General features: G+C 34.0%; 9 protein-coding genes across 11 annotated transcripts; 2 read left to right on the top strand and 7 right to left on the bottom strand.

Moving 5' to 3' along the window:
* The first annotated feature begins 7,304 nt into the window (after positions 1–7,304).
* On the top strand, positions 7,305–8,210 carry LOC100261339 (ethylene-responsive transcription factor ERF024). The gene has a single exon (XM_019221711.2). The coding sequence runs from the start codon at positions 7,305–7,307 to the stop codon at positions 8,208–8,210; it is 906 nt and encodes a 301-aa protein (XP_019077256.2).
* Positions 8,211–15,007: 6,797 nt separating this feature from the next.
* On the bottom strand, positions 15,008–18,356 carry LOC100251138 (UPF0481 protein At3g47200). The gene is made up of 2 exons (XM_002283303.5): positions 16,895–18,356; positions 15,008–16,167 (listed from the first exon to the last, which is right to left on the bottom strand). Exon 1 carries the CDS (start codon positions 18,241–18,243, stop codon positions 16,915–16,917), a length of 1,329 nt encoding a protein of 442 aa, XP_002283339.2. The 5' UTR covers positions 18,244–18,356; the 3' UTR covers positions 15,008–16,167; positions 16,895–16,914.
* Positions 18,357–24,876: 6,520 nt separating this feature from the next.
* On the bottom strand, positions 24,877–25,789 carry LOC100266546 (dehydration-responsive element-binding protein 1F). The gene has a single exon (XM_010655747.2). It carries the CDS (start codon positions 25,711–25,713, stop codon positions 25,075–25,077), a length of 639 nt encoding a protein of 212 aa, XP_010654049.1. The 5' UTR covers positions 25,714–25,789; the 3' UTR covers positions 24,877–25,074.
* A 10,599-nt stretch (positions 25,790–36,388) lies between these two features.
* Positions 36,389–39,955, bottom strand: LOC100244201 (uncharacterized). The gene is made up of 3 exons (XM_002277216.4): positions 38,521–39,955; positions 37,714–37,897; positions 36,389–37,157 (listed from the first exon to the last, which is right to left on the bottom strand). Exons 1-3 carry the CDS (start codon positions 39,382–39,384, stop codon positions 36,613–36,615), a joined length of 1,593 nt encoding a protein of 530 aa, XP_002277252.1. The 5' UTR covers positions 39,385–39,955; the 3' UTR covers positions 36,389–36,612.
* Positions 39,956–55,272: 15,317 nt separating this feature from the next.
* Positions 55,273–57,297, bottom strand: LOC100256294 (uncharacterized). 2 transcript variants are annotated; one of them, XM_002283277.4, is made up of 4 exons: positions 56,382–57,297; positions 55,967–56,077; positions 55,721–55,801; positions 55,273–55,580 (listed from the first exon to the last, which is right to left on the bottom strand). In XM_002283277.4, the coding sequence occupies exons 1-4, from the start codon at positions 56,613–56,615 to the stop codon at positions 55,506–55,508; spliced, it is 501 nt and encodes a 166-aa protein (XP_002283313.1). In that variant the 5' UTR covers positions 56,616–57,297; the 3' UTR covers positions 55,273–55,505. The 2 variants fall into 2 exon arrangements, with proteins under 2 accessions (XP_002283313.1, XP_059595169.1); XM_059739186.1 differs by having other exon boundaries at positions 55,273–55,801.
* A 5,720-nt stretch (positions 57,298–63,017) lies between these two features.
* On the top strand, positions 63,018–65,620 carry LOC100249368 (growth-regulating factor 3). The gene is made up of 4 exons (XM_002277197.5): positions 63,018–63,400; positions 63,588–63,779; positions 64,265–64,607; positions 65,018–65,620. Exons 1-4 carry the CDS (start codon positions 63,202–63,204, stop codon positions 65,472–65,474), a joined length of 1,191 nt encoding a protein of 396 aa, XP_002277233.3. The 5' UTR covers positions 63,018–63,201; the 3' UTR covers positions 65,475–65,620.
* Positions 65,621–66,428: 808 nt separating this feature from the next.
* Positions 66,429–111,008, bottom strand: LOC100254475 (1,4-alpha-glucan-branching enzyme 2-2, chloroplastic/amyloplastic). Of its 2 annotated transcripts, XM_010655748.3 has the most exons (24): positions 110,928–111,008; positions 110,223–110,789; positions 107,936–108,093; positions 107,020–107,303; positions 104,766–104,864; positions 103,257–103,299; positions 100,775–100,834; positions 99,965–100,045; positions 94,627–94,743; positions 94,317–94,400; positions 81,921–82,042; positions 81,616–81,735; positions 79,138–79,267; positions 78,932–79,042; positions 76,581–76,709; positions 75,850–75,953; positions 73,809–73,953; positions 69,947–70,094; positions 69,719–69,819; positions 68,315–68,392; positions 67,964–68,119; positions 67,158–67,232; positions 66,927–67,056; positions 66,429–66,826 (listed from the first exon to the last, which is right to left on the bottom strand). In XM_010655748.3, the coding sequence occupies exons 2-23, from the start codon at positions 110,350–110,352 to the stop codon at positions 66,952–66,954; spliced, it is 2,580 nt and encodes an 859-aa protein (XP_010654050.1). In that variant the 5' UTR covers positions 110,353–110,789; positions 110,928–111,008; the 3' UTR covers positions 66,429–66,826; positions 66,927–66,951. The 2 variants fall into 2 exon arrangements, with proteins under 2 accessions (XP_010654050.1, XP_010654051.1); XM_010655749.3 differs by lacking the exons at positions 110,223–110,789; positions 110,928–111,008 and adding an exon at positions 109,199–109,497.
* Positions 111,009–117,156: 6,148 nt separating this feature from the next.
* Positions 117,157–119,352, bottom strand: LOC100261391 (tyrosine-protein phosphatase RLPH2). The gene is made up of 4 exons (XM_002283214.4): positions 118,680–119,352; positions 118,183–118,250; positions 117,786–117,965; positions 117,157–117,583 (listed from the first exon to the last, which is right to left on the bottom strand). The coding sequence occupies exons 1-4, from the start codon at positions 119,224–119,226 to the stop codon at positions 117,413–117,415; spliced, it is 966 nt and encodes a 321-aa protein (XP_002283250.1). The 5' UTR covers positions 119,227–119,352; the 3' UTR covers positions 117,157–117,412.
* Positions 119,353–122,179: 2,827 nt separating this feature from the next.
* Positions 122,180–132,184, bottom strand: LOC100264776 (pleiotropic drug resistance protein 2). Its single transcript, XM_010655751.3, has 20 exons — positions 131,189–132,184; positions 130,963–131,083; positions 130,150–130,238; positions 129,756–129,840; positions 129,357–129,647; positions 129,178–129,268; positions 127,751–128,651; positions 127,459–127,619; positions 127,186–127,289; positions 126,837–127,002; positions 126,659–126,745; positions 126,056–126,192; positions 125,238–125,570; positions 124,816–125,106; positions 124,618–124,701; positions 124,322–124,455; positions 123,993–124,220; positions 123,534–123,705; positions 123,061–123,315; positions 122,180–122,659 (listed from the first exon to the last, which is right to left on the bottom strand). The coding sequence occupies exons 1-20, from the start codon at positions 131,542–131,544 to the stop codon at positions 122,390–122,392; spliced, it is 4,356 nt and encodes a 1,451-aa protein (XP_010654053.1). The 5' UTR covers positions 131,545–132,184; the 3' UTR covers positions 122,180–122,389.
* Positions 132,185–144,179: the final 11,995 nt, after the last annotated feature.

The raw sequence follows: 144,179 nt of genomic DNA, 5'->3' as shown, positions 1-144,179 counted from the left end.
ACCTTTTTAAACCGCAACAACCCATTTTTGAGCTATTTTGACTTGGTCAATATGTATGACATTTTAAACTGGAACAAATCATTTTTGAGTTGTTTTGACTTGGTCAATGTTTCACATTAATCGACGATATTTCGATTGAAAATATTGTATCCATATGTACCGATACACCGATATTTCGTCGAAATATCTCGATATTTTAATCAGTGGTCAGTATTGGCAAGGCTTTTGAATTATCAATTTCAAGGATTGCTACATAGTCCTATAGGGGCAAGCCAATAAGCTTGGATCGAGCAATCATGCATCAATGGACATAGACTCAATCTCGACCCACATCCACTCTTCCGTAACGTCAATCTTAAGTTTGAGATTCCATTTATATTAAAGTTTTTAAATCAAAACTTCAAACTTTACACTTAGATTAATAAACTACAATTAATATTTATAATTTTTTTGAAGAGATGTTTCTCTTTCGTTAATACTTATCAAACACTAAGTGATACTTCATAATTAGATATTTTTCTCAAGTGATACCTCATATTTGAGCTCATCTCACAAGATTTACAAAAAATAAAATTTTGATTAGTTTATAGATTTTTGCTAAAGAATAATAAGAATAAAAGGATTTATTAGGTAAACTAAGAATAAAATGCAAGTTCAAATTCATATAAATATTTTCCTAAAGCTTAAGAGATAATTGTATAGCATTTTGGAACTCTTTGCTTATTCGCAATTGTAAAAGACATAGGCACAAGGTTATGCAAAATCCCAAGGAGATATGTCTTTTCTTCTCTCTTCTTTTTTTTTCTTCTTCGTCCTCCACAAACCATGAACAAGTTGCAGTCGAAAGCCCTAATTTGGTTGGGCCCTTTAAAAAAAAATGTGGTGTTTTAAGTTGTAAAATTTTAAAGAGAAAATGAGCAAAACATCATTTAGTCCTATTTTTTTGGAGGGCAAAACAATGTCATTTTTTCCTTTTTCTCTTTAAAATTTTGTAGCTTAAAACATTACATTTTTACCTATCAAAATAATTTAAAAAATAAAATAAAATTGGCCCAACCCCAAGTTAGGCCTTCTCCTATCTTATGCATGTTGGCTACCATTGAGTAGAAAAAGAAGATAAATAGTAGAAGAAGAAGCAATAGAGGCATGCATTTCCAAGCGTATTATATAAGATTATATATGTTAATTAGAGTGCGCCTCGTTCATTAAAACTCACACCTAAAGGTTTAGAACATTTATATAAGAGTTAAAAGGTCAAACTAACCATTAGAAATAAGTCTTTCATAGCAAGATGTTTGCATACTAGCCGTTGAACATTTAATGAGGTGTAGTGAGTTGTTAAAAGCTAAAAGATAGATATGGATATGCAATTGTTGTCTACATTATTTTTAAGAGCTACAATTACAAATAAAGTAAGTGAACAATCACATAGACATCCACATGATAATTGGATGAATGTTTGGATATCTGCATAACATCTAGATGATCGTCTAGTCACTGTATGTGCTCTAACCCAATATTTTTGGAAAGTCGTATATTTTGGGGTTAAAACATTTTTTAACTAATTCATATAAATGTGTGAACACTTTTTATCAATGTTTTAATCAATAGTTTGACAAATTTTAAAGTTAAATTACTTCCGTTAAGTCAATAATACTTTAAAAAAACTTTGAAAGATTTGCATGAAAAACTTGAGGTTCAAGGTAGTATTTTATACCTGATAGATCTTTCTATTTTCAAATTAATTTTCAACCAAATTATAAATATGTAAAACTTGGGTGAAAATTTTTAGTGCTTTAACAAAAATATATAATCCTAGTTTAAAATACTCATCTTTTTACATAAAATATTTTAATAATAAAGTTGATAAACCTTTTCTTAAAATCCTCTCTCTCTCTCTCTCTCTCTCTCTCTCTCTCTCTCTCTCTCTCTCTCTCTCTCTCTCTCTCTCTCTCTCTCTCTCTCTCTCTCTCTATATATATATATATATATATATATATATATATATATATATATATATATATATATATATATATTCTTTTTTGATGGCTCCAAGAAGATCTTCTTACTTATAATACTTAAATATAACTATTAAATCCAAACCTTATTATAATCAAATATAACAAATATTATTATTATTATTTTATTATATATTTTAATATATACATATATTTTTTGAAACTCTACTTTGTTCTGAAAGATAGGCATCTCCACTATGAAGTGCCATTGTTTTATAGTCACTTGTATCCGAGTTATACCCCATGAGCCCACCTACTATCGGCAACTTTGGCCTAGTTGCCTCTTTATCCTAGATGTACCAAGGTGAAGAGGATCGAGATGGCTCTAGCTAGATTTTGATTTGGGATTTTATTTCATCCCTTTTTGCTATCATTTAGGCAATTCTAAAGCAATCCAACTATAGAAGGAATTTCTTACAAGAAGGAGGACCTTTATGAGAATTTTTACAAGAGTTTCTAGTTATCCTAGAAGATTTTGAGCATCTTTCATTGGTGCCATCTATGGGAAAACTTAAGCTTTCTCTATTTAGTTAGATTAAAAAGCCATGATGGAGGATTGAAAGTGAAATTTAATCCGTCCAAAGAGATTTAAATGTCAAGACTTCTACTGTTCAACAACCAAAATCTTCCATTATAAGCGGTAACAACAAGTACATCTTCACCAATTTATTTCACTATTTAAATAAAGTAACAGCCAATACAACATTTTTAATTCTATACACAAAAAAAAAAAAAAAAATCATCAGTTTTTTTTAATAAAATTCTAGAAATTAACTTGAAATAAAATATTTTACACAATTTTTTTAATGAAACTCTTGAAATTGTTGATAGTATTTAATTTTTTATTCATCAATATTTATTATCATAATTTCCACCTATATATCCTAATATATTCTTAAAATCTAACTGTTGATATATATATCAATACTATTTATTTCACATAAAAAATTATTATATTTTAAATTTTTATTAAAATTAATTAATAAAAATATTATATTATATTCTTATTATCTTAATAAAAGGTAAAGATTATGTCTCATTAATTATTTCTTTTTAATTTATAAAAATATTAAAATAAGAATACTTTAGTAATTATATTAAAATGCTAATAATTCATCTTCTTATGTAAAATAAAACTTGATTTAATCTTTTTACATTGAAAAAAATAAAAAATTAATCAAAGTTTTTAAAAATATTTTTGTCCTATTACACTTTATTTATTTATTTTTAAAAAAATACCATTAGGAATGATTTTGGAATTAGAATTTCGTTAGAAAAATATATTCTCACAGGAGATGAAGGTAATTTTAAGAAGCAAAAAGTTAAAAATAAATAAAAATAAAAATAAAAATAAAATAAAAAAAAGGAAGAAGAAGAAGAAGAAAAAACAAAAAAAAAAACATGAAGATAAAGAAAGAGTTAAATGTGTGAGTTTGGAGCGGAGCGAAGGGGACGTCCATGAAATTGGGCCAAGCCCAGCAAAAGAAACGTTAGGTGGAAATAGAGTAAGCCCAAACATAAAAGAGTTAAGACGTGTAAGTTAGGAGTAAGGCCTAGGGAGGAATGCGGCTGGGCCCTGACGAGACGGAGGCGCATGTAAGTGGGTTTCCTGAGCGGCTGCCTGCGAACGTGATATGCTTCTGCAACGCAGACGAAGGTAGAACGCGGCAACACGCTTACAGGAATGAGATGCCTATTTGCTCAGCGCTTTACAGACCGACTCCTCTAATAACTCCAAATCCCTGATATTTTGTCTTCTGGGTTTTGCCTCCCCTCGTCAGTTGTCCCTTTCAAAGCGTGGATTTCTCCGTCCCACTGGGTTGGTGGCGCAAGACGGCGAACCACTCTTTCAACTCCGCGCTTATTCAACTACGAAGCCGCCTTGTACACCGTCTCTTTTCCTCCCCTTTTCGTTCTCCACTGTTCACACCCTCTCACTCATTTCCGTTTCTGAATATTACTGCAATTGTATAGGGTGCTTGTATCTACAGCTGGACTTTGAACACAGTCAAATCAACTCCCCCTAGTCCTCCATTTCACCGCCATTTTCTTCTTCGATATCATCTCCTTTCCTTCTTTGTTTTCTTTTATTATTTTAATTACTTTAATTAAACTCATACAATTAATTACTTCTTGGGCTCTTGCCTCTCGCTTCTCTCCCTTGGTTTCCATTACCAAAACCGTCTTGGCTTACACGGAGTGGGAAATAAAATGGGAAAAAATAAAACGAAATACTGACTAGTCCTTCCTAGGGTTTTTTAAATAACTACCCAATATTTACTGAATTTTTAAAAAAATTTATGCATGGTCAGAGTTAGAATAATTGGCCTTAAATATTTTTAGGACTATAGTTCACGCAATCCTTCAAACTAAGTTATTATACTCCTTCCATATTAACATAATCTCTTTCCTTTCATCGCATTCGTTTAACAGTGATTGTAGGAAGCGATTTTAAAATTTTTATTTTTCAAATATTAAAAAAATTAAAAACACTTTTAAAAATCACTCTCAAACATATGCTAAATATTATGAATGGAAGCCTTTAACTTGAAATTTGAAGTAATAATGTTAATAGAGAAATAAAAATACTTACAAAAATAATAGTAATAATAATAAAATTCAAAAGAATTCAAAATATACTATATTTTATGAACCTTTTTTTCTTATATTATATGATTTCTTATTTATGCATGCTTGTATTTAATTAAATAAAAGCTCCTAATAATAAAATATAAAAATATTTTACATATTAACTACTAAAAAATATAAATTAAAATAAAATATTCTTCTTAACTTGTAGAAATTAAATTTAATTCTAATATTTAAAAACTTTCTAAATTAACCTTCCAAACAAAATTATTATATATAAATTGGAATTGTGAAAGCAACAATACGATTTCAATCAAAATCTTGAAAGTAAGAATATGATTTCAATCTATCTACATGTATAGCTTTCTCTAAACACTTGCAACTAACCTGCAAAGCTCAGTCATCACAACACAAAATATCCCAAGCAGATAATTATCATTTGTTTTTGTTGTTTTCTAAGGAGTAAATACAAAATTTCAAATTATTAAGAAATGAGTAAATATGGTATTAATTGCTGGCTTAAATGTTTATTCATAGTATATTACATCATTTAATAAATGGAAATCCAAAGGGAGTAACGATCGAGTGAATCTTTTAACTAAGAAAGCTTTAAAATTGAAATATTTGTTGTATCAACATTCCTGCCACAGTGCTTCCTAGCTAAGGTAGGTATCAAGTATCAACAATGAAAAAGACCTTCCTGTGTTTATTTGTTTCAAGTCTATTTCATTGAAAATCAAAGGCATGTTTCCTTTTATGTATACATATATATTGGGTTACACTTAGGTGCTTTGACAAAAGCATGGTTGAACTAACTTCATTTGTAAGAGCCCCATAGCCTTCCAATTTCATGTCGGTAGATATTTGTTTTGTGAAATTGACAAAGAACCCCTGCAAACTAACCAGCCCACTGCGGATGGCTTTGATGGGATTACTAGGCTTAAAATATTAAGGAAAACATAAGATAATGGGATGGAGTGTTGTGAGACAAATTTTCAGGTGATATAGCAAGTGAATAACCCTGAAGCATACCATGCAGTCGACTGTCGGGGATCAACATTGGATATATAATTATCCAAAAAGGCGTATGATAACATGTTGTCGACTCATGGTTTCATTGGTAGAAATACCCTTACATGGTGTCCTACCAAATCTTCATCCCTGAAAATAGAAAGATGTCCCAAGAATGAGGACCCCCATGTCCATAGATACCGTGACCCACTTGCCAGAATTACTAATGAAAAAACAGATATTATTAATAAAAAAAAGAAAAGAAAAGATAAAGAGGTTAGCAGCCTTGAAAGAGAAAGCCCCATTGAAGTAATTTAATAATATTTCACTGTGGAGTTGGTCCCGACATTAGTTGCTTACAAGTGGGTGTTTTTATCCCGGGCAGTTTAGTCAAGGGGGCGATCATGTAGGAATTTCATGCACTTCAAAACGACACTTAAAATCAGGCTTAGCTAGCTAGACATGATACTGAATTCTTGGGAGTGGGTAGGTAGCCATTGTTATGAACTTCTTTACGCAACTTCGTGGGCTTACTCGGATGTCCAAACTCAGTTAAATCAACTCTAACTCCGGAGCCAGCCAGTGGCAAAACAAAAAATATTCTAGTCCTGGACTTGTACGTGCCCTCCGCTTAACAAAGTGGACCCTAAACCCAATCTCAGAAATCTCCCCAGTCCCCAGCAAATAAAATGTTTTTTGGGCGGTAATTCTAACGGTTGGATCCACGCACTACTCACCCCTTCCACCGTCCACGCTACCATTAAATTGAGTATTCCTGAAGTTACAAACCATCAGACTTGGCATCGCACTCAAAAAAAGAAAAGAACAGTTCATAAAACATTATTCAATCCATGAAGAGATTGGCCTGCAATCCATTTTTTGGGCTTAATGAGTTAAACCCATGATACTGGCTTTGATATCAATTATTGGATGAAGCTTCGACCATTTCATAAACGAAAAATTAATTGATGTCCGATGAGGTAGGCCAAATAAGACATCATACTTAAAAACCTATTTTAAGGGCCTTTGTTCGAGCGACTTATATCCTAAATTTGAGAACAACAATATTATACCTTAAAAGTTATTATTAAATTGGATGATGACATTTGTATAAGTTAGGTTGTTTTAAAGAAAAATTAATTAGACTTGCTTTTCATTTAAATATATATGACACTAATTCTTAAGCTTATTAACTTTATTCAACATATTAATATTTTGAAATATGTGACTTTCCTATGAAGAATTTTTTTTTTTTAACTATAGAATAGGTATATGAATATGAATACATTAAGGATATAACATAAAGTGAAATACTGGCCTAAGTGAAGGATAATATATGCAAGGAAACCTAAGAGAGTAGGATGATAAGGAGTAAATTAATAAAACAGGGGATTGGAGATTGCGTAGAGTGGGAGGAGTAGGGTTTGGGCAAGGGCAAAGGGGAGAAGGGAGAGGCATGGGCATGGGCATAGAAAAAGAAAGCAGTGATGTGGGGCATGGTGATGGTACTATTGGTGATAACTCATGTAGTGCAACAAAGCGCAGACATTGGGAGCATAGGCTACCAGTGGGCCACACATGCAAAGTGACGCAATACAGAAATTCTCTCTTGGATGGGACCTTGAGATCTTGATGATGGATTGTTGCTCGATTTAATTATATAAAAATCTCTCTCAAGATTGGTAAATGCTTAATAACATCACTGTTCTTGACGTTAAGATAGGCAGTTTTTGGCTGCAAAAACGCAGTCCAACCCAGATGTCCAACACAAAGCTGGCTTACACCCCAACCCTCACAGAGCGCAGTTCATTAACAACTGGTTTGCACTTCTGCACTTTGAAATCTATCAACTGCAGGACAATTGTACTCTGCAAATCCTTCCTCCATAAATGCCTCCTCCTCTCCCCTTCAACTTCCAACTTCCAACTTCCAACTTCAAAACCACCCTTCCCGCCATTCCCTCTTGCTCTCCCTCTCTCTTTATCCAACAGTATGCATTATTCAAAGTACGCCACTAACTCCAACTCAAGCGGCAGCGGTGCCAGTGGCAGCAATGCCTCTGTCAATGGAGGTGGTGCTGCTTCCTCTGGTACCGGGCGCCACCCTGTTTACCGCGGAGTGAGGCGTAGGAGCAGCGGGAAATGGGTGTCGGAGATTCGGGAGCCCAAGAAGCCCAATCGCATTTGGCTTGGTACATTTCCAACTCCGGAAATGGCTGCAGTGGCTTATGATGTGGCTGCACTTGCTCTTAAGGGTCAAGATGCTGAGCTTAACTTTCCGAACTCCGCTTCTTCCTTGCCTGTTCCTGCATCCACCTCTCCACGTGACATCCAGGTGGCCGCAGCCTCGGCGGCCGCGGCCGCTGGAGCCGCTGTGGATGCTCTATCTGGGGGTGGAAGTACCATTAGTCCAATAGCACTAGGCAGATCAATGGCTAATGAGTTTGTTGACGAGGATTTGATCTTCGATATGCCCAATCTTCTTGTGAATATGGCAGAAGGGATGCTTCTCAGCCCTCCTCGCTTGGATTTGGCAGGGGAAGATGCCACCGCGGATTTTACAGGAGATCACAGCCTCTGGAATTATCCTTAATCCATCAATAAATCAATAAATCAAATCAAACCCACAATCATCCCTAGTTAATATATCATAGAGTCCCGCATCGGCAAGAAACAAAAAACAAAAAGAAAAATAATTAAAAGACGGGGAGACTGTGGCATCATAGCAAGCGAGTATGAGTGTCTTTTCTTCAATGTTTGTACATATAGTGTGGTGCTTGTTTTGAACTTTTCTGTTACTTGCACCTTTTCCGTTCTAATAAATAAGTATGGAGTTATACATTATATTTTACATATCACTTTTTTGCAGGTATTTCCTCCAGCAGCTCCAGTCATTGCATCTCTCAGAGACATACAGGAACCTTCAATTCCATATATCATGGTTTAATCCTTCAGAGTTGAGGAACCTTCAATTCCATATATCATACTTCAATCCTTCAGAGTTGAAGAGAACCGCTGCTCTTAATTAACTTATATATCCTGGTTTCTTTGAATTCAATAACAGCATATGTAGTGATACACATCATGTTTCAACCGATCATCTACAGTGTTTATATGCGGCTCAAAGTGTTTGATTCCCAGACATCAAAGGAATCCTGGTGAAGAGGCTCAGAATAGTTTCTTCCTGAAAATCCATCAACCCATCTCTTCATCTATCTGTTGCTCACCAGCAGCAGATTGATTTGTCTCACCAACAATAAAGTTATGTAAAAAAGCAAATTTGTTGCCATCACCAACACTAAATATATGCCCTAAGAAACGTACCCGCCTCTCTATTTTTCAAAGAACAATCAGCACAAAAAGCACGGCAAAGGCAAGAACTTTGCCAAGAACCTTCATGATATCAAGTTCTGCAACAGCTAGCAATATTGAGTGGAGAAAAAGAGAGAGAGAGAGAGAGAATTGTAAAAACGGCGGAGACGCCCAAGCCTGGATTCAAAGGTCAGTGGGCATGAGGCTTGAAACGAAAAGAATAAGCAAAAGATAAAATCAATTCATGGTTTGGTGAAGAAAAGAAGCAAGTTGGGAGGGTTTAGTCAATTTGAATTATGAAAGCGTTGATCTTAGTGGCCTGGTTTCTTGAAAGCATGTAATTCATATCCACATAACTATATCTTTATTATTGAAATTTACATAAAGTTACAAACCAAGGCAAGTGAATGTTGAGATGGAGGCGAGGGTCCACCTTACCCTTTTGTTGACGTGTCATTCTCAAGGAGTCAGAGTCCCTACACAAGGCAATGGGTGAGTAGGTATCATAGACTGTGGAATGTCGTAGTAAGATGAGACGCTGACACCTCAACTTCCTTGTTTGATGGGTCTGAATCATGCATCGTGTGTCTGGAAATCCAACCATTATTTGCATGCGCATTTTGGCCCTACCCCTTTCTCATTCATCACCCTCTTCTTCATCATGGATCGTTGGATTAAACTTCACTCACCCTCATCCCTCACCTCCCACACATCTCGATTTCAATGTACAGGGGATAATAGTTTTTTAAACTCAAGTTTTACATGGATACTGCCATTCTTATCGCTACATTTCATCAAAATATTCAATTGAGGTCAATCGAACCAGTCATTATAAAATTGAATGCTAGTTTACAATCAACTACATGAATCTCATGAAAAAGTAAGAAAATAATTGATCACACGAGAGCAATATTTGAATAAAACCTTCTTCATGCTTATTTTCTCTTCTCTTCTTGGCTACATGAGGTAACGCAAGTCCAAAATTAACAAAAACATTTCATGTTTTAGTTTTATTTTTAGATTAGAAGGTTTAAATATGTAAAACTTTAGGTTGGCATTTTTTTTATGCTGTATTTTTAATTTTAAAAAATTGAAAAAAAAATAATGTTAAATAAAAATTATTTTCTCGTACTTATATATATTATAAAATTTTTAAAAAATTAATTATAATTAAAATTAATTTTAAAAAATATTTATTTATAAATTATTTAATTTTCATAAAAAAAAATTAAAATAAATAAAACTTAAAAAAAAAAAATTCTATTTTTTCTCTTTATATCTTTTCCTTCACATTTTTCATTAAATATTTTAAAAGATGAGCACAATCTTAATATTTTCTACGTGAAAGATAACATTCTTTCATTTTTTTTTTTTAACCATATGGTTGAAGTGATAATACCGTAAAATTATTATAATATAATCAAATAATAATTTTCTTCCCTTCTTTTATGCTCTATTTTGCACGAAGGAAAAATAAATAAGAAATTCAAGAAGCTCCTTCCCGAATAGATAAAGAAAAATATATTTTCCGTTTGAAAAACTTCCGACACACGCAGCAGCACTTTTGAAAAAGCAAGGCAGGTTGAGAGGGGGAGAGATTCCATGTCATCAACCGTAGATGCTAGGTCAGCCGCCATTTGGTATGTAGCTGCCAGTTTAATTTACAGAAACAAAAATGGTGCCGCCCTTTTTGTCAGGATGATTCATGATTGTAGCGGTAGCCCATCATCTCCACCACGACGCGTCATCAGCCGTACACACGGTGCCAAATTGGGCTCCTTTTAATCCTCCCAAAAGTTCACCATATTAGTTCTTTCATACAAGAGGCAAATGATACACATTCTAAGTATCTTGAGATTAATGGGGGTCACACTCACATAATTTAAGTATTAAGCAATGATTTTAGACCCACACAAAACCTAATTATAACCTTTATTGACTGTGTTTCAATGTATTTATTATGCTTTTCCTATTCATCCCTACATCTCCCTCTATACTCATCTCACAATCAAATTTCAAACCAATGGCATCCTCACAAACCATTTTTACAACTGTGCCATTTCTGAAATGAAATCATCTGCAAAACTGAATCCCGGTTGAGGGAAGTAATCATTTCAAAGTCATTCAACCACCTCCTCTTAATCATCAGACATATTGAGTGTTTATGGGTTTTTAGTCAAGGAAATAAAATTTGTAGATACCGATTCATAAAATGCATGTTCTTACACAGCAGGGAGGGAGACCAATGGGCTCAATGGGCTCAATGGGTTAACCAGCCACCAGTGGGCCTGGGGGAATTACTTCCACCAAGGAATTGCTGACTCACGCCCACATTCAGAAACCTGGACAGGCCCAACCAATTGGTCCTTTGGCCCTTCCCTTAAAAGTTTCTTTATTGGTGAGTAAGAGTAATGTAACTATGGAAGAATAGTAGAGGCTTTGGACTCTTGATCCGGGTCTGGTCTCACTCCAATTTGGTGCCCTAGAGTGGTTTTGATAGAGGTTTATTCTTATTACCAAACCGAACTATTCAACGAGTGGAAACCCACTTGATAGTCTGTATCCCAAATATTAGACGCTCGACACTATGTGAGGATTCCCAATATATTTCAATCATCAGAAAAAAGGTTGGGCGTCATTAGAAGCGTCTAATCAATTTGATCTTCAACTCTGTAGCTGTGTTTAATCAATACTCCATACTAGTGGTGATTATTGGTCCGTCGTCATCAACAACTAATCCCCCCGTAGTAGAGATTGATTGACAGTCTAGGGTTTCTATTGCTTTTCCATTCATTATTTTTTCCCTTTTTTGGGTTACGCAACAAAGGTATAAATTTTAACTATTATGCCCTAGTTGAGCTTCCAAACAGACTCGCGTGACCGAGAACCCCCATGAAAATGATATGCACCAAAATAAAGGAGAAAAAGGAGAGAAAACCAAAGGGAAATCGTACGAGCATCAATGATAAACCAAAGTATAAACAGCAGTTAAATTTTATACGGCGTTGCTAAATTTAATTGCAACTTGACCTTATCCATGGGGAATGGTGGTGGGTGGACCACGTCATGCTCCTTATTCTCTCCACCCAAACACAAAGTCTAGATGAGGGGACGCCTAGTTAATTGACGCTGCTTAATCTGGAGACCTGAAATCTTGTGGGATTTCATACAATGGGAAGTCACTCCTTCCCATTTTCCAGAAGCTTTGAATTATGGGTTCCAACTATCATAATTTTTCTCTAATAAAAAGACATTAAAAATGAAAAAACATCAAACCCTATTTGACAAGTGTTTTCAAAAAATAGTTCTTAAAAATTATTTTTTTATATTTTATTACATATTTTAAAATTTATATATATATATTTCTTAAAAAAATTATTTATAATATTTTTAAAAAATATAAAAAATTATTTTAAAAAATAATTACCAAACAAATAAATTATACCCTTCAAGCTGCATGGTTGAAAATCAGAGCATGGAAATTAACATATAATCTTTTCCGCTTTTCGTTTCACAACCTTTTAAGGACAGCCACAAAGTATTTTCTCCGTTTTTCGTTTCACAACTTTTAAGGACAGCCACACAGAGTAAAAAGTATGTGATCTAGGCAGACCCCAATAAGGCCACTTTATTTTGAGTTTAATTCAGACAGCCTGGCTAACCCCTTGGGATTCTGCAGATCATTATGCCAGTCTGGCAAGGCTTTCGATCTTAGGTACATTTTTTATTTTTTATTTAAAAAAATAATAATATATATATATATATATATATATATATATATTTACTTCCTCATTGTTCCAACCTAATGCCCCCGGTCCCTTGCCATGGACTAAGCCATATGGTCTGCCACTAGGAAGATGTGTGACTCAGTGTGAGGCATGCGGCCCAACAAATGTGCGGTGGAGGCTTCTGAGTGCTGACTTCGGCTATGCCCCTTGTTTCTTCTTCTTCATCAACATCAACTATTGACCACTTACATATTCCCTTGTTATTTCGCCTTTTCAAGTTTTCAACTGGGATGGTTATTACTTGGTGTGAAAAAGATTGAAATAGAATCGTAGCACACGGTAAAAGCCACATCACCACAGGAAACCATTTCCCATTTCTCATTTCTCATTGATGGATACTTTTACCTTCTAGATTCCCTTTTTTTAAAAAAAGTTATCTATAAGGATGGACGGACGGAGAGTCCTTTCATGGCGGCCCACGTGATCTGAGGGCAAATAATCACATTTAAATTTAATTTCCTTTTTTATTATTAGTGAAAGTGCCTTTTCCTTTTTCTTCATCGGCAACTTGACAAAGCTAAGACTCCATATTTCGAATTAGTTGCTTTACAAGTTTCGTTGATAGCTTCTACCATTCTGAATTGGCCTTTAAACTTCTCTAAAACTAATTCACAATTTTCATTCCAAATATAGTCCTAAGTATAACCCCTCTCCTCTGATAAGTTTTTCATTGGGAATCTCTTGATTGATCCATGGCTTCATTTCAGTATCAACCCAATTCAAGCATTCAAGTAGAGAATTGCTGCACTAGATCTACCAAGCATAGATGGACCAGCCCAACTGTGGACAATTGTAATATGGGCTCAACAGCGGTGACACAAGATTTCTAACCTTGTGTAATGAAATCAAGCCCATCTTCTTTATAACAAATATTGATTGTCCACTTTTTCTCTTCAGAATGGAGGCCGAAGGTTTTTCCAATGAGAAAGGTCCATGTGGCCCACAAATCGGTCAATGTTATATGGGGAAGATCTCATATCCTGTGTTTCCACGTCTTACTGCTTAGGAGACCCCAACCATTTGCTGATTAAATTTTGTACCTAGAATCAGATTACTACTGTTATTTGATAATCACAACTAGTGATTCTCTGAAAAATTTTGACTTTTCTGCAGCTGACACGTTCCTTTTTCTGATCCTCAAATATGTGTAACCCATGCATGAGGCATCGCCAAATTCAAAATTGTGGAAGACTAAAATAAAAGACTCAATTCCTCTTTGCAATGAATGACAAGAAAATAAAAAAGAAAGAAAAAGAAAATGTTGCAGTTGCAAGGGTTAGCTAATATACGTACACTGCCCCAAGGCATCAATATTTCAGACTTCCACCCATGTTTCTGTTCTTCACCAACCCCGGAAAAATCAAGAGCACGGATTTTGAAGCCCTCAAGCTAGCTACGGATAATTCTTCTAGGGGGCCTTGAAGACTGCGACTTGAAGTTGGAGCGGTAGACACATTCATTTGGTGTTGGTATTTCGGGAACAACTCAGAGATGGTACCTACTCAAAAACATTGCAATCCGTCTTTTATGAATCTTTCTAAAGGAATCTCATTTTTCAAGCTGGGATAGGATACCGAATCTCATTTTGAAACTATATTAAATTACTTTTTTTAATTAATATTTTTGGGATATTGTTAATTTGATTGTATAAAGTAATTCCTTCCATCCAAAAATGATACATTTAGAAACAAAAAATATATTTAGTTTTATTCAAATTTAAGATAAAAATAAAAACATTATCTTAATCTTTAGCACGATTTTCATATAGTTGAATGTCAACAAATTTTGTGCATATTAATACGATGGAGAAAATGGTATTAATATGCGCTAAAATCATAAAGTCTTTGTATTAGCTTAGAGTATGCATCTCCACATGGGTTACCAAAAAAACCGACCAAACCTGTCTTGAATGAGCAATTGTACCCATGGGATAGTAACTCATTCAAAGGATTCATTTCCTGTACTCAGCCAAATAAATGACTAGATATATATCTATTTCTCTGGGTGCCAAGTGCATGCATGCACGTCTCTTCCGGTTTTATAAATTGAATATGAGAAAGGGGTATGACAACATACGTATATATATATATGAAGTCATCATAGTGACATTAGGGCAATATGCATGGTATTCATCCTTTCTAATAAAGCTAGATATTACTAGTAAAATAATCATATAAAAGCTAATACAAAACTTGCTCAAATGAAACTTTCAACCAACAAAGCCCATGTCGGATAGAGCCAAGAAAGGGAACAAAAAAAAAGAAAGAGTTCCAACCTCCTCCTGGAAGCCAAACAACCCACACTGAAGTCCTCTTCAACCCTTTAGTCCTTTATATCTTAATCGCTGTAAGTGTATGTTGAAAGAAGTTTACATGCTATATTCGACTCTAATGACTTTGCAACATAAATCAAAACTGAAAAGACTAAGAATAGTCTACTTATCTCCAGTCATTATAATCAGTTTCAAAAACCCAGATTTCCAAACTTTTATATCTTTTTTTAGATGGTGTTTTTCCTGAAGATAATAATAGTAGCAGACGAGTTTGGGACCATTTTTCATATATTTATAACCGTGACTTCCATCATACCATATTGCTCTTGCCACCATGTTGACCAGTTGCTGGAATGTGCTCCTTAAGCGCAACGAAAGAGGGATGGTGGAGGACGTGGTCAAAGTGCTGGACCACTTTGACCACATCATGAAGTGTTGGACGTGTGAATGTGTATTCAGCTAACATATATTATAACAGGCTATTATATAGGAGTCGAGTAAGAAAATTAGGAAAACAAATGGATTTGTTTAGTTTAGATGATGTGTTTATATATATATATGTGGGAGAAGACGTGCATGGAATATCAAAATTCATAAACAATCAGTCAAACGTTTACAAAATATCAGTATTTTCAACCTCTCAATCCTCAAATATCATGGCTGTTTCAAAATTAATCCATTTCCAGCTATATATAATCGGTTTTTCCTCGGAAAATTAAGCGCATACCTCAGAGCTCTGTGCCACTGCAGAAAAGCAAGACATCTCACAACACAATAGTATATATTATTGTTCGTATTCTTGAGCTGACAAAATCGATTGAGGTCATGAATTGTCAAATTGAGTTTCGAAACACAATAAGGATATATATAGATAACGTTGGATTGGGTTATCTGATCACAAATCTATTCAAGCTTGACGCCCAATTATTGTCCAAAATATTTTCCAAGACAACTCGACCCAACTCAAGCTATTAAAAGTCCTTATATTAATATAGATATTGTAAGACTAGTCCAATACAACCCCAAAACGCAGCCTCGGAGTTAAGTTGGGTGGATATTCATTTATTCATCTTGAAGACTGTCATGTTGCGAGGGCTAATATTTACGCCTTGGGCACCACCTGGCAACCTATGTGTACCTTCGATTCTCCAGCCATGGGAAATTGAATGGCCACGAATCTGATGGATGGGAAACGTAGAAGCGTGAAATATTATGAAAGAGCCATTCACCTACTAAATTAATTGTTCCCTAATATTAAACTAATTATATGCTTCAAGTTCCTCCACCATAATCGGGTTGATTTATTCTTTTAGACGGTATTAGAATTAACTTTTGCCGCCTTTTCATGTATGGACCATAAGCAAACCTTAAATTTTGGTGCTATTATCTCATTTTACAATATTGATAAGCAAACCTACTTTGTGAATTTGTAATTGGACGCAGATTGATATAACAAATCATCGAGCAAGAGAAAGCCATCTTCATTGTTCACACACACTATTTTAGTATTTTTTTTTTTCCTGGAAAATTTATAGATGCAAGCATGGTTCAGGCCCTGAATGATTAAAGCATATGAAATCTCGTGCGATGGGGGGTTCAATATTTTAGCTAAGAAATTGCTTGCTCTATACTACTCCTGCATGTCACGTGTCTAACAGGGCTTCCAAACAAGAACGTTGGTTGTATAAGGAACGTTAGCTTGAGCTTTCATTCAAGATGCTTCCATTTGACTCACCATTCATCTAACTTATCACCAATTATAGAAGAAAAAAAGAAAACCTAGAATCTGTGATGCTGAATAGGAAAACCTAGAAAGACCTCTACATACTTGGATCTATGATCTCTGAAAGGATATTTTTATTAGTTAAGAATAGAAATGAGTAGCATGGTATAGATGATACTCACATGGATGATGAAGCCGACGATCATTGACGATGAAAATAAGGATAAACGGTGTAGAAGGTTTGGACTATTGTGAGGAGGAGGAGAATGAAAGCAGCAAAGGCTGATATGAATGACCAAGGAGTGTCGAAATATGTGTACTTCATGCCCGCTAACTGAACATGCCAACCATTGTGATAATACTCGTTCACGTCGTTGAATAATTTGGAAAGATAACAGTTGTCTGGATCAAAAGTCACGTCCTTGCCTAAATTATTGATGAATCGAGCAACTGCTGCATCGGTTCCAAAATAATTCTCAAAAATGTTACGTTCGCAGAGATGCCCCACATCTTTAGATGTGTTGATTAGGCAATCCAACAAAGTAGCGTAGGTGGTGATGTGCTTGGTGCAGTCCTTGTGGCATAGCTCGAAGGCTACGCAGTTTTGGAAGAAACAGGTGAGGAAATCATCTATGGTTACAGGTGGCATCTCCATCACTCCATTCCTGAATTTTACAGTCAAGAAACTATCGGCCTTTCCGGACTTGAGCTTGATTCCTGCTTTACGAAGCTTTGACACGCACTGGATCAAGTGGGTGGGTCTATGGTCGAGGGTTCCTAGCTCTTGTTCCTCAGGGATGAAGCTTAACCGAAGTAAGTCGAGAAAGTGCTTGCCTTTGAGGTTGCAATGCTTTTGGAGGATCTCATCTGGCCTTTGCAGTGTGTTGTTGAAGAATCCCAAAACAAGGCTAGCCAAGGAAGGGCCTGACTCCTCTCCTGGCATTTTTGTGAGATCAAACAGGCGCTGGAGAACAAAGAAAGGAAGCTGATTCTCCAGCAGAAGAAGATCCCTCAAGAAAAAGGAGAACACCCATGACATGGAGACCAAAGGGTCATCTGGCTCAAAGGGATGCATTTTTCCAATTTTACGAAAGAAGTCAATTATGAAGCAACCATCCAGGACCAGCATCTCTAAGAAGTCGTGGGTGTCAAGGTGGATTATCTCCGAATAACACTCTCTAGCTTCCATCTCCAATGGCTGTAGGGCTCTCAAGTAGTCCTGTAAGCCCAACCCATGACGCTGCGTTCTAGCAATCAAGGAGCCCAAGTACAACCACTTGTGCTCCTCGATCATTTTGAGATGAGGCTCACCCCTGTGATATGGACCTATGGAGATTATATGAGGTTGATAAGAGCGACTGTTGATCTCAACTAGTGTTCGAGGCACTCTGAAGATGCAACATGAGCTTCTGCCTGCGCTTTTGCGCAGTAATCGTGGCTCCTCCGAGATTTTCTGCTGCATACGTGCTAAGCGTTCCTTGTTCACCTCCCATATCCTCACCACAACATCATTGTTACTTTCTTCCATCATCCACCTCTGTTTCCAAATCGTAGTCGTGGAGGATCTGGGGATATGATCTGATCTTCAACCTGCCAGCTACCACTCTTCCTTAATGAAAAGTACTCCTATGAAACCATCCGTTTGTCTGGTCTATGTTGTCAGTGGTGACTATATACATAAATATATATCATATATGGTTCTCTTTCTTTAGATAAGTTAGGATTCAATTTTGTCTATATATGAAATCTATGAACGCCTCCACTCTTCCTTTTTCACTTCCATAACGGCAATGAGTTGGGCTTGGGCCAACAAAAGCAGGAGCCTACGAGCCAACCCAACAGTCTTGTGAAATGTGACGTCTCGTCTTAGGCCCACATTCAAATTGCATGGATGTGCCTTCTTACTGCACGGGCCCAAAAAGGGGTTCCCCGTTAAGACCATATTTCCAAAATACTACTATTGCAATAACAAAACAATCTCGGTTCCTTCCTTTATTTATTAAATCTAAAGTACATGTATGGATAGCAAAATGAACATCTTTTTCCTATGGCTCGTGATCTATGTATAACAACTTTAGGTGGATTTTTCAGATATCGTTTGAGCAGATTAACGAGAACATATCTTTTAGCTTAATAGGTGATAATTGGTACTGAACAATAACTTTGACACTGTTGGTGTTCCGCTCTTGTTTATGGGCAATTATCAATTTATCATGCTTACTCTGACATTGCTGAGAAGTCAACCCCAACTCTTTACACATGAATTGAAAATGATTCTTCTTCTTCGTTAATAGACTTTCTTGCTTAAAAAGATATTTAATAAAATAATTACAATAAGTTCAATTTATAATCTTATTATTTTTTTATGCGTAATATAAAAAAAATACATTTGTCTTGATTTTTACTTTTTACTTTTTAATTTTATTTGCCTGTACAACATAAATTTTATTTTATATTATTTTGATTGTAAAATTAAGACTAATATGTAGGTAAAAATAAAATGACATTTTTTCAAAATATGATTCAACGTGAATTGAGTCAATCATTTATTAGTGGAATGATCTTGTCTTATATGTTAATCAAATCAGGTATACATATTATTATAAAATAAAGTAAATATAAGATTTTTAATATGGTTTGATGATCAATATGATTCCTATGCCCATAAAATGTATTAACATTCAATAATCTACTAGTAAAAAAAGTAAGAAGAGTTACAGTGGTAAAACTCTAAAAAAAAATCTTATTTATTGCGATCATGCTTTATAAAAAACAAAACCATAAACATAAAATAGGTAAATATATAATATGAATGAATTCATCGGTCATCATATTAAAAACTTATACAGATTAATGGGATAGTTCGATCTCATTATCTTGAAACGTAATAATATTGATTCAAACTTTGAGTCAATATTATATTATTATAAATTCTAAATGAAAAGAGAAGTAAGAATAAGAGTTATCTCATTCACTCTTTTAGTGTATAGAAATTTGATGAAATCAATTCGTAGTCTCCAATGATTATTGGTTTGAAGTTTCCCACAGTAATTGCCTAATGCTTGGACCACTAAACCTCTCGACCATTCGGTTGTTAAGATTATTAGAAGCCAAATTTCGTAATTGGTCATAAGACTTTTGTAAATTAGGCTTGTTCATCAGCATAATTATATGTCCTTCTGGCTTCTTTCGTTCCCCGATCGGACTGTCGTGCTTATTGCGCACTAAAAGCATCATCGTTGTATTGAATGAAACGATAGTAGTGGAGGGATTTTCATTCAAAAGTTATGCAACGGTGACCTTTCGGTTGCCGGTTCATCGTTCGCTTTTTTGAATGATGTGCCAACATCTACTTTCTCCAACAGTCAACCACAATTGCCAAAAAGTCACTGCACCATCTTTTCCGTGCTTAGTCAGACCCAAATGAATAGTTCCGCCAGGACGGTGCTTACTCAGACCCACAGCAATGACCATCCCTCAGTTCCGCCAGGACGGTGGATCACCGCATCACCGGTGCTTACTCAGACGCACTGAAATGACCATCCATCAATTGCGCCAGGACGGTGGGCCGCCGCATTACCGGTTCAAAGTTGTTCTTTTACCTTTTCTTTTCAATTTGCATTTTGATCCATTTTTATGACTTGTAACTGATCAGAAAGATTGACTGTGAGTATAAAAAGGCGAACATGTACTTCCTTCAACCATGACAAGACAACAGCTTGCTTGGCCCCATTTACTATTTTGAATGTTTGGCAAACATTGACATCTAAATTTTAAAGGGAGAATTACTCAAAAGGTAAGCTGGGCAAAATAATTAGGTGGTAGCCGGAGGACTTTAGTAAGCTTAATATACCAAAATTGCTCTTTAACTAAAACTTTTAAAATTTAAAACATTTAAAGCACTTTACTTTATTTGTCAATATATTTATAGTACATGGGTCTCATATTTATTGTAATTATTGATATTTAAATTTTAAATCAAAATTTTGGGTTTAATCTTTACAATTATATATAATTTGTTATTTAAATTTACTATTTAAAACAAAAATACTTTTAAAAAATATTTTCAAAATATCATTTATTGTTTTTTTACCTTTTTTATTTTTATTCTAATTTTTAATTTTATGAAGAAAAAAATAAGTTTTATAATTATATAATAAAAATGATGATTTTTTCATATATATATATATATTATAATTTTAAATTGATAAATTATGTTTTTGTATTAAATTTAAGGAAGATAAAATGTTTAATTTTTCATTCAAATTCTCTAAAAATAATAAGAAAATGATAGAAAATATTGAATCATTTTTTATTTTTATAATAAAATAATTTAAAAAAATTTATCTGATTTTTTTTTTCCTTTGCATAGTGTTTTTTTTTTATTTAATTTTCATATAAATTTTTTTTCTCAATGTATCAAGTGGATGATGTTAATATATTTGATATGTTGAATATTAATAAGGTATAAAAGGTGATCCTTAAGATTATTACTTTTATTATACAATACAAGCACAATAAACATATGTTATAATTACAATATAAATACACTTACATTACAATACATTACAATAAAACCTAATTAAGAAATTTATGAATTTTTTTATAAAAATGGTAATTTTGTATGATCATACCATATTTCACAACATACCTATATTATAAATAATTTCTAAAATCAAATGAAATACTAATTTGAATTCACATAGTTTATATATATATATATATATATATATATATATATATATATATATATATATATATATATATATATATACAAAAATTATTAAATAATATCAAAACACTAAATAAATGTTGTTAATATATTAATACGATGTGTTAATACCAATAGGGTATGAATAAACATTTTTTAAATTATTACTTTTATAATGAAATATAGGTACGACATAAATGCATTATACTTACAATATAAATACACTATCATTACAATATATTATAACATAATTTAATTTATTTTTATTTAATTTTTTCACGTGCTATATTACCCAATGAATAATTGTGAGTTATTCCATTTAATAGGTGTGTGTTAGTCAATTGAATATTTATATATTATTCAATTGATGAGTGCTCGTAAAAAATAATTATTTATTATATTATGATAACAAAGTTTTTAATTGTATGTTTTATATATAAAACGATATAATAACTTTAGGATATGCTTTTTATTTATGAGATATTAAAAATTATTTTTTTTTACAAGGTTCTTTAAAAAATCTCAATTTAAAAAAAAATAATGAATTTTTAAATAGTTAATTGTTCAAAAGTGATAACAATTTTTTATAAAGTTGAAAAATGTACTGTTGATTGCCTATCAACATGTACTTATCATCATGTATGGGTCCCACATTATTTATCAACTTGTGCTTATCATCATGTATGGGCCCCACATCATTGACAATCTCAATTTATTTATAAATAATATAAAAAATAAATTAAAGGGTAAAATTGTCTTTTAAAAGAGTGAGCCTTCGTAGTTATTATTTTTTTTAACCCACCTTTTTGGGTAATTCTCCCAATTTTAAAAGGCCATGGATATTTTGATTTTTTTTTATTCATTGTCAAAATTTAATTTCGTAAATCTAGAAGAGTAGTCAAGTAAGAATTTAGGTTTCCAAGCCAGACATATGAGGTCCGTTGGACAGATCAAAATTAAAGTTTGTTGTTTGGACGGATTAGCAGGATTTTTTATAAGACTATTGTAATTTAAAAACATAATTCCTCAAGTTGAAAAAAATAATTCTAAATTTTCCGTAATTTTTGCCAAGTAAAGAAAAGAAGAGCAAAAATTGATATTTCTTTTCAAAGTGGTCTCTTTAAAAGATGATTTATTTCATTTATAAAAAAATATGAGTAAAAAATCATATTTTCAATAGAGGATTTCTAAAATTTATTGACTAAAATTGTCTCTAGAAGAAGCCATTTTTTAAAAATAAAATAAAATAAAATAAAGAAAATCGTCTCTTCTAAAAACGATTTAAGGAAAAGAAAAAAAACAAGGGAAAATGACTCCTTGAAGAGACAATTTTTCTATTATAATATATAAATATATATAAACAAACAAATAAAATTATGAAGGAAATTGTCTCTTCTACAAAATAAAATAAAAGATGATTTCTCTATTTGTCCATTTTCTTTTTTCTTTTTTAATAATATTTTAACTAATAATATATATGTATAATAATATAATTATTATAAATATATATGATAAAATTAATTAATTTTATTTACTAAATTTAATATATAAAATAATTATAATTATTGAGATATTTATCAATAACAATATTTATAAAATTATATATTAAGTTAAATATTAATTTAAAAAATATTTTGGTCTTTATCTTCAATTTTATCTTTAAAAACTAATTATAACTATACATAAATAAAAACTAATTTAGTTTTATATTGTTTTTTATTTATAAGATAAATGATATTTATTTATTACTTTTTGTTTCTTTACTTCAGATTAAAAAAATTTAGTTTATAAAAGACAAATTTAGTATTAATTTTATTTTAAAATTTTATTAAATAATTATTTACAAAATAAAATAATTTTTTTTGTTTTTATTTTTAAATTTATTTTATTGGATAAACTTTTAAATAAAAAAATGTTATTCTTTAATTTAAAATTTAATTGTAAAAGGAATAAAACATAGAAAAATAAATTAATTTATTATTCAATAAATTAATTTTGAATAAAAAATTTCAGCATTAAGAGATATAATTTTTTGAGTATTAATAAATTTAAAAAGAAATAGTAATCATTTGTGTATTAAAATATTTTATTTAATAATTATAAACTATTAAAGTAATTTAAAAATAATAATAAAATAATTCTTTAAAAATATTTTAATACACTTAAAATTAGAAATGATTAACTATTTTTTATTAAGAAAATTTTGAAGAAAATAAAATATAATTTTTAGTTATATCCAAATTTTACCTGTTGTTAACATAGGTCCCAAGAAAATTGATCAAATAGAAAAAAAAAATAAAAAAAATTAAGAAATCATTCCTTGAAATTCAAATACACAAATTTCTCTCCCTAAATTTGGTTATATATATATATATATATATATATATAATAGAGAAACTCTACCCTAATTTATTTTTTATTTTTATTTTTATTTTTATTTTTTATTATTTTTTAATAAAAATTATATTTTTTTTAATAGAAATTGTCTCTTAAAAATACGATTTTTTTTGTTATATATATAAATGATATTTTGAAGAGACGATTTTAAAAGGAAAAAATAATTTTTGTTTTTCTATTTCCTATTTGGTAAAAATTATGATAGATCTGAAATTATTTTTTGGACCACGAGAATTTAGGAATTATTTTTTTAAACTACCATACTCTTATAAAAAAAAATCCCAAATTAGTTTATGTAATATACATCTATGACTTTCTTTTTTCTTTTTCTTTTTTTGTTAGAAAAAATAGAAAGGAAGACAAAAAAAAAAAAAAAAACTCATTTATAACTTAAACCTAACGCTAAATTTATAGTTTTGGTTCTTGTTTTCGAGAACTGTTTTATATTCTTTAAAACAAAAAACACAAAAAACTTGTTTGGGGAAGAGAGTGTGTTTTTGTTTTTTGTGTTTTCCGTGTTCTCAAAAACCACCTTTTTGAGAACAATAAAAAGATATTATCATTATTTTTTTCACTATTCAAATAATATATTATTTTTTGTATTTTCTCTTCCTTATTTTTGTGTTTTCTTACTTGCTTTTTGTGTTTCCACAAAGGTGAGCTCCACCCAACCACCATACCCCCACCCGTAAGCCCTTTCTTCTTCCTTAAATTATTAAAATTAATATACTTACATATGATGAAAAAGTCATCATTTGTTTAAAAAATTATAATTGATGTAAAAAATTCAAAATTGAATATTTTTTTAATTTAAATGAATTATGCATATGAAAATTATTTATATATTTATAATATCCAATTAATTAATTGAAGAAAACATTTTATTAATTAAAAAAATAATTTTCAAACATATTTTTTGTTTTATTTATTCTAATTTTTTTTTATTAACTCAATTAAACATATATTTTTTTTATTTAGAACAAAAACTATTAATGAGAATTCAGTTCCAAACACAATTTTTTTTTTTAAAAAACGCAAAAAACTGTTATTGAAAACTGTTATCAAAAACTGTTTCCAGAACAGTTTTAAAAACACAGCAACCAAACAAGCCCTACATGAGCTGGATGACCGGAAAATGTCAGACAATTGGTCATCACTGGAGGTGAAGAAATGAGTCCACCAAATTCTACATTTTTCTTTTCTTTTCTTTTTTCCTTTCCATTTTTATGCAACGGGAGTGGGAGGAGTAGGAGATTAGTCAGTCCAGAGAGTGAAGTCTTCCGCCTCTTTAATGCTGTTCCAATTGAACCCTTTCTTCAGTGCCAGCGGCGTAAGGATCAAGCCTTCCGCCATGCTGTCCAGTAGAGTCGGCATATTAAACAAAGCCTCCTCATCCACAAATAGTTGGCAAGGGTCTGAATCTTCGTCTTCCCTTTCTTTCTCCTTCTCCTTCTCCGTAGCTTCAAATGTTTGAGCAGCTTTTAGAGCTGCAGATCGTATGTCCTCTATAGAAGATGACGCTGCACGAGGCAACTGACTCACGGATTCAGGGAAATTGAGGGAAGCAGAGTCTCCCTTAATAGCCAAAGCAGCTACATCATATGCCCTAGCAGCCATGTCCGGGCAAGGGAAAGTCCCCAGCCATATTCGATTCCTTTTGCGAGGCTGCCGCAGTTCGCACACCCACTTGCCGTTCCTTTGTCGAACGCCTTTGTACAATGGGTGTCGGGTCTCCTTGAACTTCTTCCTCCCGGCTTTGCGCTTCTGGCTGCTGCTTCCTGCTTCATGGGTTTGCGACGAACTACCTGGTGCACGTGTTGAGGATGAAAATGATGATGACGACGAAGACTCTACAGAGAAAGAGCTGGTAACTTGGCGTTCAAATGGGTTCATTCCCACTGAGAAAATGTTAAAATGCGATCGAGACTAACTGGGTTTAATGGTGGGAGTCTTTTGCATGAAAGATGCACGAGAGATGAATGGTTCATGGAATAAAAGAAAATTTCACTATTGGCCTTTTAAAGGAGAAAAGTAAAAAACACACGTTGACCTAGTCTTTTTTTTATTAGCATGTGCAAAATTTCAGTTGCGGAATATCGCGTGCCTGAAAGATTTCACGTTTTATCATATTCCAAAAATAGAGGTATTTTGAGAGGAATTTCTATGACATTTAAGGAAAAAAAAAAGGTTCATCATAAAAACATTATATTACAAGAATGCGGGGCATATGCATGTGTGATTTATGGACTTTAGAAGTGGTCAACGATGAGAAGGAAGAAAGAGAGTGTGTGGACAGAATATTGAGCATGGACGAAAGGCGCAAGGCCGGTAGTCGGTCCCACGCCTATGTACCGCAGTACCTGTAGGCAACACGTAGAGTGTCATTGACAAAGTCAGCTGGACCTTTGTTTGACCCACCTGATCCTTTCCATCTATTTCTTCACTTTTTGTTTGTCTACGTGTCTCTAATTAATGCTTCTCAAGGAAAATGAGCTCAAATTTTGAACATTCAAATATCGGACTGGACTCCATCAAAGTCAAAGCGGGTGCTCGAGTCTCGTCACTGCTACGGTGACGAGAAACACAAACTCATACGCTAGGCAAATTTCCACTCGAACTAGGGTTAGTTTTATTGATATATTGATATTGTTATCCCTCAATCCGTATTAATAACTAACGTGGTGTTTATTTTTTTAGTTTTTTATTAAAAATAATTTATTTTCAGAATTTAGATCATTTAATTTTTTACTTTTTTATTATTTATTATAAGTTTTTTACTAAATATAAAAAAAAATCAAAATTTTAGATGAATTTTTTTTTACTTAATTCTAAATAAAAACTTAATTTTAATAGTGTTAAATATTATGTTATTTGTTTTTATAGTATTTTATTTCTATTAAATATTAAAAAGTAAAGAAAAACCACTATGTTATTTTTTTTATTTAAAAAAAATTAAATATTTTGATTTTTTTTATTTAATGAAAAGTTTATAATAAGTCATGAAAAAAATAGAAAAACAAACTATCTAAATTTTGAAAATAAATTGCTTTTAATAAAAAGCAAAAAAATCAAACACTCTCTTAGGTAGTGTTTGTTTTTTTTTATTTAATTATAAATAGGACATTAATGCTTAATAATATTAAATATTAGGTTGTTTGTTTTTATAGTATTTTATTTCTATTAAGTATTAAAAAGTAAAGAAAAACTAATATATATTTTTTTATTTAGAAAATGCTATATATTTTGGCTTTTTTTATTTAATAAAAAGTTTATAATAAGTCATGAAAAAATAGAAAAATAAATAACTTAAATTCTAAAAACAATTTGCTTTCAATAAAAAGCCAAAAAAATAAACACCATCTTAATTTTTTCTAAATAGAAAAAATAACATATTAATTGTTTTTTACTTTTTAATACTTAATAAAAATAAAATACTACAAAACAAACCACTTAATATTTAACACTATTAAACATTAAACTTCTATTTAAAATTAAGTAAAAAAAATAAATATTACCTAAATCTTCTTCGTATCAAATCCACAGGAGTAGGTAAATTTTATACATATATATATATATATATATATATTTTTTTTTTTCTTTACCTTAATAGATAGAAACCAAATGATGCAGTTGCCAACTTTAACAAAGTACTAGTAATAATTTAATATTTATAAAATTTAAATGACACTAACCCTGGCCCCAGGCCCAAAAAATATTTCGTCTACAGAAACCAACCACATTAATGTACTTCCCTAAAGCCATCCACCAAAACCATAGGTCTGCAATGCTTTAATTATATACAGCAATCCCATCATGAATTATAAGGTTAAACAATAATTACAACTGGAAATAAAGTCTCCCATTACCCATAATGATTTTTTTTTTTCCATTAGTGTTCGATTACGACTGGTTGATCTAAGCTTTTAGAATATGGGATGAGAGCTTAGGCAGACTGAGAGATATCGTGGCTTGTGCTTCATGTGTTCCACCTCCCCTTGAGAAATATGAGCCAACTGGATGGTTGAAAAGAAATCAGATGCCAATCATTATCAAATTTTGATTTGACCTACCAATTCGATCTCATTTTTATTTTGTATCGCCCATTGTTTATAATGATTCATCGTGATGTTGATTTTGCGAAGTGGCTTACTAATGCTTTTGTTATGTGGTCGACTTAGATATTGAAGTTTTGACGGCCCCAAGACTAAGATCCTCCTCTAGGCCCAATAAATTTGGGCCCAGAAAAACGCGTAGACGGTGCACTAAACCGCCTGGTTTTGCCAGCCCTGCCTAATGAAAATGACTCCATCATCAGAACGTCAATCTCATCTAGAACACTAACCGTCCGTTTGATTGACCAGGTTTTCTAGTACTTATCTTTAAAAATAGTTTTTCACTTCTTTTTCTTTGTTGAATTGGTGTTTCTACTGTTTGTAAGAAAGTAAAACGACCCAAAATCCCAGAGGCGAATCCAAAATCACATAATCAATATGCATAACTTTTGTAGATGCTTTATCTTCCTTTTTTAAGTCATGTAAACCAAAAATGAATTAACAAATCTAAAACAAGAGCTATTTTGGGATAGCAAAGAGATGGACTGAGATTGGCCACCTCATCCCAACACCATTTTGTTTATTCAAAATAATTTTCATTCTTGGATTAAAAATTATTTCTAATTTTTTTAATTACATCAAAACAATATATATTTTATGAATAATTATAATATTATAATTTTTTATAACTTATTTTATTGAAAAATATTTATTATTATTATTGTTGGTGCACGACTAACAAGAATGTAATCGGTTAACTACTAAAAGGTCATAGTTGAACAAAAAAATAAGTGTTTTAGAAAAATGATAATATACCTCATTTGTTGCCAAATGGGGCTATTTATTTGAATGCACGCTACAAGCTTTAATGTCAATAATTACCTACTCATAACAATTATCATGCCTTGGTGAGCCTTAAAGACTTATGTTATATCCTTATAACAACTGTGTTAATCAAAACACTTAATATTTGTTATATGTACTTAATGTTTGTTACAATTAACATTTTCAAGCGTTTCAGGCACCTACTCGATTAGTTGTGTGTTATTACCCTTGGGCCAAAAGAACAAGGCGACTTTAGGAGACAACTATGACTGATTCACAATTATTATTATTATTATTATTGAAATAAAAATTAATTTTATTTTATATGTAATCGAGGCAGGGAAGGGCAAGACAAACTTGAATATGCCTCGAACCTATGGATTTTCAAAATAATCTCAAATTCTCCTCTAAGTTGTTTATTTTAATTTTACACTCATCCCTTTGTGGGTGACGCAAGTACTCGAGCCCCATCCCTAGGCCTACTTCTTCCCATATCTAGTCATCAACATTAACATAAAAAAGTAAGAATGGATAAATCACACATTAATCAAGGGCCATCCAACACGGAGTTAGAAGTTAACCACTAAGTTATTTTTTAAAAGTTTATTTAATAAGTTATTTTTAAACATACTATTCCAAAAAATAAATAAAAAATTGCTTGGATAATTTATTTTTTAATATAGTTTTTTATTTCGATATTGTAAAAAATTTATAAATTCAATTTATATAATATTAATTTAATTATTAAATTCTTACAAAAATAAAAATAATTTTATAATAACAAATAAATATTTTTTAGTAAAATATTAATACTAATACTGTAATAAAATAAAAAAATTATATTATATATATATATATATATATATATGTGTGTGTGTGTGTGTGTGATTTTAGTATATTTTATAAAAATATGAATATTAACATCATCATAAAAGTATAATTGATTTTTTTTTCTAAAAATAAATAATAATAAAATAAATTTTAAAAAATGAAGTTTAATTTTTTTAACATATAAATAAATTAAGTTTTTCATTACATACACATCCAATGCTTAATTATGACACAATATTTTGAACTAGTTTCATTTAGTTTGGAATTAATTAGGTTAGATTTTAAAATTCCAAATTATTCTTAGAATTAAAAGATATTAAAAAAATTTAAAGTATTAGTTATGTTTTATTTAATTTAGAACATATTTACATAGTGAGAAAATTCAAAAAACAAAGTTATGTGTTTAGGAGAAACAACAAAGTCTTAACTCATAAAGTATTAGTGCTAATCTATTACTTATAATAGTGATTAGATTTTGTTAAAATTTTAGCCAAATCAACCTAAGGTAATTACCTCAGGGGATAAATAGAGTTATGGTTTTTTTTTTTTTTTTACAAATTTAAATTAAGTTAATATAAGAAACAATTATATGCAAATATATAATAAAGATAATGAAAAAAATAATTGTATATAAAATAAAGAGAATAAGGAAGAAAAAAATACAAATACTCATTTTTATAGTGGTTCACTACAACTCGGCCTATGTCTACTCCCTTCAAACTCTTAACCAAGTGAAGGTTCCACTATTCTGTAGTTTTCAATCAAAGCCTCCAAGTTTTACAATTGGTATGGTTCCAATCAACCTTCTTAAACTTATGATTCCAAACACCCTTTACAATAAGACTTTTCAAGACAAAGTCTCCAAATTCTTCCCATAAGTGATACCTCTCACAGTTGAACTCACCTCACAAATATTTACAAGAAATGATATAAAATATTCTTACAAAATTCTAGTACAAAATTTCAACTTTCATATCATTAATACACTTCAATTCTTGTTTTTTCTTATACTCATTTGATTTTAAATTTGTATTAGTATTTTGTGAGTTTAATTCTATATCTTTCTTATAACCTTTGAAGTGAGTTTAGGTGTGAGGTATCACCCAAAGAAAAAAAATCTAAGTATAAGGTATTTTTTAGTGTTGGTCAAGTGTGAAGTATCTTTTAGAAAATTCAAAAGTGAGACATCTTTTGAGGAATTTTGTAGTGCTAATTGGAGCTGGTGAATCCAATTGTAAAGTTTAAAGGCTTGTGTTGGAAGTCATATGGAGACTCTGAAATTACTTATGAAGAAACCAACCAAGTTAAAAAAATCTAAGATAAATATTCTTGTACATGATTATCAATTGTTTTCAATGAAATATTTTGAATCAATTAATGATATGTTTACAATGTTCATAGAGATTGTAAATGGACTTCAAGCTTTGAGAAAGATATACATCAAAGTAGAGAAAGTCATAAAAATTTTGAGGTCTTTACCAAATAAATAAGAAACAAAAGTGATTGCAATCCAAGAAATTAAAAATCTTACCACCAAGCTCTTACTTGAAGAACCCATTTACTCACTCATGACCCCTCATGAGATAAATGAACAATCATCAAGAAGTTTAACGGAAGAAGAAAAATGACATACTATTCAAAACTTCAACAATTAATGAAAAAGATAAGGAAAGCAAAGATGGAGACCTTGATCTTATTACAAAGAAATTTATGAAATATATCAAGCTTAGAAAAATCAAGGAGAGAAGGATCCATTCAAGGAAAAAATCTTTAAATGCCAAAAAAAGAAGAAAGTCATGGTAGCCACTTAGAATGAAAGTAATGAATCATCCAAAGAAAAAAATGAAAATGAAATGACTAACATGTACTCCATGGTTTTTTGAAAGATCATGAAGATGATGTAATTTCTAACCATAACTATAATGAACCTCGAGAGGTTTTTCAAGAAATATATATTGATTTTGAAAAACTTGGATTAAATAATACCTCTCTTAAGAAAAAGATTTCTTATCTTCAAAATGAGTTCAATGAGCTTAAAGAAAAATTTGAAAAAAATCGAGAAAAAAAAAATGAAAAGTAGAAAAAAATAAAATTGAATGGTTGACATCCTCTAGCAAGATTTTCAAAACTCGGGTTAAATAATACCTCTTTAAAGAAAAAGATTTCTTATCTTCAAAATAAGCTCAATGAGCTTAAAGAAAAATTTGAAAAAAATGGAGAAAACAAAAATCTCTTTTTTTTTTTTTTTTAAAAAAAAAAGGAAAAGTAGAAAAAAATAAAATTGAATGGTTGACATCCTCTAGCAAGGTTTTCGATTGGGAAAAAAATCTTTTAATATGTTTCTTATTAGCTAAACATGCATGTTCGATAAAAATATGTTATATTACAAGCCTTTCAAGAATAAAAAATATTTTAAGAATTATTTTGTGAAAAAAGTCTCAAGTAATAGCTCATTTACTATTTACAATTATATTTGTATATAATTGTTTCTTGCATTCATATAGTTTAAATTTGTAAAATGGACTATCACCCTATTCACTCATTACTTTTCCTTTTATTGGAGGTGATTACCTTAAGTTGATCTAGCTAATATCTTAAGAAAAATTAATTTTAAAAATTATTAAACTCATTCATAGATTCAACGTATAAATTCTCGCTTAGTTTAAATTTCATTCATCTAGTAAGAAAATGCATAAAAATATAATTATATATAGAAGAGGAATAATATAGTCATCATTGACCAATTTTAATTCATAAGTTTTTAGTAGTAATTTTATTGGTTTCTTTAATTTTAAATTATATTTTAAAATTAATAGCTTTATTTATTAATCTAATGCATCAAGTCTTATTTGATTAAATTCTATTTATTTGGTGAAAAAATTCAGAAAAAATATGATTCTATACAACAAAGAACTAACATAGTCATTCTAGGCCAATTTTTTTATATTAATTGTATTACTATATATTTTTTTAAATATTTAAAAATTACTAAATTTGTTAATAAGTCCGATTGAAATTTAATTTGCTTGATTTAGAGTTTATTTTCATAATAAGAAAATTTGTAAGATTATAATTATATATAAAGAAAAAACTAGCAAAGTCCTTCCAAAAGAATTTTAATCTATGACTTTCTAATTTTAATTAGGTCGATTATGGGTTTCATAACTTTTTAGTTTTAATTGAATAGTTTTTGAGTTTTTGAGTTTTAAATCGTTTTTAAAAATTAATAAGTATTGATTGATTTGGAATCTATTTACCTAATGAAAAAATTTATAGAACTTAAAGAAAATTTAGAAAGATCAATTAATTCAAGATAAGATTATATTTGAATATTTTTAGTAATAGATGTTGAATTTAAAATGAGAAAAAAAAAGTATCTTCTACTTTATTAGCTTTTTATGGTTTTCATTTTTCTTTTTCAATATTTTTCTTTTGTTTTTGAAAACCAACAAAAATAATTTCATTTTTTTTTCTCTAAAAATTATCATTTCAACTTACTTTTAAAAAATATTTTTAGATAACCATCATTAAATAGTGTTATAAATTTGTAAAAGTAGTCTTTTTAAAAATAACAAACGGTTTTAAAATTACAAGCCAAACAATCTCAAATTCTTATCTTCTTACCTATTGATTCCATCTATCAAGCCTATAATATTAATGAAAATTGTGGAACATGAAAAGTAATCAATCATTTTTTTAGCATACTTAGATTCATTTGATGAAGAATAAAAAAAAAATGTATATGAGAGTTTAAGGGAGAACTAAGTGACTTGGGAGAGGAAGAGTTGGTTAATCTTTGGGTTTTTTTTGCAATATTGTAGTTTTTAAAAATATTTCTTAAAACACTGTCACATAAAAAATAATTTGACTCTTCAGCCTCAGCCTCTGGTGCGCTTAAAGTGGATACAGAGCATGTAAAGATTGTGCATGCTATATAATACCTTCAAGAGAAATACAAATGATATCAAACTTAAGCAACTCTCCGTATGAAGTAAGTAAAAGGGACGATCCAAAAGTAATTTAATGATAAAGTAAGCATAAATAAATAATGTCTATATGTGAAAAAGAGAATTAAAATGACCTCTTATCACTCACCTTAATATGTTTAAGATCGTCATTCTTTTCATCTATAATGATGAACGAATGCTTCTGAGTTCAGATGAATGAAAGACTTGATGCCTACCCATTGTAAGTGGGTATCTAGAAATAAATGGGAAGGCAAACTGATAAGAATAAGTGCCCTTTAAGGGCTTTGCAAGTAAACCTGTCAATGCCGTGACCTGCAGGGATGAATTTAAATATTTTACCTCATATACTATAATTAACACAATGTATTCTCAAGTACGAACGAATATGACAATTCAGATATCAGAGGTTCAAAACATGCTAATCTAGGCTGCAGAATTTTCCAAGCTTTCCAAGAACGAGTTTTTGGTTTGTCATACTCTTGCAAGAAATCTAAAAACATGCGTTATGCTAGATTTTCTTAGCTTTCCAAGGACAAGAGTCTGTTCCCTCTCATCCACCCTTGCAAGAAAACAGGCATGAAGCCGTGCTTGATAGCCGAAAGAGGGTTGAGGGAATCGCTGAATCCTCCCATGTATCGAGCTCCAAATACCTTGATAATCGTTTCATTCATTCCAATATAGGGAATGCAGTCAAGTTTCGTGTATGCAAGGTGCCCGAACTGGGATCTTGGTCCCCCCTCCATTAGAGGAGGTACAGATTGAATAATAGATGAATGGATGCCTAGCTGGTAACCAGAATTTTTTTATTATTACTTTTTCCTTTTTCAGGAATTTATGTGCTTAGATTCAAGGCCGAACATATTGGTCAGGGGTGGGCTTTGGAGTAGGATGGCAGCTGAGAACTGTCTTTTCGTCGTGACAGTACAAACCTTGCCAATCGGAGATAAAATGCTGAATATGAAAATGGATGCAGTAGTTGATTTATCTATGCATACACCCCAATCCGAGTTCAAATTATTCAACCATGGTACAGTTCAATTATATATGTTTGCAGGTGGGCTAGTATGGGGGAGGGACTGGACCACATCCCTGGTGGAAATATAGTACTGGGAAACCAGTGAATGTACCGATATCTTAGCTGAGGAGAGCTCTGTGCATAATATTGCATTTCAACTGCATCAGTCCACTGTAACAAGAAAATTAGTCACAGGAGGTATGTGAAAGGTAATTTTCATTTTCTGTGAAGGTTCCTTGGCTGTAAAAGCGGTTTATTTATGCTCTTCCTCTTCCACTGAATCACCTGCAATTTTGTTCCAACTTACTAGCAAATTGTACCTCACCATCTCACCACATTGCATTGCATTCAAACTAATTACTCCAATGCTATTCTTCAGTCTTCCCTGCCACAGAATCAATATATTAGCTACTCACTGTTTCTAAACTCTTGTAAGTCATGTCTTTGGGGCAAGCAATCTCAAGTGCGAGATAAATTGACCACTCAGCTGAAACATCACTTGTCCCAATTATCATATAATACAAGCATATACACATTTGGTTCCCGTTTTGGCTGGGGGAGGTACGACTTTCCAATATGATCTTAAGGAGAAATTGAGTTTTTCCTCCAACTTTTTGTTTGTTTGGGTAAAATGAAAATGTGATTTGATGTAAACATGGACTATTAGGCTGCTAAAAGACTTCAAACTATTGTCTTTTTCCTGTATTGCTGTGGATAGGCTGGATAAATAAGTTGCCAGATCAGGTATGACTGTCCTAAATCGAAAAGCAAGGTATGTTGCTGCTAGAGTCAATTAGTGAGAAAAGTTCAAGCCATCTGCGCTTGAAACTCCAATCAATTGTTTAGGCTGAGCAGAGAGAATAAAAAATGGAAAGTTAGTGAAGAAAAATTTTGAATGAGCCTAGTACAGTGCCTAGAGTCTCACTTGGATGGGAGACTGGAGAGGTGGGCTTATCCTCTTCCTGGTAGGTGTAGTACAGTAATTGAGGTCTTTGAATACCCTTTTTCGTACTCTATCTTATCTCTAGCTCCCATCTGATATCTGCGTATGGAACCAATACATATAGGGGGCCATGATTGAATGCTGCTTCCACAACATTACCAGCAAGCTGCTAGCTGCTAGACTGCTATCCACATTGCACGACTTCCGTGTAAGCCGCGGTATAGTTTTTCAACTTGATGTTACAATTTGGTATTGTAAGAACGGGCAGTTATCTCGCCCCTAATTAATTTGCTCAAATTAAATGTTCTAACTGTAGTATGATTCGTTCTAGTTAATTTTTCTTTTGGCCAAAAGGAGAAGGCAAATTAAAACTGCCTTTAAAACCATTGTCCCATGCAATAATAAGATAACGACATGACATAATCCCTCTTATCATTTTGCATTTGGGCAATTGGCATTAGATGTATGGTAGATGGGGTGTCATATCACTAATAACTTTGCCAAAAGCAGATGCGTGAGCCCCCGCTCTTACAAAATGTCCTACACATTATTGTCATTGATGTAAAGACATAACATGAGGCCAGTCAGTGAAAAAACTACATGGAATTTCAGATGGTTGACCGTGTGGAAAAATTAGAAAAAGAAGTATTAAAAAAAGATGGGACACGGGATGTCATTCAACCCTTCATATAAAAACAAAGAAAATAATAAGCAAATAGGTAGAAGTTGTTTTCAGCTGACCTCCCCTCAACCTTATTCCGTGTTCAAATTTCATCTAGGACTTGGCTTCCCAGTGAAGCCAGGCAGATTACCCAACACCCACCCACCCACCCCCCTTCGGCCCTTCCCGCGCTTGTTATTAAGCATGTTTTGTAGCCTTTTAACTAGTATATGATTGAACTGCTGAGAGAATGAGAGTTGGCGGCACCAGGAATGCGATGTACATGTAATGTCTCATAAAGCAAGTAAGATACATACATGATACAAATACATAATACCATGCTACCATCTAACTAAGATCCTTGTTGGGTCATTTTCCTAGACACTGCAAGTCAGACTATGATCCTCCAATCAAACTTAAAAATTGAAAAAATAAAAGATTAATTTGTAACCAAAATTCAATTAGGTTGAACAGAGGAACTTTAGAAAGTCTCCCCATTAAATTCCTTTTAAACAAACGAGTTCCTCTGACACCTCCTCCACCAGTAGCCCAAAGATGGCTAGCTCAATCTCTATTGCCGCCTCGTCAACCTGCTCCTGGTTTTTACTCCACCCACTAAGCTCTCTTCTGAAGTCCAATTCCACCATCATGTCAATGGTGTTGGATTCCACCTCTGTCCAAGACTCCAACCTCTTGCAAACCCTTTCCACCACCACCTCCCTACTCCTTGAGCACTGTTGTTCTCTCTCTTCCTGGGCAATGAGATCAGACACCAGTCTCTTCATGTCCTGGGGAATTCCCTGAAAATGGTGGAACCCTGATTTGTTAAGGACTTCTCTTACAAAATCATCTACCTTCTTTTCCCTATCTGATGCTATTGACTCATCATCATCTACACAATCCTCTGATTCTGCATCCCACTGGGCCGCATCATTGTTATCATCATCTAGTCCTTCTAGCATCCTCTTCTCAAGCTCAATAGGATCCAACTCAGCCAATTTCTCAAATCTACGAAGCTTGTGTAGTAGCTGCTGCTTTGCTCCTGTAAATCCAACACCATGGAACAAAAGGATTAAACAATCATCCAATGACCCGCTTTGTGCATTAATTAAGGGAGTCATGAGGAAAAAATGTAACAAAGTACAATGGAAAGTCAGTTTGCAGAAGAGAAAAGTACAGGAGACCTCCGGTTTACGCTTTAAACACACAGCAGGTAAGTAGGGCTATACTCATTATGAATTTGGTTCCACTAAATTTAAGACTCTGACAACTGTCACATGAACATAGCCATCCCCAGAAAAGAAATAGAACCGAAAGCTAGGTTGATCATTTCCTTTGGTCCATTTAATTAAAATGTGGGACACCCATAAACATATGAAGTAAAGTCGGTTTCATGGACAAGTGGATGTGCAGCCTAAACCCATGGTACAAGTCCCATTCACCTACAGTGCTTGAATGCCATCTGACATAGATTTCAATTTCATTGTTCAAAATCCATTTTAACCAACATCGAAGTTCGAACGCACAAATAAATGGTAACAGCATCACTTGAAAAGGACGATAAAAGCTGAAGATGCCACAGAAATAATGATACGTACTCTGTACAATGGCGTAGCTGCATTCAAGATCAAAACTGCCATCATCATCACCATCATCATCTCCTTCGTGTCCATCATCGTCGTCTTCGAAGGGAGGGTCCAATATGGATACAGGACTGAACTGTTCCTTCTCTTCTTCCTCTTCTTCTATTAAGCTCTCTCCTTCATAGTTGTTCTCTTTGTCCTGTTAAAATTCACAATGCTCAGAAGTTGACCACAGTTGTAAAGGGAATCGAACTGCTTTTAATAATAATTGGATGAAGAATCATTACAGATGCGATTAAACTATAATTCAATTATTGCCTATCAACAAGTGAATGTTGACTGCTTTAATCTTTTAGGCAAACCATTAATCATAACAATTCTGTTGCAAAACATATCGACCTGAAAAAACAAAAATTCGATTTGTCCTCTATCGGGAAATTATTGTATGGCAAGGTCTTAATAAAAAGATTTTCATGCCAGAGACGTGATCTAAAGTACAGTTATGCAAAACAACAAGGGTTCATGCTGACAAACGTTGAAATGTCATTTATGTCCATGATCAAGTTTGGGATTTTCTATGCTTCTGGCGGTGGAATAAATGGGTATACTTGTCATCTAGCAACGACATTCCGGCCAACGAAGCAGAACGAGAGATTGCTTTGCCGACAATTCAAACACGCTCAACTCACTCAGACGAGTGGCTGAGTTTGCATTCCCAATTTGGGCGACTTTACCCGAGTGAGTCACGAGTTGTGCCCCAACTCGCTCACCCAGCCGACTCAGAAGGACTAATAAAAGTGACAAAATGGAAATCGAACAAACCTGAGACCTGTGGCGACCTGGGGATGTTGCCGGCGAGGAGAAGTTTGGCGTATGGCGTCCTGACGACGGGCTCCGTTGAAGAACAAAGCGAAAGGGGCTTGTACAAAAATCCTTCTCACAAGAAGCAAAATCACCATTTTGTCTCTCTTTAGATACGAAGTCAATAATCTCTGCAGAGACCTCGGACTGGCTACTGCTAGAGGTCTCCATGTCCAAAGACTTCTCTTCATTGCTCTCAGACCAAACACTACTAAGTCTTCCGTTACAAGAGCATGAAAACCCCATTTCAGAAGCACTTTTCTCCTCCACTCCCACCATTTCCTCTGAAACATTCTTGAAATCTTCCGTGAATTTTTTACGCCCAACCGACGAATCCCACCTCAGAATATCCTTCACAGAAACCCTAAGACCATCACCCTCGATTTCGCGCTTTCGATTCCGGTTACGCTGAGTTAGTCTCTTCATTATAGACCCGAATATACCAAAGCCCACGTTCTTGTTCTGGGCTTTGGGTTTTGGAGAAGACTGTTTTTGAATCCTCAGCGCAGCTTCAAGAAGCATAGCTGCTGTTCTGGCGGGGATATGGAGGAAAATGGCATTTGAGTTTTTGCGGGGGCTTTTGGCCGGGGACCAAAGTGGGGACTTTTTGACGTCCGGCGAGTCGTGGAAGGAGAAAAGGCATGCATTTTTACAGAAATTTCCGGAAAAGCTCGAGGTTTCTGAGATGGGTTTTCGTTTCTTGAGTTGTATACGGGTCTTGGGTAGGGGTCGCTTGAGTTGGCAACGTCTGTCTGCAATGTAGTTCTTCAGAAGGAAGGGCTCCTGATCTTCCTGCAACAGCTCGTGCAGATTTTTATGTGCCATCAGCAAAATCTGTCACAAAGGAAACAAAATAACAGAAAGAGTGGAAAATGAAGCTCGAATCTTCAAACAGCTTTGAAATCTATAACCAGAAAAGTTGAGGAGATCTCAACTACATGTGTACATCAAAGGGAGCTTGAAGGGGAGAGAAGTTGGGTACAAATATAGGAGACAGAAGAGGGGGGAGAGAGAGAAAGAGGAAGGAATGCGGATACTTCCCGATTCAAATCTGAGGTTTACGATATCGAGGCATGGTGGTGATAAACAAATTATTATAACAACATGGAATAATAAATCAAATAACAAGGCGTGAAAATGGCTAGAGAAGAAGCAATGTAGTGAGCGTGGAGTAAGAGGGTCATCTCCTTTTAGTACCACCCCTGTAATTGTAAAGACAGAAAAAGGTGAAATGAGTAGTGGAGGGTAGAGAGAGACGACGGCTATGTAATTTATTTGGAGCATATGTATGTACATGTATCACTCATTACCACTCGCCTTTTTTAATTTTACAGCAAACAACCAGAGACCCTCAGTCACAGGATTCGCGACAATAGCCCTGCCTCGCTGGTCCATCCCAAGCTTTCCGCCTGCCCTCCCTCACTCCCCCACACCCTTTGTTTTAAAAATCATCCTTTTAATTCACCTCAATTTGCATTCTCATCTCCATCTATCCCATATCCCAATTCCCAATCTAACTCACAAACGACAAACTTGATATAACAATGTGCTAAGCTACGCGTACTCCGGATTTCATTTCTCTCTGCCCAAACAACCCCACTAAAATAGACAGGTATGGCTGAGATTTTTTTTTCCTTTTTTATAAAGACACAGCGTATTTTTTAAAAATTATTTTCTCTATGTGATTATTTTTTATTCCAAAAATGGGTTTCTAGATTATTTCATAATAAATAGGTATGGTACCGGTTTGCATTTCCCATAAATATGATTCCCCTACGTACGAAGCCATTACCGATTATCTATAATTAATGATGAAATGACTAAAGCTACCTTAACAATCCGGTGTTCTCCATTGCAGTTTCTTAAACAAACAAAACACTTTCCCCGTCAATAATAACTAACTCCGCCGTATTTTTAACCTCTTGCGTTAAACCAAGAAAAAGAAAAGGGCAAAAACGTGGCTGTAGTCTAGCTCGACACGTAACTTTTTTAATGTCGTCTTCTTCCAATGCCTTATTTTCGCCAGCTGTCCTAAAGGTAGTCAAGGGAGTGACTTATTACACCTGAGGGCGTTGCTAGTAAAAATGAGGCGTTGACGTATGGCAGATCGTAGAAATATATGATTAAAATATCGCGACAAAATGAAGAGAAAACGAGGAGGAGAGTATAGGGAGTGGTGAGCGTCTCGGCGGCACTGGAGCCGAAACGGAGGGGGAAAAGGACAAAAAGGGGTAAGCCCCGCGTGCCGACGAGTTACAGAGTGGGACAGACGTAAAATCGGATCCTGATGGGATCTTCGACGGTGGTCCTGAGCCGTTGATGTTGAATACTTACACCCATTGGGGCACTAGCACTAGACATACGTGTGGGAGCGTCCGTCCAGTCGTACGCTTTCACCTGTCCAGTCTGCCTCAGTAAACGCCTTTAATTTAAATATACACATGTTTTTTCATATTAAATTGGTTTTCATAGTTGTTAGTCAGTTCCACTTGAAAAGAGTGAGGGTGACCTGCCATCTCCTGATTTCACAGCCTGTCCACTTTTAACTGAATCAATTCACCTTTCGGAATGTTTGAATTTTTTTTTTTTTTTCCTTTATTTTATTTTTATTTTTTTAATTTCCTTTCCTTTTCTCGATCTGTCTCTCCACCCTATAGTGTGGGGGCAAAATAACAGTAACCATCGTTGTGTTAAGCTCTAGAAGACTGGAACTGGATCTTTCAAATTTAAAAATAATATGATATATCACATGTTAATTAAATTGATAATTCACTTTTCAAAATAAATTAAATTTTGAAATTTTTACAAATATCAATACTTAATACAAGTAAAATAAAAAAGAATTTTAAAATTTTCATAAGACAGATTTTGAACCCAATTCCATTTATTTTAATTTGACTTAAATGTAAAAATCCAAAAAGCCATAAAAGAAAAAAAGCTTAAAATATCTTAATTTAATATAGGACTTAATGTCTGAAGTTTGACGATTGGATTATTGTACAATAACTGTGACGGAGTATTTATTGCTTTTATAGGGTTGTTCTATGGTACCCACTCTTCATTTTGGAGGTACCTACTCACATTTGACCCCAATAAAAATATGACATGTGTAAAGTACATATCACTAAAAAATTTATAAAAACTTATCAAACCGGTAAAGATGACTTGTTGGTGAGAAATAATCACATGCATTTCATATATATCTAAATATTACAATTTTTTATAATTTATTATTAAATATCAAATATAATTTGTTATTTAATGCATTACCTAACTCTATCTAAAAAAAGAAAATCTTACTTACTACTCTTATACTCTCATTATTCATATATAAAAAAAAGGATAGTAATTTAATATGAAAATTAAATAATTTCAACTACCAAATTACAAAATATGTAAGATGTATTTTGATGAATCAAATTTCAAGATCAAGTTCAAAACTTTTTGAGAGAGAAAATTTAAAATTTGTATTATATGAAGAAGATGAAGGATTTCAAGTGATTACAAGTGTCAAAGGTAATATTTGATATTTTTTTATCCAAATATAATTGTTGTAGGAAGAAATGTGGTGTTAAATAACGATTTTAGAATTTTTTATGAGTTTATTATAAAATTTTGTTATCAAATTGTTATTAATATTTTTATATAATTTTTTTTTTTTGTTCATAGATTAAATTTGAAGATGAAGCTTTATATGTCTTGAAGGATGTCAAGTGATTACTAGTGTTAAAAGGTAACATTTGATTTTTTTTTTCCATTTACATATAACTATTGTAGGTAGAAATGTCATGTTAAATGACATTTAAATATGTAATGACATTTAAATACGAACTTTCTAAGGGAGGGTACGAACTTTCTAAGGGAGGGTACGAACTTTCTAAGGGAGGGTACGAACTTTCTAAGGGAGGGTACGAACTTTCTAAAGGAGGGTACGAACTTTCTAAGAGTGGGTACAAGCTTTCTAAGAGTGGGTACGAGCTTTCTAAGATCTGGTACGAGCTTTCTAAGGGAGGGTACGAACTTTCTAAGGGAGGGTACGAACTTTCTAAGGGATGGTACGAACTTTCTAAGGGAGGGTACGAACTTTCTAAGGGAGGGTACGAACTTTCTAAGCGTGGGTACGAACTTTCTAAGCGTGGGTACGAACTTTCTAAGAGAGGGTACGAACTTTCTAAGAGATGGTACGAACTTTCTAAGAGAGGGTACGAACTTTCTAAAGGTGGGTACGAACTTTCTAAGGGAGGGTACGAACTTTCTAAGAGAACTTTCTAAGAGTGGGTATGAACTTTCTAAGAGAGGGTACGAACTTTCTAAGAGTGGGTACGAACTTTCTAAGAGAGAGTATGAACTTTCTAAGAGAGGATACGAATTTTCTAAGAGTGGGTGCGAACTTTCTAATGGAGGGTACGAACTTTTTAAGGGAGGGTACGAACTTTCTAAGAGTGGGTACGAACTTTCTAAGAGAGGGTACGAACTTTCTAAGAGAGGGTACGAACTTTCTAAGAGAGGGTACGAACTTTCTAAAGGTGGGTACGAACTTTCTAAGGGAGGGTACGAATTTTCTAAGAGAACTTTCTAAGAGTGGGTACGAACTTTCTAAGAGAGGGTATGAACTTTCTAAGAGAGGGTACGAACTTTCTAAGAGAGGGTATGAACTTTCTAAGAGATAGTACGAACTTTCTAAGAGAGGGTACGAACTTTCTAAGAGAGGGTACGAACTTTCTAAGAGTGGGTACGAACTTTCTAAGAGAGGGTACTAGACATTCAACTAAAGTAATTATATTGCATTTGTATTGTACTTATACTTTATAACTGAAGTAATGGTTCTTTTACACAACCTTCAAACTACTAGACATTTAACTCATCATACCAAAATAATACTTATACAAAAAGGTAACAAATTCATAACGAAAATATCGTGATCTTAACTCTTTAACAAATTCATAATAAAAGACAAAGTGGTCTCGTACAAAGAGGATTTCAGTTTTCAATGAAAATCCAAATATTGTTCATAAATACACAAACAAAGTGGTCCCAAACAAGCATAAAACAACTGAGAACATTTTTTCTTCAATCATGTCAAAAAGTCTTAACAACAAAACTAAAGTGCAAACCTTTTCAATGGAAATCAATAATAATCATATCAAACAACCCACTCGAAAAATAAATTAAAAATAAAAACACATCTTCAATATGACCAAAATAATATAAAAAAAATTCAAAATAATAAATTTAAATAACATTTTACACAAAAAAAAAATGTAATTTCTTTCTCAAAACCTTCTTCAATATTTTAGATCTAATATTTTACAACTACATTGTTAAAATTATTAACTTTTCATTCATTCAATCCGATTTTTAAATTATTTATTTATTTATTTCCATAAACTGACATTTTTTTTTGGTATTTTAAAAAAAAAAACTTACCTTTAATGGATTTCTTGCTAGATTCACAAAAAAAAACAAGCTTTGTGTAAACGGTTGCAGATAATGACCTAAAGTGCTGGACCTTTTTCCTTTCCTTTTTTTCTTCTACAACATCGACAAGTTGCAGGTAGGTTAAAGAAAAAAACTCTTTTTTCTTTCCTGTTATTTTTCACTTTGCTGTTGCTTTTCACTTATTAAGGGTAATCTTGGTATTTAAACAAAATAAGGTCTTTGGAGGAATTATCATAATTTTACCCTACCCTTCACAATAATTATCAAATTTACCCACCCTCATCAGTTATATTTTTCTCAAGCCTACCCTTAAGGGTAATTCTCCATTTTTCATATCCTCTCTAATTTTTTAGTGTTTTAATTTTTAAATTTTTTAGGATAATTTACATTATTTCCAATTAAATTTTTTTTTAATGCTTAATTTTTTTTTTTAACAATTCTATCAATAATAACTCAAAATAATATTATTAAACTATGTTATTGTTATTTCAAGTTAAAAAGTAAATCTAAAATTTTAAAAATATAAATAATTTAGGGTACGAAAAATATGAGAACGGTATGAAAAATGTGATAAATACATGTTTGGTACTTTTATCACATTTTTCATATTGATTTTTAGTTTTAAAATTTTTGAAATTACAAATTTATTTTCGAAAATACTATCATTAGTAACTTAAAATAGTATTAGTAATTTATTTTATTGTAATTTAACTTTAAAAACCTTAAATTCAAAAAATGTAAAATTTGGAGAGTAGAAAAAAATTAGGACGATCTAATTACCTAAACTTTACATATGATTACCAAAATGTTGAATTTTTATTAAAATACTCATTTCATATTAAAATATTACCATATTCATTTTTATGTTGAATTTAAATGTTTAATAATTTTTAAAAAATAAAATAATGTAATTATGATATATGATGATTTTTTTTGTTAATAAATATGTTTTCAAATTTTATATCATTTTATTTTTTATTTTTTTCCAATTCTATTTTTATCTAATATTTATTTTATTTAAACCCAAAATTGTTGAGAATGGAGGAAGAAAGAATGCCACAACCGGTTCTTCCCTTAACCGGTTAAGTGGAGTTTTTATTTTAAATTGAAAATGGATGGCCAAGATGTAATCTTGGACATCCAATGGCTTGAAAAGCTTTTTGGGTAGGTACCGAAGAGGTACCCTAGAATTTTCCGCTTTTATAAGATGATTAATTCCAAGGTTGATCGGACTTCCAAACCGGGCAGTGGTGGAATAATCTTCGATTTGACACAACATGACGGCACTATAACTGCAACAGGATATTGCCTAGAAATAGCTCCTTATCTTCTCGAATACTCCCGCTGCATCCCTATTTCGCTCCCTCTTCCTTTTTTTACTTCATTAGGGATCCTCAGGTGCTGCCTATAGTAAAATTAGTAATGGTAGGACTCTGAAACCAAATGTAAGATACCCAAAGAGTGATTAAGAATGCCCAATTATCAAGCTGTTGATCCACTTGAAAAAGGAAAAAGGAAAAGGAGCGTGAAGGTGAAGACAAATAACCTTTTTCCATTTTCCCTTTAATATAAAGCACTTTCCATGAGAATTCAGGTCGATATGATTACCGACATAATTGCTCAATTTGCTAGTGGGATATCCGCTGTAGAGTTACCAGCTGAAGTGGGAAATATTGTAGACGTATTCATAACAATAATTGATTACAAAATGTGGGATGTACGCAAGATTCTCTTCTCCTTACCTATAGACTAGAGGAACCACCCAACTCCCTGCAACTTGCAATACGTCCTTGAGCTACGGCCTTGACTGCCCAGCTACCTTGTGGGTTGTCTAGTATGCTAGGTGCCCCAAAAATGAACTTAAATCATGTGAACAAAATGACAGTATACCCGTAATCTTGTCTCAGTTAAAAGTTACTGAATTAGCCAAATTTAACATGCACATTTTGAATTAAAAATAAAAATTAATTACCAAGGGAACAGTGTGATAAAAAAGACAATATCATCGGAAAATAAGTAACAAAGCGCATGCGGAAATGTTTACAAGGATGATCAACCTGAGAAAGCAACAAATACCCACTTGCCCAGGTAATACAGAAGTTTGTCCCTTGCCCTATTATTATATCCACGTTCACTTCCTATTGTTTTGTACATCTTTTTAAATAATCTCCATTCACTTCCATATGTCGGGCATGTCCATGCACATAACATCATTACTTAATTAGTTAAATCGAACCAGCTTGCGTCTTTCCTTTCCATCATTGATGGATGATCAAGAATCTTTGGCCACCTGGATTTAAATTGTTGTCTTAATATAAACTTAATCCTTCCACTAATGCATTTACGAGTAAGTGGGGGATTGAGGACTACACTTGAGCCAATAATAAGTCAGATATATCGGATTCCTTCATGGCCAATTCAATCACAGCTAGCATGTTAGAACACTAATGTCTAATCTTTTCGCCGAAAGTTCAACGAGTGTTAGGTAGAAGTTTCGCTTTAACTTGATTCCTCTTCTATTTAATTCAGTGCTAAGTTAATTCTAGATGAGTCTATCACTAGAGGCAATATAAACAAATATTAAAGTGAGACTAATTTTATTGCTTGGACATAAATGTGAGGGTGCAAGTGATAATTGCTTTGCCAAATTCCTAAAAATGGTGAAACACTTAAAATTCAAACTTAAAGATTTAGTCTGAGATATGGCATGCTCGCAACTGTGCCTACGAGTTCAAAAACTTGTTAATTCAAATGCTTTTTCTATTTTTGGCACTTGGAATGGGAAATCATGTGAGGTGATTGATAAAAAATTAACTAATACATGATGAAATGTGTCATAGAATGTGAGTTCAGGGGACCCAATTAAGCTCAAATTTTCATGAACATGTGGGGAATAACAATTGAACGAAGCTCATGATGAAAAGGAGATGGTAGCCCCAATGATAGCACTGTCATTCATCATCATCATCATGTAAGTTTTGCTTTCGAGTGTGAAATCGCAGTGGCAGAATAAAACAGTGCCCTGAGACAGAGGGTAGAACCATGAGTCCATTATGCTGTGTAAGAAAATAAAAAGAGGGAAGGCAGCATAAGGCCCGTAAAACACACAACCCAAGGTCGCAAACCACCTTGCCTTCTGTCACAGCTTCCAAGTGATTCCACGAAATCCATGGTGGTCAACATGGCTCCCCTAATACCATGGGACCCTCCAATGTCTTAACCTTTCTGGGATGACAAAACAACAGACAAAAATCAATAAATGCACCTCATTTTTTTTTGGCAGACTCACGCATAATAATTGGGGGTGAATTTTCCCAATGGTAATTGATGATCAACCCCATCCATATCTCTCTGCAGCTTGAGGATTCTCGGTTTGGCTCTTTGCTCCCCCTACAATGTTCCACTCTGCCCCGTTCTGAGTCATAATCTAAAAGAATAACTACATCAGAAATTGGCCATGCATATTACCAACCGAGTTCATCACTTGGTAAGGAACTTCGGATTAAGTAATTCGATGAATATCATGTTCACATCAACCTATCAACTAAATAAAAACACACTGTTTTTCTTTTCACGTTGAAATGTTAGTTAAAAAGCCTTGACGCTCATTCAGGGAACATGAGTTCCTTCCCCAGTAAAGCAACCCACTCTACTCAATTCATGTCTTCTAATTGTCTTCAAATTTTTAGAGCATCTTCAGATTTCTCAAGTTCAGAAAGCCAAAAAAGAAAAAAAAAATGCAACAGATATTCATCGTGATATTTCATGTCAAATTGCAGGGAAACATGATCATGACTTTCAGTACATTTTTTATGGCTTAAATTTCAGTGATTCTCTTGTAAGTTGCCCTCGACAACAAGACCACAACACTAATTATAAATACTTGGAATCTTTGAAATTTTAAGACAAGTTAATGTTTGGAGGGGCTTTGAAGACGATCTTACCCCTGCTCTATCCGTGTTTTGAGCTCCTGGATAAGGGGTAATTTTGATGATTCACTGCCCGCAACTATTAAGATATGCATGTTTTGTTAGGAAGTGACGGTGGCCTAAAATATTTTGTGTCTCCATCCAGGAATTTCAGGTTACCATCGTGGCAATAGACAAAAATGAAATCAACCCTTTTTTTTTTTTGGTCACATTCGTGTGGTAAAGAATATGCTTTTATAATAATTAGCTTTGAGAAACATTGAATGTGGATGCCCGTCCATTGAGAGTCTCATCAGTTGATAAAAGTATGTGGAAAAAACACTGAGAAAATGGTTCACTCATAGGAAAAATCCATATTAAATATAAAAATTATGAAAATAAAACTAGCAACTTTCAAAGAATTAATAATGGGGAAAGAGAATAAATAAATAAAAAATAAAAAAGCGAAGAGAGAGGGGCATGCATGAACCATATTGGTCAAAATTAGGACACAAGAATAATGGGTCAACGATGGAATGAGGGACAGGTTTGTCATTTGGAAAAGAGGTTGGCGGCCATATCACGGTTCTTGGTAAAAGTGGACTTAATAAGAATACAACATGTCCAAAGTATTCTGGACTACAGTTTAATTTTAATACAAGTCTAAAAGCAGTAAAGCAGTGATCTTAAAGATGAATAGACATTTTCTTTAAGGACAAAACAATGGAGAATATAGAAATACGATGGACAATTGCAAAATAAATAAATAAATGAAGGCACCGTCAATTGGGTGCATTCACATGGTCGATTCCCCACGTGTTAACGGATGAGCCGCATCCTCGTGTCAGAGACGGTCGGAGATTTGTCCGCCCGCTACGTGTGGACCCCTACCTCCATACCTACTCTCTACTACTCCATAAGACAAAGACAAAGGCTTGCCGTCGATGACGTGGCCTCCCACCCTCAACATAGGATTCCTATCATTCCATTATTATGTATGGATCTTCATCATTTGTTTCCCTATTTTGGTCTCATCCCCCTTTTACAAAACCAAATATCCCATGTTTTTTTACTTCCTTTTTTTTTTTTTTTGTAAAAAAAATTAGAAAGGCCAAATCTTTTTTATTTTTTAAGCATTGGTTTGATATCATATGGGACCGATGAAGATGATATGGGCTTTTCACTTTATGAATAATTGAATTTTACTAGAAATATTAGTGACGTGGCTCTACTATTTTATTTTCTTTTAAATATTGGAAAGTATTTATTCAATATTTGTTAATAAAAGTTAGGTTTAAGATTGACAAGTAAATGAAAGGGTACCGATTCTTTTCCTTTTGTTAGGTGGGGTTTTGTGTCTGTGTCTCCGACCTTATTCAAAAGCGAGAAATCTCTTGAAAAAGACATGAAAATAGGTGCTAAAAATGAATGGAACAAGAATATTAGAAAAGCAAAAGTTGATCAGATTAGGAAAAGGACAAAAACTACAGGCATCAAGGCAAAAAAATAAAAAAAGTAAAATAAAGAAGGATGTTCCCGAAGAGCATAAGAGGATAGATATCTATTACCTGTAAGACCTAAGAGAAAGTGAGAAACTAGCATTGTTATGTTTGTTAGAAGGGTCAAAGGGCACATATCTATAAACCATGGGCTTCTCAAGTTCACCGGAGAGATGAAAAAGAGGAGTATCTTTGTTTCTTTTTCCAAGCACATTTTCCTCAATGTGTCCCTTCTGACTCATTGAGACCCAAAAAAAAGTACACAAACTCATATGCAAAAACTCTTGAGATATATATATACATATTCTATTCCAATAGGTCGCTCTCAAAGGGGACACGCGAATCCTCCTCATGCTGGGAAAAAGACATCTCTTTAATCTGGATTCTCCTCATCTAGCCATGAGGTCACACCTAAGATATGGAATGGGTCAATAGATTTTGTTTGGGAAAATCACAATGTAAGTTCCATGTCATGATCAATATGTGTTTTGTCACCTTCGCAAATAAAAATGTTTATTCCCCCTATTTTAATTTATGGGATAATAATGAGCCATGTCGCTCCTTCTTTTGTTTGCCTCCGGCTCGGAATGTTCCACCATGCTCTAATTCAATGACCCTAGCTAGAATGACGAATCATCCTACCATCCCATCTCTTTCTCCAACTTTTCCCCACCAAAATGCCTTACTTTAGCCTACTTTAAACAACATCCATACAATTATTATTTGATGGTTATAGAAAGAAATATCGTGGAGGCTTCATCTCACATTTGCATGTCATTGAGTACACGATTAAATAAATAGCATGTCCACACATAGGGATTGGAAAGGGCTAGCCCAAGCCTACACCCCAAGTTACACTTCAAACCTCAAAACAAAAATTACACTAGGCCATGTCTGGCCCATTGGGATGGTTTGAGGGAGTCGAGGACTTGAGAATGATACAGTGATTCTAAGTTGCTAACAAACTTTTCTCTCCTCTTTTATTAGTTTATATCATCTCCTATTTTTATTATCTTGTTAAATAATAGTTGTAATTAAATATCAATATATATTAATAAATGAGAATGTGTTTATAATATTTAATCATCATAGATAAAATAAATGGATAATAAAGAGTATTTATTTGTTTGACCCTCTCTTATTCTATAGAACGTTGTTATTATGTATATTTAAAGAGGTGATTAGGATTTCTCATAACGAATGAAGGAAAAAGTTTAAGAACTATAACATCTTTAGGATTAGAGTAAATAATAGTTACATAATTGGGATTAAGTTATTATAACTTATTTGTATAAAGATTAAATAGGTTGAAAATATTTAAGTTTTTAACAAATTTTAGTTATATTTAACGAGATTATTTGATTAAAATGAGTAAAATAAACATTTCCATGTTTGAGCATAAAATGGACCTTTTTGTTTGTCCATAAATGTCTTTCTTTTCTTCATTCTCTTTTAAATTAGAAATTGTTTTTTTGTTTCTCTCTGTTTCAGAATAAGGGCAAAGCCATCATGCTGGCAAGAAGGCAATGAAGGCAATGCTAGCATCACTAATGAAGACCAACAACAAAGAGAGATCTGATGATGATGGCGATGCTATGTCATGAAGTTGGACAACATTGAAAATGTCATCGTGGCGATTGGTAGCAGAGTAGAGTAGTGCTCAATGATATAGAGCAAAACCATGGGGGGAGGTGTTGGTGCCATGCTGGTGTGATGGGCTTAGAGAAATAGGCTGATGTTGAAATTTGAAGAGGGTTGAAGGGAATTTTTGTCAAGAAGAATAGTTCATTTTATAGGCTCAAATATGTGAAGGGATGGATTTGCAAATTTTGGATTATTTAATTTATTTTAATTAAATAATCTTTTTTTTTGTTTTATAAAAATAATAAATATGATAAAATAATTTTTCTTAATTATTTTTTCATCATTACTATTTTTTTAAACAAACATATCATTAATCAATAATATAAATAGTATTTATGATATCTCATATTGAATAGATAATTTTTTTTTAAACCATGATATTTTTTGGACTTTGAACGAATAATATTCATATGATTAGAACAAGTTATTACAATCTTTTTTATATTAAAAATTTATAAATCTTTAATTAATTATTTTATTAAAAGGAGTGAAATAAGTAAACATTTTCATGTGTGAGTTTGGAAATGTACCTTTCTCTTTTTTTTTTTCTTTTTTTTTTTTCTTTTTGTGGGTCCATAAATGCCTTTCATCTCTTCTACCCCAACTCCTTTTCTTCATTATCTTTCAGACTAGAAATTGTTTTTTTTTTCCTCTGTGTTTGGGAATGAGGGCAAAGTCACCACGTTGGCAAGAGGAGATGAAGGTGTTGCTAGTGTCATCGATGAAGACCAACAACAAAGAGAGATTTGATGATTACCGTGAAATCGGACAGCATCGAAAATGTCATCGTGGCAATTGGCAGCGGAGTGTAGTAGTGCTCAACGATGGAAGGCGAAACCATGGGGAGAGGTGCTGGTGCCATGCTGGTGTGAGAAGCTTGAGAGAAATAGGTTGACGTTCAAATTTGAAGAGGGTTGAAGAGAATTTTTGTCTAGAATATATTATTTTTTAGGCTGAAATATGTGAAGGATTAGATGAGTAAAGTTTGGATTATTTCATCCTTTTAATCAAATAACCTTATTTATTTTTATTTTTTTATGTTTATAATAAAATCAAATATAACATTTTTTTATCCTTGTAACAAACATACCACTAATAAATGACATAGGAGTTCATTTAATAGTGATTTCATAAAACACTTTTAATATTTCTAATACTTGAAAATTTTATTATTCAAGTATTAGAAATGTTATAAACATTTTTTAAAACCATTCTTAAATACACTCTAAGAACTCATTTGATAGTAATTTAATAAAAAAAACATTTTTTATATTTCTAACACTTGAAATTTTTTATCATTCAATTATTAAAAATATTAAAAATATTTCCTAAAATCACCCCAAAAACCATCTAAGACAACTGTCTGTCGCATATATTAAGGAAAATAGTGCGGCTCCAGACAATAATGATAGAGATGCTGGTGATATTGGATCAAGGCCCAGGAGATTTAAGCGAGATTGGGAAGAGGCCCATGCATTAAAAGACCCATTTTGCAGTTTGCAAAGCCGAATTGGCCCATGTACTATTTTTTCCGCTGTGAGTGGTCTACAAATCACCGATTTTTCAATCATGGTGATCATTTTAAAATGGATCTGCCCTTTGGACCGTCATTCATTTTGAAACGACACGGTCAAGGGATGTCAGTTGTGGATTAATCCATATTATGTAAATCAGTAAATGAAATACGAGACGTTGTTCAGTACGAACTGAGGGGTGGAACACTGCTGTTGGGCTTCCCATGGGCTGGATTGGGCCGAAGACCAGTCGAATATATTTGTAATACTAACATGCATTAATGGATAGAGACATTAGAATATATCATGACTTTTTTTTTTCGAATTTATTCAAAAATTGAAAAAATAAAATAAAATTGGCTCTTGTCTGAATTTTTATGCTATCTTAATCATTTTCTCTTTAAATTAAAATTTCATATAGTATTTCTCGTCAATAATAAAGCAGGTACAAACAAGGCCAATGACATAAAATTCCTCCCTGTTCTTCCTTTTTCGTCGTCTTCAAATGGCCTGGTATGCTTCATTAAAATCTGTTTGATTGGACCAAAAAGTTTGAGAGCATGACCAAAAGTCCACTAATGCATAATGACCTTTACATGGATTTCAAGCATTTAAAAAACAAAAAAAAATAAAAAAGGATACATTTTCAATGATATAATTCTAACTTTATGTGGGTGTGACGTGGGCAGCATTAGCAACACTTTTCCTCTGAAGGCGCTGTCCGGTTGAACTTGAACCATTCAACCCGTGAACCAGTACTTCTCCTCCCTGCCCGGTCAACAGTCCACAATTTTTTCAACTTTATTTGCATCCCCTTACAGCATGCCACCTGGCTAATCTTTTTGTATTTAGTCGACCCACTAAAATTTCGTAATCGAAAGTATAGACTAAAGAAAGATTAAACAAAAGGGAAATTAATTACAATATGATATGCTCAGACAATTAGAAATTTAGAAAGCCCTGAACACAAACATGCACCAAATGATGGGAAGGACGGTGGTACATTTGTACATGAAGAAATAGATGAATAATTAGACTAAAAAATTGTGAAAAAGAATAGTATGTTTGAATGGGATCCGGAGGCAAATTAATCTGCGAATGATATCATCTGGTAAGTATTCCGTGCAAATATGATTATTATATTATAGTTTTCATCTTCCCAATATGGGTTCAAAGAAGAAAAATCAAATTTGAAATATGAAAACTTAATGGCATTAATGATTAGCATGTGTGAATATAAATGTTAATGACATAACTTGATGGTGTGGTCCGGTCTGTGTTTGCCACTCATTTTGTTCAAATTATATTTGCTTAAAGTAGCTCTCAGATCTTATCTTTATTCAGTGGTCTGTATTGTCATTTCTTTACAATAAAGAAACAAAGAGAATGAACTTTTTGGTGGTTGCAGTGGTTAAGAAAACGAGCAGTTTTACTCCTAATTTGAAAGGAAAAAAGAAAAAGGAAAAATCATGCTATCAATTATATTATTATTCTTTTTAAGAAATAATTCATATTTTGAATAACTTCTTCAGCTTGTCCATTTTCTTAAGTACTGTGTAGGCACAACATGTAACCTTTTTGTGAGTTTGCTCGAAGAAGTCCATAGGAGGGGCTTTCAGTTTTGAATCCAAATCTAGTAATTCAATATGGTAGTTTAATTTGATGGGAGGTCGTGGATTTGAGTCACCTCTCCGCATGTTTGTTTCCCATTTGGTGTCTCTCCCTCTCCCTCAATTTGAGGTTCTTCTCTCCCATCTTTCCACATGACCCTTTTTTTTTTTCCAATATTATTCTTAGCTATTCTGATAAAATGGGAGTGTGCCCATGTATCAAGTTAATCATGGGTAGCAGTGTTGAATCATCAGTTACACCAAAAATTCAAGGTGACAGGGAATTAAGGGACAGTGGAAGCAATTCAGTCAAACTTGTGCTACATGTTGAAACCTGCTATTATCTCAAAAGCTTAAATTATCTGAGAAAATAAATGGATATAAGCCAAAAAGTAGATGTTGTAGGGAAGGGGGTGGGCTCGGTTTAAGAGAGACAACATCTTATGGGGTGCCAGCAAGTGTTGGATTTTGGAAGAGGGAATCTCCTCTGTTCCACTAACTAGGGTTTATTACCTGACATGTAATTTGGAATGAATTAAAAAGTGCTGTGACGGATCGGCACACAGGGGAAACTGCCGAGTGCCAAGTGCCAAGCGCCAACCCACATAAATCTTGTTATGTTGCGGTTAGCCCCTTCAGCCCCTTTTTTGTTGTACTTGTATGTATTTCATGCTATGAATCTATGATGCAACGGGTTCAAGCATTACTTTGCATGCATGCAAATTCATCATTAGGGCAGTCATTAGCCCACTGGGGAACCATACATCTGAAAGTCCAAATGCCACATTTGTGTAATGCAAATAAGGGTAGTGTTTTGAAAAACACAATGTCCAATTTGCACTGTATTTTTACCATCAGGTATACTTCTTCTTTCCAGAAGCAGTGGTTAACTGCATTTTGAAGGCATACGATATAAAGAGTGATCGATATCCAAGCAAGCATATTTTACAGCAGCTAGTCTCATGAATCATAATTCCCAAGCAGACTACATCCATTTTTAATAATTAATACTAGCTTGCGGTCCTATGAAGCATTCTTCCGTCCCAAAACACCACCCAAGACTCAACAAAACTAAAAGTTGAATGCAACAGAAGGAAAATGAGAAAGAAAAATACAAAGTTGAGACATTGTTTAGTTTACAAACCTGTTTTAAAGGGCATTACCCTTTCCTAAATCAGCAAATCCTTCATTTGAAAGCTAATGAAACAAACAAGGGATATCGTAGAATACACCAAACCCAAGGCACCCACATATATAAATAGAAAAGTGATCATCTTTAGATACATTACACCAAACCTAATCATCAATCAGTTATCAGTTTCAGCCCCCATATTAGTGCATGGAATCTATGTTCTTACTCAGCTCCTCCAGCTTCTTCATCCTCAACCTCTCACTTTCACTCACCAGCTGTTCAGATCATCACCCATTGCACAACCAGGCACGTAACCCAGAAAAAAAAAAGAGAGTGAGAGACAAGTTAGAACTTGGAATGAGAAAATATGTATACTGAATTGAGATATGTGTTTTAGGTCCATGTCGAAGCTCACCTCCATCAATTTGGAAATTAGTTGTACTTTTTCCTTGTTCTTCTCATTATAAGCCTCAAGGGCATCTTTGTACTCTTTTTCCTGTGAAAATATTCAAATTCAAATTCAAATTCGAATTCGAATTCAAAGGTATATCCTGACAAAGTAGCTCATGTAATCTTTGATTGAAGCGGAAACGTGACACATAAAAATCTGTGAGCATCAAACTTTATTATCTAAATTTAAATATGAGATGAAAGGTTTCACCTTCTTCTGGCAGCTTTGCCCCAGCGGCTTTAAATCTCTGTTGACTGAGTCGATCTTCTTCCGAACTTGTGCCACTTCCTTTCTCATGGGATCGGCCAGCGCTTCAAGCTCCTAATAGATCCAGATATTATTTTTATTTTTATTTTTAAAAAAATCTTTTGTGGTAAAAATTGTATATAAATCTAGCCATAGTTACTCCAAACTACAAAAATTGATAATTAATATTTGGGTTTTTTGGGCGTAGCTAGAACTGAAAAAACGCCATAATTAATAAACAGCATCTACAAGAAAGGTGGTTTTTATTTTTTTATTTTTTGGTTGTCGGTTCTTCGGAAAAGAACAATCAAATTCCTTTTTTTTATTTTTATTTTTTTTCCAATCGGAGTAAATTACACAGTAAGAAGCTTGGATGTACCTCTCGAATCGTGGCCAAGCGTCTGGTTTCTTCTTCAACACGGCCAAGTTGCACTTGAACCTTCTCTCTCACCTCCAACTTCTTCTTCTCGATCTCTTCTTCCTTGGCTCTGAAGGTAGAGAGAGCAGACTTGGACATCTCCTCCTCTTCTTTGGACAAGCTTCCATTGAAGCTGAGGCTGCCTGAGTTCTGCTCCCATGCCTGCTGCTTCTGTGCTTGAATCATCTCCCCCATAGGAACCCCTTCTTCTTCTTTGGATTCGCTCTTTATCTCCTCTTCTTCCTTTTTTTTTTTTTTTTCTTTCTTTCTTTTTTTTTTTTTCTCTCTCTCTCTCTCTTTTACTTTTGCTTTGGAATGATGGCCTCTCTTTCTCCTATAGCAGGTGCTGATGAACGAGGCTGGCTTTAAAGCCTAAAGTCTCCCAACTCTCTATCCCGGTTAGTTTTCTTTATGCCCCAAAATTTATATTTAAAGAAAAAACAAATTCCCAAAAGTTTATCTGAAATGACCCAACTGCCAACCACTGATAAAGATGTAGAGGTATTCCACCTTTACTGAATGAAGAGTTTCGTTGGGAATTCAGAACTTGTCTCCACAATTATTAATCAACCCCACTTCTTCATAAACGCCCTCAAGACTCTCACAACTTCAAAAACAGGATACCCAAAAAATAAAATAAAATAATATTCACCCCCCTAGACTTTCGAAATTGGGTTTGAAGTTGTGGCTGATAACTCACACAAAATAGGAAATTTTTTAATCAGTGGCCCCCCTTCCGTTTCACCAAATATAAACTTGTTTAAGGGTTCAAACATTGAACCTTTGTTTGTATGCGCTTGTTATTTTCGGAGTTGGTAAGCGGCAGCTTCCAATTGGTTATACAGACTGACACAAGACATTAATACATACAAAATTTAAGATAGACCGATTACTAAAATACAATTATACATATGTATACAACCAGATGCCCAAGTCTAACTTTAAGCCGCCCCAAAAGGTAAACGGCTGACATGCATCTTTGTGCTTTGCAAGTAAAATGATTCCACAGAGCAGCTTTGTGGGTACCCGCCTAGTGATTTTACCTTTTAAACTTTTTCTTCAAACAACTATTGCATTTGCTGCTTCGTCAATTTTGGTATTAATTGCACAAAATAAATGCTTGTCAATTCATGGCGGTTAGCTGGGTTACATGTCCCATCGTACTGTGAACATTAACCACAACAAAAATCTTAAAATCTTTCCCTAAGGTGGATCCATGCATAGGCTATAAAAGAATACGTTACAAAGATGTACGCATACAACAATGAGATTGATTTAATTTAAATTAAAATGGCCCTCATCCCTCTTGGGGTTGTTCCAGAAATTGTTCATCGACATGGGTATTGTTGGAACTGGGAAGCTTCAGAGCCTTGGATGCGTCTTTTATCATTATTATTTTCTTGAAGACAAGGTGCTTAAGATGAACGTTTTGACAGAAAGGACCACCTGCAGACTCAGAGGAATAAAAGAGAGCCGTAAGAGGCAAGGCAGAGTAGGAAAGATGGGCAGATGAGGGCAGCTAAGCTAACCTTTGACAAAAATAGAATCTCTCCTCTTTTCTTCTTTTTTCTTTCTTTTTTCCTTTTTTTTTTCTAACTCTTATTTCACTCCGTATGTGACCGAGTCAAGGTGTACTTTAAAATATTCTACAATAAAATAATCGCAAACTCAATGGATTTCTACCGTTTATTTTTTCTTTCTTTCTTTCCAGGGGTGGACCAGTCACCACTTGACGTGTTAAAATCAAGAAAATCAAATCTGGATTCGACCATAATCGAATTGATATTTGGGGCTTGAGAGTCCCCTTCCGTGGGGCCGTGAAGGCACGCAACTGTCTCACCCCGCGTGCTAAATGCTCACCGATTAGTTTAACTTTAGCCATAAGATTAAGCAGCTTAGTCACCTACTTTTACCTAATGCACACCATTTTATGCAGTATAAACAAACATCTTTTGAGGCCTGTGCTTGTGAACTCAATGATTTGTCGTGCCCTAGCCCCACCACTACCCCCTTCCATATTTTACCTCAATCCACCTTAACAATGTGCCCTCCATTCTATGCATATATAAATATTTCAAAACCTCCACCACATCACCATCTCTCCCTCTCCTTAGATTCCTTCACCTCCAATCCAGGCCCACGGCCCAAATTTTGGACTCGTTGATGGAATGGAATTTTTTTTTCTTCTCACTAGTAGAAGTATCTTAGACTTCTGGGGACTCTACGATTTCCGGTGTTGACTCATTAGCAACAACAATAATGTTTGAAATCCCATTTTTCCAAATTATTATTGCCATTATCACTGTGGAAATAGATGGGCATTGCGTCATGGTCTTGTCAATTATGCAACCTCAAGTATAAATATGATTGAAACCAGATGTATTTATATAAGAATGAGTAGCTAAATAATGGTTCAGCGGCTTGTAACTGCCATGGGACAGTCCGACAATGTTTGTACTTTGGTACACCTGTTTTAATGGTGGAGAAACCAATGAACATGTTTCACTTGAGCTCCAGAATTCATGGTTGGTTGAGGGTGATGAAATGAACACCAGAGCCCCACGTTTTCTAAACAATCTTTTTTTTTCATCGATCTTTATTTTGATTTCGAAGTTCAAAATTTTGACACAACCAAGAGATATGATCAATGGATGTGGACCCTCATTGATGGCAAAGCCTAATAAAAAGGATACGGATGGTCTGAATTATGAAATGCCCGGATGCACATCTGCCTGCAGATGTACTCTCTACTCAACAAGAATATTTATTTGTTTATTTATTTCTCATCCCACTCGAATGAGATGGGTTGTAGCTATGTTGACATCATATTTATTAATCTGGACGTTATCCTTTTGTGGGGCTAACACTCCGTTAATGCTGTTATAGATTTTTTTTTTCTCTCTAGAATAAGAATATTTATATATATTTTTTAAAATAAAAAATAAAGCCGCATTTAAATTGTTTTCAGTTGTTGGTATCTATAATTTCTTAAAAAATTAAAACAATTTTAATATTTTTTGAAAAAAAAAAAAAGTTCTCTGACATATTTTTTATTTATTTATTTTTTTTCATTTTTGTTTTTTAATTTTGATTTTCCTGCTACCAGTTTTCATAGCCAAGTAATTTCGTGAAGATGCTATTATTGTGAATGATGAAAAGGTGATGGCATAGTGGTTTGCTGTGTTGCAGATATGCCATTATTATTAACCTTTCATAATGATGCGATACGTTCCATCACAATCAATACCACGCTTGCTTGTTTCATTACAACATTCATATAATTTTTTAATTTGTATTTTTTTTTAGTTTATTCTTCAGTGTTTTTTAATTTCCCTTCCAATGAGTTCTCTCCAGCCCATATTCATATTTCGCCCAGCCTGAAAGGCAGGCAAAGTCTCCAAAGAAGGGATTTTCTTACAAACGTTCCAAGCGCAGCCCAATAAGGCTATCACGATAAATGCGTATACTTCAACATAGACAAAGCTAATTAACAAAGCTGGGTTGTGGAAAAAAGAAAAAAAGGAGAAAAAACAAAAGCCCAATTGTGGCCTAAAAATACATGAGCCTAGATTGGGCATTGTTGGGCCGTGGACAGTTCAAGCCTTTTAAAATCTAATTTGACAGGTTACAGGTCCATTTGATTGGTAGATTCTCCAAATCTTGAATCAAAATTGTTCACATAGGTTGCTACCATGATGGATAATGGATTAACTCAACCCAACCTCACCTCTGATGAGAGTGCTTTCAGCCCAATCCAAAGTTGTAAGCTACAAATTTTGTTTTGTACATACGCTTGAAGCAAAGACCTGGAGTCTTGATCAGTCTCTAGAAGAACACTGAAGAGTTCTAGAGCGTCAAAAACTTTCTTCTTCGTCTCTTTTCTCTCCTCCTGTCACTTGCTTCTTAGCAGAGGGTAAGCTTCGTTGGAACTTTTAGAGATGGCAAGACGATACTACTTTAGTCCTCTTCGGTCTCATATGAAAAGTTTGGAACGAACCATAAGAATAAACAATAAGGTTAATATCTGAAACCAAATTAAAATTCATAAGATTGATTCAACAAAAAAACGACGATCAGAGTTTCATTATGAAGTTTAGAGCTGCTTGTTAAATGTAAAAGATGTTAAGGAGATGGATCCGCCTTTGTTTCATTTAGCTTCCCCCTCGTGACGCCTTTTCCCTTTCAAAAGTCGTTTTATCGTCTTATGATTCTTATCGTCAATAGACCGGGCCGAAGGCCCAATCAAGGGTCCAGCCCAAAAAGTGGGTCCAACCCATGAACATGATCGAGGAGGGGAAGGAGTGTCGTCCATGTACTCTGTGTGCGCAATGTGCATGCATTCAGCATTTTCCAATAAAAGAAAGGGACAATACCTCGATAAAAGAAGTCACGTGAAGGCACGTGAGATAGGCGTAAGGACTCGCGTGCCGGCGTGCTCGCCTTTATCCTACAAAATGTTTTAAAAAAATGCGAATAAAAGAAAAAGTAAGGTTGGGGTGGGTGGGTCCCATGTGAGCAGCTGTCTCTTCTGCAAATATCTGACATGTGTGTCAGTGACCTATGACTAAGCCCTCACCTCCATAGACATGTGACGCCCTATTATATTATTGACTTAAAGACGAATCAGGTGACGTGGATCACTTACCTGGGCCCCACTCCCATCCGTACCCTCATTCGATCCAAGATGTTTTTTTTGCTCCCCACCTGTCATTTATTTTCTCTCTCTTTCTCATCTGCAAAATTACTTATCTACCCATATACAGCTGGCCTTCTTTGGTTTTTTTTTCTTACTTTATTATATATGGAAAAATCCACTTTGTAAAATGTAGAGCGAGGCCCCACTCACTCTCTCCCAATTCCCAAATTGAAATGGCCTTGGAAAATGCGTGGTTGCATTAGTACAAGTCTACAAGAAAGGTTACTCGCAAAGCTTTGTCACTGTATATTTATTATTACAATTGAAAAAGTGACTACTCTACAAATGTGACAAAAGGTCACGCAGGTCTAGTAATCAATGTTCGCTATTTGATTATTATTTCTTACTATGTAAAAAAAAATCATAGGAAGGATAAGGGTTGAGGTTTCCAAGTCATTGGAGAGGAGTGAGGAGGCATTGCTCTATAATAATATTGAATATGATCCTAAGTTGAAACTCGGCTTTTTTATTGACCATCGGATAATGGGTCTTCCCCAAGTTAGAGAATGGACAAAAGTTGCTTTAGTTTTGAGATAAGAGCGAAGGGAGTTGAGTGGTTGCTTGACTTATATTTGCTTCCACGGACTGCAAAACGTACGTGTGGGAATGGGGTTGAGAGGTGAGTTGAAACTTGAAAGTCGAAAGTTGGAAAGAGAGTTCCTGGTGAGACTGGCATTGCATGTGGGTGGGAGTCACAATTCAGAAGCGTAGAAGGAGGGAATAGAGGTGAAGGAAGAAGGGGCAAAGAGTAGAGACAGTGCGTTGGGGGAAGTGAATGGTCACGTCATTCACTAAACGGTAGTTGGTCACATCAGTCAAAGCTCCCACCACCACCACCACCACCACTCCCCTCCCACTGCTACCCTTCTATGCCTTTGCTTTTCTGACACTTTTCGGATGTTTGATTCTCCCAATTTATTTACCTCCTTGCCCTTATCTTTACCTTCACTTTTCCTTGTGCTGGTTGGTGAGAGACCGGGGTTTAGGCCATCGCTTCTTTGTTATCCATGACTTTCGTTTCTAAATTTCATTACCACCATTAACCAACATCATGTGTAGGAAAAGAATCTCTGGCGTGACTGTATGAGTCAAAACACAAAGAGGATTGCAATTTTGCTTTTTGTTTGATGCCAAATATAGTATGCTTTGATCTGGGTGGTGATGCTACACGAAATTAGTTTGTTTTATATGTAAATAGTTTCATCAAAACCTATTCCATTGCATAAATGAACTAAATCATACTCAAAAAAATTAAAATCAGAATTAACTATACGGTACAGTGTTAAATGCTTTATGTATATGATAAATATATTATATATGAAAGGTGTAATGGGTTATACGCTGAAAGAAGGAAGAAGTAAGAAAGAGGGAAAAGGTCGGTGGAAAAGTCACGTAAATAGAAAGGAGAGGACAGGGCATCTGTGTAAATTGAGAAGTAAACGTTGCCATTATTGGGAACAGAGGAGTGGAGCCCACTTGTGGCTTAGTTAGTAGTTACCAACTGGAAGCCAGCGGGTGTGGCTCGGGGTTTAGTTTCAAAAACCAGTTACATGGGCTGGTCCGACAATCTTAGCTGGGGCCAGCCCAGGTGGTTGGGGAGTGGAAATTGGAAAAGAAGAGGGGGAGTTTAGGCTTTAACCCTAATGCTGGTTGCCTCTCACTTGTTCCATTCCCAAAGCAAAAGGTAGAGAGAGAGAGAGAGACAGAAACACTGCAGGTTTTACCTTGTCTCAATATATGTGAAGATTAGGCTAAATAGTTAATTAATTTTAATGAGATTGAGATCAGGATATTTTTAATTTGAAAAAAACAATTTTTTAATCAGCTGTCTTGTCTGACTGTCTTTTTCTCAAGTGCCTCAGGCTTCTCCACTGGCCACAAACAAACTTAGCAGGCTTTCGTGTCAGACGCTTCTCTCTGGGGTTTCTGCAAAAGATATAAAGAGCCCACAAGAAGTCTCTGCAAAAGCTTTTACAAACTTTCTCTTCACATACCCAACATAACAGATCAAAGCTATTAAACCAACCAGGCCAACAAGTAACTAGAGACTAAAACTCCCCCATCTCTTTCTCTCTTTTCTCTCTCATGTCCATGGATTTCCATCTGAAGCAATGGAGAAACCAGCATGAGTCAGAAGAAGCACCTTCTGGAAAGATGCCTAGACTTCTCCTTGATCAACAACCATCTGGGTCTGCTCTTCCATTGTTTGTACCTGAACCCAACAGCAAGATCAGCAACCTGTCAGCATTTCCAGATTCAACAACAACTGCTACCAGATTTTCCAGTAAGATCTGTATTCCTTTTCTTCTATCCCTCCCTTTTTTTATTCTTGTCATCTGTTGTGGCAGAACAACTCAGAAAGCTTGGTTCCCGGTATGGAAAAGTTTCTGGGTTTCTTGTTTCCAGGTTTGCTTCTAACTTACCTTTCTTCTTCTCCCTTTTTGTTTGGTGGTGTGCTTTTGGTTTGCTAGAAACTGGAGGAAGTTACTTCAGCTTGGCCCAGTGGCAGGAACTTGAGCTGCAGGCTTTGATCTTCAGGCACATGTTAGCTGGTGCTGCTGTGCCTCCTGAACTCCTTCAGCTAATCAAGAAAAGCCTTCTTAACCATCCTCCATACTACCTCCAGCACCCTCTTCAACATTACCAGCATTATCAGCCTGCTTGTAAGTGGTCTCGGTTTTCCTCTCCTTTCCAACATCTTCCTGACCGGTAGATTCTCCCAGGATTATTTTTGCAATTTCTTTTCTTTTTGACAATAAACCTTTCATGTTGTTGGTACTTGGTAAATATATATGTTGTAATCGTTTGCTAATTGATGATGGAGTTCTTTTTTATGGGCATGGGATTTCTCTTCTTATATTTTCTCTACTCACCTGAATGATATCTTCACTCACTCACTCACAATCAACTCTACAAAGCTCCATTTCTTGAACTATTTTGGGCTCGGTTACATAAATCCTAGTCTCACGTTGACCCTGATTTTGTTGTATCACTTTGAAATGGTATTCTCGATTTATAACCGAAATGCGTGTATTACATTATACATGTATGTAATAGCGTAGTGACTAGGCATTTCAAATGTTAGCAAGCATAGATTTATAGATGGCTGTCGAACATGGGGCTTTGTTTAAACATGCTGTATTTGCAGTGTTGCAATCAGGGTACTGGGGAAGAGCTGCAATGGATCCGGAGCCCGGGCGTTGCCGAAGAACAGACGGTAAAAAATGGAGGTGCTCAAGGGACGTGGTAACTGGTCAGAAGTACTGCGAGCGCCACATGCACCGTGGCCGAAACCGTTCAAGAAAGCCTGTGGAAATCCCCACACCCGCTGCCGCGGGTGGTGGTGGTGGTGCTGCTGTTGCTTCTGTTGGGGCCCTCAAATCCACTACTGCTGCCATCGCTGCTCAGCCCTTAACGACCGTAGCTGGTGGGACTCATTTCGCACTTTCCGGGCCACCGCCTTCCATTGATCTGTTGCACCTCAATCGGAGGTATGCTTAATCTCTCTGCTTACAGTTCATATGGATTGTAATATGGTGCTTATAAGGCTAAAATATTGACTATAGAAGTTGAAATAGCCCATGACCATGGGACTGTTGATATTATGTATTGTACTTACTAATTATGGTTGTGGGGTGTTTCTTTGTAACTTTGGATTTGATATTAATCTGAATGTGGGTGGGTTTTTGGCCAACAAAATCTCCATGGTAGGACCCTACTGAAGGACTGCCCAAGCTGTTTCAAATCTGGGAAAGAGCTTTGGATTCTGCTGAAACTGATCCCAACCACTTCTTTTTAGCACAACAGCATAGTGCTTTGCTTGTGTCCTACTGCCTTTCCCCCCCTCTTTTTTTATGCTCTTTACTTGATTTTTGCTCCATGTTCTTTGTTTTTGGTGCAGCCCCCCAGAACCAAAAACTGAAAACAAGGGTCTTTTTGAGCATCGAACTGAGAATGTTTCTGGGGATGGTAGATCTGATGGACGAGTCCTACGGCATTTTTTTGACGATTGGCCAAGATCAATCCAAGAACCTGACAATGCCGCCAATGGAAGCAATAACAGCCAGGCAACCTCTTCCACATACCTCTCCATGTCCATTCTTGGGCACCACTCATCCGACGTGTCGTTGAAACTGTCCACTGGTAACGGAGATGAGCAAAGCCCCCAAGATGTAAATGCTGAGAGGGAGAGGCCCCAACTAAATTGGGCTGCAGGTTGGGGGACACACCAGTCGGCCCAAATGGGGGGACCCCTTGCTGAGGCGCTGAGGTCCGCAACATCCAATTCATCACCAACCAGCGTTCTACATCAGTTGCCTCGGGGCACAGCCTCAGATACTAGCTATGTTAGCACCTAAACTTTGTTGCTGATCCCTTCATTTCAGAAGGGATGGTTTTCCTCTTTATTTTATTTATTTTTTGTTTTCTTTAAAAAAAATCTTCCTTTGTTGTGAAACAATTAATCATCCCGTGTATAAATTGAATGATTCTGCTTTTTATTGCATATGATTTATTGTGTGCCATGTCTCCATGCATCATCCTTATGCTGCATAACCACATTCAAATGTCTGATAAGGAGGGAGATTGTGTCCCAATGGGGAAGGAATTGAATAGAATGCAAAATTTATTAACCATTTTTTAGTCTACTCAGGATGAAAACGAGCTAGGAAGCAAAAACTCTGTAGCATCAGTCACCCATATAATTGGGAATAAGGCGTTAATTATGATGCAAGCGAGAGACTAGTTGTGTCAAGGCCGCCCCATTGTATGTCTGTCTTGCCCTGGACCAATTCGCGTGAGCTCTATTCTTCAAGTTCTTTTTGGCAGAATAGAGAGAATTTTGACAGTGAATCTCAGGATTATGGACCCATAGAGATGATTTTTAAGAAAGTGAATGGTTACGTTCATGAGCCCAAACCCAACAATTGAAGCACAAAAAAATCCGTGGTTTGCATGCCTTTATTCCTCCCTTTTATTGAGATCTACTTCCACAGGACAGACAACATTGTATTGACACGTGAAAGAAAGCCTTAATACCCTCTCCCAAATACATGTCAGCTTTTAGTATGACAGCCTGCACATAAACAATAAAAAGTTCAAAACCAGCATGTGAGGGGCGTCCTAACTTCAACTCCTGTAGAAAGTCAGACGTTGGTTCACCTATGAACCTGGTTTAGAGACAACCTACTGTTTTAGGACTTGACCTAATTAACCTGCATGGCCACAAACCAACATAACCAAGAGTCACAAACCAAAGTTAAGCCTGCATCAAGAAAAATTCGCCTGATGATTGGGCTGGCATGCAGGACAGGTGAGACAAAGGTCATTGAACCGAAAAGGGTGGAAAAGAACACATCAGACAAGCAAGCATTGTTCTGCCCAATACAGGGTGTCAGTACTAGGCATTCCATTATAAGCACCCGTAATTGCAAAATTACAAAAATCCAAGGCATTTCATTATAAATAATGCGGCGTGCTATACACTGAAACCTATCCCGCAGAAATCTATAGCAACCACCATGGTTTTAGCTGGCAAGATGATACCTTACAAACATTTACACAATGCCATGTTGCTCCTCCGCTTACAAGACTGGTATTCCAATGCTGCTCACACTTTTCAACTCTGCATGCATGTATGTACACCCTTCATTTTTGTCATCTTGGTTATTCTGTCTCCAGGATGCTGACACTAATGGGCAGCAACGTAAATCTGCAAGGACAGACACCACAGCAATTGCAACTTTTAATTATAGGAATCATTCAGTTCTAGGAATCAGGGTGCCGCAAACATATTGTAATGACATTCTTACATCGAGAAGCTTTATTAAGATAGTTTCAGCCCTTGACAGGTTCCAATTCTTTGTCAGGGGCATAGACCACTACTGTTCTACAAGGTGCATATATCAGGAAGGAATGAGGTCTGTCATCATACCATCCATCCTGCAGAAGAGCCGTTAAGATATGAAAACCTCTACATTCCATAAAGTTCAGATATATTCAGGTATTCTTACAGACATAGTTTTGTGAGTGAATTTCCTTACAGAGCTGAAGTATTCTGCATTATGGTCTAGTCTATTGAAGCCTCCAAACAACAAAAGATCCGAATCTAAGACAATCTGGAAGAAGAAACACAGCTTAGATTTACTTCATAGTTGGAGAAACATAGATTGCACGTTTAAATGAAAGTACAATATCAGAAGAGGAATAATAGATAGGATTAAGATGGAACAAACACAAACAGGTAGCATCTACAATGATAACCCTTCAGTCCGTGTCTTATAAAGATCAATCATTCTGGTCAATATAGCTCTTATACCACAAGGCCATTTGAAAGTATTATTTCAGAAAAAGGCACCCTTACTGGTTAAGGATGATCATTACATTATATTTCATACACTTCAGGATACAACTAAAATTTTATGGTCCCTTTAAAAGCAACTTCAAGTATGAATTCCAATGGCTTCGGGAATGATATTGAGTCACAAGGACTACCGTCCTTGCAATTATTTAATTAACAGAGGGCATAGTATTACTCTGGACCCATTGGCAACAAGGGTGGCTTTGGTGGATCTATGTCATCATAAAACATCAGTAGCTAACTTACTGACATAAAACATATGGTAACAAGTTATGACATAAAACATCTGGTACAAGTTATGACATAAAACATATAGCAACAAGTTATGAACATGAATCCTGGAGATCTGAATGAATGGGATTCATGTAGTTTAGCTTGGATTAAACCTTTGCTGAGTTGAGTTGCCAGCACATAAAATGTGAAAAGGAAAAAAGAACAAACATGCAAACTAGCTCAAGAGGATATCAAAGAAAAAATTGGGGACCATACCTTATACTTTCCTGGCTTTAAGCAGCCTACTCTGTAAGCTGAATAGCTGTTAGTCCAATGAAAGTTGAAGACAAAAACTAGGTCCCCCTTCTCAAAGACAACAATCCTATCTCCTTCATCCTTCCTTGATATATATTGGTGCTCTGAAGTCATGAACTGCATGAACAGTTAGTGAATCATAGTCAATGCTAATCTATAATAAGCAATTTTATAGAAATATTCTACATCATAAAATTTTGTAATTATTTCAAAATCCCAGAAAACATATAGGTTGTAATATGAAGTACATTATAATCTTAGGACATTAGCAACTGAAGCAAAACTAGATATTTGGTTACACATGATGCATACGCCATATTTTTCTTCAAGATGCTGCATTGCCTGATCAAATTCTTGCAGTCCACGATACCTTAGATACTCTGCATCCCCCTGGTTATACATAAATAATAATTATTTTAAAATTAAAAACAAGAAAAAGAAAAGGAAGAAGGAAAGCCATGTATTTTCTCTACAACCCCATACTAGGAAAATTAGCATATAAGATGCTTATTGCAAATTTAACACTGCCTTAATCTTAGAAAGTAGTAGGAAAAGAAGGACACGAAGAATCTATTCTCTTGTTTGGTTCGCCATCCAAATTTCTAAGGAAAATTAATACTTATGCATTTTCCATTCTTTATCCATTCAAAGAGGAAAAAATTTAAAGAAGGATAAAAGAAAAAAAAAATTGAGCTTAAATGTATTTTCTTTATTTCCCTTTGCTCTTCTTTCCTTTACTTTGTCCTCTTTATTTTCCTTCCCTTCATCATTCTCATCAAAGTTTCCATAATCCAACAGACTCTATTGGTACAATTTAACAAATGAACTTCAAGAAAAAAAAATCCCTGTTTTATTTTTTATTTTCTATTTTTTACAAGGGAATATCAACATTAATAAGTACCTCAAATGAAATGTAAATGATATGAATAAGAAAGTTCCGGCTATATTACCAATACATGAGTCTAATAATCCTTTTACTCTTAAGGAATAGTCGATATTTGTCTCTTAAACTCCTATTTAAAATGAAACCAACATGGACGAAGGCCATGCTACTCTCAAATTTTCAGCTTTTGAAAGTGCAATCTTGTCATTAAATTTCCACTAGCTTAGAGGAACTTAGTGCTATAAATTTTCCAGACAATTTTACAACAAAAACTCATTCACTGACAGGGTTCAAGTTTACAAAAACGGAAACATTAATTCTTAGTTGTTTAGGATGCAAACAGGAATTACAGGATTTTCGATATCGTTTCTCATACTCGAACATTCAATTCTCTTTAACATTAAAAAACCACAACTGAAACAATACCTTCAGGTTAAAAAATGGCAGCCCATCTCTTCTCACTATATTTTAAACAGTTGATTCTCCTCTTACTGATCCTATTTGTCATAATTGAATGTTCTGATAATTTTTGTTGCTTCTTTAATTGAGTCCTTCAAACAAAGAACACACACAAAGGGAACTTCAAAATTATTATTGATCTGATATTAATTTCAGGTCTATCCAGTGCACAATTCGCTCTATCCTTTGACACTGAATATATAATTCTAAAATGAAAATAAAATATTATCTACTAAAAGATGACAACAAAGTCCAATCCCCTTATTCAAAACTATAGGCCAGAGAGGATGATGCACAAATTCAAGTGAACCCACAGGATTAGCATGCTCTCCCGAACACTGACTTAGTAATAAAAGCTTATGGCAGAAACTTACTAGATCAAACCGGCGCCGGCATTTATCAAAACTGAAATTGTTCCCAAGAATTCTTTTGCCATTAGGAAGATGTTGATCACCCCTTGGAAAATCTATCCACTCTGATAAAAGAAATAACGTAGGATAAATAATCACAACTGATTCAAAAATATATTTCGAATGATATAAACACTAGCAAGAATCATTACTTTGGGAATGCAAATAAAATAATTGACTTTATTCTTTTACCAGGATGTCCAAATTCGTTTCCCATGAAATTCAGGTATCCTTCTCCCCCTAAGCCCATGGTAATAAGTCTGATCATTTTGTGTAATGCTATTCCACGATCTATAGCAGGAGTTGTTGGCCTATCCAAAGCCATGAATTCATACATATCCTGAAAAATAAATTCCATAATATAAGATTAAAATGTCAAAATATATAGGCCTGTCATATGCACTTTTGGTAGCATAAACACACTGTAACTATCTTGACCATTACAGACAGCAGGTACAGAAAAAATAAAAATAAGAAAAGAAAAGCAGCAAACCAGAAAAATATATAGTACAAATACAAGAATGAATGTCCTGTTCAAGATGAAGTCAATTTACTTTCTAAGGAACCATAGTCAATATGTGGATGTTCCAGAATAGTTATGCATTGAGCATGTCTACCTTAGAAACAAAACACCCAAGTACTTACCTTGAAAAATTATTTTACCCATTTCTCCTTTTAATGATCAATTTCTAATCTTTTAATACATTTTAAACAATTAATATAATAAACTTTTTTAACCAAAAAAAAAAAAAGAAAAACCTCAATTTGATTTTTCTTAAAAATTATGGAAAATAGTTAAATATGTATGTATCGTTGTATTGTTATATCATGTATCGTATATATATCATAAGATACACTTTAAGATAAGATACGAATTACCATACGTATTGATGTCCATAAAAAGGTTATCATATTGTTATATTTCATCGTGTATTATAAGTTTTTAACAACCATGATATTCTAAGCCAATTCTTTTTCAGCTTCTTCTACTAATTGGATGTTTTTCCTACCAGAACTCAAGTCTTAGGATGAAGGCCTTCTAGTGATTTGAATAAAATAAGAAAATTAATACCAATGATATGTTTGGGACTCTGGCTCCTCCTCCCCTTCTCTAAAATCAAGAAGTGTGACAATAGTGATAATATTTCATTAAAGGGTATTGGTGGCCTTTGAGAATGCCAAATTCTCTGGTGTGTGGCTGGCCTCACTTTGGTTGAACTATTTTGTGGGAGATGAATGCCATGATGCTTAAGACAAGTGGAAGTTTAACGGGTATACGGGACTCAACCTTTTTTTATTTTTATTTTTATAATTAGGACTCAACTTATTTTTATAGTTCTTTGTGGAACTCGGTCACCCATGTGTTTGTGAATACCCTTTTGACTTGTCAATGCAAGACAAAAATCTCATTTATAGATCTAAGTTCTCATCAACTAATTCCTTTGTAGGTATCCTTTTGAGCTTGTTGAAGCAGATTGGACTCTTATTTGTAGATTTTCAAGAGGTTAAGCAAGGAAACTCAACCTGAATGGATTTTGCCTCCAATAGATTCCTTTTAGCTAAAGACAAGTATTCATGTAACTTGAGATAGCTTAGGTTTAAAAGAGTATTTAAAGATCACTGTGGTATAATGCTAAGAGCTTTTTCTAAATTGGCAAGAGAATGCATAGTTATTGAGGCAAAGATGCAAGCTTTTCAGCGAGTCTTGTAGGATTAAGCTTTAAGCCTTTCACCTTTTGATATTGAGGTTGACTCTATTATTCCAAAAGGCCAAGCAATTGATATCCTTTGTAAGGGTCTCTTTACCCATCTAGGTTGTGTACTGCAGTTTTGGAATATACTTTGTTTTTGTTTTGGTTTCCTTTTTAACTTCTTTGTACTCACAAAATTCAATGAGATGAACGTATTTGTGATGCAAGATTGTAAAAAGTTCCAGCACTATAGAAGTTTTTCTTTATTGAATAATAAGATAAGAAATCAAAGAAGATAAAGAAAAGAAAAGATATATCCTTGGTAATCATAAAAAAAAAAAACCCTAGAAAATCACACCTAGGGCTTTCTAAACAATCTCACCAAGGGAAAGGCAACCAAGCCTTAATAATAGCTACTCAATTCTCAATAAATATTATCAACAAAAAAACAACTACATAGGTATATATAGACTCATGGAACTCCTTTCCCTAATAAGACTAAGACTCTATTTCCAAACCAATTCTAATAAAGTAAAGAAAAAAAAAAAAGGGTTCCAACTAAAACTATGAAATGCTAAAATTACAAAACTACTTTTGTTGAACATTCTTCCTTTTTCTTTTGGTCTTCATTGGGTGTTTTCCACACTGTTCCTCAATTTGTTTTTAATTTAGAAAAAGTAAATGCATAAGAGCACAAATTTTCAGAAGTTGTGTTTATAAAGATTACCACTCTTTTTTGCAAGGAAGAAAAGAAAGATTTTGAAAGTGTCCACGGAATTTTTTTTAATGAGAACAAAAAAAAAAAATGATATAAGAAGAATTTTTTTTCCACCATCAAAATACCTCAAAGTCTAGATATTTAGAGTGAAAACATAAGGGTGATTTTGGGTACATCACTTCACTAAATGGAGCAAATAACTAACTAGTATATCATGAAAGACATTGACACTGCCTAGCAAAGTAACAAAGATGCCTAAGGCTTTTCCTCACTTTTCTTCCATTTCTTTCTTTGTATAACATTTTAAAGTAAGGAAACTACCATAGCGTTCTTTTCTTTTTTCTTCCCCTCCTCTCTTTTCTTTTCCTTTTCCTTCTCTATTTGAATCACAAACCATATAGAGTGTAAATTTATTTTTTTTGCTTGCAATCTACCTCTACTATAGTTTCTAGATTTCAGAATAAAACAAGTTTTCGGATTCCTCTAACACTGCATTGACAGGTCAACAAAGGGCAGCATGTGCACCATGGTGCTGACATAAACAACCCCATTAAGACCAAAAAAAACCTTTATTTGTGTCACAAACTAAATGCAGTGTAACAAATTTTCTTCTAATCTACCTATTCAATCCCCCTACCCCCCATTACATTCCATGTAGGAATGAACCGTGTAAAAGACATGGCTGTCAACATGAGACATGCAATTAAAGTATATGATGGTAGTGTCTGAATCCTTGTATTTTTTAAAGTTTAAATGACAAAACTCAGATTCTTCTAATCCCAACTTTGTACTTATGTCAGATGGAAGTATTAATATTAATTTAACCATATGCATTTCCAAAATAGGCTACATTATTCTGCATATATGTCCCAAGAGTTGCACAATTGATCCAGGGCACATAAGTGGTACTGGATCAAGCTGTGGTGAGTAAATATTTGCCTTAAATATCTTGACTGAAAAGGCTACATTATCGTTCATACATGTTTCAAGAGTTGCACACTTGATTGAGTGCACGAGTGGAACTGGATTGAGCCGTTAAGTAAATACTCATCTTAAGCATCCTGGTTGAAAGTAGACATATCCCTCCAAATTCTAGCATTAGCCTCATAAATAAATAAATAAATAATAAAAAATAAAAAATTCTACCATGCATATATGTTTCTTGAGTTGCACACTTGATCCAACACACATTAGTAGTAAAGGATCAAGCTGTTTGGTAACTAACAAAATATCCATCTCAAGGTTTTTTATTGAAACTAAAATTATGTACCTCCAAATTACAGCAACACGCTCATGAAAAAAAGTTATACCAATTCAAGAAAAACATAAATTAATATGCATGCATTAAAATTTTCCCACTGAGTTGCGAACTCTACAGAGTAAAATGTTGCACAAATGGTGTTAATTTGTTAATGAAAACGACATTAAGAGTAACCTGCTAATATGGATGAACACAAGTCAGTAACGACCACAGGAGCAAAAATATGTCAAACAAATGTATGCAAAAGATCTTACTTCTAAACTATAAAATGAAACATATCTGATTTTGATATTTTTGAGACATGTTTATGCATATTCTATGGTCGGTGATATGCACAATATAGATGAGATCTTTCCTTATATTATTAGTAAGAACTTGTATAACCTTGTCCATTAACCAAAATGCAATGGTTTTGTCACCAACTAGAGCTTGGTCATGACTTTCAGCATAAGCAACACATTTTTCCAACCACCTTCTATTGGTGAGCGTGTGAATAATGTCACCCATTTTCCAATATTCATCAGGTTTCCTGCATCATAGCATTTGCATGTGAAATGAATTATAATAACATGAAGGAAAAAATTAATAAACTATGGTAAAACAACTCTTTCTTGACCTGGTATACCAAATCCATCGTGCAATGTGCTTCTAACATCACCTATCACAGCAGCATGAATTATTGACTTTAAAAGACAATAGCCTAGTAACTATTATATGTTTGACCAGAAACAATCAGAATAGGAACATAGAAACCGGAACTGATCACAGGTTGTTTGTTTTTCTACCCAAGATGAGAGTAAAATACATAAAACACAAATAGAGAATTCTAGAATTACTACTAAAAGTAGAATTGTTTTCTTTTGAATTTTAATCTTTTGAACAGGAACTTCACTAAACATTTTTATGAATCACAAGTTTTTAGAAACCTTTTCATTAACTTTTTCACATTCAGAATTGCCCTAGCTGATGCAATATAAAATAGAATATACTTTATTACTTTTTCTATTGTCTTATATTTCATTTTTCTTTAGAATTTGAGTTTTATATAAATGATGAACCTAAATCATTTTTCTTTTTTTTTATCAGTAAGAAAATATGTATATTGCAAAAGAGGTGCTAAAGAAGCGACTCAAATAGATACAGAGAAGAACAACTCACCCCCTTACAAAAGAACCCAAACCACTAAGAGAGCACAAAAAAAACCCTCTTCCTTAATGCATACACACCCATTCAATAAAATCTATTAAGGTTGAAGGCCATGATGAACCTAAATCATTATCTTATCCTTCTAGAACTATGTTTGCAAACTTTAATATACCTATTTCAATAGGACTATAAAAAGTTACTACTTCTAAGGTATCATTTTGTTAAATAATAAAACATTGTGTCAACGTATTTGTGTATTGGCAATTCCAGGTCAAAATTCCCATTGTGTCTCTTAGCTCACACTCTTCAAATCCTTCCTTGGACACTTGCCCTTACCAAATTGAGGAGTGTTTGCCTTGAGAGAAAATCGCTTGGGTTTGAGTTGAAAATCAATTTTTGAGTGAGAAATTTTTATTCCAAATGGGTTTGATCCATTGAGTTGTTCATTCGTGCTCTCATATTCAACATATTTAGGGTAAAACCCAAGTTTCTTCTTGTGTGGACTCAAGAAGAGGCCGAGATCAAAGCTTAGTGGATTTCAAGTATTTTCCGAAAGAAGAAAGGTGGAAGCTGGAGCTCGAAGGTTCTAGGCAACTGGTTTAGGAGAGGATAGAAGGCTTTGGTTAGGTAAAACCTTGCACTTAGCTAATTTTTCTTCATAGTAGATTATTTAATTGCTTGAAATCCATATTTTTTTTTTTTTTTCTCTTCGAAGTTTCTCCATGTTAAAAAATTGGTGTCATTGTCTCTCTATTTTATCGTCTTTTGATTAGCTTTTCATTAGCTTATGATATTTTCATTAAGTTATATTGAATGTTTAATTGAACCATGAGCTGATATTTGTTATTGGAGCTTTGAAAGAACAATATATATATATGTCCAGGGGCATGTGAAAATGAGTGTTTGTGTTGATGCGATGTCTTATATATGATGTTTGGGGAGGGTCGTTTCATTTGCATGTGACTTGCATTGAATAACTTGTTTGGGAGAGTGTTGGTGCATCCATTGTTGCTTGTGATTTGCTTGTTTGTTCATAGGATTGAAAGAAAAAGAAGATCAATTTATAAAGGAAAAACAGGGGAATTATAAGCATGTATGAGATGCTATCTCTACTTGTTTTAAAAACACCCATTCACTTATCCCACCCTTCACCCCTCTAGGTGTTATCCATAGGTGAGATTCATCTTCACACTGCTCAACCTGAATTTAATTTGAGGCTAGAAAATAAAAAGATGAAGAGGGGAAGAAGAAAGAAGACAATGAGTTTTCAGAGGCCTACTTAAGAAGCTCAATCCATTTATCAGCAATGGCCATATGTAAGCGATAATCAAATCCCACACCACCATCTTGAACAGGAATACAGAATGCTGGCATTCCGCTCACCTGCAAAATGGAAATAATTGCATCATAAACAGAAAACCAATTCCTTGGATTAGCATCCATAGACAGATTCTTAGTGCATTAGAAAAAAATCACTATTTTATTTCATGTTCTTATTTTCCCTTTTTATTTCATGTCAACTTTTTCCTTAAACAACCAAAACCCCTATCTCAATAAAATAAATAACAGTCCACAACCACCATGACTTTTTTTCTATTTTCCTTTCCCTTTTTCTCTTTCTTTTCCCTCCCCTTTTAAAAAAGGATGAGAAGGTTTAAAGTTTGGCTCCTCTGTATTAACTCTCTTCCACTTAATTTCCTCATTGACCCATTGAATGCACTCCAAATGAGGGGTTATTGAAATAAAAAATTGATATGCAGTCTCATCCTAATTCCAGCACTGGATTTCAATAACCCTGGGGTGCGATGCATTCAAGGGTGCCCATTAATAGAATATTAGGTATGTAGTTTATGCAACAACATCTGTGAATTCAATCCGAATAAGAGTTCATTTTAGTTTGTTATACCAGAGGATCCTAACATGAGATTCTAGATTCTGTAGAGAGATGTGCAAGGTCTTGAAAAATCAAGGAGCCAAAGACAAGTTTCAGGTGCTTTGAACAATACGTACATCTTCACCAATAGTAACAGCCTCAGGGAAGAGCCCATGAATAAGATCATTAACGAGCATTAGATAAACCATGGCATCTACATCGGTAGCATATCCAAAATATTCGTTGTAGTTTCCAGTAAATTCTACCTAACAGCAAGCACATAAATAAATGCTGTAAGACCCAGGCTGCAGTAGAACATAGAATCAAATATTCATATAGAACGCAACCTCAGCAACCCAAGTAACAGGGTATCAACTATAATAATGGAATATCCATCAATATATCCATATCAACATCCATGAATACCAATAGATATTTCAATCAATATTTTTAAAAATCAGAAACATCAAACAACAAGCATTAATCTTTATGGCATACTAAGGCTTGTTTGGTATTGTAGCAGCTTTTAGGAAAATCACTTGATGTGCTGAAAGAAAAATCAATTGTAACAAGAAACAATTGAGTATTTGGTAAAACATGATTGCAAACCTGATGAGAGGTTCGAAAATAACATTTAAGTGATGTCACCATAATATGTAATGACTAAAATAGGGCCGTTAAAAGTTTAAACAACTTTCTTTAATTGGATATAAAAATCAACCTTTAATTAAATAAATCATCGTGTTATTTAAAAATCAATTTTTACAATTATTTAAAAACTTTTTTTTCTGTATTTTCATTTTTATTTTTTATTTTTTTTTGTAGGCATAATAGGTAATTTAAATTAAAAGATCAATAATAGAGCAACTAGATATGATGATGACCCAATGGAGGGTCCTACTAATGACAGTGATGATCAGGGGCGGAGCTAGAAAAAAGATTCAGGGGGAGCAATATGAGAGAGATTACTTTATGTGGGGGGAGGGCAAAATGTAAGTCAAAAAGCAATATTTGGCTTATTAGGTGGTTAGTTTCTATTTTTTGCATGATAATTTTTTTATTTTTCAGGGGGTGGCTGTGCCCCCTCTAAGCCCTAGCTAAATCCACCACTGGTGATGATAGTGCTGAAGATTATTTAATGAAGACATGAAAGAGAATTGGATTTAGAAGAGAGAAAAATGAACTAAATTAGAATTCTTGACAATGACATATAATTAATTTGGTAATTATGAATCATATTATTTTACTATTATTAAATTTTATGTTATTAGTGTTTTTCCGATTTTTAAGAATTTTTTATTTTTTTATTTTTTTATTTGTTATTGTTTACTTATTTATTTTTAAAGTTAAGGCTTACACCTTGTTCCACTTTGACGTTTACACCTCATTTAATTTATTAAAAACACATAAACACTACCTTAGGCTTCTAAAACATTGCTCAATTCAACAATGTAAAGAACATACAAGAAAAAGTAAAAAACAAGTACATTATATTTTGTACAAATTATAATAAAGCTCTTACTTTGTCCATTATTTAAAATTTTTACACTCTAAAGCATAAGTAAATGTGCCTCAAATAATAAATTCACTCAAACATACAAGTAGTTGTGTCCTTGTGTCAAGATTCTCCGAAGTTCGTCAAAAATCTTAGGCTATGTTTGGTTCCCATAAAGTACTAAGGAAAGAAAAAAAAATGCTAAAAAAAACGATTTTCTCATGTTTAGTTGTCCCATGGAAAATGCCAAAGAAAATCAAATATAATTAAAATTAATTAGAAACTTATGTGTTTTCAAATTATGTAATCTTTATATGGAAAAGTTAAAATAAATTAAATGAGTTTGAAGTAGAATATAAAAATAACTTATTGATTTTAAATATATTTTTCCTTTTTTTTCACTTTTTCTTTCCTTCTATTTTTCCCCTCTATTTTCTTTCCCTTGCATTTTCCTTTAATTTTTTTGGGAACCAAACATAACCTTAAAGTTGTGTAAACAAGCAACACTTTTGTCTATGCCCATAGCTCATAGCTTAGATGTCTATGACATACTTAAGAGTCAACATTACAAATATCATAACTTAAGATAAATTTCTAATTTTTTATTATAGAATGGATCCCTTCTCTTGCTATTGAAGACTCTTATCACCTAGTAGACAAGTTATTGAAGCAAAGGTACCTAGACCTAGGTACAAATTGCTCTGTTAAGGATTCCTCTCTCTTGGTACCATAGAATCTTATTAACCAATAAGACAAGCTACCAAGGAAATGGTGCATGGACCTAGACAAGAGATATTCTCTCCCTTGAAAGGTCGAAAGAAGATAAAGGAGAAGCCCTCCTCACAACTACATGCTTCTTGACACAAGTAAGCACATAAGTGTATTTCCTTGAGGAGAAACCCTCCCTCTTAAGAGAATTTTGCACATGCTATCAAGTTATTATACCACACCAAGAAGCATATAGGTATGTTTCTCAAAGCACATAGATAACACCTGCAATCCATGGTGTGTGTACATCATGGAAGTCACACCATCAAATCTGAACCCGTCAAACTTGTACTCATCTAGCCACCATCTTGCATTTGAAAGAAGGAATCTCAGTACCTAAAACAAAGAGACAATTAATCCCTACAACAAAAAACAATAAGAGCATAAAGGGCAAAACACTATTTCTTGAACTTTGGCATCAAAGCACATACTTCCCAGCTTCCGTAATTAAAAAGGCGAGAATCCCACATCCAGTGGTAACCCCTTGATCCAGAATGGAAATAGTGACTATCAGTTCCATCAAACCTGTTTAGCCCATCTAGCACATTATTTGATGCGTGGCTGGTGCACAAAATATTTGGAGTTAGTAAATAGATGGGAAATATTACCAAGAAAAGAGAATTGATTGAATCTTCTACCAAAAGATCCTTGAAAAAACATAAAAAGGATCAGCATTTGAGAAAATCCTCTTTTCGTGAAGCTGATCAAAACTCACCCAACGTTTGTTTCACAATACATAGAACAAACTGCTGCTAGAATTCCCATCAAGATTGTAGGCATCAATGGTTTTTTATTATTGGACTATAAATTTCAATCAAATGACCATTCAAAAAGCAATTATCAGTATATTCTATCAGGTTCCAGGCAAGCAGCAAGATCACTGAACAGTGAAACCACTAAACTTTTTTCTTTTCCATTTTGTTTCTAATGTTAGCCCTGATAAGAGGAGGTTGACACCACTTATTAGAAAAATAATCAATAAAGTAGGATAATCATTAGAGTAGGTCTATGACATATGGGAAGCCTCAAAGCAATTCTCATATAATTGTTATTATTTGCAGCTACTATTCCTACCTAACATGGTTGATCATCCACAAGTGACAAGGGGTGATTCACAGATCAGCAATGAGAAATCTTTTCATGCTTATAAATCTTTTTTTTTTTTTGATAGGTAATTTTCATGCTTATAAAATCACTCAAACATAAAAGTATTTCATGAAAAGAAAATACCGTGGCAAAACACTGAAAGCCATATGAAGCTGTTCAAATTTATTTTGGTAAATTTTACTTCTTGAAAAGAAAAAGAGTCTCACTGATCGTTTCCAGCACTTAAACCCAAGACAAAGGAGTAATTTTAGAAATAAAATCTAGGAATGGTGTGAAGAAGGATTTCACCCATCTTTTTTCCATAGCAAGATTAGGTTTTTGCCAGATATGTGGTGCAAGGAGAGTCGCTCAAAAGAGGATTTTCCCAGTCCTTTTTGCCATAGCAAGAAATAAAGCAGCTACAGTGGTGGAGTATATGTGTGCGAGGTAGGACTAACTTTTTTTGGAATCTTTGCTTCATTGAACTTTTCAGGTGGTTAATGCAAGAGCTGCTGAGTAGGATCTATGGAGTCAAGGTGGGGAAGTCTGGGTTTGGACCAAGGGTAAGAAGTTCATAATGACTGTTTTTTATAATTTGTTGGAGAAAGTATGAAAGGGTTTTTTTTCCTCAAAGGAGTTCCACCAAGGTCACTTTCCTTATATGGATAGTGACTGGGATAGGATCTCACATTAAGCCATTGAGTAAAAAAGACAGAACTGACATTCTAACAGGTGCAGCATGTATAAGAGGATGCAGAGTCAGTTCAACGCTAGTTACATTGTTGAGTAGCAACACACTAATGGTTGTTTCCTTTTCAACTTGGGGTTATGTGAGTGCTTCCAAGGAAAGCTGAACACTTGATTTCAGAATGGCATGGGAGGTTTATATTTAGGTGAAAGCCTAAGTGGAAAGAAGACAACTTTTGCTGTGCACATGCTTAAATTTCAACTTCTGGGTTGTTTGCACTCCTGAGTCTTGGATTCTTGAACATATGTACCCGCATTGTTTCCTACAACTTACTATTGGTTGTTTTATTTCTTACGCTCTCTAAGATGTCTTTGGGTTGCACCACTTGTTTTGTGCCCTTGATCATCTAAATGATCTATTAATTAAGAAGCACGTCTAGAAATGGCTACCATGATGTTCAGTACTCACTTTTAAGGTTTTTAAGTGCTTTTTATCTTTTTCTTTTTTTTTTTTATCTCATAATTATCTGAAATTTAGGTTAACTATTAGATCATGTTATGCATCTAAGTGTTTTTATTTATTTAATAAGTGTTTTCACTTAATTTATCAACATTTTTTCCAAGTTAAATCAATCTGTATATTTCCATCCTGATTTCTAATTGCCCATTTCCCTCCTAAGGACACCCTGACGACCATTTATTGCAGATTTCTATTGCCAGAAAATCAGCCAAAGAAGCTCTAACAGCCAGAAAATCTACATGAGATGCTCCCGCCTTTGTACCTTTGGGAACAAAAGCCAACAATTAGATGTGTACAGTTACAGATTGTCATCATTGATGCGGTGTCTGATAATTCTTCATAGACCAGCCCACTGAATTGAAAATTTCACTTTCCTAGACTCTATAAATCAAATCATAAAAACTTGGTCATAACCCTACAGATGTCTTATGTAAAAAATTTATATAATTCTATTTTCAAAAGGAGCATCAAACCCATATCACAAGTTCAATTCTAATAACTTTTGCTTAAGGCAGCTTACTATAGAAACTCCTCTAAAGGATATATTTCTTGAAAACCAATATCAAGTGCTTGACAAATTATTCCAATAATTTGCATCTAAAAAATTAGTCATTACCTATGCACAATATCCATGAGAACAAGCAAACCTAGCTCATGAGCTTTATCTATCAAAGACTTAAGATCATCAGGAGTTCCACAGCGACTACTGGGTGCAAAAAAGTTTGTGACATGGTACCTGTGTAAAATAAATGAGAATTTGGAATCTTCAGTTAAAAGTAAAGAAAAAACCCAATTAAAAAAAAAAAATAATGCCTGATCTATCTACTAAAAGAAGAGGCGAAACCATGAAAGCAAGCATTTTGACAAACATGAACACATAAGACACCAATAAATCAAAGTTTATACTGGAAAAAGAATTACCCAAAGCTGCCATAATAGGAATGCTCCTGAATTGCCATTATCTGGACAGCATTATAACCAAGCCTTTTGATGCGAGGTAGCACATCATCTCTAAAGTTGGCATATGTGTTGACTACTGGCTCCTACATCTCAAAGTCAACAGTAAAATGAGTATTAAAAAATTCTATGCATAATTGAAAGCATAAGGATGAGGGGTAGGGTGGATATTTAAATTTTTCCAATTTGATTGATTGATGAGTTTTTTTTTTCTTTTATTGGTAATTTTTCTTCTTCCCCTTTTTCTTCTTTTATCCTTGCTGGGACTCCAACCTGGAATCTCACACATCCCTAGCTCAATCCCTTACAACTTGGCCATTATTACATGTAATAATGTTAACAGTTTAGAAAAACTGGAAGTTTGACACAGTTACTTAAAAGGAGGACATATTCACAAGTCACAGATATTTCTTATATCTGTTACATTATAAAATGATGCTTAATATATAAGAGCAGATAGAGAAGAACTCATTAAGATGATAAAAGGTACATATAGTACAACTAATCGACTTGTTGACAGTACAAGAACCAAAACCAAAGTGGCTTGGTCATTTTATCAGAAACTTCTAACAAAAGATAGATAATCTTAGAACATACTAAGAAAATTCTGTCATTAGTTGGAGAAAAACCAAAAAGTTGGCATATTGATGTGAAAAACCAACAAGTTTCCTTCTTGCAAACACAAAACTTTGTTTTTCTTACTTTAATTGTGAATGCGTCTGTGTCAAAGAGCATATTGTAGAATCTTTGAGAGAATGGAACTTCAAACTCTTAAATCGGGCTACAATTTGTTTCAAGTTTCTATTTGTATGAGTCTTAACACTGTGAGGGAGCAGGAAACACACAAAAACCCAAGAAATTTCTGGACCTATAGAGAGGAAACTAACGAAGAAAGTAATAACTCTACAATAGGCTCTATAATAGGAAGCCAATACATGTGTTTTCCATGCATATGCATACTCTTCTTTTAAGTGCCCAAACAATTGAATTATATGAGTGAGAGAACAATCATATCATCTCAACAAATGCACCAAACACCAATATCATATTATGTTTCTTGTTGAATATAATGTATTTATAGTATATTATCTTTCCTTGTTAATATAGGTCACATATATGGTAGTTAGGACTCCTAGCCTTGTATATATATATCTCTCAATTGTAAGTAGACATCACATGAATGAGAATTAAGGTTTTTCTCCTTTCTCTCTCTCTTTCAACATGGTATCAGAGCCAAGGAAGAAAACCTAATTCTTTCCTGTTTCCCGTGTCATCAACTCCGGGAAACCTTCCGGTGACTGTGTTTCTTTCCGGTCACCCTCCCCATCTCCCAACACTTTCCGGTCAGTCGGATCATCGTTAGAAACCACTCACCGCCGGCGAAATTTTCCGGCGAACTTTTCCGGCGACCTATTTTTCCGACACTGACCAAACCAGAAGGAGCGCCTGGAGGAGATCTCCAACTTTTGTGAAGGCACCGGCATCAAAAGAGGATCCACGCGCCGTCCACGCGCCATTTTCCGGCCGGCGACTGCATCTCACTCGCCGGCGCGTGAGGCCTTTTCCGGCGACGCGCCTCCTCCAGCCTCGCCTGCCGCCGACCAGCATCCCTACCTACCTGGTTCTCCCATCCGAGCCCTGCACGTACCTCTTTTGGGGATTTTTGTCTCCGTCAGCCCTCCAAACAGCCTTTCCGGCGAAGTTCCGGCTACTTTCTCTCCACCCCAATCCCTGCACGTGCCTTGGGAAGTGTTCTTCTACCTTTCTGGTGGTACCACGTCGCGATCTGAGGTCGTCTCCCTTTTTCGGTGGTGCCACGCTGCAATCTGAAGCCGTATTAGGGCTCTCTTCGATCCAAATACGTGAATATGACCACCAAAAATCAGATCTTTACCTCTGTTATCTCTGGATCTCCTATGATTACCTCAGAGAAATTGGTTGGCAGTGAAAATTATCTTTCCTAGTCTGCCTCTGTTGAACTTTGGTTTATGGGTCAAAGATATGAGGATCACTTGGTTACCCAGGAGGCAGATATCCCTGAGGTTGACCGCGTACAGTGGAGGAAGATAGATGCACAGTTATGTAGTGTATTATGGCAATCGGTTGATCCTCGGATTCTTCTTCATCTTCAGGCCTATAAAACTTGTTTTAAATTTTGGACTCAGGCCAAAGGATTATACACGAATGATATCCAGTGTCTTTATAAGGTGGCTTCTGCTATTGTCCATCTCAGCCAACAAGACTTGAATCTATCTACTTATATTGGTCAGATTGCCTCTCTTAAGGAGCAGTTCTTGACTGTGATGCCTCTTACTCCTGATGTTGGGGCTCAACAAACACAGCTTGACAAGTTCTTCATGGTCCTTACTCTTATTGGCCTTCGTCCGGATCTTGAGCCTATTCGTGATCAGATTCTTGGTAGTTCATCAGTTCCATCCTTGGATGATGTGTTTGCTCGCCTCCTCCGTATCTCGTCCACTCAGACTTTGCCATCTGATAGCGCTTCAGATTCTTCTGTGTTAGTTTCTCAAACTACCTCTCGAGGAGGACGCAGTGGTACCCGAGGTAGAGGCCAACGTCCTCATTGCACCTATTGCAATAAACTTGGCCACACTCGCGATCGTTGCTATCAGTTACATGGAAGACCTCCTCGCACTGCCCATATGGCCCAGTCCTCTGATTCTCCGCTGCCTCAGCCTCTGAGCTCCTCCGCATCTCAGACATCTCAGGCTTCTATTGCCTCTGTTGCCCAACCTGGTAATGCCTCTGCCTGCCTTACCCACACATCTTCTCTTGGACCCTGGATTCTAGATTCTGGAGCATCTGATCACCTATCTGGTAATAAGGATCTTTTCTCCTCTATTACTACTACCTCTGATTTACCTACTGTTACCTTAGCTAATGGTTCTCAAACTGTGGCTAAAGGTATTGGTTTGGCCCTTCCTCTGCCTTCTCTACCTCTCACTTCTGTCCTTTATACTCCTGAATGTCCTTTTAATCTTATTTCCATCAGCAAAATCACTCGTACTCTTAATTATTCTATTACCTTTTCTGATAAATTTGTGACCTTGCAGGACCGGAGTACGGGGAAGACGATTGGCATAGGACGTGAGTCTCAAGGCCTCTATCACCTCACCTCAGATTCATCTCCTGCAGTTTGCATTTCCACTGATGCTCCTCTCCTCATTCACAATCGTCTGGGCCACCCTAGTCTCTCCAAGTTCCAGAAGATGGTTCCTCGTTTTTCCACTTTGTCGTCGCTTCCGTGTGAGTCATGTCAGCTTGGGAAACATACTCGTGTCTCGTTCCCAAAGCGTTTGAATAATCGGGCAAAGTCTCCTTTTGAGCTTGTCCACACTGATGTTTGGGGTCCTTGTCGGACTGCGTCTACTTTAGGATTTCAATATTTTGTCACTTTCATTGATGACTATTCTCGATGTACTTGGTTATTTTTAATGAAAAATCGAGCTGAGTTATTCTCTATTTTCCATAAATTTTATACTGAAATCCAAACTCAATTCAATATTTCTATTCGTGTGTTACACAGTGACAATGCCAGGGAATATTTTTCAGCCCAATTTACTTCGTTTATGTCTCATCATGGGATTCTTCATCAGTCTTCTTGTGCTCATACTCCTCAACAAAATGGGGTAGCTGAACGCAAGAATCGACATCTTGTTGAGACAGCTCGTACTCTCCTCCTCCATAGTCACGTTCCTTTTCGTTTTTGGGGGGACGCTGTTCTTACCGCTTGTTATTTGATTAATCGTATGCCCTCCTCTGTCTTACACGATCAGATTCCTCACTCCCTTCTTTTCCCTGACCAACCACTTTATTTCCTTCCTCCTCGTGTCTTTGGTTGTACTTGCTTTGTTCATATTCTCACTCCTGGACAGGACAAGCTTTCCGCCAAAGCCATGAAGTGCCTCTTCTTGGGATATTCCAGACTTCAGAAGGGTTATCGTTGTTATTCCCTTGAGACTCATCGATACTTTATCTCGCTGATGTCACCTTCTTTGAGGACTCACCATTCTTTTCCACCACTTCTGAGTCTCTTCCTGTTTCTGAAGTCTTGCCCATTCCCATTGTCTCCCCACCTGATGCTATGCCCCCTCGACCACTTCAGGTTTATCATCGTCGCCCTCGTGTCGTTGCTCCTCTTCCTTTTCCTGAGGCACCTGCTGACTCACTTCCTATCCCTTCGGCTTCACCTGCCCCGGCTCTGCCTTCTCCTAATGACTTACCCATTGCTGTTCGGAAAGGTACTCGCTCTACTCGTAATCCTCATCCTATTTACAATTTTTTGAGTTATCATCGATTATCTTCACCCTATTCTGCTTTTGTTTCTGCTATATCCTCTGTTTCTCTTCCAAAGAGCACCCATGAAGCTCTTTCCCATCCAGGCTGGCGACTGGCAATGGTGGATGAAATGGCTGCTCTGCACTCTAATGGCACTTGGGATCTTGTTGTTTTACCCTCTGGTAAATCTACAGTTGGTTGTCGTTGGGTCTATGCAGTTAAGGTTGGTCCTGATGGTCAGGTTGATCGCCTTAAGGCCCGCTTAGTTGCTAAAGGCTATACTCAAGTTTATGGTTCTGATTATGGTGACACATTCTCAACTGTTGCCAAGATTGCTTCTGTCCGCTTGCTTCTCTCCATGGCTGCTATGTGTTCTTGGCCTCTTTATCAGTTGGATATTAAAAATGCCTTCCTTCATGGTGATCTTGCCGAAGAAGTTTATATGGAGCAACCTCCTGGTTTTGTTGCTCAGGGGGAGTCTGGTTTAGTGTGCAGGTTACGTCGTTCTCTATATGGCTTGAAACAATCTCCTCGAGCATGGTTTAGCCGTTTTAGTTCTGTTGTTCAAGAGTTTGGCATGCTTCGCAGTATAGCAGACCATTCAGTTTTTTATCATCATAACTCCTTGGGGCAGTGTATTTATCTGGTTGTTTATGTGGACGACATCGTCATTACAGGCAGTGATCAGGATGGTATTCAGAAACTAAAGCAACATCTTTTTACCCACTTTCAGACCAAAGACTTGGGGAAACTCAAGTATTTCTTGGGAATTGAGATAGCTCAATCCAGTTCTGGTGTGGTCCTTTCCCAAAGGAAGTATGCTTTAGACATCCTGGAAGAAACCGGTATGTTAGACTGTAAACCGGTAGACACACCTATGGATCCGAATGTCAAACTTGTACCAGGACAGGGGGAGCCTTTAGGAGACCCCGGGAGATATCAACGGCTCGTAGGTAAATTGAACTATCTCACCATTACTTTTCCTGTGAGTGTTGTTAGTCAATTCCTACAGTCACCATGTGATAGCCATTGGGATGCCGTAATCCGTATTCTTCGATATATCAAAAGTACACCAGGCCAAGGTGTATTGTACGAGAACAGAGGTCATACTCAAGTTGTTGGTTACACAGATGCAGATTGGGCTGGCTCACCCACAGATAGACGTTCCACTTCAGGGTACTGTGTTTTTATTGGAGGTAATCTAATATCTTGGAAGAGTAAGAAACAAGATGTAGTGGCCAGATCTAGCGCTGAAGCCGAGTATCGAGCTATGGCTTTGGCAACATGTGAACTCATATGGTTGAGACATCTTCTTCAGGAGTTGAGATTTGGAAAGGATGAACAGATGAAACTCATCTGTGATAACCAGGCCGCATTACATATTGCATCCAATCCAGTCTTTCATGAAAGGACCAAGCATATTGAAGTTGACTGTCATTTCATTAGAGAGAAGATCGCATCAGGATGTGTTGCTACAAGTTTTGTCAATTCAAATGATCAACTAGCAGACATCTTCACTAAATCTCTCAGAGGTCCTAGGATTAAATATATTTGTAACAAGCTTGGTGCATATGACGTATATGCTCCAGCTTGAGGGGGAGTGTTGAATATAATGTATTTATAGTATATTATCTTTCCTTGTTAATATAGGTCACATGTATGGTAGTTAGGACTCCTAGCCTTGTATATATATATCTCTCAATTGTAAGTAGACATCACATGAATGAGAATTAAGGTTTTTCTCCTTTCTCTCTCTCTTTCAACATTTCTTATTAAAGGGCAAACTTGAGGTAGTTTGGGACGATGGGAGAGAGTGAGAGAGAGGGCAAGAGAGAGAGAGAGGGCGTGAGAGAGAATGAGAGCGCGTGCGATGGTGACGACGATGAGACCAGAGAGGCGAGTCGAAAGCGAAGTTTCACGGTGGAATCCAAGACTTTCGAGCTCGCCCTGGATGAAAGGAAAGGGAAACGTCAAATTCTCATTGTGGAGAAGAAGCGGGGGGCCTCGACATGGGTTCGATTAGAGCTGGAAAGCTTAGGGCTTTTCAAGAAGGGGCTAATCCATTGTATTCGAGACTAAAAAGAAGGGAGATGGGAAAAGGAGTGGAAAGAAAGAGGAAAGTTGTATTCATTGGCTCGGGGCTTCAACAGAGCGGGAGGTTTTTTAAGGTTGGGGGTTGTGGATCTAGAACGAAGAAGGTTCTGTATTTTTTTACCGAGAGGTAGGAGGGACAAAAGGGGATGGACAACTATGGCGGAGATGATACGTCAAATGGAAGAGTTGGTTGGTAGAAGAACAGATCTACAGGAAGTAAGGGCTGTCGGAAAAGCTACACCGGTGAAATCGTATGTAGAAGCAGTCATGAGAACAAGTCAGAAAGGCTCAAATGCAATCAAGATGAAGGTCACTAGGGAGGAGATTGCTGGAAATTTACAAAAGCTGGAGCACTGCCTCATCGCAAGCTGGAAGCCCAATAAAAAGGAAGAAGAAGACTTGGAGAGGATGGGAAGTCTTTGGGTGAATTCTTGGGGCCTAAAAGGCAAGTTAGGGCTGGCCAAGTTGGAACGAGGTAGGGCATTGTTGGAGTTTGAAGACCTAAGTGAGGCACATCGTGTGGTCTCCTCGAGGAGCAGAGTGATGGGAGGCACCCACTTAGGGTTGGAATTCTGGAATCCAAAGACGGGCTGTTGGGTAGAGGAGGAGATAGAACAGGAAGCTTGGGTTAAAATTTTCGGCCTGCCAATTTTGCTATGGAGCCCGGTGATTCTGAAGAAAATAGGGAAGGAATGTGGGGGTTTTGTTGAAATTGACGAGCGAACAAGGTCGATGGGGGAGATTCAATGGGCTAGGATACTGGTCAAAATAAGAGGTGATTTCAGACCGAGTATGTTAGAAATTGAGGTAGAGGAGGAGGTTTACTCTTTGGCGCTGTGGTGGGAGATTAGGCCGGTGGTGAGACGGATTTTCTCTGAGGTGGAAAACAGAAGGAGAAACGAGGTTAGGGGTGACATGTATTCACGCGCGGAGAAGCGCGTGGGGAAGGAACTGGTAGACACGGGAACCGAGGAACTGCACCTGCCAGACGATGGGAGGTTTCTACAGGAGAATGGGCCGGGCCTAGAGCCCGGGAACTAGATCCATGGCCTGGTGCCCCGAGATTGGGTTGGAAGAGTGGCTGGGTCGACCTCACTTGGCCCAAACATGGGTCTTAAAGAGTTGGAGAAGGATGTTGGCCTGGCTAAGATAGACGGGCCTTTGGGCCGAAATTTAAAAGACAAGTCAAAGGTGGCTGGTGATTCAAAGGCAGGCCCATCTAGTAGTTGGGCTGCTGAACTGGGCTGCCATCCTTTAGTTGAGGTGGAAGGATTGGAGAGGGATGGCCCAACTACTCCCCAAGAGAAGGCTAGTTTTTTGGGCCGTTTTATCTCCAGAAAAGGATCCATTCCAGAGGATCCTTTGATGAGCTGGGTACCAGAGGAGCTTAAAAGGAAACAGAGGGATGATGGCTTCTCAATGACTGACCAAGCGCTTGAAGAGGAAGCTCAGAGGTATGTCCTGATTTCCCATCCTAAAGGAAAAAAGGTTATGGGGATACCTCTTCTTCTCTCTTCTAATTCTGTTCAGGCTTCGGAGGAAGAGTCTTTCGATCGTCCAGGGGGAATAGAGGAGGAATTATGGGGGGACAAGTCAACATGGTTAACAGTCTATGAGGGGAACGTTGAGAATGAGAATGGGTCCTGGAAGTTGGGAGAGGCCAACAAAAATAGAGACAAGGTTAAGGGCAAGAAGGGGAATACCGGTGCCTCTGGATCTCAAGATACCAAAAATGAGAAAGAGGAACTATGGGAGGACTGTAGTTTAGCAAAATTTAGCCAATTTCTGGGATTTTCCATGGAAGGACTGGAAAAGAAGATATTGAATTTTTTATTAGAATCAGAAAGAGGCGGGAAAAGATTCACAGCAAAGAACTTTTGGAGAAGTCCAAGTTTGAAAGGGAACTAAAGAGGCTGGAATGTTCTGTCAATTATGAGGGGGGGAACAAGCAGAAAGGTCCTTCACAGGGCAAAGGGAATCAGTTGATAGTTGTCCAATGAAGCTGAAGATTATAAGTTGGAATGTGAGGGGAGTTAATGACAGCTCTAAGAGGAAAATTATTAAGAACTACATAAGGAACCAGAGGGTGGACCTAATGTGTATTCAGGAAACCAAGATTCAGGAGATGTCGGAGGGTATTGTGAGAAGTCTGGGCACGGGGAGATTTATAGATTGGAGAGCCCTAAATGCGGAGGGGGCTGCGGGTGGCATTTTGATATGCTGGGACAAGAGGGTCTTGGATATTTTGGATTGGGAGAAGGGTCATTTCACATTGTCTTGTAGATTCAAGACTATAGAAAATGGGGCTACTTGGGTTTTTACGGGAGTGTATGGCCCTTTTACCAAAGTGGAAAGGGAGGGTACGTGGGAAGAATTTGGGGCGACAAGAGGTCTTTGGGATGATCCCTGGTGTCTCGGTGGGGATTTCAATATCACTCTGTTTCAACAAGAAAGGAGCAGCCAGAGAAGAATCAGCTCAGCCATGAGGAGATTTGCAGATGTTGTGGATGATCTAGAGCTGGTGGACCTGTCCCAACAGGGGAGAGAGTTCACCTGGAACGGGGGTCTTAATAATCAGGCGTGGGCAAGACTAGACAGATTTTTAGTTTCCCCTACCTGGTTAGATCAGTTTAGTGGAGTCACTCAGAGCAGGTTGTCTCGGCCAATTTATGATCATTTCCCAATCGTGTTAGAGGGGGATGGAATAAGAAGAGGCACAACTCCGTTTAGATTCGAAAATATGTGGCTTAAGGTTGAGGGGTTTAAAGACATTGTTAGAACCTGGTGGCAGGGAATTGAAGTCAGGGGCAACGCTAACTATAGATTGGCTGTTAAAATGAAGGAAATTAAAAAGAAGCTGAAAGTTTGGAACAAAGAGGTTTTTGGGAGGCTGGAAACTAACAAAGCTTCGGCCTTACAACAAGTAGACTTTTGGGATCGGGTGGAAAGTGACAGAAACTTGACTGTGGAGGAAGCTGAATTAAAAAAAGAAGCTAAAGATTCCTTTAAGAAATGGGTCCTATTGGAGGAAGCCCATTGGAGACAACACTCAAGGGAGATTTGGTTAAAGGAGGGGGATAGAAACACGGGGTTCTTCCATAGAATGGCAAGTGCTCATCGAAGAAACAACGCTATGGACAGAATTAAGGTTAATGGGGAGTGGCTAGTAGAGGAGCAGGAGGTGAGAGAAGGAGTTGTGAATTCGTTTCAGCAGATGCTTTCTGAAGATATGGTTTGGAAGGCAGATATTGGTAGAATTCAGGTGGCTTGCATCAGCCAGCAAGAAGCAGAGAGTCTGGAAATCCCATTTGCAGAGATTGAAATTTATTCGGCGTTGATGGAGATGAGTGGGGATAAAGCCCCTGGCCCGGATGGTTTTACTGTAGCCTTCTAGCAAAACACATGGGATTTTACCAAAGAGGAGATCATGGAAATGTTTAAAGAATTTCATGAGCATAATTCCTTTGTTAGGAGCCTCAACAATACTTTTTTAGTGTTTATACCTAAGAAAAGCGGGGCTGAGGACCTTGGAGACTTTAGACCTATCAGCCTGTTGAGGGGGCTCTATAAACTTTTGGCTAAAATCTTAGCTAATAGGCTCAAAAAAGTGATTGGTAAAGTGGTCTCTATTGCTCAGAATGCCTTTGTAATGGGAAGACAAATTTTGGATGCGTCCTTAATTGCTAATGAGGTGATAGATTCGTGGCAGAAGAGAAAAGAAAAGGGTCTTATTTGCAAATTGGATATAGAAAAAGCTTATGATAGCATCAATTGGAAGTTCTTAATGAAGGTCCTTCAAAAAATGGGCTTTGGGACCAAGTGGGTGGGATGGATGTGGAGCTGCGTGTCTTCTACTAAATTCTCTATTCTTGTTAATGGAGTGCCAGCTGGGTTTTTCCCTAGCACTAGAGGGCTTCGTCAAGGGGATCCTCTATCCCCTTACCTCTTTGTTATGGGAATGGAAGTTCTGGACGTCCTTATCAGGAGAGCGGTGGAGGGGGGATATCTATTAGGATGCAACATTTGGGGCGGTAGTAGAACTTCCTTGAATATCTCCCACCTATTTTTTGCTGATGACACAATCGTGTTTTGTGAAGCAAGCAAAGAACAAGTATCTCATCTAAGCTGGATTCTCTTTTGGTTTGAAGCGGCTTCGGGTCTTCGAATTAATCTAGCCAAAAGCGAAATCATTCCAGTTGGAGAAGTGGAGGAGATTCTTGAGATGGCAGCTGAGCTAGGGTGCAGGGTGGGGTCTCTACCCTCTCATTATTTGGGACTCCCCTTAGGGGTCCCCAATACGGCTACTTCTATGTGGGATGGAGTGGAAGAGAGGGTCAGGAGGAGACATGCGCTTTGGAAAAGACAATACATCTCCAAAGGGGGGAGGATCACTCTTATTAAAAGCACCTTGGCTAGCATGCCAATATACCAAATGCCTATTTTCCGAATGCCCAAGTCCGTTGCTAAAAGAGTGGAGAAAACCCAAAGAGATTTCCTATGGGGGGGAGGAAACCTGGAGGGGAAAGTTCATCTAGTTAAATGGGATGTGGTCTGTACAGAAAAATACAAGGGAGGGCTAGGCTTAAGGAGAATAGCCACTCTGAATAAAGCCTTGCTGGGCAAGTGGATTTGGAGGTTTACTTGTGAAAAAGATAACCTTTGGAAACAAGTGATCACTACGAAATATGGGCAAGAGGATTATGGATGGGGGTCAAAGAAGGCTAGTGGGGTGGCTGGAGTAGGGGTCTGGAAGGAGATCATGAAAGAATCTGAATGGTGCTGGGAAAATTTGGCTTTTCTAGTTGGGAAGGGTTCCAAAATCAAATTTTGGAAAGATAGTTGGTGCACTGACACTCTATTGTCCCAGTGCTTCAATCATCTCTTTGTCCTCGCCATGCATAGAGACGCTACAACTGAGGAGATGTGGGACCAAGATTCGGGCCAAGGAGATTGGAATCTGGTTTTTGTGAGGGACTTCAATGATTGGGAGTTGGATATGGTTGGGGATTTGCTCCATACCTTGAGGGGTCATAGGCCTTCCCTGGAGGATGATTCAGTTATGTGGAGGCAGGGAAAAAATGGTCTTTTCAGGGTCAAGAAAGCTTACAGGCTGCTGGACAAGCCTAATGCCACAATGTTTCCCGCAAGGAGAATATGGGTGGATAGGGTGCCAACTAAAGTTTGTTTTTTTGCTTGGGAGGCTACGTGGGGGAAGGTGCTCACTCTGGACAGACTCCAGATAAGAGGGGTGCAACTCCCAAATTGTTGCTTTTTGTGTGGTTGTGAAGAAGAGAATGTAAATCATATTCTTTTACACTGTATAGTGACTAGAGTTCTATGGGACATTATTTTTGGGTTAATAGATGTTAAGTGGGTCCTCCCAGAAACTGTAAAGGAGGCTTAATCTCCTGGAGGGGTTCATTTGTAGGGAAGAAAAGAAAAAAGATTTGAAAATTCATTCCGTTGTGTATTTTTTGGACGGTTTGAAAGGAGAGGAATAGGTTAGCCTTTAGGGGGGGTGCGTTGAATATTCAGAAATTAAAGAATTCTTTTATCTGTAACTTATGGAATTGGGCCAAAGTGTATTTAGAAGAGGAGTCTTTCTCCCTTATAGGATTTTTGGAGTGGATAGCTTCCACTTAAGGGGAGGTAGTTCTTTTTGGTCTTTTTTTTCTTTTTGAGGCTGTAGCCATCTTGTATACTCCCTGTATGCTTTGTGGCGTTTAGCCTTTTCTAATGCATATCTTGTTTACTTATAAAAAAAAAAAAAAAACAAATGCACCAAACACCAATTATCAAAAGGGAAAGTATTCCACACATATCGCACCACTTAAGACAAATAATAACAAATTATAGCTCTGGAAAAAAAAGAACACAAATGCATAAAATATGAACTCATTATGTAGAAAAGACACAAAGGTGGTATTGGGAAGACAGGTGGTGTGGGAGTTGGTTTAGGATGCGCACCATACTACTCATTCCGACATGTGCCTCATAAATCCTAAGTGATTTTGGTTTTTTTGGTTGAGGATGCTGAAAAACATACTTCTCCTGTAAACAAGTGAACAAGAGCATCATTAGCCAGAGGTCAAAATGGAAAAAACAACAAACAAATATTTGGGAATCAATATGAGCTGCAAAAGGAATATTCTCTCTTTTTCTTTTGTTATAGGCAGAAGTATTAACAAATCATTCAAATTCAATGTTATTGAAAGCCCTATATGTTTCATACTTTTTCACCATGTTTTCAGAAAATCGGTACTCTGCAGGACCATACCTCTTCTGGTGGGTCATAATATATACCATTGTATGGAATTTCACCGGGAGCCTGTACAGAGAACTCGATCCAAGCAGGAATAGAATCTTTAATGCCAGATGGAGTATCCATGTGGATCTACAATCACAATGTTTATAAAGAGTTATTTGCAGCAGTACAGGCCCTCTCGAATCTTAGCTTTTAGGGCAAAGTAAACAATTGCAAGGATTTAGAAATAATTATGACATTAGCTAAATGGAGCAACCCCATATTACATATTGAATATGTTTTCTGAAAGAACAAACAATAAAAAAATCAGTAAGTACCTCTTATAAATGAAAAATGATTAAAAGTTAAAAGCTGTTATCTGGTTTTGGTTGCATCCACATAGTTTTGATATGAGCATTGTGAAAAAAGTTGCAAGTGAGAATGGGAATTTTTCATCATGCCTTACAGCCATTTCAATTTTCATATTTTTCTCAAACCTATCAAAAAAACAAAAAAAAAAAAAAATCATCTTTTTCTCAAACCTTCTTTTAATTCGAAGAGCCTAATTTCAAAAAACAAAAAAGATACATAATTTTCATCCTCGGCGTAATTTCTATACACACTGTATGCATACTACATAGAATATTCTTTTTTCAAATAAATCAGCTCGTTTTTCATCTACTGCAAGAATGCATATATAGGTACAAAATAAAAATATACTTCTTGCTTGTAGAGTGACTAATCCATGTACAGTGCAAAATCCCATATCTGCTTTATAGGGGGGTTATCTTCCCCATTTGACCTTTCTGGAATAAATTCTGTTACATCAGGGATTTTGGCCTCTTTGTAATTTCCTTTTTTGCTTTAGCTTTTGGCTTTGTGTCAGGTGGAAGGATGGCTCTGCTTACACTGTATATAACTTTTCTCTGCTAACAATACTTCTTTAATTTCTTAGAGAAATAATTTCCTCTGCCATGATAAAGACCATACTGACAAAATCTGCTATGTATTAGTAGAGATGGTTTGACAAAAAATTTTGCAAAAAAAAAAAAAAGAATTTATCAAAATGTATCAATTAAATCCATTAAGTTTATACAATCAAACAATACAAAACATAATTTCAAGATCTAGCTAGCTAAGAATCCAAAAGCCCAAGATTTTTGAAAGACTTAAATCATAAAATTTGTTTTTCCAAATCAAAAAATATCTATACTACTAATAAAAGTACAACGCGTTTGTCAATTTTTTCAATTCAAAAATGTCCGACAATTTATCTTTTGATTCCAAAAATACCTCTCATCAACAACCTATTAATATTTAACGTTACAAAATTTATTCCATTTCCCTAATTAATATCAATTAACATTATACGTGTTATTTTCTTTAAAACCTGCAATACTCTTTGACTCTCGAGGATGAGCCTAAGCCCCATTTTTTCAATGCCAACAAAACCCTTTTTTCTTTATTTTGCTCTCTTCAATACAAGAGAATTTCCACCATTTATCGTTTAGTGTTCTTGATGATTTTGCTTACATGTTTCTTGGGGAAAGATTGAAATCTAAGGTGTTAGGTAAATTTGAGAGGTAATCTAATTCGGTACAGTATTTAAGTATACATTTGTTTTTATGAATTCTGATTTTTTATTTTATAATTCAATGTTTATTGGAATTGAAGTTTGTAACTTACTCTATAAATTTGATATTTTTGTAAATACTTTTAATTTATCTTATTGTATTATTTTTTGACGAGTATTTATAACTTAAAGGTTTTACTAAAAAAAATGAAGTTGGGTTGTTTCAATTGAAATTGCGGTAAGTGTTTTTGAGTGGTTTTTTTTTTCCCCTTTTTCATTTTTAGTTTAGTTGAATCTTCATTTTAAGATGACCAGAATTTTCTTAGAATCTTTGTTTATTTTAACATAAATTACTATTCTAAAAGGATTTTTAATTACAACCTATTAGTATTAGAATGAATTAACATTAAAATTTTATACCTTTTAAAATCACCCTATAACGTTATAAATACTTATAATTAATATATCATCTAATTAACAATTAAGAATTACCCCTTCACTCTTCAATTTTTTTTTTTTTTTATAAATAAAATCAAATTCATTAAAAAATAAAAATGTCATAAGGACGCACCAAAATACACAGGAAGTATACAAATAGACCTAATAGCACATAAATAAAAAAAATAACCCTAACAACAACTCCCTCCCTTAACCAGAACCTAACAACTCAATAAAATCAAGGAAAGACATAGAATCTATCTCTATATACTAGTGTACCCCGTAGAACAAATTCCTAAGAAAGAACATCTTAAAAAACTGAGTAGAATGCTCCTCATCATCAAACGCCCTTTACTCTTCAAATTTCTTATGACTATTTTCACTTTTCATCTCTAAAGTTTGAAAACTTTATTCAATTCATTCATTACAACCTATTAATATTTAACATTACGAAATTTAATTCTCCTTAAAATCATCTTATTAATATTAATTAACATTAAAAAACATTTACAATTAATACATCATCTAATTAACAATTAACAACTACCTTTTCACTCTTCAAATTTCTTATCACTATTTCATTTTTCATCTCTAAAGTTTGAAAAATTTTCAAATTCCTCATAACCTCTCTCAATTTAACTGAAGTTTTATCTGGTGAATTATTGTCTAGTGTTCTTGATGATTTTGCTTACATGTTTATTGGGGAAAGATTGAAATCCAGGGTGTTTGGTAAATTAGAGAGGTAATCCAATTTAGTATTCAAGTATACTTTTTTATTTTTTTTAATGAATCCTAATTTTTTATTTTATAATCCAATGTTTACTGGAATTGAAGTTTGTTATTTATTCTATAAATTTAGTATTTTCGTAAATAATTTTAATTTGTTTGATCGTATTATTTTTTGACAAATGTTTATAACTTATAGGTTTTACTAAAAAAAAATGAAGTTGGTTGTTTCAATTGAAATTAGGGTATGTGTTTCTTGAGAGACTTTTTATTTTCTTTTTCATTTTAATTTAGTTGGATCTTCATTTTGCAATGACCAGAATTTTCTCAGAATATTTGTTTATTTTAACAAAAATTATAATTCTAAAAGGTGTTTTAATTACAACTTATTAATATTTAATGTTACAAAATTTATTCTATTACCCCAACCTATTCATATCCATTATATTAAAATTTTGTTCTCTTTAAAATCACCCTATAACATTATAAAATACTTAAAATTAATATATCATCTAATTAACAATTAAAAATTACCCCTTCACTCTTCAAATTTCTTATGATGACCATTTCACTTTTCAACTCTAAAGTTTGAAAACTTTTCGAATTTTTTTTGATAGGCAAAAGCATTGAAAACTTTTCAAATTTCTCATAACCTTTTTCTCTTTGAAGAGAATTAAGAGGTTTTTGTAAATTGGTACTCCCAATTTCAGTAAAATACTATGTGGTGAGTTGTAGCTTAGTGTTCTTGATGATTTTGATTAAATGTTCGTGCTACTTATGTGTTAAGTGTAATTTGATTACTCTATTGAATTTTATTTCTATGATTTTGAGCTTTTTAGAACAATACTCAATTCTTTGAGGAGTTTGTTGATTGAAATTTAAGGTAGTTGATAAATTTGAGAGGCAATTTAAGTATACATTTTTTCTAATGAATTATAATTTTTTATTTTATAATCCAATGTTTATTGGAATTAAATTGCTACTTATTTTGTAAATTTAGTATTTTTGTAAATACTTTTAATTTGTCTAATTATGTTTTTAATTTTTACTATTTTTAGACAAGTACTCACAACTTCAATCTTTTAATAAAAAACCAAAGTTGGTTGTTTCAATTGAAATTTGGATAAGCATTTATTGAGTGTGTTTTTTCCTTCATTTTTAGTTTAATTGAATCTTAATTTTAGAATAATTAGAATTCTCCAAGAAACAAAATCTTTTTTTTAATATAAATTACTATTCTAGAAGGAAATTCATTTCTTTATTTTATAATCTAATTACAATAGGAATTGGAGAATACAGTTCTTTATTTTATAATCAAATGTCTATAATAATTGGAGATTACCATTCTTACTTATGCTATAAATTTAGTATTTCTGCAAATGCTTTTAATTCGTCTTATTTCGTTTCTTTTAAATTTTATTTTTAACCAATATTCACAACTTAAATCTTGTAATAAGAAAAGTTATTTATGTCAATTGAAATTGGGGTAAGTGTTTTTTTTTTTTTTTTTCCATTTTTAGTTTAACTAAATCTTCATTTTGGGAGAGTAGAATTTTCTCATCATCTTTGTTTATTTATTTATTTTTTAAATACCAACCACTATTCTAAAAGAAATTTTAAATAACTACATTTAATGATTTGAAAATGGAATACCAAGTATATTTGGGAGATCAAAAACAGTTTTTGATTCTCAATAAGATATTTCTCTTTTTATTTGCTCATCATTGCCCCATATTATAATTTTGTATTACATTCCCGTAACACATCTTTTCTTGTGTAAGTAAATTGATAAAATTAAAGGAAATTGACAAGGAAAGTATGTAATTAAAAAGTATGTTTTGATAAGCAATCTAATTTGTATTTTTTTTTTTAATATTCATCTACTTTTCATAAAATTAAGATAAGTGAAAGTTACATTCTGTTGGACTCTAAATTGGAATGAATTTGCATCAACAATAGACCCAAACTTGAGAATGCGTGTCAATATAAATTTGATTATGTTAATTGTTGACTTAGCAAGAATATTGGAAACTAAAAATGATTATGTCAATATAAATTTGATTATGTTTTGATTATGTTAATTGATAATGATAATGAATTCTAAAGTATTATGGTTGTTAAGAGAAAAGATTATTTAAATTATATATAAAAGGACTAACACAAAAAAATCTCACAAATTTAATGTAAAAGAAATAGATAATGTATTTAAATAAAATTTGGTACATATCATAGCTAAGGACTAAGGTGACAGTTATTTTGCCTAACTTAGAAAAATTGGTTTTGAAAAGAATCTTACTATCTAAAATTTTGGTATGGAAAAGTGTAACCTTAATTATATTTCATCTCAATCATTTTCTTTTTCTATTTATATTACAGCCCAATCTGTTTTTTTTTTCCTATTTGGTTTCATGTCTAATTCAATTATTTGACTTTGAATCTCTTCTCAGTTTCATACAAGGTTTTAAAAGAATAAATTCACATGTTCATTTTTTATTGGACTTTTTTCATTTTACCTCACATGCATCATATATGAACGCTTACTAGCACTTCTAAAATGCTGAACACTTACTAGCACTTCTAAAATGCTATCCACACCACATCTGAAGTCCTATAGTCAATGTTATAAAGTGGTACCTTCACTCGAGAGCCATGGGGGATTGGAGGTGAACCATCTGCATTGTTTGGCAAAAAGATCTCCCACACACCAAATTCATTCTGTTCATGAATAATCAATGAATTTTATTATTGTGTTAGATTAATTAAAGATATTGAACTGGTATATAATTCCAAGCACAACATAAAAAAAGTAAAGTGCAACTATGCCCAGCACAGTCTCAGTCTTAATACAAAATGGATGGCCACTGACTTTCCCCTTTGTCCTGGAGCCTACCTGATAAGCTCACACCAAATTCATCAAATGAAGTATTAGCAGTAGACCCAATAATACAGTACAAACTGACCACTCAATTGTCACCCTAGATTTTCACTAATCTTTTTCTCCACTGTAACACTGAAGCAGTAGCGTGGAGAAAATGTACCATTTTCATTTTCCCTCTTCCCAAGCAAACTAATTTTTAATATCAGATCAAAACAATCTAAGAAAAAGACATCAGTTGATCTTTGTTTTTCCCATGAAATCTGATCTTCCATGCCAATAAGGTAGCATATTGAACAAGATCATCCATTTAAATTCTTCAGAACAATAATAACAATGTAATAGAAGGAACAAAAGGTGGAGGTGGAGGTGGACGACCAAACAAAACTAGATCATGGTTCAGAAAAAATAAATAAATAAACAAAAGAAAGGAAGGAGATGAACGCTCTAACTTTTATTGATTTAGCTGGAAGCATAATAAGGAGAATCAAATCTGACAACCATGCACAATGTCAATAATAAGCCACTGCCTGAATTGACATTAAGAAAGATGAGCAAATATAACATACCTGAGTCATTATATCCGCATTAGGATTCCAATTATTAAAATCTCCAATCAATGCTGCCGACTGTCAATGCAGTAACCAATTACCATATATGAAAATAGGAGGAAAAATAATGATATTAGACTCGAGAACATTAACTTCCTCCAATTACTGCAATAAAAAAATCAAATACTTGAATTGATCATTGTGGAAGGAAAATAACTGTAACCAATATCCACACAAACAATTTATCCAGATAAAACTTCAACAAGAATGAGGGCAAACAGAACCATCTAGGGCAGATATGTTTTTTCTTATAATCATTTTATTATATAACCTTTGGTGTACTAATCATCCCTACAAATATATATATATATATATATATTTGGTGCACTACCATAGTTGCTAACTCATAAAACATATTGTGTATCGTTTTTCTATGTTCCCATATCATGTATTCTATCGTATCATGTATCATGAATTATTTTATACAACAAAAAATAAATAGAAAAAATATGCATATATATGCATATACATTTGGAGCATAAAGTATTCAGTGATATATAACCAATTTCACGAAAGATAATAGAATTTAAAGAGTTAAACTACATCATACCATATGAAAACATTGAATCCTAGAATTTTGAAAGTTCAATTTAACAAAATATGAGTTTAAATCATCATAAAATCCTCAAAAATAACTTTTTGAATTTTGAAACATAATTTTAAATCCAAATTCTAACAAGGCATATATACCTATATGTGTAGTCAATATGCATGTATTTATGTGTCATTTACAAAGTTTCATTTTTCATGTTTGTCGTCATTCTTTCCTTAATTGAAAAAAAAATCTAAAAAAATTAATATATTAGGTAAAAGTTTTTACTCATCAATTTCATTGTCAAAATTCAAATCATTCAAAAAAAAAAAAATCTCCAATATTCATTATAAGAATAATTCAACATTGTTTTGACAACAATAAAGTAGTCTTTCAAGTAGGACTATCTTACCTCTCTCTCCCTTTTATGATCAATCTCTAACCTTATTGTACCTTTTAAACAATTAATATAATAATTCTTTTAATAAAAAAATCTAATTAAATTTTTCTTAAAAATTAAAAAAAAAAAAAATTAAAGGTGTATGGATCATTGTACCATTGCATCATGTATCATAAGATACACTTTGGATAAGATATGGATTATGATACATGTCGATTTCCATTAAAAATGTATTATATCGTAATATTGTATCATGTATCATAAGTTTTTAACAACTATGTGCACTAAATCAAAGATCCATGACCTATTATAACATTCTCACTCAATATCCCCAGTGGCTGAATCTCCAGCACCAGTTTTGCTTTTTCACCAAAAAGGCTGCCTCTCAAGAGCAAAAAAATTACTAAAATCAAACCATTTCTAATTACCAATAAGCAAATCTAATAAAATTGATCCAATAATTAAAATAAATTTTATTAAAGAAAATTTAGTGCTAAAGGAACAATCTGTAGGACCGTAAATCAGACAAAAATGACCAGCCTCTTCCTAGCTCAGATTAAATGATCTTTAATAGAGTTTTAGGCCCAAACACAAGATCCTGCTATTCTTATTTTATGCTTAAATATCTATTCAATATTTAACATTACAGTAATAGTGTAAAATAAGATCATTTTTTTTCTCAAAATACTAACAAATATATTTGCTTTCTAAGTATATTTATTGAATTTGAAGCCTAGATCAAGAAGGGTAAAAAGTGCAATCCCATGGATGACCTTCTCAAAATACCAACAAATATGTTTGCCTTTTTACCTAAGAATTTATTGCATTTGAAGCATGGACCAAGAAGGGGAAAAGTTGCAGTCAGATAATGGCCTTCTTTTGAGAGAAGTCCTCCTTCATATATGTTATTCTTTCGAATAAACAAGACGCCTTGCCCCACAAAAGATTGATGATTCTAGCTAATGGAATTTGGGCAATTTTAGAAGGAAAATAAACATTATCTATTATTCCATCTTAGTTTCAGTTTTCAAAGATTTTCTAAGCAGCACATCTTCCATTTCATTTCACAATAAGACCCTATTCCTTTTTGTTAATTTATTGTTTGTAAACCTTGGTGGGATTTATATATATATTGGTCTTAAATCTAAATAGACATTTAACTTAAATCTAAATTGTACTTAATAGTGTCAAGTATTAAAACTTGCTTGTTCTCTCTCTTTTTTTTTTCTTTTTTTCTTTTTTTTTTTTGGCTTTTTTTGTTACTCAATGCTTTAAGACTTAAGTCATTGTTTTTTAACTTATTACTTTTTCTAAGAAAATTGTCTCAATAGAGAAAAGTAAAATTTTTATCTTAAAACTTTAAAAAACTTGCTTTAAGACTTAAGTTTAAAAGACAAACAACACCTATATGAAGTATCTTCTAATACATTATCCAGTTTGTTATCTTCCCCCACCACCAAGAAAAGAAAAGAAGAAAAAATAAATATGAGGTAGAAAGCAAAACAAACCTTAGCTCCAGGTGCCCACTCTCTATATGTTATACCTGTTGCACTGAAAACAATTGGGATGGGAAATCAGCGACTGCAAGATCACAATTACCATGGAAATATCCTTTGCCAAAAATAAAAATTTATTAGTTAAATTTGATTAAGGAAAAGCATAGATATTTTCTACAAACAAAATATATACAAAAAATGCAGCATGATAAATTAAGGATGAAAACATCTGTGCAAAAGCCCCTGTACATAAAGGAGAATTAGAAAGCATCATATGGGCAGCTACATTTTTCCTCCAAAATGCAGGAGTAAGTGAATTATGTACCAATATATCATCAAACCTATAGAGTAAATAGTAACCTATCCTGGGTTTCACAAACAAAAGAAGCAGGGGATGGATGCCCTGTACGAATTTTGAACTTTCAGGGTCATAGATTCAGGTTGCAGGAGCCATTACAGGCCATAAAGGAAGGAGATTTGGAAGAAGAGTGCAGAGGTTGGTTCTTGCATTAGGTGCTCTCAGTTGAAGTTGGTTAAACTAGAAGACATGATGCAGAATGAGAAAGAGAAGGCATCATTGTAAAAGGAAGAAAAATATGTATGATACAACCAAAACACAAAGGTGAGTGTAACTGTCTTCAGAATCCTCCAAAGCAGCTGGCTCCCATTTTAGCCTTTAAACTCAGTCCTGTTTTCTCTTTTAATATACACGCATATTTCCTCTCTTCACAATACACGCACACGCACAGAAGATAATTTTTTTTTTCTTTTTTGTACTTTTTACTTCAGGGAATAGCATGTGCAGATTTGAAGATTTTTTTTTTTTTTTTTTATAGGCAAATAGCATATATATATGTTAATGGCACCTCATTAAATGGTGCAGCAAAGTGCACACAATGTATACAATTGATGCCCAAAAAAGAAGTTCTGACTTCTTACTTTAAGCCAAAAGTCAATCAACAAAGCCTAGCATAGACAAAGAATGGCCATCTATGTACACTCTGGCGCATTCCAAAATAGTACTCATAATGCAAATTTAAAATTTTAAACTTCAAAAATTACACCATGTTATTTAGTTTACCACTTCATATAGTCATAATTGCAGAGCTCATGCTCATGGGCAGCTTAAATAAGGGATAGTTTAGTTAAATGAAATCTGATTGTCCTCTCCATATGCTAGTTGCTGCATCACATAATAAAACTCCGGCAAACTCAGATGTGGTATTTTGGCCAAAAGAGTTGCTTCAAGCCTCTCAACACTACAGTTGTAATATGCTAACAGCACTGGGCTCATTGTGATCATGGAATAGGGATAGAAACCACCTTCATATCTTTTGTACATTTTATCTGATTTGCTTTGAAGATTCCCTCTTTATTTTTTCTCTTCATTTCAGATCAATAATGGAATAATTAGTGATCACTGAGGTAGTAAAAAATCATGTCAAAGGAAGTATTGGTGCACCAATATAGAAGCAAATAAAGCATGGACATCAATCACCAGAGACTGCAAAAGGGTAGTACCTGCGAGTGAAGCCCATCTTTTCATATCCACGAGAAAATAAGTCCAAACCACCTTCGTACTTGTCAATTGCCTCACGCATTTTCTTGTATTGTCCGAAACTGTAACATAGGATACAACCAAAAAAAAAATGAAACACACACAGAGACACGCATCACAAAGATGAAATATGAGTTGTTCAACAAAAACAGTTAGGCCTATCAAACTTGAAATAGCCAGCAAGGAAGGACATGCTTATGCTAGCCTGCTTGGTAAGAGAGTTGAACTAGCATGTAACTACAACATGAGAAGAATCACATATTGAACTTTAAGGTTGACACATTAAAGCAACCCAAAAACTTCTGTCAGATTGCATTGCCAACATTAAAGTGGAATAACTAAACACATGTTTGAGTCATTCTATCTCAACAGTCGTTTGCTTGGATTTCCAGGCATTAAGATATTGTGAATGATAGTACAAACCTATCGTTTACCCCAAAGATGCTTACTAACAACCTCTAAAACAAATTAGATGCGGAGTCAGAAGCATTTCTTTGCCAGTTGATCCAACTTAGCACTTGAACAACTGAAGTCTCCAAGTCAGAGCCAGAGAAATAATGGATGGCATGCTTAAAATTGAATTACATGCAAAGTAGACAAATGTTCTAAGTGAAGCAGAGAATAGCAGAGTTACACACGTGGCTCAAACCTAGGAAACCTCATTTTGCTATCAATTAATAAAATTAAAGAGAAGTTGTAAGACAAGTAAAGATTCAAAACCTTTAAAGCAGAGGATTAAAACAACCCAAAACCTTTAAAGAAGAGGTTTTCAATCTTTGATATTTTTGGATGTTCCCCTTTCAATTAAAGAATTTCTGATCAACTAGTGAGGTCCACTTGGAAGGAACAGAACCAGAGGATCTTTGAGAGGATGAAGTTTCAGAGTTAGCTTGAAAAGACCAACTTCTCAAGTCTTATTCCAATTTTTGGTCTCAAGAATCACTAGGAGAGGGATGCTTGCTATTTCTTGATTTGTTGACAAGAATGAATTGGCTTATTAGCTATTTTTCCAGCCCCATCTTGTGTTATTTGCTTCTTTTCTTTCTATTTGGAGGTTCATTTATACTTCCTGTTTACTTGAGTTCGCCCCTCTAGGACACTTAATTATAGAGTTGCAACTTGGGCAAGTTAGGCGGGTTAGAGGGTTAACCTACGCCAAACCCACCTATCGATATGTCCAACCCACGCCAAAACCCAATTTGAGACCATGTTGGACCACGTCAAGCCCATGGGCAAATCAAGTTCCCATGCGTTACTAAGGATTATCAAATAAAACAATTATTTTAAAACCTACAAGATATAAACCATATTATAAAAGAAGCTATTAAAGGCTAATTGTATCAAAGTCATAAAATAAATTATTAGTTACTAATTTAACATAAATCATTATTCATAAACTAAAACTTCAACTATCAAAGATACTTAAACAATGAAAGAAAAATGATAAATTCATTACTTCAATATAGTTAAAGATAAGAAAGGTAAGAGTTCTTTCCTATCATTTTTATGTTTTTTATATTATAATAAGACAATATACAATACAATTATAAATAAATTAATAATATGCGGGTTTGAGTTTCAGCGGGGTGCCCAAACCTTTAACTCACGCCAACCCTAATATTTTTAATATGGTATTTTTCTCACTCAAGTTTGACCCCATCCCATTTAAACCTTGCCCACCAACCTAAATACCAAGTTGGGTGGATTGGACCCACCCAAGTTGTAATCCTACTTAATTATGTATTTTATTTGCTTATTAAGAAAGAAATGAAAAAACAAATATATTCATTTATTCACCTAATGTAATCCTTAATAGAATTATATGACAAATCAAATAGTCAAAGATAAAAAGGCAAAAAGTTGAATAAGCCTTAGTGAATGTTAAGCTGTAAAACATTCAAAAAAACAGGCACAAACTTAATTTACAACCTTATGCTATGAGTTCCTTTGTTAACCCTTATTCTCTTTTTTTATAGGTTTTATTAAACCTTATTCTATAAAAGTTAAAACAGGTGCCATTAGCAGTTACAATAAGAATGATTTGCCAAGTTAGTGATCTCCTAGCCTGAATGTCAGCATTGACTGAAGTAAATGAACTCGCATCTTCTAGGAGATGCTTTGACAACAATTTTTCATGTTCTCATCCATTTAGTTACTCAAAATTTTCTTTGCTTCAAATATTTCTTATAGAACAAAGCAACCAGAAAAGAATCTCACCGGTAATCAAGATGTTCACGATAACCTCTCAAAAATGGATCTATTTCATATATTCTCTGTCCAGTGCCAGGCGGAGGTATGGACTTTGGTCTAGCTTCCTCCTTTTTAATCGTTCCTGTCCCAGATAAAGTAATTGCCTTTTCTGCTCCCTGAACTTTATCATCGTTATCTATGAGATCTGAATGAACGGAATCTTGATTTTCATCAACCTTACTACAATCATTGGTTGGTTTGTTGATGTCATTGTCATATTCCATTGTTAGATCATCCACATCTTGCAATACCTACAACAAGAATCATGAGGCACAAGGAGACAATACACCAGGTGGAATTCAAAAAAATCAACACAAATAACCTGCTATGGCATTCAAAAGCATAGGAAATATATAAAAGCTATGCTAGTTGAAAGTTAGCAAGCTTGGCTGGTAAAGGCTCTAGAGAATTATATTGGATTCATGGATCAAATCCCAACTTCTTCAAGGTTGGGAGATTTATGGGGTAGGGGATCACAGCCATGAAGAAGTGGGATGGTTTCTATGGCCCATCATTGGTTTTTTGGACCAAAACCTAAAAAAAGATGCATTTATTATAGAGGTTCACATAGACTACATTGATACCAAAATATGATATAAAAATAATTATGTATAGAAAAGACAGGATCATATTAAAATTGACATAGAACTTCTTTTCCTTACACCCCTCAATAACCCTTTAACCATGTCCTCATTCAGGATAAAAGTGAAATCACTTTAATAAGGAAAAATGGTAACAATGTGAAGGAAGACGCCAAAAATGGATTTCCTGGCTGAGTCTGCTGAATCATTTGTTTTGATATATAGGTAAGTGCATAAACATGGATGCTTGTGTATGTCTCAGCGCAGTCTATCTGTACATGTGGAGGCACACATTAAGATACCTGGGGATCTTCCAAAACTGTGTCAGGAACTTCAATTTGACCTGTTGAGGATGACGAGCCATCAATCTGGCTTCCAGGAACAAGGGTTTTGTCAGATGCAGCAATCCTTAAAGACGATGAGTCAGAATCATAAGAAGACTTTCCAGCAAAAATTTTCCCTACAAACAATGATCATGTTAGTTTTGCAAATATAATAAGATAATCAAGTTCATAGTCAAGATAGGTAATCATTGCTCAGAATAGTGACATCAAGTTCTGAGACTTAATTGTAACTGTAGGGAAAAAAATTAATTTCAACCTTATATTGGGAAGAAAAAAAAGATTCATCTGTTCACATGTTAAGAACTTAAAGGTGATAAATTAATACTGCTATCAAGTACAGTTGCCAGTGTCCTTGGGGCCAAACAAGAAACTCAGCTCATTCCATTGGAAGCCCTTAAACCACCAGCAATGGGCAATAACCAGTAAACAACAGGGTACCTCTGTAGCACATCCAACATGATATATTTGTCCTTTTCCAAAAGGAAAATGTAGGATGGGAACACATTAGTTCACCAAGCACATTTTCTAAATCCATAGTTGAGTTGCAAGATTCTTCAGAGCAAACATCAGGGAATGAAATTTCTTATCTTTTACCACCATTTTGACATCATTGTCACATGAACCAGAGATATTTTAGAACCATCTTCTCTGCACTCACAGTGCCCTATGTGATGCTGAATGGATTCTAATCCATGCAGTAAGTCAATTACTAAAATCTCTGAGGAGCTTGGAACCTACTTCCCAAGGGTGATTTTGCCCCTTCAATTCCATGGTCTGGCCAATTCCACAAGCAAAACTTCCCATTGCCTTCCTCAAAAGGGTATAAGACTGTAAGTTGTCAATTCACACCCTAAAGGAGCAAAATCTACCACACAAAATGCTACTTCCTCTCTGTAAAACCTCAATTCAGCACTCCATGAGCCCATACTCCACTAGATCTTGCCTAGTAAGGTTGATAATGGCTTCAATTTTTTAACCTTGCCCTCATAGTCCTTTTTTTTAATTCATAAGAAAATTCCATTAAATAATGGCAAAGGAGGCACCACCCAACTGCACATGTAATATACAAATTACACCATAAAAGAAAACAATAAGAAATGGATGCATAACCAAACACTCAAACCACATCCCATGTTAATGCAAAATTTAGAGTCCTCCAGCCACAACACAGAAGGCATTCAAGGACCATCTCCTTAAACTTCATAATTGGGAGTTCCTCACCCTCAAGGATGAATTTGTTCCTCACTTCCAGATGCACAACATCAAACACAAGGATACAACTTTTCATGCCTTCATCTTTTTATCCATCCATAGCCACCCTTCCACACCCACACTGCGTCAAACTCTTTTTATTTATCCATAGCTACCCTTCCACATAAGGAAACGCCAATGCTCATAGCTTCATCTCTATACTGTAGTAGAGAAGAAGGGGGTTTGACATTTCTCATGTCTCTCACATATATAACACCAGTCCATCCAGAAGGATTTTTCCTCTTCTTATCAGTTGGTTGACTATCAAAAACCTCTCGTCCTGACTGTCACAATCCTCTCCTCAGGATCTTTCAATACAAAGGAGCCCCTTTTTTAACAGGTACTAAAGCATTCATATCTCTTTCCACCACCCCTGATCACACATTAAATCCCCATATGAAAGCAACCTCCCAGCATTCTTTTTACCCCATCTGCAAGTGGTAAAATTGAGTCACAAGCTACTACACCAGGATGCCAATTTATCAAGTCCAAGAAGTGGGCAGATGGAGATCTACCAGTCATGGATGCCATTTGGGAAAATTATTACGTGGAGTTGACTATTAGGACTGATACAAATACTACTTCTGTAGGAAACATTATAATTTTATAGTTGCATAGTCACAATTCCTTTTCTGAGTAATGTCAGTTAGTCACACAAAATTACTCGAATGGATCCCTCTCTTACTTCAAAACAAGAAAAATAATAACCAATTTCAGATAAATTAATGAATTAGCCGTTATCAACTGATCGTACAGTAATTGAAAAAACAATAATAAAACATCAAATTCCAGATTTAAATTAAAAAATCCATGAATGTAAGCCTGCCTTTCAAGCGATCCTGATTCAAGAAGGATCAACTCAAATCAAGAAGCAGGAAAAACCTCTGCAACTTTAAGAAACCAGAACCGCCAAAAAGGAAAGAGGTGAGACACTCTACTTGTAATAAAATATTATATTACAAAAATAAATAAATAAAGAGTAGAGAAAGATTACTAGAAAACGAGCTCTTCTTGGAAAAGAGAGACAGATTTGCAGTCCTTCGACCACTGGAAATGCTCAATACAGACCGATTGTTGGCGGATGAAACCACAGGAAGGCGAATTCCAGAGAGAGTGTACACCATTTTTCCCTCTAGGGTTCTTTTGAGAGGAGCGAGAGCGATCTTGTGAGCGTTGGTTTTAGGTTCTAGGCCGCTATGACTTGTGAATGATCGGATCAGCAGATATTTTCGTGATATTGGGAGTTGTGCTTACTGCCAAGAGGAATGGAGCGCTACGTGTGGAGTCGTGAGTTGCATGGAGACAGGCGGTTGGGACCCAGCAGCCCACGCTCCACCGTCGTCCGTTCAATTCTGTTTCCCTAGATAGGCGTTAAGTGTTAACGCACAAGTGGCCGCCACGTGGGTTCGCTTGCTCTGAAGATCTGGTGCGAAAGGCGGTGGACGTGTCACGTGTGCTCCCTAATCACTTACCCTTTCTCAGTTTCTCTCTCTCCTTTCCCGATTCAGCTCCCTTTCTTGTATTACGCCTCCCAAACGGTACTTTTTCGATTTCTTTACTTCTAATTGTATTTCCAAAAAAATAAAAAAATATTAATAAAAAAAAAAAGGAAGAAAACAAAAAATAGACATCCTGAAATTGAATGCACAGAATAGAACTTCCCGTCCATCCTTTTCCTAACCATTTATTACTAGTTTACCTGTGGCACGGTGCCCTTTTACTTCACGTCAGTATCCATGTTGTACTAATCCATTTCCTACAGCGACGTTAACGGAGCTTACGCATATCTCTCTCAAGTCATGCCCCATCCTCGGCCCCTGTTATCTCATCATGCCGTATTCCCCTTCCCCTCCCCACCCACCACCCCCCCACCCCCTCCGGGTTATTGGTTTGCGTTTCGAATCAATTCCACACTTATTCTATTGCGAAAATGCATCAAAAAGGGCAAATGATAACAGCATTCGATCAAATGCAATCGTAGAAATGGAATTTTAGAAAAAGCTATTCTAGCAACCACGTAAGTCAAAAGTGGAGGTCACACCACCCCCTCTTACAACAGCATATCCATGTCCTCCAAGAATATGCCTGAAGACATCTTGGACCCATATCTAGATATTATCGTACTTCTCAGATTGCTTTCTGATTTTTGACTTGACACGGTAGATACATGTTGACAATGGAATCAGGGGTACCCAGGAGGACGGTGGTGAATGCTTGTTGATGGGCCTATACCCACTGGACGGATCCATCTGCTGAGTCAGTGTCCACCTCACCCCTGATCAAGTAAAACAATCATCTAAAGCCCTCACTTCATACTTTCGAAAATATGAATTTAGATATGAAAAATGAGAATAGAATTTTATTTAACTTATGTTTTTTATTATCATTTCATAGTCCATTAACATAAGAAAGATTTCAATCCATTGATGGAATTCATAAAAATAATATGTGCTTATTCTAAGGTTTCACACAATATTAAATTCAAATCTCATAATCCAATCCTCAAATTTCAAATTCATCTTTGCTATGATATTAATGTGAACTATTTTATGTTCACACCCACTTTTAGCTAATAAGATATGAGAATTCAACTCCATATAAAAATCTCATCAAATTCTAATATCTTCAAATGATGTGTGGATGTCACAAAAGGTTAGCTCCTTGGATGAGGCCGATGCTACAACAGAAGCATGTTAAGCAATTCAAGAGTCAAAAGAGAGATCAGGAGCTAGCTTAAAGCCTAAAGGATACTAGTACAGCTGTTAAACTAGCAGTTGAAAAGGCGAGGAATGGATCAAGGCCGGTGATGGGCATGTTTCAGGCTCCTGACTTCTTATTGCTTGTGTGATTCTTGGATTAGCTGTGACAAGAAGACTAGTTTGAAACGAAGCCAAGCAGGTACACTGAGTAGGAAGAAGGAAGATGAATATGAGAGAATATGGCAATGATGATGATGATGATGATGGAAAGGATACAAATAGGAATAAAGCTGCGGCCAATGGTGGCAATGGTCCAAGCTCCGCAGGTTCAAGCACCGAGTAAGAGCGATAAGCATCCTGTGGACCCCGTATTTCTACTCATGCGCTCCCATTCGATGGCGAAACCCGCTTTTTATTTGAAAATGATTTATTTATTTATTTATTTTTAAAATGACTTAAAGTCGCCACTTATTTTTATTTTATTTTTAAAAGAAAAAATAAAATAAGAAAAAAAAACTCTAAGTGTGACTCTTTATTTTAGAAAAGATGATATGTAAAAAGTCAAATCCAAGCTCGGGGGTCAGGTTACTTATTGGGAAGGTATGGTAAAGACCCTCTAAGCCCTTAAAATGAGTCTCTATTAAATATGATGAAGCAAACATGATAATTAACTAATAAATCAAAAGATACCCAAAAGAACATCAATCTAAAAATAATCGAAATAAACAAGAGAGACAAAGAGTGTACCTTAGTAATGAGTTGATTACTTCATGGAAAACAAAGGTTAATAAACGAACACGGGATAATCACATGTGTCACAAAGCAAATCAATCAAGCATGACAATTAATCAGTCAATGAAAAAAAATCACTGATATTGGGCCCCACCAAAACTTGATTTATTTTTACATGAATCAATTCCGTAAATTCCATTACTTGGAATTACAAAATTAAATTCATACTTATTTTAAAATATTTTAAAAATCAAGAACGATGTGAAAATTGCTTGTCGGAAAGAAAATGACAGCAAATTTTATTGAAAATTTTGAATTTTTAGAACCTAAAAATTCTAAGGATGAAAATTTTGGAGAGACAAAATTATTTGAAAAACTAAAATTTGAAAAATTATTTGAAAACTAGAATTAGGGAAATTATTTTTAAAGTCAAGGATAAAGAAATGGAAGATGACACGTGGCCCAAAGGTTGCATGCCAAATGTGGTCATGCAAACTGGAAGCATGCAGAAGTGGGCCCAGGGTAGAGATAACCACAGGAGTGAAGTCCTGAGCATGATAAAGCTCCCATGAAGAACTATCGAACTGTGTTGTCCACCACTATCCAGCTGCATCCAGGAGTTTTCAGTTGCTACATCAAACATTGCACCATTTCCATCAGCCGTGAGAGCAAGGTTCTTAATTGATTCAACCTTATCCTCAGGCAAGAATCTTCTCAACACCCCATATACAAAAGATAGTGTGCAGATTGGTTTCCCAGCCTCAAGAAGTACAGTCACATGGTTCTCCAGGGTGATGAGAAGTGATCTACTCTTTATCTCAGTATAACCAGAAGCCTTTGCAAGTAACTCAACTACCGATAGACCAGAGGTATTCAAGAGCTCCTCAGCAGCAGATTTGAATGCAGGAATTACGCTATCAGAAACTTGGGTGATTGTTTCTGCAGCTTCTACACCGGCAGATTTGGCAACATCAGCAGGTAGACGAGCAGATACATATACGAATTTTACTCCAGTCTCTTTTTCTATCTTAGAGATATTGGACCTTCTTGGATCAAAAGCATTACAGCAACCCTAGCATTGTCTGCTCTTCCTGTGCGTCCAGATTGATGGGTGTAAGCTTCGACATCTCGAGGAGGCTCACACTGGATGATTAACTGCACATCATTGATGTCCAACCCTCTTGCCGTTACATTTTTGGCCACTAGTGTCATGAAACTCGGAAGATGGAACAACATTTTCAAGCTTTTTCCCATTGAAGCCGTCAATCCCAACGTGGCACTTAGCATGACCATGCTAGCCGGTCTTTGAGGTGGAAACTTCCACAACCTTGCAAGGGCGAGACTTAGTGACAATGTACCCGTTCTGGAGGATCGTGCCAACTTGCTGAGAATAGGCCTTGGAGGAACCCGGTACTTTTTCCCACAGTCATATTTGTGAAGGTTGCCCAGATTTTTAAGAACAACATACCCTCAACCAAGACAAGGTTTTGTTTTACAGCATAACCATTTTCCCTTAGCCAACATATGTAGCGTTACAATTTAGGATGGCTCATCATGAACACTTAGGAGAACCTTAGAGAGCCTGAACTGTTCTGGAAAACAAAGGCTTGAACTCTGCATGGTATTTGATGCCCGAAGCAATGCATTTAGGATCCACAGTGGAAGAAATCTGAACACTTGTAGGTTTACGGGGGGTGATGAGTTTGATGGGTATGAAGGTTGAGGAGGCAGATTGGGTCAGATTGAAGGATGGGGACTGGTAGATGGGTGAAGCTGAAGGTGGTGGGCATGAGAAGTAGTTGGGGGAATGGTGAGCTAAAGGTGGCCATGTGCATGGGACTTCATGTACGTGGGAAATGAAAGGGAAGGGATCGAAAGTGTGTTGGGTGTGAGGGGTGATTGGATGAGCATTGGTGATGGGTATGGTGGGTAGTAGGTTTTGCAAAAGTTTTGGGTTGTTATTGGTGGAACGAATGATGAAGGGTAGTAAGGTACTTAGGTTTAGCGGGTTTGGAAAGATGGGAGGATGTAGTGAGATGGGTATCGGTTGTGGGCAGTGGGCATGATAGATGAGTTTAGGATTGAGAACCAGTGGGCACGGGCACCTTCCATCTTCAGATAAGCATCCCATCTAGATGGCCATTTAATATTGTTTTTCACAAATTCAACCTCATGGGTGAATGATCCCCTCTCTGGCTCCCTAATTATTTGAGACTTTTCGATTTCAGTTGGGCAGCTAACAGGTGTGAGATTGTCATACATGCTGTGTTTGGACATCACCCCAGAGTTAAATTTCACACTGCAAGGATAAACTTCAAAACCAACTATTTCAAATCCCGATGCCTTTTTCTTATCAGAATCAGAAATTACACTCATACCTTCTTCTCCAGTGCCAAGTATCTCCACACCAATCCCCTCGTACTCGTGAACCAAAACTATGAACTTGACGTGATTGATGATGTAATCATCATTACTTTGCGGGAACATATACCCAACTGGAAATCCAGTCCATCGGATGTTAACCCCATGTTGCTTGGCGAACCTCATTGCAGGCAGGTTATCTAGAATCATGTTCACTTGATACAGATCCCGAGTTCTCTGTTTTTAAAGCTTTACATCATGCTCATTCAAAGGACTTATGGTGCAGAGGTAGATCGCCTTGTTGACATTCATCCGGAACCGATAAGGCAAGTTGTCAATTTGATCACCCATAAGGAGCTCTCCAAGATTCTCAGCACTTTTCTTTATTCTTCCAACGGGTTCGCAGTAGGGGTGAAACTATAATAGCTGAAAGGAAGTTCAGTCTCGGTAGATGTCAAGGAATTCACTCTAGCAAATATAAGTTTGCCTGCTGAGTATGTATGCATATAGCTGCCCGGAAGATAAAATCCTCTGTATTCAATTCAACTCTCAGAACATCATGCTTGAGAGCAGTGAAGCCATTTGGGCATGCTGCCACTACTGCCATTTCCACTCAATTCACCAATTTCCCAAACTGGTTATCCACAGATTTCTTTCTCAAACAGCTCTTGCAAAAATGCCATACTACTAAGATGAGCAGTGCGAGAAATTAGAACCATCAACCTTACCAAGTTCCAATCAATTTTTTATTCTTTTCTTTTCTTTTCTTTTCTTTTTCTTGAACCCCAGCTGCATCAATACTTTCCTCACTCTGGAAGTGAACAAATAATCTCTCCTTTAAACCTTGAGTCAACCGCATGCATTGTTGGTCATGTGAGACTTCTGGAATGTAAGCTCTTCTCACTGAAACCCTTGGAGGACTGTGATGATGGTGATATTGATGTTTTGCCTTTGACCGGTGAACCAAACAGGAAACAGAAACATGATAAAGACCCCAGGAGGCATCGTTTGATGTGCAAACCAAGAATAAAACAAAAGGATGTGCACAGTCTAACACTCTCAACAGAAGTAGGCACTAAAACAGAGAGTGAACAAGAACAGAGCATGGATTGTGAAAAGAAAAATGAAATAACAAATCATCGAACAAAGCCCTGTTTCATACTCTAATCAACGGGCTTAAATGTGGATGAGTGAAACCAAACGAATATTAAATGGAAATCAAAACACGTTTGCAGACATCTCATGGGGAAACTGAAACAAGGCCAAAGTAATCTTCAACAAAAATTCAAATAAGTGAGGGATATGAACACGCCATAACACAACCAAACCAACCTAGAGATCAGTTGAAATACACATGTAGCATTTGATGTCTACTCCCAATCAACAAACAACACTCAAGAACCAACAGAAAAAGAGAAAAGAAGCATACCGGTTGAAATGAATGTGAAATCCATAATAATCATACCTGAAAGTGCTCCTCTCCAGCAAAGTGTGATGGATTTCTAACTGTTCTTGCTCCAAAAGTTCCCCAGAAAATCCACGAACTGCCCTCCGGTTTTTCTTCTTCCCTGAAACCCTCCAAAAATGACCACCACAAATGAATGTCCCTCTTAACTCCGGCAACTAACAATTCCCACTCAAAGAACACTCAGCTCTCTCCATTTTCACTCCTTCTTCTTCCCTCCAGCTATCTCCCTTCCCAAGCTGTCTTAAATTTTTCTCCTCTCCCTCAAGCAGCCTTGCTTCCCTGGTCATCTCCCTCAAGGTTCCCCCCTCCTCTCTATCCAGCAACAAAAATGCTCTCCTCCCTAACAGCCTGCTGCTCTCAAATCTTCAAAACCGTTTCCAAGAATATTCCCCCCAACACGTGTCGTTCTCTCATTGTTTCTTTAGCCCACTACTATGATTTCCTAATGGCCAATCCTGGGGCAACACGTGGATCTCTAAGGTTCTTCCACGTGGCAAAATAACACCTGCAAAAATACACCCCAAAATGGGGGTCTACACATCCGTTATCGTTTCTCTCTCTTTGTATTTTTGTTTTGGTTGTAGTTACCTTACAGTGATAGGCATCCGAGGAAGACTTGCTAGCATGTTGACTCTGTAGTGCTACAACACTATATTTTGGACAGTAAATTCAACTGGAAACTAATTTGGTAATGACTTTATTGATTAACTACCCAGGACCACCACATATGATACGGGATGATGGTAGACATTGTCACTAATTCGCCCAACCAATTTCACAACATAAAAGGTAAGGATTGCTGAAGAACCAAACTAGATGATTCTAGTATTATTATATATCGTAAAAACAATTTAATTGGTTACATCTGCTCCATAGCATGAACATGATCGTATCCTTGGCTGAATTAGAGAGCATATGGACAAGCTATTTTGCCAACTTATCAGTATCACGAACGACCTGCATCGAGGGAAGCACAACTGCAGCCACTGGATTTTGCTCCAGTCCACCACCTTCATCAATAATCAGTCTTAGGCCTTCAATGTGGAGTTTTCCATGGTGACCACTTACCACAATGGTTGGTTTCTCTGTCAGCTCCTACAAATATAAACATAACATGTCTGACCTTTAATAGGTTCCATATCGTAAGAATGACATTCTAAAATATTTAGCCATTTGCAGAACAGAAAGTCATATCGTGATCAACAAAATTAATTGCTTGTGACTACTGCAAGATGAAATGCCTGGTCTGAGACTCTGAATCAGTCAAGAAGAAATGCAGGATTTGGTGAACCCTCACCTTTGGGATTTCCCATACACTTGCCCTCCCACTGAGAGGCCCCACCTTGGGCACCCGGGTGTCCTTGGCTTTCAACGTTTTCAATTGCTCATCAACTGCTTCATCTCTCTCTAGACCAGCATGCACAGCAATCAATTTACAATGTTTAATTCCTTCCTCAGTCTGTATACACACATCATCCTGGAAAAGGCAAAGACCTACTTTCATTCAGTTTCTTTCCTATAAATTCATATAAAAATTACAAATAATCTCCTTATCAATGTGCTAAAAATGTAAAAGAAGAGGTAACAGAACAACCCATTTCAGCTTATTTCCTACAATTCACATCAAATCACATACCGAATGCTTATCAGGATCATCAATAGTAAGATAAAACAGGGTAGAGAACAGGTCTGACCTCTTCATGGACCCAGACCATGTCAGCAAGAAACTTCTTGTGTTCATCAGGAACTGCCTTAACCAAATCTGCATACATACATTACTTTCTCAAATCAAAACTAGTACAACCAAAGCATAATTGAATGACAAAGAATCATACTGACCAAACACAATAACACACTCGACATTGAATAACTAAAACTCATAGTATACAAGCAAAAGATTAACATTGAATAGCCAAAAATCATAAAAATAGAAAATAAGAACCCATTCAGCATTGCACATATAAGATTCACACTAAGGAAATTGAAAAAATAGGAATGAATAATCAAATCTAATAACCCATTAATATTGAATAACCACACACAACACTAATCAAATACAAGAACCCCTTCAGAAATGAAGATCCAACAATCATACCAATCAGACATAATGACTCATTTGAAAATGAATATCTACTAAACATGATACCTAACAGAAGAACCTATAGCATAACATGTAAGGATGATATTATACCAGCAGAACCATGGGGAACACCATAAGATTCAAATGTCAGTCTAGCATCATAAATAGAACCCTGATACTCAGTGCCCTTAGTAACATTGAATTTAACTTTAATTGTGCCGGCCCACCTCCTTCCCTGTAAATGCATGTTCTCATACCCATCACCCTTAAACCACCCTTCCCTCTCTTCACTCGATGTATACTCCTTCCACGTCTCCGAAAACTCCGACCCATCCGGCGGCGGAGGCAAAACTCCAACGAACGCCGCGAAGGCGAAGTCGTGGTTTCCTGAGAGAAAAACGTGGGATTGGTTCGGGTAATTGGAGCGAAGCGAGATCAAGAAGTCGATAACCTCTCGTGTATCAGGACCGCGGTCGCAGTAATCGCCCAAGAAAATGATGAGGGCAGTCTGGAAATCAACTGGGTCGATTAGGGTTTCGAGATTGGACCAGAGATTTTGGAGCTTGGTGATGAATCCATGGATGTCACCGATGCAGCAGACCAGTCTGGGTTTTCTGGGAATGGAGTGTTCCTCAACACCACCATTTCGGCCTTCCATTCTGGATGGCTCGCCTGACAGCCAGAGCAAGGATTAACCGTTGAATGAAAGAGGTCGTTGGTTATCCATTTGGGCATATTTTTGTTAAGCCTATCTTATACTCTTTTTGAAATTTGGGAGTTTCTTAAGAGATTTTTAGACTTAACCAGCTTCCAAGAATTATTAAGGCATAGGAGTAGAAATTTTTTACCATGGGATTTGTTCTTTATCATGAAAAATTAGGATCCGTTTGATCATATTTTTTAAAAAATAAGACCATATTTTTTTAAAACTTGTTTTTAAAATTTGTTTCTAAATTAAGGAAAAAAATCAATTTTGTAGTGTTTTATAAAAATAAGGTTATTTGGTAATTTGTTTTTAAAAATAAAAAAATAAAAAAACTTATTTGGATAAATTGTTTTTAAAAATAATTTTTCACATTTGGTTTTATAAAAATATTACAAATTAAACTTATATAATATAAATTAAATTTAATCGAAATCTTATTAAAAATAAAAATAGTTTTGTAATTATTTAAATAATAATAATTTTTAGTAAAATGTGTATAATAATAATATTATAATAAAATCATAATTTCTTTTTTATAAAAAGGTATACTATTTTAGAATATGTTAAAAATATAAGGACATTAACATCTTTGTACTTTTTTTATTAAAAATGAATAATAATTTTTAACAATATTTTATTTAAAATGAATAATCAATCAAATTTAATTTTTTTACATGAGTCAAGTTTTTTATTTTATATGTATCTTATTCTTAATTTAAATATTGATATTTATCTATTTATTATATATTAGTTTGAATTGAAAAATAATATATAATTTGAATTAGAGTAGAAGATAGAGTTTGAATTATATAAATATCTATCATCATCAATGAGAATGGTACACCATATTTTATTTTTATATAATGTGCACATGTGGTACTAAATTATGAAAATAATATTTTAAAATGTTTTGATTTAATTTATAATTAGGTTTTTTAAATTCAAAATTATTCTTAAAAATTAAAAAATTCATTAAAAATTTTAAATTATTAATTACATATTACTTAATTTATAATATATTTACCTAAATTCAAAAAGTATATTTATTGTATAGAAAAATAATAAAGTCATGACTAATAATATATTTGTTTTGATCTATAATTTTTTTATTGATTAAATCTATTTTTTAAGTTCCAAATTATTTAAAAAAAAATGTTAAACACATTAATAAATTTAACACAAAGTGTCAATTGATTTGAAGTTTATTTTTATAATGAGAAAATTTATAAAAATATAATTATGTGCAAATAAAAATAATAAAGTCATTGTAAACCAATTTTTATCCATAAATTTATGATATTAATGAGTTTATTATTTAAGTTTGAAATTATTTTTAAAAATTATCAAACTTATTAACGAATCCAACACGTTAAATCTTGTTTAATTTTGAACTTATTTGCTTCATTAAAAAAATTAGAAAATAATGATTTTATGTAGAAGATAAACAATAAAATAATTTTAGACTCATTTTTATCCATAAATTTTTTGTATTGATGGATCATTAGTTGAGTTTTAAGTTATTTTTAAATATTACTAAACTCGTTAAGAGTATGTTTTATATTGATTTTAGGAAGTGTTTCTAATTTATTTTAATATTTGAGAAATAACAAATTTTAAACATTAAAAATTTTAAAAACACTTCCTAAAATCACTGTCAAACGTACTCTAAGTCTTATTTAGTTTGGAATTCATTTGGGAAAAAAATCAAAAAATAAATATTTAATATAAAATAAAAACAATAAAATCATTTTAAACCATTTTTTATTCATTAATTTTTATTATTATTAATGAATCCAATGCATTAAGTTTTCTTTGATTTTGAGTTCATTTGCCTAGTCAAAAAATATAAAAAAATAAATTTATGTAAAAGATAAATAATAAGGTTGTTTTAAATCAATTTTTGTCCATAAATTTTTCCTATTAATTGATTTACTATTTAAGTTTAAATTATTTTAAAAAATAACTAAATTCTTTTTAATAAATCAAATGCATCAAGTCTTATTTAATTTGAAGTTTGCTTGCCTAAAAAATTTACTAATATATATAACATAGATATTCAAAATAAATTTTGGTATGACTTACTAACACTATTGAGTTTCATAACATTTTAGTATTAATTAAATGGGTTTTGAGTTTCAAATTATTTTTTAAAATTAATAAAATTTATGTACAAAGTATAGTTTGATTTGAAATATATTTGTTTAATGAAAAATTTTAGAAAAGTTAAAAAAAATTCTGAAAAGTACATGTAATTTAAAAAACTCATTTTTTAAATTTTTAGACGTGAGAAAAATTGAGTGATATCATATTTAATTTTATTTGTTTTCAATGGTTTTTTTTTTCAGTTTTTATGTTTTTCTTTTGTTTTTAAGAACGGTGAAAACATTGTTTACTCTTTTTTTTTCTTTTAAAAATTGTTATTTGTTTCACTTTATTTTTAAACACGGTTTCTAAAGAATAAAAGTCAAACAATTTTTTGTTTTTAAAAATAAAAAATTATTGTTTTAAAATCACTGGGCTAAACAAACTCTTATATTTTTGTTAAATTTATCTTACATTTTTTTTTTCTTTTAAATTTAGGACTTTTTGGAGAGATTTTTAGACTTAACGAGTTTCCAAGAATTATTAAGGCATAGGAGTAGAAAATGTAAACTGCTTGGAACACTCGAGGGCGCAACATTTTGAGCATGACTACTTGGGTGATGATTAATCAATTGCCCATTTGTCCGCAGCGTCCAAAATGTTTTCTTGGAATTGTTTAGTGGTCACATAACCGATTGCCCAAGCATTTGATCACACCAAGGATTGTAGTCAGCTCATAATGTTCTTCAATGGGAGAGTGATCTAAATGGAGAGGAGACAGAATACATGAATGATGGGATTACATAAAGAGTACACGGCAACAAGTAAAAACATAAATATTCATTTATATTAATGCATTCGTTTGTATATTATGTGGTTGTGGTGGAAAATTAGAAATAAAGAATGATAATACACAAAGCAGAAGAAACAGAGGTGGCTGTTTTGATCGCCTCCCTCTGTGAGTAATTACACCACAATTGAGTTACTACGGTATGGATAATTCTAACGCTAGCGCGATCAGGACTGAAGCTTGTTATCTCCTTTGGAAGTTGAGGAATCTGATGCCATAGGCAAAGACGAAGAAGAAGAGGGCCACCCAGACAACATGGGCCACCGCAACAGCTGGGAGGAAGTCATACTCAAAGCCCAAGCTTTCTTTAAGGAACAGCTTCAATGGCACGTTCCCTGATCCAGGTACCTCCAGTAGCGCATTTTTATCTCCCACTTGAGAGGTCACTAGGCCATAAAGTGTCCATGCCACAGGAGAGGCCCAGTAATACCATCTCCACCACACCGGAATTTGCTGCAGTAGTGGAATGGAGGAAACTTTAGTTTTTGAGCAGAGACATGTATTCAAAATTTAGGAACATTAATCGTTAAATATAGTGAAAAATGTCTAAGACATGGATTTTAGAACCGAATAAAACAAGTGTCATCATTCTGGCATGGCTCAAAAATTTGCCTTGCAAATAAATTGGAATTATTTGCAGTCATTGCCATGTTTTTTAGAATTCGTGACTTGGTAAAGTATATGCAATAATAGCAGAGTTATGTAAGTTTAATGAAAATCAGGTATAAATAAGTCCGGACAACCCACACTCCCCCACGAAGAAAAATAGTGAATTTGGGTTTTTAAGTGATGAATCCATATGACTTCCATTTTCCAGCATATATAGGAAATGACATGTGGTTGAGATCACTTACTGGCCTAGGAATGAGAAAACCAGAGAACAGATTCCAGAAGCTCAAGAAGAAGGACATAACAATGGCAGCAATTTGGTGGCCAGGAGTCAGTGCAACAACCATCATCCCATACATTGTGAAGTAGATGAAGCACATCAATATGTAGTAGTAGAACCACAGGAACTTGCCCACCTTCCAGTCAAACCCAATCATGGAGTAAAGAAGAAGAGTGTAGACAATAGTTTGAATTGCAACATAGATTGCCTCTATGGACACCTGCAGAACATGAAGGATAAGGAATAGTTCTTCAATCAACTATTAAAATGTATGACAGGGTTCTATTATTTCCATTATTTTACAAAATAATATCGTTCATCTTCTTAGTTAACAAGTAATTTTCATTTGCTTTTCCCTCAAAGTACTAGGAGAAAAATAAGCACAATCAGTTTCAGCTCCCACCCGGAAAAAAATGGAGAACAATTGTGCTGAGTTACCTGAGCAAATGCGTAAGGCAGTGGAGAATACATTCCAGCTGCTCTTTCACGATAGAAAACTGTTCTCTCAATAGCAACAATAGACTGCACTGCAGAAGCATTCGTAGCTCCAAGAAAAAGTACAGCAGCATACATAGCTCCCAAAAGATTCATTAGATCTTGTTGTTTGGTCCTGTTATTAAAATAATTTCCGTTAATTACATATGCTCATACCAAATTCTCAGCCAGCAGAAGAAATAGAATATTTTAAGCTCCTAGAGTAATTACAATGAAGGAAATTTTAAGTTCCTTTTGACAGTATGCCAAAACCAAATTGACTACATGGTACAACTACAATTTCAATTCTAGACAGTAATCACCATCAAGAATTTTGCTCATCTATAAAACTTTTGTTGAAAAGGAAACAATAATGATGCCAACCAAAAAAGGATAAAAAGAATGGTGATATTAATAACTCACGTCTGCTCTCCTTTGTTCCAGAAGATAACACCAAATAAAGCACCAATGACTATCGTCATGAAGAACCGTATAGCGTTATACTGTGGGTTCCTCCAGTAAGACCAATGCTGTTTCCAGAAACAGGCCTTGCACTGTGTGCTAAATGGTTGGGAGAATTCAGTTGGGAAGTAAAGATCCTTAGACGCTGGTGGTGGAGTACTGAGCTCTTTAATAAGTTCCTGATTCCTCCTGAAAGTGTATCGAGGGAATAAATAAGAACATTGAATCTAAAAGCAGAAGGGATGTTAGAAGACAATCATTGCCAACTAACAGTATTGCATTTAACTTACTGATAAAGGGAGGAGTTGGCATATATTTCGGCAAAATCCACTTCCATCTGAGCCTCAACTGAGGAAGCACTGACCACAAGCATCCATGTAGCAGGATTGGAACCCTCCTTAATCTTAGGAACCCCAGGAATAGCCTATAGCAATTTAAAGATATCAGTCAGCCCTGTAACTCCTTGCAGTTAAAAACTTGCTACTTGGTGAGAAAGGGAACATAGAGCATGCATAGACACAAAACATTTTGGTTTGGTTGCTAATGGTCCAAGCAAAATAACAGGGAAAAAATAATTATCACTTACTTCAAAATATTCTACAAGTTTGTGAGAGTGGCGACCAAGAGGTCCAGCATAAATAACTTGCCCTCCCCTCTTCATCAACAGTAGCTGCAACAATCCCAATATCAAGTTGAAATAAGCACAATAACAGCATCGAGAAACATGGAAATAACAAACTTCAAGAAAAAAAAAAAAAAAGAAATTGTTGAAATCAACCAATACCTCATCAAAAGCTTCAAAAATGTCTATGCTTGGCTGGTGAATTGTGCAGACAACAGTTCTTCCAGTATCCACTGTATTTCTCACAGTTCGCATGACAATGGCTGCAGCTCTAGCATCAAGACCTGATGTTGGTTCATCCATGAAAATAATTGAGGGGTTAGCAACCAACTCTACAGCGATTGTCAGTCTCTTCCTCTGTTCTGTTGAAAGACCATCTACTCCAGGAAGCCCAACTAAAGAATCCCTCAGCGGTTTGAGCTCAACTAATTCCATTACTTCCTCAACAAACATCTATCGAACAAATGAGAGAAAAGAGAGAAAGAAAGAGAGAGAAACCAAAATAGGATTGTTAGATAATAGAAAGTCAGTAAAATTCCATGAAAGCTTAGAAAGAGATAAGCCTTAGTGATCAGGTAGCATACCTTTCGTGTTTGTGTATCAACGTCTGAAGAAAGACGAAGCCAAGCCGAGTAAAGAAGTGATTCATGAACAGTAACATAGGGTGAATGAATGTCATTCTGTTCACAGTAACCACTAACCCGAGCAAATGTTTTTTGATTCTTTGGGTAACCAGAAATGCTGATACTTCCTTCAATATAGCCACCAGTCTTCCTTCCTGCTAACACATCCATCAAGGTGGTTTTCCCAGCACCACTTACACCCACTAGTGCTGTCAATATCCCTGGTCTGAATGCACCACTAACATCTCGCAGCAATTGCAGCCGGTCTTCTTCAACCCCTTGACTCTTCATTTCCTGGTATGGAAGACCAAACTTTTCACCTCAATGTTCACTTCTACAGTCAAATTCTTCTTTCCAACAAGAACTCGCATTGGATATTATTTAACAGTGTGAACCATTTGATTTTCTACGCAAACTTTAGAAAGGGGAATAAACTAAAAGAACAAATATAAAAATCAGATTTTAATCATTTAAATTGGTGGAAATGAAATAGATGATCAATTTAGTATTTTCTTACTGATATTAGTTTTCTTTAAGATCACTTTGTACAGCCCAGCAGGAGTGTCAGACTAGATAAGTTTATGAATATGGATAGAGATGCTTGATAATGAGAAAACATATTTCTCAAAAGATATAGAGGCACTTATCATGGTTATAAAAAGGTAATTGTCTAACTTCCCAAGATACCATATTTTTCAAAGCAGACTATTAAAAATATTCAAAATGCAATCATGTCTATAAACACTAGAGAATGGAGTATTTGTAAAAGAGTGACTTACAGCAGGCATATCCACAAAGTAATTCACATGCTCGAATGCAAGTGAGAGGGGTTGGAAGGGCAAAACCATTCCCCTTTTGGGTGCATTTTCTGCAGAACCAACAATTTCTGAAGAATTTATAACTGCCATATCAGTGCCTGTAATTATTTACAAAATTGTCAGACAATCAGAAGAAGATGACCACGGGAGTTAATACAATGTTCTGCTGGTTCAAGTACAATGCTCTATTGTTTCAAGTCTTAGGATCTTAATATTGCAACATCTTTACTCTTTCTTTCTTGGTCTAAGGTGAAAGTGAATGCTTATTGGACAGGAGCTGTAATATTAATTCAAAAGCACAAAAATTTATTCTATTTTTAATAAGAAAAAATTTCTTTTTAGGAAATCCACTTCCTTTTTTCTGGCTCCTTTTATGATTTCTTCAGTAGACAACCTCTTTTTCATTAAACAAGTAGAGTAATTTAACACATGATGAACCCTTGTTGTAGGTAAAGGGAGGCCAACAGATACAAAAAGTCTTGAAAATAGCTCATGGTTGTTACATAATAAAAATATTGAAGTTCTGCCTCTGAATGTTTTCGAGGAAAGCATATAGGCCCAAACCTTCAGTGCTGTGCTGTCCAGAGGATGCCTTATTCTTATTTTTGTCATCTTCCTCATTCAAGATTGCATTTTTTGTATCACCCAAAGCTGAAATTTGGTTTTCAGAAAAAAAGGATCGTCAACACTGGAATTTTTTACTTTCAAACAAGAAACATGATAAAAAGATAAGGTTACTTACGATTCAAGAATGTCAATGCTGCAACAAATAAAACATTAAAGAGAAGAGAAAATGCCAAAAGTGCTACAACACAAATCCAAAACCAATATTCATCCACGAAAAAGCCTCTGGACTTGAGAAGGACTTTCCCCACTGTAGGTTCATTGAATCTGGAGTCTGTATTAGGCTGCATTGAGACAATGTATAATAAATTTTAATGATGGCTTATGGGTTGGAACATTAGCGATCACTAACAAAGATTAGATTTGAACACACTTATGTACTGCATCGCAATGAGAATAAACAAAAGAAGAGATTCAAACTAAAAAGAAAAAATTAACAAGTTTTTCAAACTAGTCAGAGATCTTACAGCGGCCCATCTTTTATCGAGAAATTCATTCATGACTATGGCATTCTGACCATACATCATGGGAGAAATATAGTATCCCCATATCATAAATGGCTCAATGTCATCTGCAGGCACAAAGAAAAGAAATACTAATACTAATTTGATTTCCCAACAAAGCTAACAACCACAAAGAAAATCCAATATTTTCACCAAATATCAAATAACATCCACCAGTATGGGGAGACAGCTTGGTTCAACAAAAAAAGACCTGAGTGAAAGGAGATCACTACTTACTTTTGGAAATGATGAATCCTCCAAGCACAAAAACCATTAGCAGGGTGAAGGTACCGAGGGTGTTTGCAACAACCTGTGTCCTTCCCACTGCAGCAATGAACCGAAACAGGGAAAGAGCCATCTGATGTATACCAAAGAATGCCAGGAACTGTCGGAAAAACCTAAAATGACGGATGTGCCACATCAGTAAAAGGAATTCAGGGGTGTCATCTAGTAGTAAATCTAAATGATCACTAAAAACAGATAATGCCAAGAAATGGCATGCACTAGAAAAGAGAAACATTTGATCCACCTGCTGGCAGCCGGAGCAAACCCAATTGTGTAATAGGTAAGAATGATCCATATCCCTGATTCCATAAATGATAGAGGGATCCGAAGGACCCAAATTGGCAAGGCAAAAGCCCATGCAGGATAGAATAAGAAATCCCTCTGTTTAAAGAAGACAGGAAGCCTGAAAACAGTCATTGCAAGCTCTGCCATCCCATTGAACATCACATTAATGAGACTGAAAAACAGTGCCCCAAAAAACTTTCCTCCATCTGCTAGAGTTCCATGTGGCATTTGTGTCCTCAAGAACACAGTCAAAGCGATCAAAGACATGATTGTGATCTGGGTGGTCTTGAATATGTACACAAATGAGTTACGCTTCATTAGCAGCCACTCCCTTGCGAAGCAAGCCTTGAAGAGTTCATAATTGGAGATACCATACTTCTCAGTCACCAGAGCAGCTGGGTGGGTTCTGGTCTTATCATAAGGAACACTAAGCTCTGCAGAAAGCTGTTGACCGACATGGAAAGAATTGAAGGCCTCCACGAAGTCAGGAACTGAGGCATGAGTATAAGGTTGGTTCCTTTTATACCAATACTGTTCTTGGTCCTTCTTGGAAGTAACTTCCTGCAGAAAGTCAGCAACACCTTTTCTTTCGGGGCATCTAAAACCCATGTATTCAAAGAACTCGAGGACATTCTCACGGGGACCTTGGTAGACAATCTGGCCATCTGAAAGTAGTATAATGTCATCAAAGAGATCATATGTCTCAGGTGCAGGCTGTAGAAGAGAAATGATCATAGTTACATCCATAATATGAACCATTTGCCTCATGAACTTGACAATCTGGAAAGTGGTGGAACTGTCCAACCCTGTAGATATTTCATCCATTAAAAGAACTTTTGCTGGTCCAACCAGCATTTCCCCTGCACCCAGTTAAATGAAACACTATTAGACTGCAATGAGTATCTAAAAATGTTAATAAACAAACTGCAATATCCATGACAGAACAGACAACCAATTAACCACTAAATTAATGGGGCAAGAGATAAGTGCTTCTGTGCTATTAAAATCAGGAATAGAGAGTACTTGATTTTCCACAAATATTGAGTGATTATTTTGACCATTAGCTGAGAATATCACCAAATAGTATTGTGCACAGAAAGAATTCCTATATCTGAATCCAGTGCTAAACACCTCTGAATTGATTCATCCATTGGAAAAGATCCATAAAGCAACATGAATTGATAAGCATTTAAACTAAAAGAATAATTAGAAATCAGAAAACAAGAATAAAATGACTACTGTTAAATTAACAAGAAACAGGAACATAAGAGAATTCAAGGAGAGTCAGAATTCTATACGGAGCAATTTATGGTTTTGCTTAACAAACAAAAATGAAGTTAAAACATTGTATCGTGTGTGAAGAAAACAACCGTCTTGAAAACGTACCAGTAGTGACACGCTTCTTTTGTCCACCAGAAATACCCCTTCTCATGTCGTCACCAACCATGATATCAGCACAGATGTCCAATCCAAGAATCTGTTAGAAATTCTTAAGAATTAAATTTCAGTATTTATCTTGTTAAATAAGAAAAGAGGTGCACCAACTTGATATGGGGAAAGTGAACCTTGAGAACATAATCTGTAACCAAACTAGTTTCTTGGCCAGACATGGCTGTGGCTTTCATGAATGCATCAATCTCAGGATCTGGTTTAATTCCTGCTTCTCTCTCTCGTCTTGAGAGTTCTGCAAGCATTTCATATCTTGTACCAACCCCCAAACACCGTCCTGAAAAATCTAATGTCTCTCTTACTGTCATCTCTCCATGGTGAAGATCATGTTGGCTAATATAAGCACAGGTTCTCTGAGGAATAAATTCATCCAATTCATGACCACAGTAGGTGACTTTCCCAGATACCTGTTCATAGCTCCAAGTTATCAGTAGGCATAAGGAAAATATAAACCTCAAAATGCTTATGCAACTGCATGGACAAATGATAATGGTAAACAATATTTGGTAACACACCTTTAAATCATGATCAAGCTTCCCTGCAAGTGCCAACAATAATGTTGTTTTCCCTGAGCTTGGAGGGCCCAGCAGAAGGGTCATTCTGAAAATCACCATATCAAATATTAAAAAATGATGTGTAAAGGCCGTTGCAAGGCAGAAAATGAAAACCATCTGATTCATTCAAGAAGACAACAACTCAACATTTTTTTATCAGTAAGCTGAAGAGTAGCATTAATAAAGTACAGAATGGAATTGCTAAGGTAACACTTTCCAAATACAAGACCCAATGCAATATTAAATATTTTGCAATGTTTGCTTGTTTCCTATAAATTCAGTAAAGGTTAAGTTAGCAAACATCATTTCCCTACCCAAAATGGAAGAAGGAAAATCTTTATAACTTCAAAGTTACCTTGACGGTTTTACTATTCCACTAACATCTTTAAGTATCTGGATTTTTCGTTTCTTAGATGGTGCAAGGTGAATCAATCCGAGAACTGCCTGTTGTCCATGACAAATTAAAATAGAGGCAAATCAGTTTTCAGAGCAACACTAACCATTTCAGTTTATCCATCTAAGTCATGTGTGTATGTATATATATATAAACTCAAAAAATCTAGCTTCTTCGCAATCAAATAAAACTGTAAAAAGTAAGTAAGAAATCTAAAATTCTAAGTCAAATAATATCTTTCAGATTCAGTTTACCTAATATTTTCAAAACATTTTATATAATAATGTCCACCCAAGAAAACTAAAGAACAGGACAAAGGCCATGACGATACTGACAATACCGTTGGCAGCTGGACAAACAAACCCTTGTTGACAAAATTGAGTCCTCTGTGATTGAACATACAGAATAACCTCTCACTTGCATAAAATTCTTTTGTTTTTTTCGCATCCTTGGGACTGTTAAGGAAAACTATAAGGACATTAAGGCTAAGAAAAAAAAAATCTGAATCATTAACCCTCACTTGATTAAGAGAATTTGCAATAGAAAGAAAAGAAACTGCACTTTTAGATCAAAAATGTTTTGGAGCTGAGGAAATACAAACCACATCTCAATTGAGCCGAGGAGAGTTCTTCAGTTCTTTAGGATACATAAACAACATAAAACATAAAATGAAAATTGAGATTCAATGGTCTCTATTTTCCTCACCAATTCTCTGAACAGCAAAACAAAGATTGAGAGGAAATAATAAATAAATAAATAAAAGGAAAATACTACCTCTATTGTGTTCAAAGTAGCATTAAGGAGAGTAGGAAGTGCTCTACTCCCGACATACACGTCTCCTTCAATGGATAAATTTTGATACCGGACTTCAATCTTTGGAGTCTCGATTCCCACTCTGAATCACCCAAAAAAATTATTTTTAAAAAGTTGAAATATCCATATCAAATTAAAGCTAAAAAAAACAATAATAAAGAAGAAACAGATTGATCACGAAATTCACCTATCAGTACGGTCTCTAAGCCTGTGAAGGAACTTCTCATTATCATCTTCAACGACCTTGAGAATACTTTCCATTAATTGCTTCTTATCTTGAACCCCAAGCTTGGTGACATCAACGTCATCGGTCACAACTCTTCCATTATCAAGAACTTGCCTAAGCATGCCCCTACGCAATCGATCATACGTCGGAAGCCTTTCTATCGCCGCCCACCGGAGCTCTTCCTCGTCGTCCTGGCGTCCGCTCCGGTTAAACACATCCGGTGGCGCAGTCCACACCTCCCGGAAACTCGAGGACGCCCAACTCCGCCGGCTACTCGTGGATCTCGCCAGATCATCTCCGGCCAAAGCCGACGCCATTACGATGAAATCAAATAAAAAACGAACCCCGAAAAGTTAATGCCACAACAGACTCCAATGATTTATAAATCTCAACCAAATCCCAGACCAACTGAGTACAACAAAATCTCAGAAATATCGAATCTACTCTTCCCTCGACGTCTATACCATGGTGGTGACCGTCGCACCGGCAAGTCCAGGCCGGAAAAACTTACTTGTATGCGCAGCGTGACTTCAAAGGGCCGTGGAAAACTTACAAATTGGTACTGAAACAGTGAGAATATGAGATGCGGAATTCAGGAAATAAAAAAGGCCTTGAAGGAACCAAACACACAAGTTTATCGGACCAAGTGACGATGGAGTCAATTTTCCCACCAGCTTGGCTAGCTCGAAAATGTTTGAATAAAGGTGCCTGCAGTGGGAGTGACCTTTCGCTTTAAGAAACCACTGACCCCTCCTATTTCATTCCCTACTCTCACTTATCTTTCCTTGGAACTTTGAACGCCGTCATGAGACTGCTCCCACAGCTCCATTTGCTTGGTTCGTAATAAATCAATGATTATTATATTACCATTCCTGGCCGGCATTGCCTCTGTTCCCTAAATTGTTAGAAATCGAAGGATATGCGCTTAACATGGCCTCAACCGCAACCTCCGGGATTTATCTATCAAAACGCTTCTAAAAGGCAACGTCTTTTCTTATAAGAAAAAAAGGAAAAAAATTTAACCAAACTGTAAAAGTTTAGGGATTTAGACGTACTGATATTTCGAGGATTAAATCACAGATTTGGAATTCTCTGTTTTGTTTGCACTAAGAACCATACAAAAGTAAATTTTTTTGGTCCGGCTCTGCCCAACTACTTGGAAAGTTAGCAGCACATGTCCCAGCGAGGGGAAAAGGAAAACCAAGAGCACACAAAAAGTTGCGATATGAGTCGGGACGTGAAATGCAGTTGTTTGAAGCGCGTGACCTCAGTAGTTGTACGATGTCAAAAAGATTGTCTAATGTTCACTAGTTGGGTGCATCTACCGGCTTGTAAGTGGTGTTTCGGATGTGGTTTACAACTTTACATAACTAGCATCGCACCGGATCCTGGCTGTCTTCTAGAAGCGAGAGAATGGCTTCAAAGTTCAAACATCATTTGCTTGTACTAAAGCCAAACATCGACCTTGGCGGTTTTAAACTTTTCGGCTCGTATTCGTCAAGAAGTTTAAAATTGTAATTGATAATTACAATTTTGACTTTTTTTAAAAGTCGTAGTGAGTTTTAATTTTATATATATTTATATATAACTTTAATTTGTTAAATAAAATTATTATATTATTTTAATTTTAAATAAACTTATTTTATTATTTAAAAATGATAATATATGAAATTAAATAATTAATATTTTTAATTTGATATAAAAATAATTTTTAAAATTTTATTAAAACAATAGGCACTATATTTAATATAAATATATTTAAATATAATAATTTATAAAAGTCTATTAAAAAACAAATAATATAAATTATTATATTAATTAATAATTTTTTATATACTATATATAAGTGGTATATAATATTACATGTATATAAGTTCAATTTAAGTTTAAAATTTATCATATTTTAATTTAAGTTCATAATATCATATCGATATGATAATAATTTATTTATATATTTAAAAAAAATGTGATAAATTTTAAAGTTAAATTAAACTTTTATATATATGTGATCTTATATACCACTTACATATAATATATAAAAAATTATTAATTAATATAATAATTTTTATTTTTTTTCTAAATAGACTTTTATAATTTATTTATTTTAAATAAATATATTTTATTTATATTTAATTTTAATTGACTAATTATATTTATATTAAATATAGTGCCAATTGTTTTAATAAAATTAAAATATATATATATTTTTATATCAAATTAAAAATATCAATTATTTAATGTCATATTTTATTATTTTTAAAATAATGAGATAAGTTTATTTAAAATCAAAATAATATGATATTTTTATTTAAAAAAATTAAAGTTAAATATATTAAATGAAACAACATAATTTTATATATAAAAAAAAAATTAAAGTTTAAAGTCACAGTTTGTGACTATGGCTTTGACCATTTTTAAAAGAAGTCAAAATTGTAGTCATCAACCATGACTTTATACTTAAAGTTAAAACCATGATTGGTAACTACGGTTTCTTTAGAAAAATAAAACCGTAGTCATCAACTACAGTTTTATGACTTGACAACTTATATGGCACAGACGCACTAGATTGGGTCAAAATAATACACTTAAGAAAAATAAAACCATAATCATCAACAAATTTATTTTTTGAATTTTTTTTAAATATACCATTTTGGGTCAAAATAATACACTTAAAAAAAATTCAAAAATATAAATATGTTTCCAAATATAATGTACAATTTATTACATCTATGACACATAAGTTGTCATATCATAAAATCATAGTCACCAATCACGGTTTGGTGACTACGGTTTTGACTTCTTTTAAAAATGATCAAAGTCTTAGTGACCATCTGCAGCTTTAAATTTATATATAACTTTAAAATTTTAAATAAAAATATTATATTATTTTGATTTTAAATAAACTTATTTCATTATTTAAAAAATAATAATATATGAAATTAAATAATTGATATTTTAATTTTATATTTTTTTATTAAAATAATAAGCACTATGTTTAATATAAATATATTTAGTTAATTATATTTAAATATAAATAAAATATAATAAATTGTGAAAGCCTATTTTAAAAAATAAATAATATAAATTATTATATTAATTAATAATTTGTTATATACGGTATGTAAGTGGTATATAATATCACATTGTATATAATTTCAATTTAAGTTTAAAATTTATCATATTTTAATTTAAGTTCATAATATCATATTGATATGATAATAATTTATTTATATATTTAAATAAAAATGTGAAAAATTTTAACTTGAATTAAACTTTTATATATATGTGATATTATACACCACTTACATATAATATATAAAAAAGTATTAATTAATATAATAATTTATGTTTTTTTTTTCTAAATAGGCATTTATAATTTTTTATTTTAAATAAATACAATTTATTATATTTTATTTATATTTAATTTTAATTAACTAATTATATTTATACTAAATATAGTGTCAATTGTTTTAATAAAATTAAAATATATATATTTTTAATAAATATAATTGATATTTTAAATTTGATATAAAAATATATTATATGTAAATAAATAAATTTATTGATATGATAATAATTTATTTATATATTTAAATAAAAATGTGAAAAATTTTAACTTGAATTAAACTTTTATATATATGTGATATTATATACCACTTACATATAATATATAAAAAAGTATTAATTAATATAATAATTTATGTTTTTTTTTTTCTAAATAGGCATTTATAATTTTTTATTTTAAATAAATACAATTTATTATATTTTATTTATATTTAATTTTAATTAACTAATTATATTTATACTAAATATAGTGTCAATTGTTTTAATAAAATTAAAATATATATATTTTTAATAAATATAATTGATATTTTAAATTTGATATAAAAATATATTATATGTAAATAAATAAATTTATCACATTTTTATTTAAATATATAAATAAATTATTATCATATCAATATGATATTATGAACTTAAATTAAAATATAATAAATTTTAAACTTAAATTGAACTTATATACATATGATATTATATGCCACTTATAGTATATAAAAAATTATTAATTAATATAATAATTTATACATATATATTTTTAATAAACTTTCATAATTTATTATGTTTTATTTATATTTAAATATAATTAACTAAATATATTTATATTAAATATAGTGCCTATTATTTTAATAAAATTTAAAAAATATATTTTTATATCAAATTAAAAATATCAATTATTTAATTTCATATATTATTATTTTTTAAAAATGAAATAAGTTTATTTAAAATCAAAATAATACAATATTTTTATTTCAAAAATTATAGTTATATATAAATATATATAAAGTTAAAGTCCTAATTGGTGACTACGGTTTTGACAATTTTTAAAAGAAGTCAAAATCGTAGTTACCAATTATGATTTTAAATTTAAAGTTAAAACCGTGGTATGTGACTACAGTTTCTAACCATTTGGTTAATGATTACGTTTTCTAACCATTTTAGAAAAATAAAATTATAGTTTTTCGATTACGGTTTTATGATATGATAGTTTATGGGGGACAAATTATATTATTTTGGAAACAAATTTAATTTTTGAAATTTTTTTTAAAAATATACTATTTTGGTCAAAACTCTCTATCAGAAGCCGTAACTGCGGCTCCGCATTAATAAGTTTCGAGTGAACAATAAATGCCAACTGCGAGAACACCCTAGGTTGTAAAAAGAGTGTCTGCTTGCGCGGGCACCGTTTCGACGACCTGCCATCTGGAAAAATCTTGATATAACGATATGATCCTATCGAAGTGACTTATGGTTCACTCTTCTCTCAGCTACGAGTCTACGACCATTCAGGTTTTGACTTTTTCCACTTCAAATTGGAGGAATTTCAACGTGCTTATTCTAGATCAGAAGTAAAAAGATATAGAGATCTGGACTAAATAAAAATATTGATGGGAAAGATTGTCGATAGCACCGGACGTAATCAACTCCCGTGAAGTCTGCCCTGATCTCTACGGTAAGACAGCCAGCTATATAGGATCATATCAAATGCGGTTGATAAAAATCTGATAATGAAATTTGTTAGTTCGCATGGGTGGTTTCCATCAATTTTTAATTAAACATGCAACAAAAGTAGTTTTTTCGTTTCGAGATTTCTCCTGTAGGGGGGCCCAATTTGTCCTTCACTCATTGGAGTCGTGGTTCTAGGCGTTAGGCAACGAGGGATAGTCCTTTCGATAGCGTCACTCTTTTTCGCAAATTAATTGTTCCCATCTGACCAAGCTACACAATTAAATTAAATTATAATCCATCCACTATTAAAACTAATCGCAGATTCATTCAAAGGGAGTGAACATGAATTAATCAAGACAAAAACCCATGGCCAAATTTAACTTTTTGGGATGTTTAGTCGAGATGGCACATTCCTAAGATTGCTATACCCAAAATGCATGATATCAAATGCTTTTGATAGGACTAATCTCAAACAAGTATAAATAAGTTAAAAATGAGTTTGAGATTTATTTATTTAACGTGATTGGATTCAATGTGGTATGAATATTATTCTATATATATATATATATATAATAATAAAAATAATTTAATTTAATTATTTCATTTTCATATTTTCAAACTCACATATTCTCGTGAAAATAAACTAAATTTGATGGGATGGATAAAGGAAATTCCATTACCCATTATGACCAACCCCACCTCGCAATAAGATTATTAAGAGAAGATGACATATTTTATCTCGTGTTTTGTTAACAATAGGATAAGATAATTTATGTTATTATGATATATATATATATATTGTATATGTAATAAAAAACTATTTATAACCTTTAAATATTTTAACCATAAATATTATTAAACATAAAAAAAAATTATAATATGATTTAATTTTTATTTTAAACATTGATATATAATATATATTTCTTCTTTTCTTTTAAAATTCATTTTGCAAACTAAATATAACTACAATATAATATATCATATTAGAACGGTTACACATTTCCTACCCAACATGATATAATATCATAGGATATATATATATCTCTTAACTAATTTCTTAGTTGAATGTGACATTCAGGAACTCGGAGCTTAAAGATAGATTCAATCAATTATGGTTTTGTTCAATTTATTATTTTCTATTAAAACTAAAAATATTAACTAAACCAATTTATTTTCACTTTACATTTTGAAAACTTAAATTATCGAAGAAAAAAAAATCGATGATTTGGGTTGGTTCACTCCAATTTAGTTGATTTTTATGAATTTAACTGATTTTTGCCACACCCTTTACCAAGATTTAAGGTACATGTTACTTTCGTTATCTACAACCCAAGATGTATACTAGTCTTCCTTTTCACATTCAAAATACAAAAAATAACCTTAATAAAACAGTAATTATAAATTCATATATCGTGAAAATAATGTATTCGCTTAAGCAAAACTCACATAAAACATTGTTATTTTCTATCTTATAACTATTTTTAAAGTTTAAGATAATAAAAATAATCATTATCTTCTATTTTTAAAAACAAAATAAATTTCAAACTCTATCTAATACTTTAATTCAAACTAATAGTAAATTTATACACTAATTCAAATTATATATTCTTTTATAATCCAAACTAATATATAATAAATAGATAAATAACAATATGCAAATTAAAAATAACATTAACTTTCTCTAAGATATGTCGAGCCAATGAAAACCTTAATGTATACAACATTAAACCAATAACACAGATATAAAACAATCAATACAATGGTATATGGGATTTTAACGTGTACAATATAACAATTAAATTTTAAAAACATCTCATATTTTGTTACTCATTGCATCAAAACCTTAAACTATAAACTTCTTACTCCTGTAGGTATTTCATGTTCTTACTTGCATCTCAATCAAATTTCATTTCATAATTTTACCTAAAATATTTATAAAGATATTTTCAACAACTTTCATTATTCTAAAAAAAAAAAATTACAAAAATATATAAATTTAGGAACTATTCTATAAAATATTATTTATGAAAATGATATTAATTAGAAATTTGAGACACATTATAATAACCATACCGTAATTAAGAATTTTTAAATTTTAATGCTAATCATGATAGGATAAAAAAAAACAACATGGTATAAATGAATGCGGTAATTAATTTTATTGGCGTTGCGTTTTCGATATTGATAAAAAATAAAAATAAAAAATTGAATAATTTAAAGTTATGGACAAAAAAAGGGGGTTATGGAGGTTTCACAACCATCCAAAATCCAAAACTTCGTTTAATTTCAGCTCAAATCATATCATTTGTTGCTTCTCCTTGGATCCAATAGTCCCTATTGACCCAAGGGAATTTTTATGATAAGGTCGATGAACATTCACGTGAAATATGGTATATCCATATATCTTTATTAAAAAAATCATTATATTTAGTAAAAAAAAATACCCATGTTGTCAACCAAGCATATATTTATTTATTATATCCGATGTGATTAAGTAACTTATATCACATGCTATCGTTAAGAAAAAATGATATTAAATCATGACATTTGTATTTTAAAATTTAAAATAATTAAATAGAAAGAGAAAAAAAGAAAAATGATCATCATGAACTCTTATATAATGTTGTTAAAAAGACTACCTAATCTTGATTCAATCAAATCTAAAATGATTATAAGATGTAATCTATTTAAGCATACGCTAAGTTTGCAATAATTGCACAACCAAACAGGTAACGCCCTTCAATTATTGATTTCTTCCTATTGCTTAATAATCACGTGAAGGCCTCTTTCAAAGTTCAACGCCTTCTAGAAGAAAAGGAGAGGCCGAGGAAGCATGTTGAGTCCGCTGCAAGACTACAATGCACCGTATTAAACAATCCCCGAAACTTTCCGGTTTCCACTTTAGTGCCGCTCAAGATACCACCGGATGATTGGTTTGATGTCCATGAAACTTTTTCAAGGGGCCCACCAAATCAGTTTTTTTCCCCGATGGTGGGCCCCTATGATCCTTTAAGTCAGTCTGGCCCCCCCAGCTGGGCCCAGGTCCGACTTTCCCAGCTCACCCACCTCTTTTCGCTTCACTTAGGTATAATCGTATTAAGTTCTAACTTCCATATTAAATCTATTTGTTATACTATTTTCAATAATTATCAATAATTTTTTTTTAATATTTTTAAAAGTAATTTTGTATTTTTAATAATAAAAAAATTTATTAACAAACTATAATATTCCATGATAGTACAAGAAAAAGAAGATTGATTGTATTGTCTTTTCAATTGTTGCCGTTGTTTTTTTTGGTTAATATTTGTCGCTGCACTGACCCTTCAAAGATAATACTAGAATCTGAGATGAATACAAGGATGTCTTGATTTGTAAAGGGAGGATATATTTCAGAACATAAACCGTACTGTCAAAGGAGATAAATCATTGGCTGCCGAACGGGAAGTGGAGATTTGGGGTCCGCCACTAATACCAGCTTTTGTCGGCCATGGCCGACACCCAGCAGAAACCCCTTTCAAGCTCATGAACAGGCGAATTAACTTTAGATCTTCGATCACAAAAGATATTAACACACTTGGTAGTGATTGTAACAAATATTTTTAATATTTAAAATTTTATATTATTTAATTATTAAATATATTATAAATATTTTTTAAAATTATTTTTCATATATATTTTAAGAATGTATTTGATAATAATTTTACGAAATATTGTTAGTATTTTTTTATTATTATTAATTATTTTTCAATTTTTTTATAATAAATCGGTGAGAACATTTAAGATTCCCCTATACTTTTTTTTTTCCCTAATATTTTATGTCATTTAAATAAAAATTTTAAAATTTTAATCAACAAAAAAAAAATGCAAAAAAAAAAAGAGCAAATTGTGGGTCTGACTCTCAAGAGCCCCAAAAATTAAATTCGGGTATGCTTCAGCAGACCTTGAATATTTAAGTCAGCTTTGAGGATTGAAACATCTGAATAGTAGCACGTGCTTAATGAGCATCCACATGGCATGATTCTTTTTTTTCTTCTAATAGTTAAAAACTATAATATTGATTTTTTTATTGATAAATAAATTAAAAATTTGGATGGAAAGTTTTGTCCCTATTCTCTCTCCCTCTTTTATTATTGAATATGTAATCCACCTAGATTTCACAGCCCTCTTAATGAATTCAGATGTAAAGTTGAGAATCCTCCCAACTGAAATTGTTTCGTAGTGATGTCAGTGGTCCTGAAGTTAATCATGGTACTTAATGAACTTATTTGAGGGCATACGACTGAAGCCAATGAGGACAGAGTTTATTTCATTGAAATGATTTTAAAAGTACTGGGTGCTAAAATCTGAAACCGATCAAACTAACTCTAATATATATATATATATATATATATATATATATTTCCATTTTATTTAAAAAATAGAATTATTATAAACTGTACATACTTTTATTTTTTAATTTTATAAAAGAAGAACCAGATGAGTTTACGATGAATTACCTTCATTCTAATATTATTCAAAATAATTTAATAATTTAATTTTTATTCACATCCCATTAAAAAAGTTAAATGAAATAAAATAAGACAAAGACGATATTTAAATCTGTTTCAAATTTAAAAAAAAAACTCAATTATATTCCTAGTCCATTTATTTAAATTTTAAATCTGTTTTATTTAATTTTTTTTTTGAAAATTTTTAATTATTTTAATTATATATTAAAATAAATATATTTTTAAATTAAATTAAATTAATTTTATATATAATCAAGTAATACCGAACCGTCTCAATTTTTAAATTAATAAAAAACCCACCCCTAACCCTTATATTTGAATCTCAAACTATCTCGTTAAAGATATGACAGGGTAGGTATTTGAAAAAATAACCGCCCATTGCATCTTTAAGAAAAACCTTTAAAACCTCCCTACTATTAGTTGAAGAAGATTTGAAAATCATTTAATAAATGGTTGAAACTTGAATCCTCCTCTTTCCTTTTGGGTCGAGACAAACATTTTTATCCTGGTCAAAACAATTCAGCTCTGGTTTGTTTATATTAGGGCTGACGTCCTCAAGCTTTCAAATATTTGTGCCTGCATTTCCAAGCAAATGTAACCAGTAACCACTAACCAATGACAAAACGTCAAAGTGGAGGAATCCTTTATCTGAAGAATACTAAATAGTAACCATCTTTCACCGAATCACCATCCATTTTAATCTCCGGCACCCAATTTCATAAGGATGACGATTAATTACACCATCATGTGAAAAAAAAAATGTTTTTTTATTTTTATTAGAATGAATTTATTAATTTTACTCTCTATGGGTTTTATATTTAAGCCCCGCCCAACTCAGGGGCTTAACCCTAATTCTACTGTGATTTTTGAAATAAAAAAATATTTCAAAAAAGTATTTTTTTAAATATGATATTTTTAAAACTATTTTTCTCTTTTATCACCAACCGGTCATTTAGGGTATTGGCTGGTTATAAATTATGACATCAATTTTTAATTATTATTTCAAACAAAAATAATTTAAATACAAAAATTATCATTTTAAAAATCAACTTTTAGTTACTTTTTGAAATGACTAAAAATCTCCATTAATTATTTAATTGATCAATTTTCTCATATTAAGTCATGAATTGAATAATAATATATATATTCACAATACAAGAGTTTTGAGTCTCACATAAAAATAATTTTTTTTAAAAGAAAACAAAATAATGACAATTCCGAGATAGTTTTGGTTTAAAAACTCTCAAATTTTTTTCTTATTTATTAGGTCGGGTTTGATAAACTCGTTTGGACACCTTAATGCAACTCCAACAATATATTTGAAAATAATTTTAAAAATACTGTGTTTTAATAAATATTTTTCTAAAACTTGCTACAATTTTTTTTTTTTTTTTAAAATCCTTACACAAGGATAAAGTGGAGCCGGTGAGCCATCCACTCAGCAATTTGATGCCTCAAAAACATCAAGATTCAGGGGAGGTGAAAATGACTAGGATAAATGGCACTACGATAGGTCCACTGGCTCACCCTTCAACGGCACATCAATGGGAACGCAGGTATAGTTTTCAAACCCTAGATGACGAAAACCAATAGAATGTATGGCTTGAAAATGAACCCACGCCATGTAGTACAACTGTACAAGTCCTTTCCAGATCAAAAGATAAAGTGGTGTAGTGGCCAAGCCGGTCAATTTGGGAGGACAACGACCCCAGAGGAGGAGACTTGTGCTTGACTGGAGGGCCTATATTCTTATCGTACAATTACAAACACTATGATGGAATCACCTATCGCATACATGGTGACGCTCATGGTAGAAAGGCCACCACTTCACACACAAGTTTGAGTTTTTTTTTTTTTTTTTTTCCACCTCCCTTTAATTCAAGCTACTCTAAAAGTTTTTTTTTTTTAATAAAAAAAATCATAATTAAAAAAATAAAAATACTTTTCTAAGCTTTTAAAAAGGCTTTCGACAATGCTCTTGATCGGAGCATGGAATCATGAAAATGGTGTTTGTAGGAATATATTAAATGATAAGCTTTTAAAACAGGGGAGTTTCACATAAATTAATATATTCCTAAACGTGAATAATCTCCGTTGTTGTAGGAATATGGAAAGAAAGTATATTATCAAGTAGTCATTTGAATAATCTCCGTCATTTTAGGGATTTTATAAGAATGTATGTTGTCAAATAGTCCTCTCTCCTCTTTTGAGTCTTGCTTATACTTTTTTCAATTTATTGACTGAAAGATAATCATTCAAGTCTGAGTTTGGGAAACTTAAACTAAATCTAGTTAAGTAATTAGCCTTAACGTGAACAAATAGTTAGTAGTATATACGAATACGATCGAGCATTTAACACAATGGAAAGTCCACCTAGGTCAAGTTTGAGCCATTATAATTTTATCTCCAAACACCCCCACCCCAAAAAAGTTATTGTTTGGTAGTTGTTAATAATGCTTTGTAAAAGAAAATTTTGTTTGAAATCTGAAATATTTTTAATATATTTTTATGTTTAAAATTTTATTTTTAATCATTACATATATTTATATAATTATTTTTTAGAATAATTATAAAAAAATAATTAAAATATGTTTTTTTTGAAAACATCATATTTTATATTCTTAATAATAGAAAATATTTTTTTTTTTCAAATTAGCAAAACACATTTTTCAAATTTTTTAAAATATAAAATTATTTTTAAATACAGTTATCAATTATATCATTCTTTTTCCTTTCTCCCTTTCTACATATGTAAGTCTATTAATACTCAAAATCAAATATTCATATTAAAAAAAAAATCAAATTTACTTTTGAAAATCTCAGTGAAATTGACAAAAAAGAAAAATGATTTTGCTATAAATTAATAAAGTTATGAATATACCTCAAATATATATATATATATTGTCTATTTTACTATTGTTTCTTAAGAAAAATTAGATTTATTTATTTATTTTTATCAATAAATTTTTTTTATTAAAAAATAAAATAAATAACATAAAAATCACTTACTTTGAACGAAAAATTTATCTAAAATAAATCCACGACATTTTAAAATGGAAGTTCTATCATATGGGGCTAATATTTTTACCATATAACCATCATCTAATTTTTAACCAAATTAAATTTCTTAAAGTTTTGTAAATCCTTTATCAAAAAATGACATAAACAATACTATTATTAACTAATTAAATACTTAATCATTGTAATTTTTTTATTATAGTAATAAAATTTCTGTATTTTGGGATATAAAATATATTAAAATACTTTTTTTAAATTATTAGTTTTAAAACTAAAATTAAAAATAATTCTAATAATTAATTTTATAGATATTTTTAACATTTAATGATAAATGAATTTAATACTTAACAATATTAAGACATTAAAAAAATAAAAAACTTCATACTTAACATCATTTAGAGGCTAATGCAAAAAAAAAA

The sequence above is a fragment of the Vitis vinifera genome, chromosome 8 (assembly GCF_030704535.1).
Source record: "Vitis vinifera cultivar Pinot Noir 40024 chromosome 8, ASM3070453v1".
Lineage (NCBI taxonomy): Eukaryota > Viridiplantae > Streptophyta > Magnoliopsida > Vitales > Vitaceae > Vitis > Vitis vinifera.
Note: the sequence above shows the minus strand (reverse complement) of the source record. Positions and strands in the feature narration are given on the sequence as shown.

What these genes read in the sequence shown, in the direction of transcription:
- LOC100264776 (XM_010655751.3), bottom strand. Translation starts at nt 131,544, where the DNA reads ATGGCGTCGGCTTTGGCCGGAGATGATCTGGCGAGATCCACGAGTAGC. An exon ending in AGGATTCATCATTTCCAAAA is followed by an intron (nt 127,290 to 127,458) that starts GTAAGTAGTGAT and finishes TTGTGCCTGCAG; the next exon opens with ATGACATTGAGCCATTTATG. An exon ending in TGGAACAAAGGAGAGCAGAC is followed by an intron (nt 123,706 to 123,992) that starts GTGAGTTATTAA and finishes TTTTAATAACAG; the next exon opens with GACCAAACAACAAGATCTAA.
- LOC100251138 (XM_002283303.5), bottom strand. Translation starts at nt 18,243, where the DNA reads ATGATGGAAGAAAGTAACAATGATGTTGTGGTGAGGATATGGGAGGTG.
- LOC100261339 (XM_019221711.2), top strand. Translation starts at nt 7,305, where the DNA reads ATGCTTAATAACATCACTGTTCTTGACGTTAAGATAGGCAGTTTTTGG.
- LOC100254475 (XM_010655748.3), bottom strand. Translation starts at nt 110,352, where the DNA reads ATGGTGTACACTCTCTCTGGAATTCGCCTTCCTGTGGTTTCATCCGCC. An exon ending in ATGCGGATATAATGACTCAG is followed by an intron (nt 100,046 to 100,774) that starts GTATGTTATATT and finishes ATTCATGAACAG; the next exon opens with AATGAATTTGGTGTGTGGGA. An exon ending in ATTATGACCCACCAGAAGAG is followed by an intron (nt 94,401 to 94,626) that starts GTATGGTCCTGC and finishes ACTTGTTTACAG; the next exon opens with GAGAAGTATGTTTTTCAGCA.
- LOC100249368 (XM_002277197.5), top strand. Translation starts at nt 63,202, where the DNA reads ATGTCCATGGATTTCCATCTGAAGCAATGGAGAAACCAGCATGAGTCA. An exon ending in AACTGCTACCAGATTTTCCA is followed by an intron (nt 63,401 to 63,587) that starts GTAAGATCTGTA and finishes TTGGTTTGCTAG; the next exon opens with AAACTGGAGGAAGTTACTTC. An exon ending in CTGTTGCACCTCAATCGGAG is followed by an intron (nt 64,608 to 65,017) that starts GTATGCTTAATC and finishes TTTTTGGTGCAG; the next exon opens with CCCCCCAGAACCAAAAACTG.
- LOC100261391 (XM_002283214.4), bottom strand. Translation starts at nt 119,226, where the DNA reads ATGGAAGGCCGAAATGGTGGTGTTGAGGAACACTCCATTCCCAGAAAA. An exon ending in TGTTCCCCATGGTTCTGCTG is followed by an intron (nt 118,251 to 118,679) that starts GTATAATATCAT and finishes GTATGTATGCAG; the next exon opens with ATTTGGTTAAGGCAGTTCCT. An exon ending in GTGTATGGGAAATCCCAAAG is followed by an intron (nt 117,584 to 117,785) that starts GTGAGGGTTCAC and finishes TTATATTTGTAG; the next exon opens with GAGCTGACAGAGAAACCAAC.
- LOC100266546 (XM_010655747.2), bottom strand. Translation starts at nt 25,713, where the DNA reads ATGAACCCATTTGAACGCCAAGTTACCAGCTCTTTCTCTGTAGAGTCT.
- LOC100244201 (XM_002277216.4), bottom strand. Translation starts at nt 39,384, where the DNA reads ATGGCACATAAAAATCTGCACGAGCTGTTGCAGGAAGATCAGGAGCCC. An exon ending in CAGGTCGCCACAGGTCTCAG is followed by an intron (nt 37,898 to 38,520) that starts GTTTGTTCGATT and finishes GAATTTTAACAG; the next exon opens with GACAAAGAGAACAACTATGA. An exon ending in CAGCTACGCCATTGTACAGA is followed by an intron (nt 37,158 to 37,713) that starts GTACGTATCATT and finishes TTGGATTTACAG; the next exon opens with GAGCAAAGCAGCAGCTACTA.
- LOC100256294 (XM_059739186.1), bottom strand. Translation starts at nt 56,615, where the DNA reads ATGGGGGAGATGATTCAAGCACAGAAGCAGCAGGCATGGGAGCAGAAC. An exon ending in GCTTGGCCACGATTCGAGAG is followed by an intron (nt 56,078 to 56,381) that starts GTACATCCAAGC and finishes TGGATCTATTAG; the next exon opens with GAGCTTGAAGCGCTGGCCGA. An exon ending in GGCAAAGCTGCCAGAAGAAG is followed by an intron (nt 55,802 to 55,966) that starts GTGAAACCTTTC and finishes ATATTTTCACAG; the next exon opens with GAAAAAGAGTACAAAGATGC.